This window comes from Elgaria multicarinata, chromosome 2, assembly GCF_023053635.1.
Source record: "Elgaria multicarinata webbii isolate HBS135686 ecotype San Diego chromosome 2, rElgMul1.1.pri, whole genome shotgun sequence".
Lineage (NCBI taxonomy): Eukaryota > Metazoa > Chordata > Lepidosauria > Squamata > Anguidae > Elgaria > Elgaria multicarinata.
This window is the reverse complement of record NC_086172.1, coordinates 21,792,114-21,929,925: the sequence shown is the minus strand read 5'-3', so window position 1 is coordinate 21,929,925 and position 137,812 is coordinate 21,792,114. Positions and strand designations below refer to the sequence as shown.

Here is a 137,812-nt window from a genome sequence, read left to right as displayed (position 1 = left end):
TTATATTGAAATTCACAAACATTGTTAGAATCGGGAAGGGTGTACAGAGTAACCAAAGTTATATTAAAATGGCCAATTTTGAAATAATAATGTGCAGGTCAACTTCAACCCTGTGATTCATTGGGAACATTGCAAGGAGGAAAAGGTACTTAAAGTTATACGGCAGTACAAATAATATAGGGTGACCATATGAAAAGGAGGACAGGGCTCCTATATCTTTAACAGTTGCATAGGGAAGGGAATTTCAGCAGGTGTCATTTGTATATATGGGGAACCTGGTGAAATTCCCTCTTCATCACCACAGTTAAAGCTGCAGGAGCTATACTAGAGTGACCAGATTTAAAAGAGGGCAGGGCACCAGCAGCTTTAACTGTTGTGATGAAGAGGAAATTTCACCAGGTTCTCCATATATACAAATGACACCTGCTGAAATTCCCTTTTCAATACAACTGTTAAAGATACAGGAGCCCTGCCCTCCTTTTCATATAGTCACCCTAAATAATATGAACAATGGAAATGTGAATACAGTCTGACATAAAATCATCATCATAAAGTGACTGAGGGGGGAGAGAGAGAATTCACAACTTCCAGCACTGTTTGTGCAATGTTGCAATGCATACACTGATGATCACTTATTGAACTTGTGAGATCAAGACTTAAGTTACTTATTCACCCAGGATGACCTGAAATGTCCCTCGCCCTGCAGCAGTGAAAGTTGGCATGGTCAACACAGTGATGGCAGACAAAAGGGAGAGATTAATGGTGCTGGCACGCTGGGTAGAATCATCCACCTTCTGTGCTGGCACTGAAAAACCTATGCCAGCTGCCCAAAAGTGCTTAGGCCTCTTAAGTCCGGAGCTTTAGTGAGACTCGTGAGATATGTTGTCTTAGCTACCATAGATTCTTTGGTGTGTGTGAGTAGCAAGTGAGTTCTGCAAAGCCCTGGTCCTCTCCTAAAATAGGCCACGCGTGTGGCAAGTGACCACAGTTCCAGATTTTAAAGACTAGGCATATCTTTGGTCTTTTTAAACATCACAACCACTATTTTAACTTATTATAAAATCCTGTGCATCCTACTTTCTGGCCCTAAAAACTCTGGTCAAAGTGGCTCACCACAAAAGTTATTTAAAGAGGAGCCCCTTGACATATTTTAGAACATCGTTGCAGGGTAAGAACTTCCAACTAATTTGGAGGCTTGGAGCCAGCACCGGGGACTCCGGCTCCATTGCTGCCACTCTCTGAATACCAATGAGAATTTGCCAATTCCTGCTGAGGTTGGTATTTTTCTGGGAAGTGGCCATAGTAATTCAATCCCCCAAAACTTTTTTAAAAAATCTGATTGGGGACAGTTTAGAGCCCGTCATTGTGGAAATTAAACTTGCTATGATTTCATCCCCTTACCCTGTATTATTTTTTTGCACTGGCCAACACTTGAATTTTATCTGTCTCTTTTTTAAAGTTGTTACTAATATTCATGAACTTTTAAAAAACAAGCGTCAAGCCAAGTAACCTCTAGCCCACAAAAAAAGTATGTCACAGTAAATTTGTTTAGTCTTTCAGGTGTCACAGGTCTTTTAAAATACAAAACCAAGGTAGCCACACTGATCCATGAGAACAACCATCCATGAGCAATAAATTTATTATGGCCACTCTCATTCTGTCTTTAGAATGTTCTATTTACCTTTTCTAGCAGGGTTTTACTATATTAAACACACTACCACACAATCTAGCCCAGCTTACAAATCTTATCTTTTGAGAGTTCAGATCTACATGCAAGGATGGAAGGTCCAAGAAGTTTCCCTGGGAAAGATGAAGGTAAACTCAATTCATGGTGGACTTTCTGCAAAGAATTATAGTCCAGATCAAATTTTGAAAATACTTTCTTTTCTTGGTTGGGCATTCACCCAAGACAGAAATGCAACCATGGGCATATTAGTATGTGTATACGATTAGCTACTTGCCAGGGCTCTCATGCACCCAGTTGATAAGCATTCATTAAGCAGTAAACAGGTAAACCTTAGTCTTATTTGGGCTTGTCTGACTCCTTATCAGAGCTCCATATCTGGGCTTATCTGACCCTTTACCAAAGCTCTCCATAAACATTTAATAGACACAAATAAGTTACTTCAATAGAATTGTTTTTGCTTACTGTATTGATCAACTGTCTACAAGCTTATGGAGATTCCTGAGAACGGGTTGGATACATTCAGATAAGGTTGGTGCTAGAAAGAACTTCTACCACAATGGCTTTTTGTACATGTGTAGTTCGTGTCTTGCACCTTTTTTGTTGGCATCACCCTAGCACCTCAGCTAAACTACCCATTTTGTTCTGGAAAATGTTAACAGGAACTGGAGGCTTTTGAAGGCTGCCAAGTCACCACCACCAGCCAAACTATCCACAAGGGTGTCTTTCAGTTGGCCAGTCCACAGCCTTGGTGGGAAACGTGTTCCAATCCTGCTGTGTCCACACCCTGACAGAGATCAACAAATTAGGCACCACCCTTGTGGGACCCCATTTCTCTGGCATACCTGTATCTCTCAGGGGCGTGGCTTTTGTAATGCATCAGCTAGTTTTAATTCAGTCAGATAGCCAGGAACCTCCTTAAAGTTCCTTTTAATACTCATGGTCTGGCTATTGGTTTTGCCCCATCCTGCATCCACTCTAAGGCATTGCCCCTTTGTTTGAACACTGTAACTGTCCTTGAGTTTGGGCACCCAGTGGCATTTGATCGTGGGGCTCACATGGACAGGCACTCTGTCTTACCAAGTATCACCTGGGGTTTAGCTGGCTCTTTCCTTGTGATCTTTCCTAGCACTTTTCACCTCCTATTCTGGGGCCTAGCTCAGATAGATCCATTGCCTTGTATATCCAGAAAGGTCTTTAACCCCAATGAACTTCTTCTGTTGAGGCTTTACAGCTCAGCTTCCATTTGTGGCACTATAATACAAGTAGAAAACTTACCCCTGTGGGGAGCCATGTTTTGCAGGAATCTGAGTTACTTCTTATGAGCTGATGACTCTAAGCCCAGTGGTGTTTCGTTTGGTTGACATGCTAGGAGCCTAGGGTGTTGTGTTGAGGGTCTTCAGGGCCTTAGGTCAAGAACAGTCACATATCTGCACTCTTAGCTAGTTTCCTTCCCTTGCTTCCTCCCCACCCCCCTTGTTTCTCTCTCTGTTCGTTATTTTCCTTGGAGTAGACATGTTCCAAGGAGGGAACTCATTTTAAGGCACTCCATAGCAAATGGTTTGGCTCCGGGTTCCCTAACAATTACTTAACCAGCTGTTTGGTTTCCCCATCATCACCTGTGGTGGCTTTTGCCCACTTGGGAATACAATCCACTGTGTGCAGGGTGGTTTTTGAGACTGAGGTGGCTCCCCACTCTGAATTCATGACCAAAGGCCTGTAGCCCATAGGGCAGCCTGTATGCCCTCAGTGAGTTTCCAAGTATTTGTGACCATCTGAGCACTGGGGTCCTTTAGGTTTCCTTTACTCTGAAACGAGGTAAACATGCCTTCTTTGACTTTCTTTCTCTTTCTCCTGACGTTCCTCTGGATCTCATGTGGTCCATCCTGTGCTATTGCAGTTCAAAGCTCCCTGCCATGGCTAGTCTCCCAAGCCTTCACTGTCCATTTCCCTAGCACTCTCACCGCTGCTTATTTGGCCAACTCTTAATTCTACACCTTGGTTAATGATCTCTGCTATTGCTATTAGAAATAGTGTGTTTCAGTCTATGTTCTAGGGGGCTGAATGAGCAATCTTCTCTTAAATACTTGCAGTAAAATTCTTGATCATTTTGCCCATTTGTTGACATACTGTGCTTGGTCTGCTGTCTGTGTGCCCCACCTTTGTAAAAAGATCCCTATAATTCTGCGTCTGTTAGATAACACATGCACACATGTGAGTTTGTGCATGGGTGATCAAGAACTTGCATTTACAGTGGTGCATTTACAGTTACCTGTTTACATCCTAATGCACGTTATTCACTGGGACTTTCCTGGATGTATTGTCATTTGCTCCCTATTTATTTGGCAAATTGCCAATAGTCTCTCCCACGCTGCACTTTATATCATTTATATACACTTAATACACACTTTTATATCCTTTAAATACACTTAATATACACATTTATATCCTTTATATACATCTATAATTCTTTATATACACTTGGACTTCAGCCATACTGAGTAACACAGGCCAAAAATTGGTACTTCTTGTAGACAATATACACAATATTTATTACATTTATATCCCACCCTTTTTCCTCCAAGGAACCCAAGGTTCCTCCTCTTTTTCATTTTATCCTCACAACAACCTTGTGAGGTAGGCTGGGCTGAGAGTCTGTGGCTGGCCCAAAGTCACCCAGTGAGCTTCCATGGACGAGTGGGTGCTAGATCTCAGATCTCCCAACTCTCAGACTGACACTCTAGCCACTACACAACACTGGCTCTCAATATTTAACATTGTACAAGCCAGAGACACCCCCTTAGGCTACAGGTGGTCCTAGCCTGACCTTAGATACCAACAAACTATTTGTTTATTGATGCTATAGGCAAAGGCCTTACTGAAAGGTTCTTGGACTATTAATTCATTCCATTTTTATAGCACCCAATATTCAAAGCTCTCTGAGCACTTTACAAAGATTAAAATCCTAAAATTACAATATGACAGAATATAAAACATTTTGGATGTGGACATGGCAGAATTAGGAGCGTGGCTCAATCAAATATAAGGTCAGTGCAGTTCATCATAGAATAGCAGAGTTGGAAGGGGCCTACAAGGCCATTGAGTCCAACCCCCTGCTCAATGCAGGAATCCACCCTAAAGCATACCTGACAGATGGTTGTCCAGCTGCCTCTTGAAGGCCTCTAGTGTGGGAGAGCCCACAACCTCCCTAGGTAATTGATTCCATTGTCGTACTGCTCTAACAGTCAGGAAGTTTTTCCTGATGTCCAGCCGGAATCTGGCTTCCTGTAACTTGAGCCCGTTATTCCATGTCCTGCACTCTGGGAGGATCTAGAAGAGATCCTGGCCCTCCTCTCTGTGACAACCTTTTAAGTATTTGAAGAGTGCTATCATGTCTCCCCTCAATCTTCTCTTCTCCAGGCTAAAGATGCCAAGTTGTTTCAGTCTCTCTTCATAGGGCTTTGTTTCTAGACCCCTGATCATCCTGGTTGCCCTCCTCTGAACATGCTCCAGCTTGTCTGCGTCCTTCTTGAATTGTGGAGCCCAGAACTGGACGCAATCATGCAGAGACACAGTGGGCAACTTCGTCTGTGGGTGAATACTTTGAGCTCATAGGAATCTTTAACTATTTAGGGTTCAATCCTATGAATGTTTAGACAGAAAAATGTCCTACAACCCACCCACCCCAACATTCCCTGGCCAGTTGGCTGGGAAATGCTGAGAATTGTAGAGATTTTTTCTGCCCAATGTGCATAGGATTCTGCCCTTAATGTATTTAATTCTCGTGGCACACTAGCAGTTCTCTCATAGCGCACTAGTCCACCTAAGTATTCAGGTTGGGAATTAGTGCATTAATGTAAGAAAGATATATGTATCAAGCCCGGACAGACACTGCATACTGCGTGGTTTATTTATTAACTCTGATTTGCAGGTTGCCCTTGGGGTGAATAGTGGTATTTCCTTATCTTAATCCTCACAATCCTCACAATGGCTGTCACTTCTACTGCCATTTTACAGGTGGATAACTGAGGCTGACTTGCTCAAGGCCACCCATCGTGTGGCATGGCTGAGCTAGGGTCCCAGCCCGGGTCTCGTGGGACCAAGTGGAGTTCCTTCGCTCAGACCGGCACACTTTGCAACGTGCCTTCACAAAGGAGGTTTAGAGCTGTCCTTTTCTTTTCCCAGTCTGTAAAAATGCCCCTAAAACAATTCCACGGCACAACACACCCCGATGCAAAAGCACCATTACAAAGATGGAGTTGCTTGGTGCATTCTGTAGGAAACTGTGTTACTCTAAAAGAAGACGACAACGAAAAAATGCCAGTCCTAATTCGCCTCCAGTGTGTAAACAGCTTGAGAAAGGCTTAATGCTACATCAATCTGCTTTTTATAAACATGCTGTCTATTATGCTCAGAGGCTGGCTTAAAGCAGCCTGAATGGGAGAGAAGGAACACATCAAGCTAGTGAAGTGGAAAGGTTAAGGTACTGTATAACCTATTAACCTTTCAACATGTGCCTTTGTCCTTCCTAGTCTGTTCTAAGAATGTTAACTCTTTCCCCATTTCCCCCCTCGTAGTCACTTGCCGTAGACATAAATGATTCATTTTTTCGCTTGCTTGCACATACGTGGCCTTTCCGATCCAGTTTTCAGCAGGAAAGAGAGTTTGCTTATTGATTGATTGAACATTCATAAGCATGTTTCTGTTTAATAGCTCACACGATGCCTATTATTTATTTATTTATTTATTTATTTAGCACCATCAGTGTACATGGTGCTGTACAGAGTAAAACAATAAAATAGCAAAACCCTGCCGCATAGGCTTACATTCTAATAAAATCATAATAAAACAATAAGAAGGGGAAGAGAATGCACCAAACAGGCACAGGGTAGAGTAAAACAAACAGTGTAAAAGTCAGAACAAAATCAAGTTTTAAAAGCTTTAGGAAAAAGAAAAGTTTTTAGCTGAGCTTTAAAAGCTGCAATTGAACTTGTAGTTCTCAAATGTTCTGGAAGAGCGTTCCAGGCGTAAGGAGCAGCAGAAGAAAATGGACGAAGCCGAGCAAGGGAAGTAGAGACCCTTGGGCAGGTGAGAAACGTGGGCCTAAAGCTCAAACTGCGTAACATTTAATTTCACTTCCGTTATCCTCACAAAACCCTGGTAAGGCAGGTTATATCATTACTTCTTCTTTTTCCTGGCTGATCTGTTCCTTGAACAGCTTGCATGATGAAAAGTTGGCATGTTCTGCTTTCTCCAGCATAGACATGAATTTGTGAGGAAGACCCCACCTATTGAATTTCTATCACATCCCCATTAAAGGCACATGAGCCCGGCCAGAACAATAACATTGCAATAATTCCCATTTAACAGATGAAACAAAGCAGAAGAGTCCATGGCTGCAGTGACAGCAAACTCTTGGTATCCAATGACCAAGTCCAAGATTGCATTGAGTTGAGAGCATAAGAAGAGCCAGTGTGGTGCAGTGGCTAAAGTGTTGGACTAGGAGTCGGGAGATCCGGGTTCTAGTCCCCACTCAGCCACGGAAGCTCTCTGGGTGACTTTGGGCCAGTCACAGACTCGCAGCCAAACCCACCTCACAGGGTTGTTGTTGTGAGGATAAAATGGAGAGGAGGAGGATTATGTACGCCACCTTGGGGTCCTTGGAGGAAAAAAGGCCGGATATAAATGCAATAATAAATAAATAAAAATAAGAGGACTGTATTGAGTTGAGAGCATAAGAAGAAGAGCCTGGCTAGATCTGTCCAGAAGGCCATCCAAGCCAACACAGTAGTCTGCCAGATGCTTCCAGAAATGTTTTCTCCTGGGTTTTTTTTGTGTGTGTGTGCTTCTGTTCCTCCTTCTGAAAGAGCCTCGTGTGGCGCAGAGTGGTAAGCGGCAGTTACTGCAGCCGAAACTCTCCCCACGGCCTGAGTTTGATCCCAGCGGAAGCTGGTTCTCACGCAGCTGGCTCAGGTCGACTCAGACTTCCATCCTTCCGAGGTCGGTAAAATGAGTACCCAGCTAGCTGGGGGAAAGGCAACGGCGACTGGGGAAGGCAATGGCAAACCACCCTGCTACAAAGTCTGCCAAGAAAACGTCAGCGAAAGCAGGCGCCCCTCTAGGAGTCAGCAATGACTCAAGTGCTTGCATGAGAGGTTCCTTTCCTTTCCTTTCCTTTCTCCTTCTGACTCTGCTACTCCACTTCAGTAGTTTATAGTGTGGACATAAGTTTTTCTCATTTATAGCTGTACTGCACAGCCTGTGGGTTGAAGGCAGCCCCCAAAGCCCTGCAATGCGACCACCCCAAGACCCCCAGCAACAGGGCCGGTGCCAGACTATTTTGCGCCCTAGGCAGGTAAGCTGCTTTCACCTACCCACCCCCACCCCAGCATACCTGGGCACGGGGCTCCATCTCGCCCGCCCAGCTGAAGCGAAGCCAGGATGCTGGGGTGCGGGTGGGGGGCAGCTTCGGAACAGCGCACTTGGCCGGAAGCTGCTCTGGGAGAGCGACTTCTGGGTGCACCGTTCCGAAGCCACCCGCCTGCCCCAGAGTCCTGGCTTTGCTTCGGCTGGGCGCCCACCCAGCCGAAGCGAAGCCAGGATGCTGGAGTGGGTGGGTGGGTGTGGCTTCGCTTCGGCTGGGTGGGCGCCCAGCCGAAGCGAAGCCAGGACTCTGGGGTGGGTGGGCGGCTTCGGAATGGCACATCTGGAAGCCACCCTCTTAGAGCCGCTGTGGGAGAGCGGCTTCCGGGTGCAGCATTCGGGGTGTCCCTTACCTTGGTGCCCTAGGCGGCCGTCTGAGTGACCTCTATGGTAGTACCGGCCCTGCCCAGCAACCGCCACTCCTGCCACTGCAAAAAAAATCCCCACCACAATTGGAGGTGGGGTTGCTGGGGCCTAGGAGAGGAGAAAGTTTCTCCCAATTCCCCATCACCAGCCTCCGAGGCTGCTATTTTTCCATCACTACTAGCAGCGGAAAAACAGCAGACTTCTTGAAAATTGGATTCTCTATTTCTCAGCAGGCTGGGAGCGGAGGTTTAAACCACCCCAACCTCTGAGTGCACTGAGACGTATGTGTATGTGCAGGGGTGGGGGGAGTGTGTGTTATGTGAATGGGAAGTGTGTGTGTGTATGTGTAGCAGTGTAACATGTGTGTTTGGGAGATACTGTCTCTGTTTGTGTATATGAGGGGGACTATGTGTGCGTTTCACACTGTTTGCCCTTGGGGGCAAAAAGGTTGTGTAGCGCGGCTTTCAGAGCTGTTTGGGAGAGAAATTCTGCAGGTGGTTGAGGTAAAATGTGTGAAGCCATTTACAATAAAAATGCCAAATAAACACCCAGTAGGACCGTAACACCTATCCTTTGCATGGCAAAATGTAGTGTATACATGTGAGCGTGTATGTATTTGCAGGTGGCTGGTCAAATGAAGAAGATTATGAGATAGGTTCAGTGCAAACTGCGCAAAAGAAAAAGAATGAGGAGGGTTGAGGGAGACAGGGCATTTCTCACTGTACGACATTTCTGGCAAGAGATGGGTATGAATGGCAACCCCGGACTCCGCTAGGTAGCAAGCTCAACCTCCTTCTGCTCTTGATGTTTTATCTGTTCAACATGCTTTTAAACATGAGGTCCTTCTGTGAGGGAAAGTGTAGCAAAACGTTTCCCCCAATGTTGCTGCTGCGTTTTCTTACCATAATTAAGCTCAGGCTCAGCTGTTTTGGGATGAAAATCTCAAATCCCATTGCCCTTGGAAAATGAAAATACCATGACATAAAATAGATGCAAAATATATTTCAATTTCCTCATCCAGTTTAAAACTGAATCTTTTGCAATCAAATTATTTCAGAGAAAGCTCTGGATAGAGAGTAGGCTGAGGGCGAAATAAGGGTGAAGTCCACAGTGGTTACTGTATACCTTACAACTGTTGTCTCTGCAGAAGTTTAGTCCAAAGTTCAGGTCGATGCCTCATATTCGCCTACTGTGACCAATTCCGTATATGGCAGGGGAGGGAGGGAACCACGCCACATACAGCAGCCTTCAACGGTGTCCCTTGGATTTCAGAAAATGAAGCCACAGTTCGAGGGAGGGGGGGAGGAAAGGAAGTGTGTGCTATGACTTATTTCTTTGCTCCCGCCATAATTAATCTTTTATATACACGCATACCCTGAGGTGAGGACACACAGCCATTGCTGGCTATGGCTTAAATGAGGACAGGCCTTATCAGAGTTGACACCCACCACCTGTTTACTAAGGCTTGGCTGCTTTGGCACAAGTCATGTAACTAATATTTGAGAAGAATTAAAAGCATTCTTCTGTCGACCAAGTTCTTCATGATGTGGAGCTTAATACTCTGTCGCTGCCAGGCAATGGCACGTAAGTGGGAGGTGTGAGCTGGAAGTAGGGTGGTACCCAAATGGCCTCTCAAAATTCTCCATCCCGTTTGTGGGCAGAGAAACTGAAAGGATAATTTCATCAAATTTCTCCAAGGGAAGGAGAAATTCTGCCAACAGTTTCTCAGACATGAGGCTCACCATAAGCAGTGGTTGTAGCACAGCTTCTTTCATTTTACCCCCTCAGAGTTTTGGTTTTTGTGCTGCCTCTGCAAGTGGCAACAGCAGCAATTGTGTTGGCAGCCTGGTCCCCGTTTTGAACCCTCCACATACCTAGCACCATTTTGAGGCAGTGTGGGACAGAGGAGGCAGCCACCATCCCAAAATAATAATAATGGAGAATATTTGGAGAAAAGTTTGCAAAGCGGCCTTCTTTTTCTAGAAAGCTTAGAAAAAAACACACAACTCAACAAATTTTCTCAGAAAAATGTCTCTAATGCAAATGGGGGTTATAGGCCAGCAACATCTGGAGGGCCAGAAGTTGCTCAGCCCTGTGCTTGGAGGTGAGGATACACGGCTGTATTTTGTTGCAGGTCCCACTTTTATTTATTTATTTATTACATTTCTATACCTCCCAATAGCCGAAGCTCTCTGGGCGGTTCACAAAAATTAAAGCCATAATAAAACAACCAACGGTTTAAAAACACAAATACAAAATAAGTATAAAAAGCACAACCAGGATAAAACCACGCAGCAAAAATTGATATAAGATTAAAATACAGAGTTAGAACCGTAAAATTTAAATTTAAGTTAAAATTAAGTGTTAAAATACTGAGAGAATAAAAAGGTTTTCAGCTGGCGACGAAAGGAGTATAGTGTAGGCACCAGGCGGACCACTCTGGGGAGCTCGTTACATAGCCGGGGTGCCACAGCGGAGAAGGCCCTAGTAGCCACCTGCTTCACTTCCTTTGGCAGGGGCTCACAGAGAAGGGCCCCTGTAGATGATCTTAAGGTCTTGGCAGGTACATATGGGAGGAGGCATTCCTTCAAGTAACCTGGCCCCAAACCATTTAGGGCTTTGAATGACAATACCAGCACTTTGAATCGGGCCCGGACTTTGCACATATTAGTCCCAAGCTGAGGGGAGGATCCACATTAAATTACTGGCATGGACACTTACAGAGTACATAGGAAGTATTTCTGTGCCCTTGCAAGAAATTGGGTGAACATCTGTATTGTCATCGGCTTCTTGTCAGTGATGCCAACTTATTAGCATAGATTCTCATGTTTTCTTTCAGTGGCAAAAAAGGAGATGTAGTCTGGTGGTAGAATGCATACTCAGCAATTTAAGCCCCCGGGATCATTCTTTGGAATCTCTAAATTAAAAATGCTCCAGTAATTTCCCTCTTCCTGAGCTCTTGGAGAGAGCTGCTATAGACAGAGCAGGCACTACTGCACTTCCAGCACAAACCTATGCATATTCACTCAGAAGGAAGGTCCAACTGTGTCTAATGGGACTTATTCCCAGGTAAGTATGCATAAGATTGTAGCCATAGATGGCTTTAATATTCTGACTCATCCCGAGCTATTAAGCTGAAAATGTTTTTTCCTAATCAGCATGTGGAATGTTACCTCCCCTTCCCATTCTCCTTTGTATACTTCTTATTAGATTGTAATTTTGAGGGTCAAATTAGTTTTAACGTTTTTGTTGTGCGTAATATAACAATAGGCATAGTATAAATCAGTAGCCTTCAACGTTTTCAGACCTGGGACCTATTTTTAGCCCAAATACACATTCATTTTTGACCATGTATATAATGGTGGTAGTGCTGCTGGTGCAACCCACCTCACCTCATGACCCAAGGTTAGCTCACCAGTTGGTTATAGAGAATATATATATATAATAGGTGGCAGTGGTGGCGATGATGATGATTTTTTAGCAGCTGGAAATGGATATATCATTCTGTAGGTGTTGGACTCTTATTGAAAATGTGTTTCTGTGCAGATGATGATGATGATGATGATGATGATATCCCACCTTTTTCCCAGTACTGGGACTCAAGGCGGTTTACAAAATTAAAACATGTACAATTAAAACATATAAATATAAATTTACAAAAGTTAAAATAGAATTTAACCTACTTTAAAATTAAAAACATGTTAAAAAATTAAAAAACAGTAACAGATCAAAAAGGGGAAGGGAATCCAATACATTAACACAGGTCCAGAGTAGCTTGAAAAGCCTGCTGAAACAAAAAAAGTTTTTGCCTGCCTCCAAAAGTGTAGCACAGAGGGAGGGAGCCTAGTCTCCCTGGGAGGGGAGTTCCAGAGCCTTGGAACAGCCATTTTTAGATGTTGCAGTATATCTTCAGCACCTAAGAGGAGTGCTCTTGGCCAGGGCTCCAGCCAACCTGGAAAAGGACCCTTGTGGTTGCCCCTCAGGACTCACAAAGGAGATGGTTCAGGATTGGGAAAGGAAAAAGGACCCTTCCCCCCATCCTCTTGAAACCTTCCCTTGCTGTGTAATGTAGCACTAATGGGCTCACTTTGGGGGCTTGCTGCCAGCCATGAACATATGCACTTTATCGCTATATATTGGGGCAGGGGAAGGTTTCTGGTAAGTGAGAAAGACAAAAGAGTGTCTTGCTTTTCCTCCTCCCTGAAATGTCCCAATGCAATGCAGGGAAGGAAGTTTTTGGAACGAGCAGTACTTCCAAAAGAAAAGAAAAAGATGAACATTGTTTGAATTGTCAGAGCAGCCTCTATGGTAGCAGCTCAAACAACTACCCATGTAATTGCTAGTACTCATGCTAGTAATCTTCCTTAGTTCTTTATTGACTTTTTTGCTGATTAATTGTAAGCTGCTCCGGGAGCCTTTTTAAAAATTATTTTTTGGCTGAGGAGCAGGATAAAATACTTCAATTAAATATAATACATAATTTGTCCTAAACACCTTCCTTAACCCACTACCACCAAGGATGTGTACAAGGATTTTTCTGTTGATGGGATTCTCTAAAAGCCTGAGTGACTTAGATATCTCACCTCTATGAAGGTCTCACTCATTATTCTTATCGGTTCTTAACTATAGTAAGGAAGCTTTTACAGACATTTGCTAATCCACATCTCTCAAGCAGCAATGTTATATCTGATCTCATCTGAACTGGTAAGATATTATTAGTTGCTCAGTAAGGATACTAAGAGGTTAGTTTAATGGTAAGCTGATGTTAACTTTATCAGATCAAGTTCCGTTGATGAATTAAACAAACTTTCGGATAATACTGGACCTTTAATTAGGCAGACTAGAATGCAGTGTTTCTATCAATAAAGAGAGCAAAGTCACATTTGAAATACAAGATTTCATTTCTGATTACTTGAGATTCTGAGTCAACTATGCAGATGGACAAGATTGCACAGAATGGTAAACCAACATTCTGGTAAACAAGCATGCAGCCTGTTCGCTTGTGATGGCTCTAGCACAAGCAGCTAAACAAATCAGAAATGGTTTGCTTAGTGTGCTGTCTGAACCTGGGAGCCTGGTTTGTTGCTCCCAGAAAGCAAGGATTCATAAACCAAGAACAAACTTTGGTTTATAATCCTGTTCTATAAAGGAAGCAACAAGCCAGGATCCCAGGTTCTGCAGTTAACCAGGATTCAACAGATCTCAACCCTCACTGTTCTATCTATACTGAGCCATGTTTATGGTTCCAGAGGAAGAGCCTCCTATGGTTTCCACACCCATTTGGTTGCCAAATGTAGCCATCCTTTGGATGACACTACTTATTTTACTTTAGTGAAAATCTGGTTTACATAGTCATTTCCCTTTTGTGAATTGTGGAGGAAACAGGGAATCTGAGAAACAACCATGGAACTTATTAAAAGAGAATTATGGGGGAAAGGTTGGGTTTAGGTTATGGTATAGGCCAGCCTTTCCCAACCTGGTGCCCTCAGATGTTTTGGACTTTAACTCCTATCAGCCCCAGCCAGTGTGGACATGCTGGTTGGGAATCATAGGAGTTGTAGTCCAGCACTTCTGGAGGGCACTGGGTTGGGGAAGGTTGTTGTAACATTTTCATCAAAATTATTCATCAGTTTTGTTTTCAGTTTTTGGATTATTTGTTATAAACTTTTGGACTGTCAAATTTATCTTATTTTAAAATGTCAGGTGCGTCTGTGTGTGTCTGTGTTCACGTGCATGTATATGTTTGGTTAAGCATAGTTTCTCTAAAAGGGTAAAGTGAAGTCTCATTTGAGAAGTTGCAATGACAAATGATTCTGGGTCAAGAAAAGTCACCCAGTCTTTGTTGTGTAAATACCTATCTATTACAGACTATGAATCTATGAATTATACAAGCACATGTAGAGTAACTTTCTCCCTTCCCCCCACATTTATTTAACAGAATCTAAATGGGTCCTTCAAATCAATTAGGGCCCATTGTGTTAGAAGTTGTTATGTATAGATCATTTTTTAATGGAACATGCATTATTTACTTAAAATGAGCTGATATTCAAGAGGTTCTCTGTTAGTACAGCGTGACTGTTTAAATACACTGGGCTATGGCTGTCCAGTGTAGAGATGTCGTTTTGTCTTGATTCTTCTATAGATAGTTGCTAAAGATGCTTCCTTAATAAGCGCTGGTGGGTAGTGCATGGTTGTATAAATGAGCATTGATGGATTTTAATGGCTGGTGCCTACTAAGTGCTGCTGGAAACACTTGTCTTGCTTGTGTGGGAGCTAGAGAGAAACACTTTGGCAGTTGGAAGGTGGCCAACACATGGGAAAGAAGTCTTGAGTTTTTGCAGCTGGTTGGCTGCATGCTGTTTGCTTTGGGGGGAACTGATGTGGCCCTAAAGACTTGGGTTTGTCTGCTTCCATCTGCTCAACTTACATAATCTTTAAAAAAAACACCCACCAATATTACAAAAGCACCTCTAAGACTCCAGTACTTTTTCATCACAAGGAAAGCCTTTAAAGCCTTACACGACTTGGGACCACAATACCTGATGGAACGCCTCTCCCGACATGAACCTACCCGCTCACTGCGCTCAACATCTAAGGTCCTCCTCCGAGTGCCTACTCCGAGGGAAGCTCGGATGATGGCAACCAGGGAGAGGGCCTTCTCAGTGGTGGCCCCCCAATTTTGGAATGATCTCCCCGATGAGGCTCGCCTGGTGCCAACATTGTTATCTTTTCGGCGCTGGGTCAAGACCTTTCTCTTCTCCCAGGTATTTAACAGCATTTAACAACATATGCTGTATGTGTGTTTTTAATGGCCCCCAGAACTGTTGTTGTTTAAATGGATACTATTGTTTTATACTGTTGTTTTTATATTTTTGATGGTTTAAAATTTTGTATACTTTTTAATGTTTACTGTTTTTAACTTTTGTAAACCGCCCAGAGAGCTTTGGCTATGGGGCAGTATATAAATTAAATAAATAAATAAATAAATAAACCTGACCCTTCACAAAGCTGCTCTGGAACTACTCAGCGAAGTGTAGAGTGTGATACCTTTTAATTTCTGAAAAGCACAATGAAATACATAATTTAGGGGCCCTTTTGGGTTGTCCAGTACTATTCTGTATGTTTTCATTCAATGGCAAGAATTATTATATGATATAATAACAGCCTTCCCCAACCTGATGCCCTCCAGATGTGTTGGCCCACAACTACTATCATCCCCAGTGACCATGTATAAGTTGTATAAATATACATTCCACTGCCCTCACACATTTACTTTTGACAAGGCAGATGAATGGGATTAATTAATCAAATCTCTATGTCCTAAAGTTTTACCCGTCTCTCCATAGTGCCTGATCTTCAAAAGAGTCATGCTTGTATTTTCGGCCCAGTTGTATCTTGTCATACCCATCTGGAACGGTGGAAAAGCGTGTCAGAGGTCCAAGGACGCCCTTCATTTCCAAGATCCCCAAATCAGTCTAAATTTATAACCAGCCCTCCTGAAGGACAAAGAGTAGCGCTGCAGTTGATGCCAAGGTATTAGCAGAGTGAAAAATGTTATTCCTTTATCTCTTAATCATACCTGATAGGAAAGATTTCTCCCACCCCCATCCTGCATTTTTTAAAGCCCCAAACCATCAAGGTCTTCTTTTAAAAATGCAGCCAAAGTTAAGCACTGATGAGTTTCCATTGATGGGAGATTGCTGAGTATGTGCTGGTTGACTTTCCTACTGAAATCAATGGCATCGAAAAGACTGTTTAGGTTTGTCCAGATTGCGCAGTATATATTAATAAAAGTAGCCTTGCCAGAAAGAAAGAAAGAAAGAAAGAAAGAAAGAAAGAAAGAAAGAAAGAAAGAAAGAAAGAAAGAAAGAAAAGGGTTTACACTCTTGCAGCAAAACGGAGAAAGAGGGCTTCCTCTGTTGTGGCACCCCGACTGTTGAATGCCCTCCCCTTGGAGGCCCGACTGGCGCCAACGCTGATTTTATTCCGGCGCCAAGTGAAAACATGGCTTTTTAACAAGGCCTTTAATGGTTAAATTCACTAAGATGGCACATTGTTTTTACTGTTTTGTTTTACCGCTTTTAAATTATATATTGTTTTAACTTGGTTCCTGGTTTAATTTGTTTTTAGCTGTGTATATTTACTGTTTTATACTGTATGCTTTTATCTCTACGCCGCCCTGAGATCTTAATGATCTAGGGCAGGAGACAAATGTTTTAAATAAAAAAATAAATTTTCTTTTAAAGATTCCAAAACAAGGAAAACGTCGACTTCCAAAAACTGGACCTGCATGTTTTCCAATCTGGCTGGAAACTCCACTGGCGTAATTGGCCACAAGCTTTAGGGGAGAATAAAATCCAATTTACCTGTCAAAAAAGGAGGACTGAATAGGTCGTTGCAAAATGGGGTGGGGAATGGAGTGCGGCTGCCTCCCAGCCCGTTTTATTTCTTTTCACTCTCCCCACCCCCACCCCACCCCGCTTTTCTAGCAAACCAGAAAGGGGAGGAAAAGTTGGAACAATCTACTAAGGGGGCACAATGTTCTTTGCACAGTTAGCCCACTAATTACTATTAAGCTCTAGTTCCCTTTTGTGCTCCAATGGGGAGTCTTCAATGAGGAGCTGCCTCTTGGGTCTTTCATGAGGTTGGCCTAACCCTTGAATAGCAGACTTCTCCCCCGCTTCTTTTCCCATATTAGTTGTTCTACCTCCCCCCCTCCTTTCCTCCCCCCCCCCCTGGTTTTCTTCAGATGCTTCCCCACCACCCGCCTCACTTTTTTCTTTACTTTTCTGGTAGCATTTTTTTTGTCCATGTTGTGCAAGGCCCTAAATGAATCTTGACTGCCCCCACGGCCGACTGGAGAAGCACAAAAGCTGCCCATTCCCCCAGCTATGGCTCCATTGTGCACCCTAACAATGCACTAATTGGCGGTGACAATTGTGCTGTTGGGGAGGAAAGGGGGGGGGGGGAGTTGGTTCTTTTCTAATCAGCAAGCCCACCAAATAAAAAAAAAAGAGAGAGAGAGAGCAAGGTTTGGGTTGGAGGGAGAGCAAAAGAGGAGGCGCTTTGCAAGCCCTGAAGTCATCTTGCTTAAGTCAGGCAGCTTCATGAAAATTAATAACAATAAAATCAATTTAATGGGAGGGTAACCTAAAGGGAGAATAGCCACCTAACTGCTCTCTCAGGATCTCGGCAGATGAAGATGCATGTGAAGAGTGAGCTGCTTAAATGCACATGGGAAAAGGATGCACACAAAAATGCGGAGTAATAGCTGCTGGAGCACCCCGTTGCTTTGGAAATCTTGAATGCAGCAGCTGCGGAAGTTCTCTGCTTTCTACACAGGAACATTTCTCTGTTGCTAGACTAAGGAGATGTAGAACTTGAGAAACAAGCTTGTATGTGCAGGTGTAAATGGTAAAGTCCTTTGGCTGCTTCTCACATGGACCTTTGACAATGCTGTATATGTTGGCCTGTTGCAAGAACATTTGGGATTGCACACTAGAATCATAGAATAGTAGAGTTGGAAGGGGCCTATAAGGCCATCGAATCCAACCCCCTGCTCAATGCAGGAATCCACCCTAAAGCATCCCTGACGCATGGTTGTCCAGCTGCTTCTTTTAGTGTGGGAGAGCCCACAACCTCTCTAGGTAACTGGTTCCATTGTGGTACTGCTCTGTCACTACAAGGAAGCAATTCCCATCAATTCCCCCCACCCCCAGGATTCCTATGCTAGCTCATCTATGTGCAGCAGACAGCCACAACCAGTCCCAACTCTAAGTTTGCAAACAGGGTGCAAATCCAGGCTATCTTAAGCACTTTTAGTCCCATCAGATACGAGAATGATTTAAGCATGCACTTCATTCAGCCATTTAAATCAATGGGATATAAATGTGCTTAACTTTTCCTGAATCATACCCAAACATTTGACCATTGCTTAGTTTCATTTTTGCAGGTACACGTACAACAATTTCATGGGTATCCAATTTAAAAAGTAATGTGTGAAATGTGTGAAGAAGTAATGAATTTGCTCTTGACAGGAGTGTTGATGTTTGCATTGCATTGCTTCTTTCTTGCCCTTTCCCACCCACTATGAAGTCCAGGGCAGCCTTTACAAGGTCATTTTCCTCTAAAGACTTATGGTGCCTTTGTAATAGTTTGTAAGTTAATTTATAACCCTACAGGTTGGAGAGCCATTACAGAAGTGTGATGCGCGCAGCACATGCAGGCAGCTCGATTTCTCAAGCAGCATCCTGTTGCCCCCCCACCCCTAGCTGTCAGTGCAGCAAAAATTAAAATCTAAAAACATGTTCTCCAAAACTATTTTCAGGTGGCATAGCTTCCAGGTACATACCTTTAAATTGGCTTGGAACAAAGGATTCCTTCTGGACACTAATCACCTATTGACCAGAATGAGCAACCCCATTGGATTGCAGATTCCACCATGCTCAAAATTGACGGAAGCTGTTCGACTTTGCACAAAAACACAAAACAACCCACCCACCCCCAAATGCATTAGTTAAAACATTTGTTCCTTGGGAAAGTATGAAGGCCTGTGCCCCGAGGAAAGGCAGAAAGCCCTGGAAGCTCAGGACATTGGCTCCTGAAAGGGCCTGCCATCTGCCTGAGAAAACTATATTCGAGGGGATTGGTAACACTTGTTTGCATGTTTCAGATTTAAAAATGGAAAACTGCTTTGGGTGCTGTGGCAGAAAAGTGTAATAGAGATGTATTAAATTTAAAAAAGAAAATACCATGGTGCATGAACATAAATGTCATCACAAAAGCTTCTTACACCTCTCTCAGGGCCCCTGAACTGAAAGGTTCTGGTTAAGCGTTCTGATATGTTGAGGCTTGCACCTCAAAGCAGCAGTCTGGACTGGTCTTACCACAAAGAGCAGTTTATCTAGGAGGCAGATTCTGGGGGGATGCCGTTTTTCTGCCTCTATCTCTTCTTGATGTCATTTTCATTTTTTAAAAATGTTATTTTGAGTTTTTGCCTCAGGCAAAGCATGAAAATGCCTACATCTAATATAGGCATACAATCCACAGCAAATCTTAATCCAGTATCTTCTGTGCCTCCTTACTAGAAGCTCACCCAGTTGCTTCAGTAGTCTTAGGGTGCTTCCAGATGAGGCTTTTATTGTGCAATTATCACATTCACAGAATTTTACAGAGGTTCTACACAACCCCTTCCGGGGTTTCTCACTGCTTCTTCTGTCTTTTCTCTTACTGCAGAAAATCTGTTAAGGGGAAAAAGATGGAATTTGGAAGCGCTAGGAACCTTCCAACAAGTACCTATAGTTAGAAAGAACAAAGTTATTCTTTACATAAACCCAACTTGTTTATTCTCAAATTTATAATAATCAGGTAAGTTTCTGAAGGCTATCATTATGGCCCTGCCTGCACTGTTGTCCTAATCTAATGGCATCTCTGCACTGAAAATGAAGCAGTTTTACACCACTTAACTCACTGTCATATATCTTCTCCTTCTGTCTGATCCAGACCAGCTGATATGGCACAGACCTGCCTGAATATAAATGTTATTTGCTTGCTGGCAGAAGGACAACTGAGGGGGCCAACCAGTGGAGGTTGTGGGCTCTGATGTCAGTGAGGCGGTAATTCTGCTCCGGGTTTTAGTCAGAACCAGTCAAAACTTGCACCTTGGGTAGCTCCTTTAGAGTTCTAACTGGAACCTGGAGCGGATTCACCACCCCACTGACACTGAAGCCACCAATGTCCACTGGGGCCAACCTTGCCTCCCTCGGCAGGGAGTTCCTGAGCCTGAGAGGGCCTTCTCAGTGGCTGCTCCCAGGCTCTAGCACTCCCAGCAGGCAAATACATTTTTATTCAGGCAGGTCTGTGCCAAATAATGTGGTCTGTTCCTGAAGATTGGTTGGTGTTCATTGCTTGTATTGTAGTGTTTTAAATACATGTTTATGCTAAGTTTTATTTAAGATTTTGTTGGTCTGAACTTTATTGTTACTTGTTTATTTATTTATTAAATTTATATACCGCCCCATAGCCGAAGCCCTCTCAGCGGTTTACAAAAGTTAAAAACAGTGAACATTAAAAAGTATGCAAAATTTAAAATCATCAAAAATATAAAAACAACAGTATAAAACAGTATCCATTTTAAACAACAACAGTTCTGGGGTCCATTAAAAAAAAACTTCGTATATGTTGTTAAATGCTGTTAAATGCCTGGGAGAAGAGAAAGGTCTTGACCTGGCACCGAAAAGATAACAATGTTGGCGCCAGGCGAGCCTCATCGGGGAGATCATTCCATAATTGGGGGGGGGGCACCACTGAAAAGGCCCTCTCCCTTGTTGCCATCCTCCGAGCTTCCCTCGGAGTAGGCACTCGGAGGAGGACCTTAGATGTTGAGCGCAGTGTACGGGTAGGTTCATGTCGGGAGAGGCGTTCCATCAGGTATTGTGGGAGCACCATTTTTTGTTTTGGTGGAAATCTGGAACAGAAATTAAATAACCTACCTCATAGGATTGTTGTGAAGGTAAAATGGAGAGGATGAAACAAATAAAATCCAAAGCATTCTAGTGAGATGCTAAGAATTCTCTGTTTTCTTCTTACCCTCCCTTCAACCCTCCCCCAGGAATCCCAAGGAATAACTGCTGAAATAGTGTAAGTCTGCAGTGTAAATATGTCCTTATGTTTAACATAGCCTGGGCTTGTTTGTACAAACTAATCCACTAATTATGGCAAAAGATGGTGCAGAGATGGCCACCTTCTGTGGATTGGATCCAGACCAAGTTAATTGCATTTAGGTCCCATTCAAATTAGTGGGAACTCAGTTGCATTTAGGTCCCATTCAAATCAGTGGCAACTCAGTCACGGCTAACTTTTCACACTGATTTCAATGGGACTTAGGAGGTGTTTGATTAGATATCTTCTCATTTTCCAACCACTATGAAATTCCAAGGTATTGAATCAAACTATGTGGCCAGTTAGTGGGCAGATTCTGTTTTGTAACTGCTGATAACTTTTCCACAATTGCACAACATCCAGAGTTGCCAGAAACCCCAGCTGAATGGCTTCTTGCATGGGTTTAATTGCAGTTGGAACCCTGGTGCAGAGTAGTAACTGCTTGCCTTAAAAAAACAATGTTTTTAAGAGGTAAAATAATGCAGTTTAAGTGCACCCTCTTTTTTTCTAAAGCCAAGATGTAGTCAGTTGTGTATGTGACAGTTTCACTCAAACTGGTGTGCTCCAGCCGTTTTGGACTACAACTCCCAGGATTCCTGACCATTAGTCATGCTGGTTAGGGATGATGAGAGCTAAAGTCCAAAACCATCTGTAAGGCACCACATTGGAGTAGGGTGATGTAGGGTATTGGTCTGAACCTCAAGTTCAACACCTTCATTGGCATGAAGATCTATAGATGATCTTCAGGAAGTCAGTGTGACTCACAGCACAATCTTGTGCATGTTTACCAAGAAGTAAATCCCACTGTTCTCAGTGTAGGTTACTCCCAGGTAAGCATACATAGGATTTCAGCCTCTTTCTAACTGATATAACACGAAGCCACGAGGATAAAGGAAGGATATATCGTGACCTTTACTTTCTTACAGATAAGATGGTAAAGAGATCCAAATAGATCAAGCATTATCATGATCAAGCAAGCCCTTACCCTTCCTCACGTTTCTTGTAGTTTTCTAAATTGCCACCCATTTGTGGTTTTATTTGTCTTAAGATAAGTTATCAAACTATGCAATAATCAACTTTTTTTTTACCCAGAGTGCTCTGAGTCACTTCCTTGCTAACATATGTGTGTAAATATTGTGTACCATGTACTTTGATACTTTGCAACACTTTGCACTTCCTCAAATGCCTTTTTTTGTGGAGTTCGAAACATGGGGGAAACACGCATTTTGATCTCCATGGCAAGGAAAAGCAGCTTCAGAAAACAACTGGAAATATAAAAACGGTGGGCAGGAAAAGTCTTTAAGTACCCCCTTTCTACTTTCCCTATCCCAAGTGCCATATTTGATGTGGTTTTCCTGTTGTGAAAAGGCTGTTGAGGTAATTTTATTCATTTATACTTCTTATATTTTTATACTTTTTATGTCAACCCAGTGTGCGGCCACAGTAAGAAGGCAAACTCCACGTTAGGCATTATAAGAAAAGGGATTGAGAATAAAACTGCCAGTATCATGCTGCCTTTATACAAATCTATGGTGCGACCACACTATGGTGCAGTTTTGGTCACCACACCTAAAAAGGGATATTATAGACCTGGAAAAAGTGCAGAAAAGGGCAACTAAAACAATGAAGGGGCTGGAGCATCTCCCCTGTGAGGGAAGGTTACAACAACTGGGATTGTTTAGCTTGGAAAAAAGGAGGTTCAGGGGAGACATGATAGAGGTATACAAAATTATGCATGGTTTGGAAAATGTGGATAGGGAGACATTTTTCTCCCTCTCTCAAAATTCTGGAACCCAGGGTCATCCCATGAAACTGATTGGTGGGAGATCCAGGACAAATAAAAGAACTTCACACAGAGCATAGAACTCATTACCACAAGATGTAGTGATGGGCCCCCAATTTGGATGACTTTTAAAAGGGGGTTGGATAAATTCCAGAATGCAAAGGCTATCAATGGCTACTAGCCCTGATGGTTGTGTGCTATCTCCAGTATTCGAGGCAGTGAGCCTGTGTGCACCAGTTGCTGGGGAACATGGGCGGGAGGGTGCTGTTGCACCATGTCCTGCTTTGTTGGCCCCTGGCTGACGGCCACATTATTTAATATGTTTTTTAAGTTGTACAAGATGCACCAAGATCCAAATAAAAGAGGAAAAGCACATTTACAGGCTGGTCTATATGCAAGATTAGGACAGCTGAGTTGCCTCAGCCCAAATCTTTGGCAAAATTATCTATACATGCTGACCAGATATTCAGAAATGAAGATTGAAAGTCTTCAGTAAAAGGTACGCTCAAACACCAAAAATGCAGTCTGATATTCTGTCCATAGTTATATCAAGGATGCATCTTTCCAATAATTGTTGATATAAAATATTTTAGCCATGAAGAGGGCCTGAAGGAGCCACCGTTGGGGTTAATACTCCATGTAGCTGCTTAGTTTGGCCCTGAGCTTCAGTGTTCTTGCATGAAACACATTTTTTAGCAACATGCTTCATGCAAACTTTAGTCTCCATGCAAACGTGATTACATTCTATTAATCAAAATCTACTGGGGATTTCTTTTTACATCACAATTTTGGATGCAAACTACTCATGCAAGTAGCACATACATGCACACGCCTTGCATCAAGAAGGCATGCTGCTTTGCTCCCCAAATGGACCATGAATTTCAAGACTCTGCAATTCATAGTAGTGTCCTAGAGCCATCTGCAGGTGTTACTCAATGTAATTGGTTTTCAACTGTAGACACACCAGGAAGTGACTTTTGAAAAGCATGTGGTTCCAGCAGAAGATAATACACTGGGCATTTAAAAAAAAATCATCTGACGGTTTCTATAATAAATTTATTAGTTTTTAGTTTCTATAATAAATTTATTCGTTTTTAAGGTAACACAAGGGGTTGTTCAGATGATCAGTGGGGAAACAATGCAATGACGATTATTTCCCCTGTGCCTGGCAGTCGCGCAACAGGGATTACCCTAATTACTGCCCCACAGGCTGCCATGCTATCCGAAACTGGTGCACAATGCAGGCATAGTGCATTTTCACCTACCCTTTCAGCCCTACTAGATTGTAGGGTGGGTGAAAAATGCACTGCACCTATGCTCCACTGCATTTTCCCCCCCATTGATGGTCTGAACCTGGATACTGGTTTTTGTTGTTGTTGTTGTTTGCTGCAGCAAACTAAAACTGCTACCCCTATGGATTTTTTTAAAAATGAGGCTACCTGAAACCAGACATTCTGTAGAATGCACGTGTTATTAGAACCCCCGATAAGAACACAGAATTGTTTTGCTGGACTCATTGAGGGGCCGTCAATCTTGTTCTCACAGTAACCTCACTAACAGTAACCTCACAAGCAGGGCGTGAAGGCAACTGCTTTACTCTATTGTCTATTCACAGTCTTGAGGAACCAGAGGCAATGACGGGGTTTGCAATGATCATGAAGGGAAAATAAACCACTTTTCCTCTCTGCACATGAGCTGCCTAATTACCTTTGCCAGGCACAGGGTGTCGTGATGTGTGAACCTGGCAAGTGTGACTGGCTGGGATGGTATACAAACCACCCTTCATCCCTCCGTGATCATATGATCACGCCCAATGTGTCTCTGAGCACAAGTGTTTAGCTCTCACAGCTCCTTGTCACTGATAGCCCAATCTTCCATAAATCCATCTTAAGACTTTTAAAAAGCCTTCTGAGGCTCTTGCTGCATTTTGTGGAAGTATAATGAATTCCACAAGTTAATTTACACGTTGTATGGAGTTCTGATTGGCAATCAATTAGGCATATTTTTTGCTCCAAACGGCAGTCTGGATAGAAAGTATCTAAGTACGTAACAACACATGGTTATCAAACATAGATCCTTGCATTCCAGTCAAAAATTAACAAACACACAACAAACAAGGAGTTTTATGTGGGCAAGGGGTTAGAGGCTGAGAGAAGCGGGTGAGTTTGTAGCTTTTTGACAGAGGCTGTTTGGTGGTTGTGTTGGGAGCTGTTTAGGTTCTGTTTGTTTCTTGGTGGTTTCGGCTTCTTGTTCCTTGCTGTTGCCTTGTGTTCCAGCACATTCTTTTGGTGGGCGGGGCTTCTGCTGCCTGAGGCGACTCACGGATCAGCAGCCAAATAGCTCTAGAAGTATCCTGCCAGTCCCAGGAACCTTGCAATAATAGCAGGGGAGTTTGCGGAGAAGTCTAGGAGACAGGGCAGGCTTGTGACCCTGTTCAGAAGACACCTTAAACCATGGCTTTAAACTCCGTGGTTAAGTCAGAAAGCCGGGCTGCATTCAGAAGACACCTTAAACCACAGCTTTAACCATGGTGAATAAAGCAAAAAGCCTTATTCACCGTGGTTAAAGCTGTGGTTTAATTTGTCTTCTGAATGGGCCCAATGCAGTGTTAGGGTAATAAAAGGTTAAGTAGACAGATGACTTTAGCAACAGGGCAAGGAGACTTGGATAGGCAACCCTTCCAAGGGTAAATAGTTAAGCTTTCAAGGGCTGTAGGAACTCTCCTATGAGGGAAAGTTGCAATGCTTGGGGTTCTTTTCAGCTTAGCAGAAAGGTGAGTAAGAGGGGTAGGATACAGGTATAGAAAAGTATGCATGGTGTGAAGAAATAATACCAGCAACCAATGTCACCTGATGAAGCTAAAAGGTAGGAGAATTAGGACAGATAAAAGGAAGTGCTACTTCAAACAGCAATGGATGGCTTTAAAAGAAGATTAGACAAATTCAGGGAGGATAAGGCCATCGAGGGCCACTAATCGTGATGGCTGTACATTACCTCCATCAACAGAGGCAGTGTGTCAATACAAGTTGCTATATAAGCAGGAGGGTGCTGCTATCTCCCTCACGCCCTGCTTGTGAGCTCGCCATAGGTATCTGGTTGACCACTGTGAGAACAGAAATGCTGGTCTAGGTAGGCCTTTGGTCCAATTCAATGTGGCTCTTCTTACGTTTCCTTCTATTGAGGCTCTTTTCCTGCAAGTCTGGTATGAAGACAGATAATGGTGGATTTAATTTATTTCCATATTCTTCTTATGGAAAAAATAATCAAGGTATCTTAAATTATAGTACAATTGTAGTACTATTTGTACTACAGCATAAAGTAAAACAGTCAACACCTAGTTTTTTAAATGACAGGAAATCTTGAAATACCTGCTAGAAGCACTAACATTAAAAAGCTTTGGGTGCTTTCTAAAAAATGCAAAGTCTGACTTTGGCATGCCTCTTTGCAGAGGCAGTTCTGTCAGACTGGGTTCCTGAGCATAAAGGCTCTGCCCTTACAGATATTAAATAATGGAATGGCAAGGTTTGGAGGAAGGCCTCCTCAGAAGATTTTATAAGGGTGGACGGTTTAGGCCTGTTAGACTTTCAAAGGTGCCCAGAAACAAAAAGAAACAGTACAGTTCTTTGGGAGAAGACTGATATTTTCTTGATGGTACCATTTTTTTTGTCACCATTATATGGAAAATTGTTTGCCCGGTTTTTATCTTATTTTGGACCGTTACACTGATTGCACATTCAACTCTGTTCTGCAATGGGCTGTGTTCTTCCAGTTTGGTGGTCACATTCTTCTTTGCCACAGAGATTCTATCTTAATTTTGCCAATTGGATCGTTGTCAGGTAATCCACAGATGAAATAATTTTTATGAGTGTTTTAGCAGTCCACCTTGTAACCACCAGGTGCATCAGTTAAAACATCGTTACGAATGGTAAAGATCCTGAATTATAGTTTCATGCAACTGCTTCACTCACATAGTTTGAATTCAGAGAATCAAGAACCTGTAGTTTCATCAAGAGCCATACAAAATCTTCACTTGTAGCCTTTTCCAATCTGGTGCCTTCCAGATGTGTTGGACTACAGCTCCCATACTGGTTCCACTCTTAAAGGCAGCCTGGAAATAATTTTAGATATATAGACCGGGTTCACATTATCACCATGGCTTATTTAAGCCATGATGACCCTTGGCCTCCATCTGCAATATTTTTTAAAAAACAGCTTTTCATCACAGAAGCCAGGGTCTGTTTTAGGGTTATGCTAGTGTTCTTTAATCGTCACATAACCCACAGTCCCTAGGTTCGGATGACACAGTAAACCAGGACTGCGGCTTGAGTATCTAAAATGGGCACCTGCCTGTGCCACAACCCACTGTGGCTGAAACCATGGTGGGCTGTTTTATTGTACGAACCAGTGCATAGAGTTGTAGTCCAACACATCTGGGGGGTACCAGGTTAGGGAAGAATTGGGTTAGATGACGACGATGACATTATCCAGTTGCAAAACTGCAAGAGCTCACATCTGTGGAACCACGGCTATGTGGGAAGAGGTGCATAGTTTTTCTACCAAGGCAATATCAGGCAGTTGGCAAATCCTTTAAGCCTTTGAAAAACCTCAGCTGCTGCAAACAATGGATTCATTTAATGCCAATTGTAATGGGATTTTTATTAAGAACCAGAACAAAACCAGGACTTCCTTTCACAGTAGAGTCAATCAACACTCATCAGGTGGTAGGAATTTTAGACTGTACCAAGTACCAACTAGGACTGCGTATAAACAAACTGCATAAATAAGTATTTCAGTGCCCCCCTCCCCCTGCCATTAAACCAGGCTCTTCCTGATATGCCCCAAGCTGAAATTTGTCACTCAGAAGGCTGTAAAGCCCACCTCTTCCTCAATTTAAAGATCAGCTATAGATGTTTGAAAAAAGACTACTAATGCTGTTGCTACTACTAATTTATTATTATTAATCATTAATAATAATTAAACCCTTATAAAGCACCTAAAATTAAAGATAAAAAGGTCTCTGCCTGGAGGGTCACAAGATAATAGACGTGATACAAAAGGATGGGGTGGGAAGAGGAAGCAGGTATTGGAGCAGCGGTGCTGTCACTGGGCAGTGGCTGAAGTCAAGATGGCCTCCTCCTCACTATGATGTTCTTCTATGGGTTCCTCTAGGTCCCCTGACTGGTGGCAAAGGTCAGAATATGCCACCCTTCAGCTCCACAGTCTCAGGGCAACTGGTAGTTGTAGCGAAGTTTTCTTGCTAGTGGGGATGGGGTGAGGAGCAAGCTCCCTTCAGCTGCTCCTTCTGCAGCATGGGTCCAATCTTTTCCCTATCATAATCAGATGAATTTCCAAATTATCAACTTAAAATGAATCCAGCAGTTGAACACAACTAGTTGAATTGACAGAGGAACAGAAGCAGCCCAAGCTCTTTTGAAACCTGAGGTAAAGTTTAATTTGCACCCCACCCTCTATGATGGGAAAGGTAACAACAGAAAAGAAATAATGGAGAATTTGCTGCTTCTATATAGTGCCATTTAATTAAACCGGAAGGGTGACCTTGGGCCAGTCACTAACTCTTAGCCTCACTGACTTACAGGGTTGTAGTGACAAAGTTATTGGGAGGTAGAGAAACCATGTATGCCATTCCAAGTACGACCTTAGCTAGACCTACCTTTTAATCCAGGATGGAGGAGGGAAGATCTCGCATTGTGTTTAATGCGAGATCCCTCCTTCATTTACATATGAGGCGTGACAACCTCAGGAGGAGAGGTGTCGCACCCACCATTTTGTTGGTTTGTTTTTAAAGCAGCAGGAGCGCAGGAGTGCTCAAGCGCCGACAGGTAAGTGTTTTTTAAAATTAAATTAATTTCCCCTCTCCCCCACCCTACCCCTAATGGGCGCAGCTCCCGGCTCTGCACGAGGAATCACGCAGAGCCGAGTCAACCCACGGCAATGGGCCACACGTTCCACGGTCTCACCCGAGTGGAGGGCTCTATCCCAGGGCAAGGGAGGGATGATCCCTCCCTGATCCCGGGATCCCCTGTGCATCATGTGGATGCACAAGGACGATCCCGGGGTTCGCCCCGGGATAAAGCCCCATCTAGCTAAGGCCTAAGACTAAATCTGGATCCAACCCATTGTCTCTCGGGGGGGGGGGGCGGGAAACAGAGAGAGCTTCCACTGGCAGACTAAATCACATTAAGGACAGGTTGACAGAAGGCTTGAATCAACTAACTGAACCATGATCCAGGCAAAACTTTCCCACAGAAGTCAATAGGACTTCAGTGGGAAAGTTTAGCACATGCTTACATCTTTCCCATTAAAATCAATTGGACTTCAACCTTCTTGACTTTGGATCATGCCCCCTGTTTATACAGCAATCCTACATATTATAGTGTTTCAATAAAGAGTATTCTGCAGATGACAAGCTTATATTCTACTTTTATTAAGAGTAGCCTTTTATACAGTAGGGTCTAGCGGCCCTGAGCTGTGTGTCCTGGCAGCTATCTTATACCCATTTACCTAGCGGTAAGTCACATTGAACTCAATGGGACTGTTTGCACCTAACAGCAGCAAAGTTTGTGTTAATTAACTCAGGATTTGCCATGGTCCATGCTGGGCACATTCCGCAGCCATTTTGAATATTCAAGTCTCCGATCAGGCCTGAACCCAGACACTGGCCCCGTTCAGACAACACGCTAAACCATGCTGCTTAACCATGTTGTCTGAACGGGCCACTATAGGTTAACCTTGGGTTAAGCAGCTAAATGTAGTTAATTAATCCATGCTTTGCTGCTATAACGAGACAACTGGCTCCATGTGACTTCTGTCTGAGAAACATGTACAGGATTGCACTGTAAGAGAACCATACCCAGATACATCATCAATACAATCTAACATGAGTAGAACTAATAATTCAGCATGTATTATTAATATTGATAAGAAATGAAGCACATTGATTTGATAGCAAATAATTTAACAAACAATTTAAAACAATACATATACTAATAAATTAAACATATTGCAGTTTTTCAAATACACTCATGACAGATTTAAGCAAACAAAAACAAACTCTCTCTCCAAATAAAGTAATGGACAGATTAAGCTTAGCAATCAGAAAATATCGCCTGAATATTTCCTGCAACGAATTTGGGGAATAAAAAGTCTAAATTTTCCAGATTCGTAGATAAACTTGCTGAATGTTCATAGGCATGGGTTGGACTTACTCAAAGCAAAGGAAAACACACACTTAAACTCGTTAAGGTGAGAAAATCCCACTAGTGCAGCTCAGTTCATTGTAATGAACAGTTCTAATTGATGCCTGGATCATTAAAATATCGAAAAGGTAAATTTCAATGTGGTTCCTTTTTGTACCAACCTTTGCAGCTGGATTGTTTAACAGTGCATAATCCTTCAGAACAGATTTCAGAGTGGCTTATTTCTCTAGTAACAAATACAATCACTTTTATGGACTAACTAGTGAATTCTTCCTAACATGTCTGAGGAAATGAGGACATATGATTTTAAAGGGCCTATGAAATGCTGGACTGAGTTAACTGGGATACATGCATTTCATTTGTTGATCTTCTGATTTTATTGACTATTCAGTTCATGGGAGCAAGACCCAATGGCCTTTACTGCAGCTCCTCACAGGTGCCACTGAATTCCTCCCCCCTCCCCTTTGCTGATTTCTCTGCTGCCTGTCTTCTCCACTGACTCCCATAGAGATCCTCACACAGGCTGTTGTCTCCTCACGGTAGGTATCTGAATCAAGATTCCTGGGATGTGTGTGTACCTGAATGTGTGTATGTGCGCGCATGCATGTCTGTTTGGCCCCTGAGACAACATCACATGAAATCCTAAGGACTGAAAAGGCTGTCCACTTCTGATTTAGTTAATTAGTGGGTGCTTGTTCACCTGATTATTTGCACAGGATCAGGTAACAAATTTAACTGGAGAATTCACAATACTCATCAAGATCAAGGGTTTAAAGGAAGTCCATCATCCAATATAATCTGTAACTGCAAGACCTCTACAACAAAAGCAGCTTTATTAATCGAAGACACAGAAGAAACTTTCTGTGTGGGATGGTCATACAGAACATTTGGATTTCCAAAAATAACTAATGATATACTTTACACAGAATAAAAACAACTTTGCATTCAGTTCCACAGGCAATTTCCTCTACTTGTGAACAGCCACAGGCCTTCCTTGGTCATACATGTGCCTACAATTGTATGGAAAAACGTTAGTGCCAAGGGAAGGTTACAACAATTGGGATTGTTTAGTCTGGAAAAAAAGGAGGCGAAGGGGAGACATAATAGAGGTGTACAAAATTATGCTTGGTGTGGAGAATATGGATAGGGAGACATTTTTCTCCCTCTCTCAAAATACTAGAACCCGAGGTCATCCCATGAAGCTGACTGGTGGGAGTTTCAGGACAAATAAAAGGAAGGACTTCTTCACACAGCGCATAAATTAAGGAACTCACTATCATAAGACGTAGTGATGACCACCAATTTGGATGGCTTTAAAAGGGGGTTGGATAAATTCCTGGAGAAGGATATCAATGGCTACTAGCCCTGATGGTTGTGTGCTGTCTCCAGTATCAGAGGCAATAAGCCTGTGTACACCAGTTGCTGGGGAACATGGGTGGGAGGGTGCTGTTGCACCATGTCCTGCTTTGTTGTTCCCTGGCTGACAGCTGGCTGGCCACTGTGTGAACAGAGTGCTGGAGTAGTTGGACCCTTGGTCTGATCCAGCATCAGGGCATTTCTTATGTTCTTATGAACCAGATAATACACTACAAATTCTGGGGCAAGTTCTCCCGCAGTTGTGGACATAGCACTGATGTGTTTCTGTGTATAGGCCTAGTTTTCTCATGCGGACCAGGAAATATATGTACATACGTGTGTGTGTGTGTGTGTGTGTGTGTGTGTGTATGAGGAGAACTTGCACTGGCTTATTTGCAGGGGAAAGAATTACATTAGTGAAAAGAATGCTGATTAGCACCAACATATTAGCAAAAACTGGATAGACACAAAGCCTTCATCAGGGGCCAAATAGCAACTAGCAGAAGAGGAGAAGAGAGGTGTGTTTTTAAGAAAAATAATGTTGTTTACCCCTTCCTTAACTAATGAGTTGGATCCAGAATTTGCTGTTCATGAATGGAAGGGTTCTTTCCATTCACGGAAGGCTTTTGATCCAGCAGAGGTACTTGATTCCAATCAATTTTTTGAAAAAAAAGAAAAAGCATTTAAAGATGCAGTTAATAACCATGATAATTACAACTTCTGCTAGCAGGAACATCCCCTGAGTGGAGGGGATCAAGGGATACTTCCACAAGTGGGGATACTTCCACAAGTGGGGGGGGGGAGGCAGCTTTTGTTGATTCCTCCATCCCTGTGCAGCCCCTGTTCCCTTCCAAAACTCCCGTGGTTCAGGACTTCTGGAAGAATGCAGGAGCAGGTGCAGGAGCCTGCAGAGCTTATTCAGAAGTATGTGCCAAGGAATTAAAGTCCACTGATGACATGGGCATACGATTACACCCCAAAATTCTAAATGAAGGGATGCCCAGTGACACCCTTATTCTGAGTTTTAGGTTAACAAACTCTTATACATAATAGTTTCTAAATAGGGAATCAACTTAACGTCTAATAGAGTGTGCACAGAAAAGCACTTGGGCGTTGCAGAGGTGCAATCCAAAATATACTGAGTAGAGCCAAAGTACTTGACTTTTTGCCTTTGCTAAAACAGAAGAGATTAAGGCTTCTAATTATTATGCAAATAAAGAAATAATAACCACACCAATTAAGTGAGGTAAAAGGAATAAGAAAGGAAAGTTTTTAACAGGAAACCAGAGCTGTTGGTAATTGACACTCAAAATTCCTCAGTCAGCATCTACAAATCAATTGTAAACTATAAGGGATTCTCTCAAAATGACTGATAATTTTGTTTCCCACAGGACAAAACAAACAAAAACTTGGTTTTATCCTTCCCTTTTAAACAAGGTTCCTGCTTTAAAACACACACACACACACACACACACACACACACACACACACACACACACACACACACCATCCAAAATAATTCAGAAGCTAGCCCAACTTTGAACTTTGTATTGCTGCCACCAATGTTTGTGCCAGATAGGATATGGCATCATATCCTGGAGAAATCAGCACTCAAAAAGTAGAAAGCCACTGAGAGAACCCTGGGTGTCAAACAACACTGTCAAAACATACACATAAGGAAGTCCTTATTTCTCATACCTGATGACAGTCCTGTTTTCCCCCCACCCTCCTTTTTTTAATTCACAGAAGTGAAACATGTTAAATCCAAGGAGCTCCCAGCAAGAGAACTATTTGAATTAAAACACAAACTGATCCATAGGCAACACTAGAAGTCCGGATTGGCTTTGAAACTTCCTTTCAAACAGTTGACAACAATTATATAAACCTGCTACTTCAATCTCCTGACAAGGTTATTGTTATACCCTTATACTGGAGGGAAAAACTGCATACATTGTCCTCACATAATATTAGGATAGAGGTAAACTGAGACAGTAAGAATTGGGCTATATCCAAGTCTAATTTCAGTCCAGTTCATTTCAATGGGTCTGCTCTAAATAGGACCAACATTAGATTAACATTGATTAAACAAGATAACTTTTCCAAACAGAAAAAAGATCTCATACACTCCCGCTACTAGCAATTATGTAGTTCTCCAAAAAGATATACCTATATCCTTATTTATTTTGTTTACCATTTTTCTTCACTGCCAACTTTCCTATTTGGAGAATAGTTATTTTACAACCAATCTTATGAGCCACTGTGCCAATGCAGCCATGCAAAGGATAGGGCAGTAGGATCCTACCAAAGATACAAGTGAACAGCACTTCTACAGTACTATAAATTAATGGGACCAGCCCTGTGTGTGCACACACATGAACACACACACACCATTTGGTGATCCCAGCACCTGTTGGGAGTGGTCAGAAAACTGGGATTACCAAAGACCCTCCAGAGGAGCTCTGAATTCCTAATTCTGGAATGGTGGTGGTGATGTATACCAGTGAGACACAAAAAAAGAGGTTCAAGTAGTTTCCCATTAAAGCAGTGTAGAGCTGAATAGTTCTTCCCCATCTGCTAGGCGTAAAATACCACTTTAGCTTCAGCGGGGCAGAAGCCGCTGCTTGTCATAGGCCTGGTTTGCACGTAATGCTAAGCCATGTTTATTTAACCCATGCTTTGTTGCCCTTTGTTGTCTGTCAGACAATCATACAAACCATGGTTTGTTTTCTCAATCGCTGGGTTGTTTCTTTCCCTTCACCTGCTCCCTCTCTGTATCCCAGTGTGGTGTAGTAATGGCATATAGAGCAGCTCATTATTTTAACTGCTTTTGCCTTCTGTCTCTGTAACCTGGCAAAACAACACATGAACAGCCCATGGTTCTGGGTTTACGCATAAGTACTCATGGTTTAAACAACTCAAAAGTTCACAAGCTAACAACAAACCATGGATTCTCTTTCTGTGCTTCATGGGTAACAAACTATGGTTTGTTAGTGCAGCTGGGGTTGCACTTCGTGAAAATTCAGAAGTCAACAACCCATATCATGGGTTAACATTGTGTGCCAAGATCTAATTTAACCTTTTTCAATTTAGTGCCCTGCAGATGTGTTCGACTACAGCTCCCATAATCTCACAGCTGGTTAACTGATGTTGACATTTTTAAATGAAAAGACAAAGCACAACACCAAATATGAATAATAAAATAATAGATAAGTTTAAAATACCGAAACTGCTGCCTGACATGTGATGTATGTTGTCTGTGCAGTTTATAGGATTGACATTTGCCTCAGAATTACCTACTTAATTGTGAGGTGGCCTCTAATTGGCTCAAAGCGCACCATTTTGACATGTGATGGGCAGATTTTTTAGATATGTGAAGGTACTTTTAAAAAAAAGGTGTTTCCTTAACACATTGATCAAGACCTTCCCTGAATTAGATAACCATTATTAGCGCACATTTTTAATCAGATAATAATTTGGCATAGCTCTTTTCTCCTTTAGTTGTGAAAGTCAGTAGAGGCTTAACTGCATAAACTCAGTAGGATGTGGTGTTCTCTTTTCCTCATCTAGAGATTCAGAAACTGTCTAAGGCAGCCTTTCTCAACCTGGGGCGCTCCAGATGTGTTGGACTACAACTCCCAGAATGCCCCAGCCAGCTCTGGCTGGGGCATTCTGGGAGATGCAGTCCAACACATCTGGAGCACCCCAGGTTGAGAAAGGCTGGTCTAAGGCTTTGGAAACAAGTTGCTATTGAATCAAGAGAAAGTTCTTGCTATTGGAGGGAGAAAGGGTTTTTTGCCAGCAATGTGGGAATTTCAAAATAGCAAGTTTGTGTTGAGTCTTTTTAAAGTAAGTCCTCACTCCATGAAATGTTCTATTTTACCATTGCAATGCATGTGATGGTGGCTGCTGCTGATCTATTCCTAGTTTCAAAGGATAAGAGATATGTCATGTTATATTGTGCTGCAAATACAAGTGAAAATTAAAATTTTGCTCTCTGTCTTGTGGACAGAAAACATCCAACATAAATTCCCATCGAAGACAGACTAATATCTAACAAAGTCACAGGTGTAATTACAGTGTAACAGATCAATATATGACACATCACTTGTGAAATGCTTGCTTGTTTTGGTTTGGGTAGCCTTTGCAAGGAGGGTTTATGCACCAGAGCAAAATGTAATCAGAGGAAAAGCAATATTATAAAGGCATCATGTTCTTGAGTTATCATAAGCTGAGATTTACAGCCGCTGCATTGTTAAACTGGCATCAACTAGCATGTTTCAATACACAAGTTAACTTCAGAGCTGTTATGTCACAGCGAGACATTAATATGGATTTTGTCATTTACTTATACAACTAGTCTCTATTTCCTTCTCCCATGAAGGGTGTAACAACAGTCTATAGTGGGTTGGACTTGGTCAAATTTCAAGTAGACCCACGGAACTTAAGTTGGTCATGGCTAAGTTAATTCCCATTGATTTCAGTGAATTTAGTCTAAAAATGACTAAGTCTGGATCCAACCCATTGTTTTCAGGTCTCTCTCTCTATGGCCCAGTTCACACATAATGAGAAGCCACCTTGGGTGAATTTCCCTGCAGGGCTTCTCACTGCAGTGGCAGGGGCACACTTTAGCTTCTTGTTATGTGCAAACCAGACAACGGCGGGCTGTTGGGGTGATTGACAAGCCACCCGGAACCCATGGGCAGTCTTAGGGTTGTGAGTGGCTTGTCAACCATCCCAACAACCCACCCTTGCCAGGCTTGCATGGAGGAAGAAGCCATGGCGCTCCCCCACCGCATGCCCTGAATATTCAAAATGGTGGCTCCTGTTGTGACAAGAAGCACCATGGGGAAATTTACCCACAGTGGCTTCTCGTTAAGCGCAAACCAGGTCTCTCTCTTCCCCACCCCAATATTAGCATAAGTTTTATTAGCTTCTGAAGTTAGATATTTCAAATAGGGGGGAATTTGGAAGAGACTATGGCTTAGTGGGATAGCACATGCTTTGCATGCAGAAGGTTCCAGATTCAATCCCCAGCATCTCCAGGTAGGGCTGGACAAGCTCTGGCCTGAAACTCTGGAGAGCCGCCTCCAGTCATTGTCAACAATATTGGGCTAGATGGACCTATGGGCTTACTCAGTATAAGGCAACTTCCTATGTTCCTCACCTATCACACACCTACATCTGAATATATTTGCAAAGGTCCTAAATAAATGAGTAAAACGTACAATGGATATCCTTACAGACCTGTGAATTCAGATATGACTCTATAGTTCATGTTTCACAGATTAGAAATGCCTACACGTGCACAGATGCAGACACAGGGGTGACTTACAGAAATGTAATGTGAGCAGCAGTTCTTGGATGCTGTTCTTTTCTTTAAAGCTTTAGCTACAGGAATACTGTATGTCAGTACATATTATTTATTTATTTATTTATTACATTTCTATACCGCCCAATAGCCGGAGCTCTATGTTTCATATATTCCTATCACTTGTGTTTGTTACGTACCAGCCTTCCCACATTTCTGTTTATACAATTCCAGTTTAAGTTCAGTGCTTTTAATCTATCTTGATATTTAAAAGGCACATTAGGATTTAATTTAGTCCGGATCCTTCATTTTAAATAATTGTTTTGTCTTAAAAAGAATTACAAGATGTTGGTGTCACATTAGGGTTTAATTTAGTCTGGATCCTTCATTTTAAATAATTGTTTTGTCTTAAAAAGAATTATAAGATGTTGGTGTCAGACTAACATGCATAAAGGGAAGGACACCAACAAAGCAATCTGTTTGGTTAACAGATAGGTATACATGCAGGTATGTGTTATTTTTACACCACTATATACCGGCTTCCTACAAATGTGTATATTGGTATCAATATATATGCATTTGGGGAACAACAGAAAGCATGTTGATACTAAATGCACTGTATCAGCCTTCTCCAACCTCGTGCCCTCCAGTTGTTTTGAACTTCAACCTCCATCAGCCCCAGCCAGCATGGCCAATTGTCAGAAATTCTGGGAGTTGTAGTCCAAAACAGCTAGAGGGCACCAGGTTGGGAGAAGCTGCATTGGATAATAAAGGATTTCAGAGACTGTGGCTGCATTTGGATGTAATGCTGAACTATGGTTTATTGTTATAGGAACAAGCCCAGGGCTGGCTTGCTTCTCATGCCCCTCTCTTATTGCAATTAAAAGTTTTTGCTTTCCTTTTCAATTAATTACAATTTAAGGTTATGTCCAAACTCTTAAACTGTGGTTAATTTTAATTACAGTTTATTGAAACAATCCAGTTTCAAAAACCAATCTAAACACTAATCTCAGTTTGTCTGGGTTCACAAAACACTGAATTGCAGTTAGCCAATTCAGTTGGAGGAGGAGGGGAGATATGTGAGCCCAAGGCAAATCTAGGCTCATTTCCATAATGACAAGCTGTAGTTTATCATTACATCTGGTTAAATTTTTGGGGGGTAAAAAACAGCTCAAGAAATTCCACAAGGAACATTTATAGCTCCCAGTAAGTTAAATGTGCTAATTTTTGTGGTTAGACAGTGGCTTTGATCCAGCTATTCCTTAAAAGCATGGGACCTCGGCTGTCTTCTGTGACTTCCCTGTTTCAATGGAGACACCCAATATAGGATAGGAATTCTTCATTGCTCTGATGGCAAAAGCATGCATGAGAAATCCACATGTGAATCTGAGTGCTTTGAATCAGGACAATAAATAGAGCTAACTTCTTTTAATGCATCATTATGTATCAGATACATAGAACAGGATTCACTGGCCCTAATCCAGAGACAGAAGAATAGATGGACGAGGTGCTATGTGTGATTAGTTGCACATGGGTAAAAGCCATGCACAGCGGGCTCAGAGGTTAAGCAAGCACATTCCCATCCATATTATAAGGCATTTGGGAAAGTCCACCTCCATCCATAGTCTGCAGTGCCACTGGGGAGCACATTGTCAGGTGAGCATCAGCATCTAATCTGCAGTCACCATGTATTGAGTGCTGAGCATGTGCTTCATAATCCAGAAGTCCCAGTTTATGGTTACAAGTATTCAGGACGTGGCTCTCCCTTGTTGCACTGTAGCTTTTCTTCCCCAAAACTGCTCAGCCTGCTATTCTGAATCTTTGTATATGTACGTATCATGTAGAAGCCAAACCACAGAGAGCCGGGTGACAAGACTCCAACCCTATGAAATCTTCAGTGGGATGTAGTTCTCCACTAGTAAGAGCAAAGCAATGTATATTATTTCGCATTAAACTGCATCTATTTGGGCATTTTAGCAGGCTACATGTGAGAAAATAACAGGAATTTGGAATGTTGTGGAGGTGTAAAGCTGTGAATATTCTAAATGAGAGTTCCTTCTCCAGTAGTCAGGAATAGAAATGCAAGACTGAAACAGCACGTAGCACTTTGCTTACATAAAGTGCAAGGGTTGCTATACATTTATATAGTCATCTGGATACAGATCTATAGCTGAGTTGAATTTTTGGCAGTAGGGGAGGAAAGTGTTCTTAAATGCTGTTCACTAAAACATCTTTCTAAGCTGGGAAAAGCCCCACAAATTCCAATCCATAGGCACCTCGACTGTGAGATTCAAATAGCAGTGCCATCCTTGCTATTTCTGCCAAAAAAAGAAAATCACTTAAAAGCTGAATAACTACACATGTTTCTGACAACAGATGCAAAGAAAATAGAAATATTTCAAGTAAACTACATTTGGCTTGAGACCAGCTGGTCCACTCAGACTTCATGACTACAATTTTGCCTTCGATCTTCTTGAACAGCCCCAGTTATTCAATAACTGACAGGTGAACATCAGCCAATCTTTTTGCAGTAAAGGATTCTGCCTGGCAGCGCAATGTTGCCTTGCTCGCATTCATTTCACGGTGAGAACGGGATCTCTTCAGGTTTCCAGCTTTTTCCTGCGAGTCATGTGTTTTGATAGGACAGTTCAAACATGTTGCAGGCCTCTTCCAGGCTCTCGTCCATGTTGAGTCTTCTCCAGAAAGACTTCTGCTTCATCTGAAGCTCCCTCCGCACGCACCTGGGGCAGGGCACAGCCTTCACCTTGCATTCCGAGTGGAAGACGGCACCACAGCTCTCACATCTGTGAGCACAAAATCAGATAAGAATAAAGCTTTTTAACTTAAATTCACCCCCAAACTCAGAGCACCCCTGTATGCTAACTTGTTCCTGACCCCTGAAAGTCAGCCATGTAGAGGAACTTGTATGCAGAAGATGTATGGACACTGTGGAGTCCCTATGGCGCGCGCGCGCGCGAGAGAGAGAGAGAGAGAGAGAGAGAGAGAGAGAGAGAGAAAATGGTCTGTATAAAATGCTGGAGGTTTGACAGGGCACTTAGGCTGCAATCCTGCATGAAGTCACTGAAGTCAATGGGATTTAAGCAATCTAATTGTATACAGAATTGCAGTGTTTAGCATTTGCTCTATCTTGAAATCTCTTGTAATTTTTACAAGCTTAACTTAAGCACGTTATCCATTCTTTACTGGGTTGGGACAGAGGCAGGCAACGCTCATGAGAGCCTAGATGACAGCCAAAGAAAACAGTTGTGACTTCAAAATTTTAAATCATCCACATCTGACACTAATGCTGACTTTATCAAGCTAATTCCCCTTTCGTTAGTGATTTACAATTCTTCGAGAATTGCTGGGGACTAATGATTGATGAGAGTGTCATTTTGCGTTCATTCATTGCCTCTCCCTTTCCCTCTTTTGATCAGTCTTCTCAGTCAACTGGAGAATGTAAAAGCTTATCAGGAATTTCTGTTGAAATGGGACGCCTGCAGGATTATGGAAGAGTGAAGCGCACCTGCCATTGCTACCCAGATGCATTAAATGGAAAAAGAAGATTAATGATTTTAAAATTAAGAGCAAATACATCATTCAAACAATTTGCAAAGCAGCAAGGAAAAAAACAACACTCTGTATCATCAATAATCACCTAATTCATTGATAAAAGGAGAAGAGGGAAGGGATGATAGTAACCAATGCTCCTGGGAAGAACAGGTATGAACTGGCTTCACTTAAAAATCCCTTGTTCAGGCTCCCAAAACATTCCAGAAATCAGCTTCTTCCATTGCAGTTATCACACACTTCAGGTCCAATTATTGTTTTCTCACTTACAAATTAAGTCCGAAAATTAAACAAAGCAACTTATATTATAAACGAAGTTAGGCATTCTAGAAAAGTAGATATATTAGCATATAGCAGCCCTATCCTATGAATGTTTACTCAGAAATAACTGATTAAGTTTATTGGGACTTATTCCAAATATGCATTAGTGGCACATTGCAAACTGATTCATTGCAGAGTGACCTTGCTCAGGGAATGTCATATTCTCCAACTGGGAGAATATGCAATAAAAAGGCAAATATAAGCAAGTATAAAGTGAAGCTTCTTGTGACAAAAAAAATCCCAATTTCTCATCTATGTTGATGGGGTCTGTGCTGGAAGTGACTGATCAGGAAAGGGATCTTGGTGCTGTGGTGAACAGCTGGATGAAATAGTCAACCCAATTTGTGCTGCTGTGAAAAAGCCAACTCCATGTTGTGGATGATCAGAAAAAAAACTGAAAATAGAACTACCAATGGCATAATACCTTTATACAGATTTATGTTGCAACCGTATTTGGAATAATGTGTACAGTTTAATCTATAGCTGTAAAACAAAAATTGTCAAGGGCTGGAACAAATCTCCTACAAGGAAACATTACAATGTTTGGGGCTCTTTAGCTTAGAAAAAAAATTAAGGGGGGGGGGAACACAACAGATGTGTATAAAATTATACATGGTGTGGAGAAAATGCATAGAGTCACTCAATGAAGCTGGATTGTGGGAGATAAAAGGAAATACTTTTCCATATAGTGCACAGATAAACTATAGAATTCACAAGATGTACTGATAGCCACCAGCAAGGATGGCTTTAAAGGAAAATAAAGGCAAATTCATGGAGGATAAGGCTATTGATCAAGAAGATCAAACCAGTCCATACTCCAGGAAATAAAGCCAGACTGCTCACTTGAGGGAATGATATTAAAGGCAAAACTGAAGGACTTTGGCCACATAATGAGAAGACAGGACACCCTGGAGAAGAGGCTGATGCTAGGGAAAGTGGAAGGCAAAAGGAAGAGGGGTCGACCAAGGGCAAGATGGATGGATGATATTCTGGAGGTGACAGACTCGACCTTGGGGGAGCTAGGGGTGGCGACGGCCGACAGAAAGCTCTGGCATGGGCTGGTCCATGAAGTCACGAAGAGTCGGAAGCGACTGAACGAATAAACAACAAACAAGGCTATTGATGTACACTAGCTATAGTGACTGGTGTACATCAATAGCCTTATCCTCCATGGAACAGGGGCACCACAACTCTGCATACCAGTTGCTGGGGAACACAAGTGGGAGGGGCTTGCTATTGCCCTCATGTCCTGCTTGTGGGCTTCCCATTGGCAACTGATTGACCAATGTAGGAACAGAATGCTGGACTAGATAGGTGTTTGGTCTGATCTTGCAGAGTTCTGCTTAAGTTCTTAATGTCTAATTTTCAGACTCCCCATTCCTGGCAATAGAAGTAGCAACTATAAGTGGGGAGAAGAATATGACACGTAAGCAGCTTGTTAACTTTGTGTTGCAGAATTTACTATAGCACAATGGCAATCAAGGAGAGGAGCTTGAACTTGAGATGAATGTAAAGCTGTAGAGTGTTCTGGCTGCAGCCTGCTTTATCACAGAACTTCCACAGGGAACCAGAAAGCTGTGCGTTCTTCCTGTGGCTGCAGGGCCACTCAGAATTTCAACCCAAGAATCAAATTCCACTTCTTGTCTGCCCAGCCTATCTTGCCAAGACCACACCTTGAAGCTGCGTTGGCCACGTCTCTAACGTCCGAGGACAAAGAGCAGCACCTGTGATAAGAAAGAGGGTGTTCTTCATCGTGGTCTCTGTGCATCACACACATGAGCTCTGCGCCTGCGCGAAGCCCTACTTCGGGAATTTTCCATAGCTAAGAGCCTTTTGGCGGGAACCCTCCCCCTCTGCACTGTGTATGTCTAGGAGGGTTCCCGCCCAAATCCCCCAGTTCTTCGACCGCCATTGCAACTGCCTCATCAGGAAAGTCTCTCTAAAGAAAACACGTAGCTAGAGGTATTTTTTCAAATCTTTTCCAATACTTTTCATCAAATGGCAAACCTGGATCTTCCTCCATCGGTCAGAGAACATTCAACAAGGGCTGTAGCCACTTCCTGTGCTTTCCATCATGGCATCTCTATCCCAGAGATTTGCAGAGCAGGGACATGGGCAAGACCTATGACATTTGTCCGTCACTACAGACTAGACATCCGGTCCAGAGCTGACTCCTCCTTAGGTAGAGCCGTGCTCTCGTCTGTCTTCAAATGAGGACACCAACGCTGCTCCGGTAAGTAAGCTTGCTAATCGCCCATATGTGTGATGCGCAGAGACCACGATGAAGAAGAACAGGTTGCTTACCTGTAACTGCGGTTCTTTGAGTGGTCATCTGTGCAGTCACACAACCCACCCACCTTTCCCCACTTGGTGTCCATACATATGGTATGTATACATTTATATGATTTTATATATCCCTCAACTAAGGCCGCAATGGGTCTCAGGAGAACTGGGGGATTTGGGCGGGAGCCCTCCTAGACATGCACAGAGCGGAGGAGAAGGGTTCCCACCAAAAGGCTCTTAGCATGGAAAATTCCTGAAGCAGGGCTTCGCGCAGGCACAGAACACATGTGTGTGACTGCACAGATGACCACTCAAAGAACCAGTTACAGGTAAGCAACCTGTTCTTCCTGGGACTCATCTGTTACGATACTCATATCCTAAACAAGCTCATTATTAAAAAGCCTTTATCCTCCTCAGATCCTTTTGAGCACAAATACAGTGGCATTATGGAGAAAATGTTTTGCTTTGAAGACTTTAAAACAAGCAGCTGCAGACTCGTTCATGTACTCAAGTTTTGCCTGTGACCGCCCCACAGGCAGTTTTGGGCTTCTCATGGTCACAGCTGCTGTAGAGGTGCAACTGTGAGGAGTATTGCTCAGCTGACTCAGATGATGCATAAAGAATCTTTGAATCTCTAAGTGAAGGTCTTCACATTTTCAATGAATCAGGAGATGGGAGGGCTTTCTCCAGGAAGGTGCTGGCAATTGAGAAGGAAAGCACCAATTTCTCCTTACCACTCCATCCCAAAGATAACCAGCTTCCCACCCCCAGATTCCTAACTGGAAGCCACAAGAGAATCTGAATCACAGATGATTATGCTTTCATGCATGCCCTGCAACACTAGACATTAAAACCCTTTCTAGAAATATTACAGAGAAGCCGAGCCATTACAGCTGTATGTATACACGTAGTGTGTATCTTATATTTTTTGTTGACGTCACTGTAGCGCTTTGGACAAGAGCAGCATGAGGCCTGAAGACTGCCAGGAATCAGAGTCCTGGATGGCAGTGGGGAGAACCCAAATGACCTGTGTGTGTCCTCTACTGATTAGATTTTTAAATGATGCTCACATGGGAACTGCAAATACCTTCTTAACTACCAAATCACCACCCCAGCCAGCCACCATGAGGGTATCTTTAAATTGTCCAATCTAGAGCTTTGTAGGTACCATGATCCAATACTGCCGTGTTCTCACTCCAAAAGAGGACACTGTTTTGGAGCGTACTACCCTAATTTAGCCCATTTTGTTGACACAGAGGTGCGTGTCCCACCTCTGCAAAAGATCCCTATTGTTCCAGGTCTGTCAGACACTCACAGGCACATGCAAATTAGCACAAGTGTGACCTTAGCTCAGTGTGATAGAGCACCTGCTTTGAATGCAGAAGGTCCCAAGTTTGATCCCCAGCTTCTCCAGGTAGGGAAGGTAAGGAACCCTGCCTGAAACCCTCGAGAGCTGCTGCCAGTCAGTGTCGACAATACTGGGCTTGATGGACCAATAGTCTGACTCAGTATAAGGCAGATGTTCCTAACAGTATATTCAAGACAATTCATTAATATGGTAGTCAGTGGGCTGCATGAGCGTGTTATTTCATTTTCTATATGGTCTTGTGCCATGAAAAGAGTTTTTGAAGTACGAACCCTGAAAGATGCATTTCCCTATGACCCATTGCTTGCAACACCTTGCAGGGGTTAATTCTTATGTGAAGAGTTTGCGTGTGCACAGAAATACAAATTCACACAGGGACTAAAATGCCATGACAGCGATGCAAGGGGACCCACCATACTGAGTGGCGGCTTCAGGTACGAGGGTCCATGTGTCAGCGATAGCTACAGACCAGCAACCCAATTGGTAAATCACATCAGGCCCCCCCAAAGTCAGGAGAGAGCAAGCTGGAGGCCAGAAGCAAGTGGCAGCAATGTCTACAACAGGTAACGGTGAAGTTCCCAAAGTGGCAGCTTGTAGGTAGGTGGGTAAACAGTATAGCCAAGGCAGGGAAATAGTCATTGTCCAACAGTAGAAGCTACTGTGAAGGAAGGTGAAGAGTGGGAGCTCAGTCTGGCAGGGAACATTCTCCTTGAGAGTCAAATTGCTCTGTCTCAAGAGCAGGCCTTGGTGCTGAGGCTTTATATGGCCAAGTGGGTGGGTGGGTGTGCTGGCTTCCTGCGTCATCTGGCTAGGTGCTGATGGGCCTTCTACTCTATTCGGGTGGCACTTCTGAGTAACATTTAAGCTTGGAAGTCCTTCAGCAGATGAGTGCCCTTGTTGGTGCAGGAGGGAAGGCATTGGCGCCTGGTTTGCAGCAGTTCAAGACACACACACCTATGCCTTGTCACGTCCCAGTTGTTAATAGAAGAAACCAGATCACCAAGAACCCACAACCAAATGTTTCCCAAAATGTACAGGGATGACTAAACATTTATCTACATCTGCATTGCCAAGGAAAGACTGCCTGTAAAAAGTCTTTGCCCATAAAAACTGAAGTAGATGTCAGTGGCAGGGCTCAGCCCTGAAAGCTGTGCAAAACTGCAATGTAATACCTTTATTTGAAGGAACGCCTCCTCCCATATGTACCTGCCTGGACCTTAAGATCATCCACAGGGGCCCTTCTCTGTGAGCCCCTGCCAAAGGAAGTGAGGCATGTGGCTACTAGGAGGAGGGCCTTCTCCGCTGTGGCACCCCGGCTGTGGAATGAGCTCCCCAGAGAGGTCCGCCTGGCGCCTACACTGTACTCCTTTCGTCGCCAGCTGAAGGCCTTTTTATTCTCTCAGTATTTTAACACTTAATTTTAACTTAAATTTAAATTTTACGGTTCTAACTCTGTATTTTAATCTTATATCAATTTTGCTGCGGGTTTTATCCTTGTTGGTGCTTTTTATACTGTATTTTGTATTTGTGTTTTTAACCTGTTGGTTGTTTTACTATGGTTTTAATTTTTGTGAACTGCCCAGAGAGCTTCGGCTATTGGGCGGTATAAAAATGTAATAAATAAAATAAAATAATAAATAAATAAACATGTGCAGAGTGCTGTTCTCTCACACCACCTGGCACCCTACCTCTGGATTTGGGGTAGGGAAGTGTTAGGCTTTATTAAGAAAGAGAACAGTATTTGCAGCAGGCTTGCATATGTCTCTGTTCGGTTGACCTAATAAAGGCGTTGACCTAATATAGATTATAAAAATCACCCTACTTCAACTTGTATTTTACTATTCCTTCTATTTTTATCCTTCTATTTTCATACCAAACTACCAAAAGGCCTAACACCCAGGAAATTCAAAGGAAGGGAATACTTCAACTAAAAAAATACAAAACCAAACCAAAGAATTTGTGAGCATTCTACAACAGCGTTAAGACAGCAAACTCAGGGGTTGTGTATTGTTGGACAGGATGTAAGGAGCCTGCCAGGCACAGCCCACAAAGCCCTGCTAATTAAGTGAAATGATTGTGTTTGTTTTGGAACCATTTGGCCAACAAAGGAATGTGTCACGCTGATTAGTAAGAAAAGGGTATGTAATATATGTGTATTCAAAGCCAGATGAGTGCATTATCCAGGTATTTGCTCTGTTTGCTCAAGGACTGACAAAAAAATGAATGCTGAGCAAACAGGCCAGTGCAAATGGAAACTCCAGCTCTTATAGGAGGGCTGTCCTCCTGCTCTGAGATTTATCTGTCTCAGAAAGAGACAAGCCTTGAGAAATTGCATCTGGAAATGGATCCATAGAAAAGCCACTTTTCCAAAAGCGATGGTCCTTGTTGACAACGGTTAGTCGGATTCTATGATACCAGGGTGGTAAAACTCCAGCACAGACACTCTGGTATGCCTTACCAAGCCCACCTCACTGCTTGGTCTCCTCCTCTTAACAGCAACCCCCTGCCCCCAACAACAGCTCTTACATAGCAAGTAGAAAGTTCAAGGCACTGGCACAAGTAAGATATACAAACCAAGGCACTCACAGGTGCACAACTAGCTACACTTGCTGAACATCTCTTCTACGCAACTATTAAAGGAGCAGGAGCCCTTTCCTCTTTTCCATCTGGCCACCTAAGGCATAAACACACTTTAATTTCTAAATTCCATAGATGAGACACACCTTTATTAGGACTGACCAAACTGTCACAAAACTTTCAAGTTCTTCAGAACTCCTCACCAGGCTAAGTGGTGCAAAAACGCCTGCTTGATTCAAGAATACCGTGAACGGAAGGGGACATGTTTGCAAAGCACAAACAACTTTTTATCAGCACTTTATTGCTGAGTTGTTATTTTTATTATACCCTTTTTTTAATGGAGGCTAAAGACCAATTAAGAGCCCAGCTTTGCACTCATTTAAACACAGGCGGAACCTCATTCCTTTAAGTTTAGTGTAACTAAATATAGGCTTGTGCATGAACGGAAACAAGCTAATAGGGCACCAGTGAGTTCATCCCAAGGCAAATGAGTTAATATTTATTCTCATCTTGATTCAGGGGGCATTTCTTAAAAATCAACTTTGTAATGGACTCAAAGCATCCACAAAACTGTAAATGTGGAGAGAGATAGAAGTGAAACATGCTTAAAGTTTCAAATTTAACAAGCCTATCATCCGCCCTACACAGGAAAAGCTAAAAATATTAATGAGAACTGCTTAGCTTTAATAAAGTCTAGTTTCTCCCACAAGGAACTTGTTTGGTTGAAGGAATTCACCTTTTCGGTCCCTTTGGGGAACCAAAACCAATGCAAAAATTCAGTTTGTTAATCTTTAAACTGCTACAGTTTTTGCTACACAGCTCCACCTCTGGACTTTAACACCAATGCTCGTGTTTGCATCAAGCTGTGTTAGTGTGTTGTAGATGCAAAAGTAGTAAATGTTCTAGTGAGGCAGATTAACAAACAGGCCTTTTGCCTTGGTGATGGTTCCTCAAAGGGATATAGCCCCTTTCAAGCAAAACAAAACAAAATACCTGGAAACAAAACCATTATAAGTTTTTCTATAGTAGGGTGCATATGCACACCTGATTCATGCCAGGAAATTCCCCCTGCCCCACAAATGTAATGGAAAACAGGCTTATATTCTACTCCAGTATGACACGTACAAATCTCCCATGAACAAGGCTACTATGACCTGTCTGGGCATTAAAAGACAAGTCAGTGCTAGTAGTTTACACACACTGATGCCTTAAACACACACAATTTCAACATCATAAGTAATGATATTTATGAGCTATTGCTCCATTGGGTACAGCAATATTAAACGTTATTTTTTAAAGATGTAGTTGTATCAAAATTAGTAAGCACTGCTTGCATTGCTATAGTATAAAGATATATGTCACTGCTCTCTGGCCCTGCAAATTCCAAAATAAGTTATTATGCTCAAATATCAACTGATCTGAGAAGTACCACAAATTCCCTGAAAATGTTTAAGGTTTCAGAAGGCTCTGGGGTTTTTAGCTTGGGGATTTCAATCCACAGTAAACACCCAGAGTAACGAATCCTCACCCGCCTTTTCTTTAGCCTGCTTCTTTGCCCTGGTACTTACGTTTTTCCATTCACAACTTCCCTTTGTAGAAGTTGCTGCTTTACAATGTTCTCTGTGCTTCCTTATGTAATATTTACATAGTTGTGCTGCACACCTCATTTAATCTACGTTCAGAGCTTTAGCTTCACATTAAAACAAAACAAAAAACTGGAACCAATCCAGGAAAAGGCCGGGCGAATAACTGCTCTAAAAGGTCTGTCAGTCAGAAATCTCAAGGAAAGTTGGCCTTGGCTACACTGGCATAGAAATTCTCTTCCAACTGTGTAGAAAAACAACTCTCAACGTAGTACACTCATAAAATAATCCTGGCCATCTTGCTGGCTGCCAGTAAAACGCCATGCATGTACAAAACGGGATTATTTCACGCTTGAGGATTCACTGCCGGGCAATCCACTGAAAATTATTGTGTCTCAGGGGATATGGACATTTAATGTGTGGTGAGTTGTGTTTTTTTTTAAATGGCTCATTCACACATGCAAGTAACATGCTTGTGTGAATCAGCCCTTACAATGTGGCTTTGTCAGCTCCTTCACTTCCCTCATATAATGCCCTGAGCTCAGTGTGCTGGGAGAGAAAGGACTCCCTTGCTAACTAGCAGTTGCCAATGGACTACTACTTATGTGTTGGCGAACCAGAAAGGCAAGTGTCAACTGCTGCTCTCCTCTGTCTCACAGTCAGACTGTATGCCTACCATTATGTATGGGGGCCCAAGAAGGGAAGAGACAGTCTGGATACTAACCCCCCAAAGCTAAATGTGCAGACTTTAGGCCTGTCACATGTACGGACTCAACCATGCCATATGTATCAACTCAGCCATGAGTAGATCTACAAAGGGGTTCCCTATGCCCAGCGGACTTGCATTTGTGGTGCAGGGGAGGTAGAAGACATAATACATTACTTGTTACATTGCTCCTTGTATTAGGGATCGCTTTCTGGGAGATCTACCAATAGCAAGAGCGGGTTGGCCCTCCACTGATATTATCTGTGATCTGTTAGCAGATTATAGTAAAGTGAATACAATCAAGGTTGCAATGTTTGTTGCAGCAGCTCAAAAAAAACCGGCCAAAATTTTCTAAAGGAACCTGGCGTAGACAGCAGAGGGGACCACCTGCTATAATCGTCTGTTATTATTGTTACTAGGGGCTATATTAAATCTTAGCCTCTTCTCCCAGTCTGGTGCTTTTATATGACCTTTCGTTCCCTGACATCTTATTTTATTGTTGTGATTGTAACGGCCTTTGTGCCACAGACAAATAAAATGTATTCGTTAAAGCCCTACCATTTGTATAGGGGGCCGAGAGGGAGAGAGAGAGAGACTAGAGACCAACCTTTCGAAAGCTAAGTGGCGTTGTAAGTGTGGGGCCAAGGTTGCAGTGGGCCTCCAAAAAATCAGACTTATATGTACAGTCCACAACGCCAGAAAATATTTATCCTAAGCCATTTTAACGGTAAGAATTTGGAAGGATCTCTAGAGTTCCCAAGGCCTCTTTGTGTGTTACATACACAGGATTCGTCCTAGGATAAATAGTGCCCTGGGCAAGGAGTGTCTTTGGTGCCCTCCCTCTGCCCATGGTGAGTTTTGTAGGGCTACCCAGAAGATTTATGGAGCCTGGAGCAGGTGTGATCTCCATCAAACACTACATCGCTCAAAACCTGGCTCTCTCAGTCACGGTGCAACAGTTGGCACAAGCCAAAGTTTGAAAAGCTACATTCTGAGCAGTGGCACTGTGCTTTGCAACACAGCAGAATTATCACAGGTTTTACACAAGATATTTTTGGTTTGTAACAGTACCCATCTTTTGGCAGGCCTTGTTTATTTTAGAATATCCATTATTTTCATCTTTAAAAACAATAAGGAAAAGTTATAAATAAAAATGGTATCCAGCTGACCTCTTACAGCTTACGGCTTAATTTTATTATTATTTATATAGTGCTTATAGGGTTAACAATATTTGAAGTGCAAAGCGCTCAGTAATGTTGCCTCAAAGTAAAACTGTGTTCCCCTGATTTTTACCTAGCACAAATGTTAGCAAAGCGTAAATTGAAACAAACAAACAAACTTTAAAGCCAATTGAAAGAGTATCATTTTTGTAGTTAGCAGCTGTAGAACCTTTGGGGGGAAATGGTTACAAACACTTGCTTTTTGGCATCCTAGGTCACTGCAGCCAGTACGTTCAAAAAACACAGTCACTGAGCTCAGCTTAGCGCCCCTCTCAGATCAGCCACCAGCTCACCCACCCCTAACGCACCCCTTTACATACACCATTGTGTTTGACCTGACTACATGTATCTAGTCCTCAGCATTTACACATGGTTGGGAGCCTTAATTGACTGCAATCCCTTGTGGGCACATGTGGTAGATATAAGCATGATGGTTGTAGACACACCTCACTCACAATGTGGAAAGGGGGCCTCTAAGATAGGGCTGCACACAGCAACTTTCACATGGCATATGCGTACATATCCTCCTACACGTGCATAATTTGCAGAAATGCACCCAAAATTAGCACTAGAAGTAGTGACTCTTTACCTACTGGCAGACCATTTCCACAGAAGGACTCACAGGTGGATACCTAGCAAAATATCTGGCTGAATCATGACAACCGTTCCCTGGGCAGATAAAACGAGGCCTTAGTCAAGAAATGGGTTTTTAGGGATTCACAGCGAAACTCGACATGTTGTTAAATACATTTTTGCAGGTATTTACTTTAAAATCCAAATAGCAGTCACAGCATGTGGTGTGTGTGATCATTATCGGGGGGGGGGGGGAAGGGGGGAGTTTCACCGTTTCCTCCACTACTGCAGTCCAGATGAAGTTGGCTCAGTTGAATTTACTGTGTGCATTGCAAGGAAATCCCCCACTGGTGCAAGGTTCAATGTTTTAATCTTTGTAAACTGCCCAGAGAGCTTCAGCTATGGGGTGGTATATAAATGTAAATCATCATCATCATCATCAAATACCACATCTGGTTTGCCCTTCAAAAGAGGGCTGTCTGTAGAGAAGAGGGAAACCGAGGTGGTCTCCATGTAATTATAACGGTAAGACATGCAAACAAGCACATGAATCACAGTTCTTCACCTGCTTGTAGAACTGTCCTCAAAGGGGTACAGGATCTCGCCATTATTGCAGATCTCACAAACGAATCCCTTTTGACTACACAGGCTGCAGCTGTAGACATGGGAGGTGGCAAATTTTATAACTTTCCCAAGAAAAGGGGCCAGTTTCCCTTCAATAACCTGCAAGACAACAAAGACAAAATCATGAAGAATCCTCAACAAAAATGATAGTATATTCGGGTATTTCATTAACGAACTGAAACAAGTATGCAGAGTTGATTAAAGTAACTCATGCAAATCTGAAACAGTGTTGAGATGCATGGGGGAGGGTGAATTCAGATTTAAAAATGCTATGCTAGACCGCAGTCCTAAGCATGTTTAGACAGGAAAAAGTCCTACCACTCCAAGGATTCCCTAGCCAGCATATAGGACATTTTCCTTGTATAAGCATGCATAGGATCACACCCTTAATCAGATACTCTGGCAATGAGATAACAGAACATAAATCTTACACCTGTTCGAATATAAGTGGAATTAAATACCTGAGACATTATAAAGCTACCTTAGTTTATCCTTTTACTTCACATGTGTAGTCAACTAGCTCAATTCTCCCCCCCAATATTTAGCTTTTCACACATTTGAGGATATTCTTCCCTTAGGAATGACTGCAATATCTTGAATTAAAGAGGTTGATTTTATTACATGGATAGAAGTTACATTTATTCAGTTCCACAACTGAATGGAAAAGAAACAAAAATATTGAAGAAAATGACAGTGGACACAGCTGACTCTCACTAGTGAAGCAATGGGATAAGTTATCATCAAACCCAAATCAATACTCTTCTTCTGTTGCACAATGGATTACGCTACTTGTTCCAGGGACTACAAAGAATTTTGCAGGCGTAATGGTTTTGAACCGCCCAGAGAGCTTCGGCTATTGCGCAGTATAGAAATGAAACAAATGAATAAATAAAACAGAAAAACATATAGAACCATTTTAGGATTCATTAAGACACACATTGTCAAAGTATATGAAACATCAAGGGAGGTTGGTTAAAGACCGGAAAAACTTGTCCTCTTAGCTGGATAAATGTGCACATTATTCAACACAAGATGGAAGATGTTTCAATTGATCTAATGTTTTCTCGAGTTTGGTCAGTTAAGCTCTAGCTGGACAGCATTCAAAGTTGAACTATTAGATCGCCAGCTCAGATGAACAGTTTTAATTTTATCATAAAAATGTAGACATCATCTGCTCACCAAACTTTACTCAGAATACCTGACTAATCTCAAGCAGAACTATACTATGAGATAAGATACACATTTTTTCATTCAATAATTTCAGGGACATGCAATGGCCCCAATACACGGAAAGCCACATTTTAATGTTTGCTTTAAAATGTCAGATTTCCATCTCTACCCTCAAATATTCAGCACTAGCATTATTTTTGTTTTAAGCCCTATGCTACCATACCCAATATTTTGAGTGCCCAGTAACCAATGCGATAACAGTAAACCTCAAAGCAAAACCTGGAAACGCAAATGCCATTAGAATGTTTACCTCAATTATACTAAATGTATTTCTGCAGGCTACGGCCTAAACTACTGCACAGATGTGAAATGGAAAAAGTGTCGGCAGGAAAGGAAGTTCATGGGAATCGCTTGGGTGGCTGCCACGGAATGGAAATGCTGAAAAAAATGTTCATTCTTGTAAGAACATCTGTGGCAGCAGGAAGCAGAAATGTTATTGCTAGCTGTGCAGATTGGACGTCTGTTTGTGTTGTGGGGAAAAGTGATGCTCTTACTGTGTCCTGCTATAGGAAGAGTCCCTTACACTGGACCTTAAACAATTCATAAAGGTCACTATGCAAAGGTGTGGTTCAAGGCCAGAACTTTGCTACCATTATAATAGACTGTACTAGTAAGGCCTGTGAGCAGTTTTTTTTTTAAAAAAAAATTCTCTTCCTTAATTAATTTTGGCACTGAGGACCAAAAGTCTAAACTGTTAAGGGGAAATGATGTTCAACAAAAAATGAGCAAGCAAGAAACAACAGCTATGTTAGTGCTGGGCCATAGGCTTGTGGATTAATGTAAACAAAGAAATCAAGGCCCAAGCCAAGGAAACCAAAGCGACACACCACGAACAGTCATGTCCAGCACATGTTCACATTCAAGCTTACTGTACAGCCAATAGGCTGCAATCATCATCATCATTATCAGATTTGCATAAACAGGCACTATTTGCGCACTTTAGTAAGAATGCAGCATGGAAGGGTTTGCACAGTCTGGATTCCTTTGGAAAGGAAGATTGGATAGGGTGACCGTATGAAAAGGAGGACAGGGCTCCTGTATCTTTAACAGTTGTAGAGAAAAGGGATTTTCAGCAGGTGTCATTTGTATGCATACAGCATCTGGTGAAATTCCCTCTTCATCACAACAGTTAAAGCTTGCATCTGGTCAAGAAGGCCAGACTCCTGCAGCTTTATCTGCTATGATGAAGAGAAAATTTCACCAGGTGCTACATGCATTCAAATGACACTTGCTGAAATTCCCTTTTCTACACAGCTTTAAAGACACAGGACCCCTGTCCTCCTTTTTCATATGGTCACCCTAAGATTGGCAGCAGGAGGAAAGATAAGTGGCAGCAGAGGGTGCGTGGGTAGGTAGCAGTGGGGGAGGGACTGGTTGCCAAGCAGTTTAGGAACATTCTGACAAATGGACAGAAGAGATTTTTTAGTACTTGTATGTTTGTAGCCAATTGCCTCTAGCCAGGGGCTGCTTCCTCCTGGGACCGAAAGATAAATGCAGCAGGTGCCTCTTGGCCGTGCAAGCAAGTGTGTGGGTACAGGGCCGCTCACTGCGTCACCACTTACAGTGCTGCAGATGTGAACAGAAAAAAAACCTGGAATGTGCTGGGAAAGATTCAAAATAGTCGAGCTGATGGGATTTGATAGCTCTAAACACACTGGGCTAGTGGGCACAACTGCTAGTGCAATGGGAAAGTAGTGATTGCTAGCACAACCCGAGGAACTACTGAAAATGATCTCTTATGGAATAACACAAATCAATGGAACTCCCTTCCGCCACCTAGACTGACTTGCCCCACTCTGAGTGCAGTAGGGTTACAGTTGGACTAGCAAGCTCTGCTTTCCTGTTGTGCAAGCGGTCGTTCCCCTCTAGCACAGTGGGAGTACTGGATAGTCCCCCATGTGTTTAATGGGTGACGTTTAAAATTCAGTCAGAGAATGTGGAAATATTTTGACGGCAATTTTTTGAGCCTGGAAGATGGATGACGTGTTCTACTCGGATTAGTGAAGACGACTAGCAAGTGAGAACACGTCTAGCAACTCCTGTGTTTCTGGGTGTGTGTTTTTAAAACAACAACAACAAACCTGTTTATGATCAAAGTGGCACATCAGTAACTTTTACCTATGTGTGTTTCTGAAATAGCAAAGGCGAACTGTATTACTGAATAGAAATGTTTTACACAGAAAAGAGGAACGGAAATATATAAAACAAATACATTAAAATACTTCTACATTATTAAAGCTTTAAGTTGGTAACTGTAAGCTGCAGTCCTAAGCACACTTACTAGGGAGCATGCCCCATTGAGTTCGATGGGACTTACTTCTGATAAAGCATGCTTAGGGTTGAATTGTCAAACAGTTTTAATTTTACGGATATGTAATCATCTGCAAAACAGTATTTAATGTATGTTTTACATGGTAAAACATTTTAATAAGGCGTTGTGACTTTTATTAAATCTGTTTTGCACAATTCCATACCTTAGCGCTCAAGCATAATCTGTGATTTTTCTTGCCTACTAGTTACCATAATGTACTGCAACTAGCAAGGCAGTAATCTTAACTCCCGTAGGGCAGGAGTACTATTTACTGCTCAGAAACACCCCTAGAAATGCTGTTTTCAAATATAGTGCCCTGGAAAAAATCAGAACAAATGGCCACTTTAGAAAAGGCCTTACAGAAGTCTCACTGAAAGCTATACTATGCAAAGAACATTATCTCTGAATTCTCCCAATGTATTAGGCATACACCTAATTAAATCAGATTACAACTACAGAGCTAAATAAATACATAGTGAGAACTTCAGGGGGAAAGCAGTGACACAGCAAGGAAAGATTGTGCCTATATTTTCTGAATATGACTATAACCATGTGCGGTGTTCTTCTTGCACAAGTTCCGCTGAAGTCAGACGCATAACTGTAGACAGAAATGTATCTTAAATTAGCTTACTGACCCATCGGGTTTCTTCATCATAATCAACCACAGCAATATGTTTAAAATATGTTAAATGCTACAATCATTATTTTAATAATCACATGGCCAATCAAAATTGTAAAGCTGCCACAGGCAGAGAAATGTTGCCATGTTGTGACAACACCACATGGGCACCACATATTGCATGACAGTCACTCTGAAGCACACAAATCAACCCAATTGCAAGGAAAGTCTCCACACCAGCACCAGCAGCCACCAGGGGAGTGTGCAGCTCTGAAAAGTCATGCTCTCTGTAGACGGAAGGAGACAATCGCGCTATACCATCAAGCAACTGATGTGGCAATCAGTTTTCAAATCTTAGGCCTCTGCCTAAAGTCACCACCACACAGAAGCACTTCCAGTGAACCCTACATGGATTCCATCATGTCTGACTTGGCCTTTGTTTGACAACTCTTCTCTGAGGGAGGGCAATGTGAAGGTAAGAGGTAAGTAAATAGCTCAAAGCTACTCAGTAATTCCATGACATTGTTTTAACCCAGTTACCCTGCCCAGGGAACTGTTTCAGCTACCAACAGTTTCTCTCTCTCTCTCTCTCTCTCTCTCTCTCACACACACACACACACACACACACACACACACACACACACACACACACACAGAGACAGACAGACAGACAGACAGACAGACCCGATTTAAAAATACAGAAGCTTTAAAAATCCGTCAGAAAGGTAACCAATCCAAGGCCTGCCACCCAAAGATAAATAGGCAGACAAAATAAATAGAATACAATATCCTTAATAGACAGAATACCAAGTTTCACAAAACTTTGGTTTTTAGATTGACACTGATTGGCTAGCTCATAGATATACTTGTCTTTACAAATGATTTCCCTCCAAGGCAGCTAACCTTGAGGTAGGTATTTCCCAGAAAAGGCAAATGTAGTTTAACAGACAGGGGTTAAGTCTGCATTTACCCTCCTTAATTTTAATGAGGCTGCACTGTATTGCGTGTGATTGCAGGCTAGGGTTAATAATTGAAGCCGAAGAGGTGACAAAGCCTACATACCAAGGTGCTATTGCCAGCGGGAAGACAGTGCAAGTCTACAAATATCTTGTGACCCCACCCTTGTAAATCATTATCATCCTATTGACGATAAGGTTCTTTATAAGTCAACACAGAGGCTGTAATTTCAACCGTCCATTCACGATCTGAATTATTTCCGTGAAGATAACATTTATTAAGAAACAGGCCCCTTCAAAAGTACTGGTTCCCTTGTTGACTCCTTTTTACATCATGGGAGTGTCGGATTTGGAAACAGGCCCGGCAATAGCTGTATGCAGGTGTTTGCATGCACATGCGAGGGCCATAACAGTGTAGGGAGAGGTGTGCACGTTAGCCCCACCCCCACGTCCTCAGGCATGCAGATTCCTCCAAAGACCTTTGCACATTTGATAAGGTAGGGTCCCTGAACACGGGGAGGTTTGTAAGTGAATTCAGTCAAACCCTCTTACAAACCCTCTTCACACCTTAGTGCTAAACATGCAACGCTCAGCTGGGTACCTGGAGTGGGGTTTCCATGTGTGCCTCCTCCCCGCTTTTAACCCAGTGAGGGAGGAAGCAGCAGCCAGGCACCTCTCCACTGTGCCTGGGTCCAGCTCCAGCTGAGAGCCCCCTCCCTCCTGCTACCAACTGTCTCTGGAGAGGCCACCAGTGAGGGAGGAAGCAGCAGCCAGGCACCTCTCCACCGTGCCTGGGTCCAGCTCCAGCTGAGAGCCCCCTCCCTCCTGCTGCCAACTGTAACTGCAGAACTTTGCAACTAAGATTGTAGTGCCTGAATTTGCTTTCCTTTTCCCCCTCCTCCTCCTCCTCCCTCCCAATCCCCTTTCCTTTTGTGTCATGTCTTTTAGATTGTAAGCCTGTGAGCAGGGACTGTCAAGAAATACTTTTGTAAGCCGCTGTGAGAGCCTTTTTTGGCTGAATGGCGGCATAAAAATCCATAAATAAATAAATAAATAAATAAACCCTTGCGTGAACAGGCTGAACAGCTGTACGGGGCTACTATTTACTGCGTAACTGATTAGAGTTAGACCTGAGGTCTAGTCCTGCCAGTGGGTGCTAAGCAACCCCCTCAGCCATAGCGCTGACATTTTGCTAGGCCAGGAGAAGCGGCAGTATGGATTGTGGTAGCCTACCAGACATCCCGCCACTTTCCCAAGACTGGAGCTGGGGTCAGTGGCCATACAAGACAGAACAGTGTGATGTATGTAGAGCTTAGCAAAGGAAGAAATGGAAGCGTTGGGGCAGTGGGTGGGACTTCACGAGGAGAAGGGGCCCACACAGGACTTTCCTTGATCTACTGGCAACCTTGAGAGTAAAAACAGTAAGATACAAAGATTGCCCATCTGTCTTACAGCACTGTGGTTTGGATATGAGAAGCCGAGCCTGAAAATGCATTGTGCTAGTACACGGCCTTCTTGTTGGACTTGGAGCAAGTCAGATTGCACCCTCATCTACCTCGCAGAAGAACAGTTACAACGATGAAATGAATTAAGGAACGTATGGCGCCTAACTGCATGGCACTGCTATATGCTAAACCAACCTCAGCAGTTTGAAATGTTATGCGAACTGTCAGGCTGCTCACAACTGTGCATCAGGTCCGAGATACCAGAACAAAGATTGGTTGCTTGCAATATTTAGCTAATGGTCTTATTAATTTCATTTCTGTATCGCCCAAATTGCCAAAACGCTCTGGCTGGTTCACAAAAAAAAGTCTTAACTCCAATTGATTTAAAAGGATTGAAATTAACCTGCTTATATATTGTTGGGGTGTGTATCCTGTAGCAGCAGTGTTGTCTGCCTATCTGGCTGGAAGGATCCACTCCCATCCTGTCTGCCTCCACCCTCTTAGCCCATGCCTCAGACATAGAGCGGATTCCGCACCCAGGTCCTTCTCCTCCTGCTCTGTCTCACCTCTGCTCTGCTGCCTGATGGAAGAGAGAAAGGCTGTTCCTTCCTAAGCAGTTCCCTTCTCTTAAAGATGGTATAGGAAGGCAGATGCTAGAGAGGCTTCCCACGGGTCACAATACACATGGAGCAGGCAAAGCAGGGGTGCTGAACTTCAGGCCTGTGGGCCAAATCTGGCACTCCAGAAGACCACGCCCCCTTCCCCTGGCCTGACTCCCTTTCCCTCCATGACCAATCCTCATTCTAAAAGATTCAAATCCCCAATCTCCTAAAGGGGGATGAGAACTTCAAGCTAAAATATGCTGCTCTTCGTGGTACCTGGGCCCATGCCTTCGGCCCCAATCATTTTGCCTTTGGCCCCAACCACCTGCTGGAAAGCAGGTCCAGGGAGCTTCCTTGAAACCGAACTCGGCCCTCAAGCTGAAAGAGGTTCAACACCCTTGCTGTACAGAATGAAACTGCATCCCGATCGCCCTGCCAATGGAGCTCCAGCAGCCTCCTGCCCGCCCCCCCGGCCCTCAACCCATGGAGCCACCAGCCAGCCAGCTGTCTTTGGGGCTCCTTGGCACTTCAACCATATATCTTAGCCAGGCAACCCATCCAGTCTCCCAGCTGTTGGCAAGGGGTGTGCCGTCAGGGCCAAACAGCAAAAGGAGGGCAGTCTTTGCCTTTTAAGGGGCGTCTTAAGGGTAAAGCAACAGCTTCTTAGGATCAGAAAAAAGGAACTTCAGTCAGCAACCGGATGATCAAACCCCGTTTCTTGCAGTGGTGTGGAATTTTCCAGTGATGCTATGTAATTGAAGTGAATAGTGAACTTCATTCACCTCTGAACATGCTGTTGCTTGTACACCCCGATATCTGAAGGTGCAGCAAAAGCAAGATAAGAGCCCTTCATTCAGTTTCAGCTCTGGACAGCTTAAATATAAGCCGACAATAACATAAGCAAAATGGGGGCTAAAGTACATTAGCACTTTCTTACTTCAATGGTCTTGTTTGCATGTAATACTAAACCATGGTTTAACATCACCAGGATGAGCTGCAGTGAGAGTGGGGCTTGTACGCTGCCTCTGACAGAAGCTTTGCTTCCATCTTAGATTAACCACAACTTGTCCCAGTTCAGATGTCACAACAAGCTAATCTTAACTACCATTTTCAGAAGCAACCCACGTTCAAACTATGGGTTGTGAAGTTGGTTTGTTTTAACAAACCATAGTTGAGATTAATCTTATTTTTGGGTTTGGGCATAATGCTAAACTGCGGGTAATCCAGAATGGAAGTGAAAGCTTCTGATTGCCTCCTCATGGCTGCGCCAGAGAAGGCAAGGAGAGGGGATTACTGGATCCATTTCAGTCGGGTTTCAGGCCTGGCTTTGGCACGGAAACAGCCTTGGTCGCCCTGTATGATGACCTATGTCGGGAGAAAGACAGGAGAGGGAGTGTGACTCTGTTGATTCTCCTTGATCTCTCAGCGGCTTTCGATACCATCGACCATGGTATCCTTCTGGAACGACTGGCTGAGTTAGGAGTGGAAGGTACTGCATTGCCGTGGTTCCGCTCCTACTTGGCAGGTCAGCTTCAGAAGGTGGTGCTCAGGGGACATTGCTTGGCCCCATGGATTCTCCAGTATGGGGTTCCATAGGGGTCGGTCTTGTCCCCCATGCTGTTTAACATTTACATGAAACCACTGGGTACGGCCATCCAGAGTTTTGGAGTGCGTTGTCATCAGTACACTGATGACACACAGCTCTATTTCTCCTTTTCATCTTCAGCAGGTGAGGCTGTGGATGTGCTGAACCAGTGCCTGGCTACGACAATGGACTGGATGAGGGCTAATAAATTGAAACTCAGTCCAGACAAGACTGAGATGCTGTTAGTGAGTGGTTCTTCTAACTGGGTAGAGGGTGTTCAACCTGTTCTGGATGGGGTTGCACTATCTGAAGGAGGAGGTTCGTAGCTTTGGAGTTCTCCTAGAACCATCTCTGTCACTTGAGGCTCAGATGGCCTTGGTGGCACGGAGTGCCTTCTACCAACTTTGGTTGGTGGCCCAGCTACGCCCTTAACTGGACAGGGATAACCTGGCTTCAGTTGTCTATGCTCTGGTAACCTCCAAGTTAGATTACTGCAATGCGCTCTCGTGGGGCTGCCTTTGAAGATGGTTCAGAAGCTGCAGCTTGTGCAAAATGCAGTGTCCAGATTAATAACAGGAACCAGAAAGTTTGAACATATAAGAACGACTCTGGCTCACTTGGCATTGGCTGCCTGTATGTTTCTGAGCCCGATTCAAGGTACTGGTTTTAACCTATAAGGCCTTACATGGCTTGGGACCACAATACCTGATGGAACACCTCTCCCAACATAAACCTACTGGTACACTACACTCAACATCTAAGGTCCTCCTCTGGGTGCCTACTCCGAGAAAAGCTCGGGGGATAGCAACAAGGGAGGGGGCCTTTTCAGTGGTGGCCCCCCAATTATGGAAGAATCTCCCCAACGAAGCTCATCTGGCTCCAACATTGTTATCTTTTCAGCACCAGATCAATACTTTTCTCTTTTCCCAGGCATTTAACAGCATATGTTGAGTTTTCACTGATCCAGAATAGTTGTTTTAAATGGATATTATCTAATCAGTTTTTATGCCTTTTAGGGTTTTAAATTTTGTATATTCGTTTTAATGTTCAGTGTTTTAATCTTTGTAAAACGCCCAGAGAGCTTTGGCTATGGGGCGGTATTTAAATGTAAATAATAATAATAATAATAATAATAATAATAATAATAAATAATGTGGCTTGTTCTCATAATGATAATGCAGCCAATATATATTGCTCTTCAACCACAACTTAGTTTGACAATAAGTTTTAGACAACTTATGAAATTTTTAAAAAGATAAATTAAAAGCAGATTTATTAAACACAGGTCTTTGTATTCGCTTGTAGTATCCTGTAAAGATTCATTTGTTTTTTGTTCTGTACCTCGCCCTCAGGAATCTCTTCTAAGCACTTCATATTATGTTATGTCCTTCTGTCAAATCAGATGTATCTTCCTCTAGAAAACAGGCTAACACAGGAACCAAAGTAGTCTAGGTATGAAACTCAACTCCCTAAACTTTTTGGAATTTGACAAGAGATAGTGCAAAAGCCAGCTCCTCCTTTGTAACTTGAAAGGATATATTGTCTGTGGTAAGGTTGGGGGCAGGGGGTGAAGGGAGGGAAGAGTCCCAAGGAGCATGTCCCAGTATCCACGGAAATTTCAGGTGCACCTGAAGGTCAAATTAAAACAAATGAGGGAGCCTCCCCCCTTTAACCCTAAGTTCAGTATGAAGAATGAGGGTTGAAACAGTGGATGCTCACAATGCCACAATAAACTCCGCAATGCAATGGCTGTGCCAAATCCTCTGCCTTCACATTCACCATTTCATAGCCTGTGGCTCCCTTTCTTCTTTCCCTCAAGATTTCTAGGCTCACGCTGGCAGCCTGATGTGTAAGTTCTGTCATCCTCTGGTGTACTGCCAAACCTGTTACAAGGCTGAATTATAGATGCTTCTCAAAGCTTTTAAAAAAAACACAAGGAAAAAGGTGAAAAGCTGCATTAGTCAAACAAGTTTTGAAAGTGGCAAAATCCTGCAAGGCGGAGAAAGGAGGGCAACTTCCTTAGCTTAGAATCATAGAATAGCAGAGTTGGAAGGGGCCTACAAGGCCATCGAGTCCAACCCCCTGCTCAATGCAGGAATCCACCCTAAAGCATCCCTGACAGATGGTTGTCCAGCTGCCTCTTGAAGGACTCTAGTGTGGGAGAGCCCACAACCTCTCTAGGTAACTGGTTCCATTGTCCTACTGCTCTAACAGTCAGGAGGTTTTTCCTGATGTCCAGCCGGAATCTGGCTTCCTTTAACTTGAGCCCGTTATTCCGTGTCCTGCACTCTGGGAGGATCGAGAAGAGATCCTGGCCCTCCTCTGTGTGACAACCTTTTAAGTATTTGAAGAGTGCTATCATGTCTCCCCTCAATCTTCTCTTCTCCAGGCTAAACATGCCCAGTTCTTTCAGTTAAAAGTAAGGTGGGTGTACCAGAGCTGTGCACAGATTTTGTAGTTTGACCATTGTGTTATAGTTTGGATCTGCACTGCAGTTTTATTATATTTTAGTATGGTTCCTTTAAGTTGTATTTATTGTTGTGATTTTAATTTTGATATAAGCCATGTTGAGAACTTGCATACTGCAATGTTGTTGTTTTTAACAAAATAAAGAAATCCCAGAGTAGCAATGCCCCTTCCATAGGCAGAAACCACCTGGATATTTTAGCAGTTGTGCTTGCTAGCTCAGGTTTCTTGGTTTTGTTAGTTTTAAAAGAAGGAAGTTGGAAAATGAATATTAAAAACAGAAAATTATCTATTTATTTATTTAAAACATTTACATCCCGCCCTATATCATTAAGATAAAAGCATACAGTATAAAACAATAAATATGCGCAGTTAAAAACAAATTAACCATGAACCAAGTTAAAACAATATCTAATTTAAAAGCAGTAAAAGCAGTTAAAACAATGTGCCATCTTAGTGGATTTAACCATCAAAGGCTTTGTTAAAAAGCCATGTTTTTACTTGGTGTCGAAATAAAATCAGTGTTGGCGCCAGTCGGGCCTCCAAGGGGAGGGCATTCCACAGTCTGGGTGCTACAACAGAGAAAGCCCTCTCCTTTGACCCATCATAGCATATATGTTGCATTAGTGGGATGCGGAGAACGGCTCCTCCAACAGATCTAAGGTCTCGGGCAGGCATATATAAGGAGAGGCGCTCTCTCAAGTATCGAGGTCCCAAGCCGTTTAGAGCTTTAAATGTCATTACCAACACCTTGAATTCTGACCAGAAGCGTATAGGCAGCCAGTGTAGTTCCTTTAAGACCGGTGTTATGTGATCTTTGTAAGATGTACCCGCCAGCAGTCTAGCTGCTGCATTTTGCACTAGCTGCAACTTCCGCATTGTCTTCAAGGGCAGCCCCACGTAAAGTGCATTGCAGTAGTCTAATCGGGAAGTTCTCTGGATGGCCTAAATTTGCAGGATAAAAAAAAGGAGAAGCATTGGGTCTGCACAGTAGGGTCTCACTGGAGCTCTGTTTAATCTACACTCTGATGCAGCTGTACAGAGTCTCAATTCAGGAGCCTTTCACATCAGCGTCCTTCGTGGCTGCTGCAGCTTCCTGAAACAACGGCTAGTTTGAAAAGTATGAACAAACCACAATAGTGACCTGTAATACCAGAGAGTTTAACAGGGCAATCCTAGACATGTCTACCTAAAAGTTACTTCCCACTGAGTTCAATGGGGCATACTCCCAAGTATGTGGGGACAAGATTGCAGCCTAAGGCTCATTGGGCTGGTATGGCGATTCCCACACTATGGGAATACACACAAGTGTGAGATGGCCCCATGCATATTTGACCACTTTTGACGTCACTAATTATATACACCAGGTGCCCATTTTATAGCTGGATGGGCTTGTGTGGACTTTGCTTAAAACTTGAACTCACATCCTTCAGCGATGCAGTCAAGGAATCTAAATTTGGGAAGCCACATATTGCAATTTATTATACCTGCATAAACAGTCACTTGCTAGGTCACGTGTGATGAGAAAGCATCTCCAAAGAAGATTAAACATGAAAGTGAAATAATTTACAAAAGGTTCAATTTACAATGGGCTTTTATTTGTCCCTATCCAGTAATTCCTAGAATAATTTAATTTGCTAAAAATGCTATACAAGCTCATAGTTGCAATCCTCAGAAGTAAATTCCAATAAGTTCAATGAGACTTACTCTGAGGTAGGTGTGTATACGATCGTAGCCTCAGGATGCAACCCTCTGCATATTTAGACAGAAAAAGGTCCTACAAAAGTCCAGGTCCGGGCCTGATTCAAAGTGCTGGTATTGACATTTAAAGCCCTAAACGGTTTGGGGCCAGGTTATTTGAAGAAACGCCTCCTCCCATATGTACCTGCCTGGACATTAAGATCATCCACAGGGGCCCTTCTCCGTGAGCCCCTGCCAAAGGAAGTGAGGCAGGTGGCTACTAGGAGGAGGGCTTTCTCTGCTGTGGCACCCCAGTTGTGGAATGAGCTCCCCAGAGAGGTCCACCTGGCGCCTACACTGTGCTCTTTTCATCACCAGCTGAAGGCCTTTTTATTCTCTCAGTATTTTAACACTTAATTTTAACTTAAATTTAAATTTTACTGTTCTAACTCTGTATTGTAATCTTATATCAATTTTGCTGCATGGTTTTATCCTGGTTGTGCTTTTTATACTGTATTTTGTATTTGTGCTTTTAACCTGTTGGTTGTTTTATTATGGTTTTAATTTTTGTGAACCGCCCAGAGAGCTTTGGCTATTGGGCAGTATAAAAATGTAATAAATAAAATGAATAAAAATAAATAAACTCTCAGCATGGCTGGCTGGGACATACTGGAAGTTGTAGGGCTTTTTTCTGTCTAAATCTGTACAGGATTGCAGCCTCAGAGTACTTATTTCCTACATAATATAGGAAGGAGTTCTTCTCTGAAAGGTGGCCTAACAGTATTTTTTTTTAAAGGAAATAAATAATGGTTACAATTTCACAGGAGACTGGAACAGCCCAAAGGAATAAAAAGCACACCGAAATTTTGGATTTTCAAGAGGCTTGTTTCTTGGCTTACCTCACCCAGGGGCTTATTCTATTATTATTATTATTATTATTATTATTATTATTATTATTATTATTATTATTATTACTATTACACTATCAATGTACATGGTGCTGTACATAGCAAAAGAATAAAACTGCAACACCCTGCCACATAGGCTTACATACTAATAAAATCATAATAAAACAATGAGGTTCGATTATGCACCAAATAGGCTCAGAGGACAATCAAACTAACAGTGTAAAAGTAAGAACAGAGGCAAGTTCTAAAAGCTGTAGAAAAAAGAAAAGTTTTCAATTGAGCTTTAAAAACAATACTTGGGAAAGAGATCCTCCATTATTGTAACCATACCATACCATACATCTTTATTGCGATCCATAGATCCATGAAAAAACAAGAATCAAACATGAAACATCAGACAGTTAGAGCTATTGTCAACTTTCGACTAATACACAGAGAGCTGTAATCCTGGCCGACCATTATTATAACTTTGTTTTAATGCTTGTTAAATCTGAATGCTGCTACTTCGACATCTTCATATGTGAACAAGTAAGGGAGTAATAAGGGAAAAGGAGCACTCTATGCATTAGCAACCTGGTGGGATTGTATAACTGGGCCAGCTGTAACCTCAGCTGCACTCATTAGGCAGGACGCTGCGAGAACTTGTTTTATTTCATTTTTATTACGATTAAAGTGTCTTTCTGCGACTGGCGAGAGGGGAGGGAAGGAAACTCCAGTTGTTCCTTTGGATAAAGCTCAGACCTGCAGAGCCCCTCCCCTTTACACCCACAGAGCTTCCTAAATCATGAGAGGAATAAACGGTATTAGTCATAATTGGACAGCTTTACCAAAATTAAGTTCCTCTTGCTTCACACCTTCTCTTTTGTACTATACTATTCTCTTCATGGAGCACAGGAGCATTAAAGGCTATTATGTAGTGGATTGATCTTGGACTGTCCTATAATTACACTGCAAGAACTTAGCACCTAGAGCAAAACACCTGTTCATTCAGCAGCTTTTAAATTCACCTTGCATATCACCTTCACACAATTGCACTAACACAAGGAAAAGTTGGTGTCCTGGGCATTAAAACAGAAAAAATGGTGTGACATATAACCAACTATATAAGGCTTATTCAAACTCACGTTCAAACCTACCGAAAGTAGTACCTACAATCTTACCATTCAGTGCTGGTTTATTATTTATCAGTGATGCAATCCTGTACACGTCTACTTGGAAGTGTTCCACTGAGTTCAGTGGGGCTTAATCCCAGGTATGTGGGTATAGGATTGCAGACTAAACCTATAAACCATAGCAGGAGCCAGATATATGGGGTAGTATCCAACGGTGTCATTCTGCAAGTTCAAATACAGCTAGCCGAACTCTGCTGAATCTTTCTGTTGCACAAGTGGTTGCATGTTATACTTGACCAAGCAGTTGTGCAAGCATAATGCCCAACTGGTTGTGGAAGTGTAATATGCAACCGCTAGCCCAAATTTATCTTTAGTTGGATTCTCCTGTTGTGCACAGTTCAGAACCTAGGTTCTGCTAAGGCAACGCCATTCGTGCTGGCGGAATGACACCGTTGGATAATGCCCCCATGGTCTTCAAAGCTCTTTATTCCTGAAAATAAACAGTACAGAAATTGGTTGATAGCATAGCAGGCTGCGCTTTACCCTTAAGTACAGAAATCATTTTAACATTAACGATAGCGTAAGGCTGAAACTCACCAACTAACGGAGAACATATTAACAGTAGCTAAATTACTGGTAGCCTCCAAATGGATGGCAGTAAGCACTTCTGAACAATGAGGTACATGAGGTACATAAGCTGTAATTTGTTAAGATGAAAAGCTGTTTAATAACATGTTGTATCTTTTTACAATTCTGTACTTGATAGACTATGGACCATTGAGCATATCCTTCTGTCCTGTAGCTTTTATAATCAGGCCCGTCATCTTATGATCACCCCATTGTTGAGGAAACTGTCCAGAAGTTCAGACAAACTTCTTATCTTCCAACTTTCTGTTGGAAGATAAGTCCTAAAAAGTAACTTCGGCTGTTGCTAAATTTCTTACAGTGGCGGCCAGGATTAGAGCTCTCTGTGTATTAGACGAAAGTTGACAATAGCTCTGACTGTCTGATGTTTCATGTTTGATTCTTGTTTTTTCATGGATCGATGGATCACAATAAAGATGTATGGTATGTTTATGGACCATTAGCTTATATGTGTGTGTAAACCCTGACCATATAATGGATATATATGATTATTTAAAAATTAATAAAATACTTTAGTAATCCATTGATCTGTAGAACCAAGATCACGTAGAAGGAGGCGTGTAGATATATCCAAAGATTATACCTAAAGCAGATTGTTATAGTACAGTAAGAATCAACATAACATAAATACTTGATTATTATTATTATTATTATTTAAAAAAAGAAAATTCAAAAGATAATTCAGAGTGCTTCAGCTATGGGGCAGTATATAAATGATGATGATGATGATGATGATAATAATAATAATAATAATAATGTATTCATGCAAGAGTTATAATAGAAAATTACACTAAAAACGAGGGTCCCAAATTAGTAAGTCAGTCATGTTTATGTCCAACTGAAACTGATGGGACAAGTTAGCGACTACGTCATGTTCCATTATTATTATTATTTTAATATGAATTAGAAATGAATAATGTTCATGACTGATGTCAAAAACGTCGGGATGCCTGCATGATACTGACTGGGATCGGATGACACAATAGTCAGTGGTTGTTAAAACAGTCCACAGTAGACTAATGTGTCATCTGTTGGGGAAAAACCACGCCACGGTTGGTTATTTCCCTAAATAACCAACACAAATTGTCAACGGTGTGCAGAGTTGATTATCTACACAACTGTTGGTGCTTGTGTTGTGTGGCAGGCTCCATTGATTATTTCCCACGCCTACAGAGTCTCAAGGCAAGAGCGGCAGAAACCCCAGTGGAGCTCTACAGGCATGGGAAATCATCACATCCTGGGAAGCACTTGAGGAGCCACCAATTGTGCCATCCCTGGGTAGGGTGCCGCGATCGACAGCTCCCCACGTGCTTCCTGGGAGGGGGACATGCCGTCCCTGGGTGGGGCGCTGCCAACCGCAGTGCCCCACTTGTGCCCAGGGATGTGCACGTCCCTTGCCCCCGCTACGGAGGGTAAGTGCTGGCGACTGAGAGCAGCAGGAGCTGCTACCTTCCCCCAGCACCAGCACTTTGCGGCAAACGGAGGGTGGGGCGCAAGAGGAGTGAGTGCATCCTCCTGCATCCCACCCTTCTTTCGCACTTTGTTGCTATGCTGAGGGGCGGGGACACTGTCAGGGGAGACAGGGGAGACATCTCCCTTTGCCCTCGGCATAGGAACAAATGGGGAAGAACCCTGGGCTACCCTTTTGGAAATGGGGTCAGGGGGATCCCCATATCCAAATAGTTAGGGAGACGCAACAAATGCCAGAGGAGCTGGCGGGGCCATAGCAACAAGGAGCAGGGCATAGCTGACTCCGCCCCATTCCTTGTTGCTATAGCCGCCTCACTCCTTGTTGCTATGGCACTGCCAACAAGAGGTGACGGCTTGTTGCTACGGCGTCTTTCGGCACGGCCTTCATCATAGCAAGAGTGAGGCATGTTGCGTCTCTCCCCCACTCTCCACCCTCTCCACGGAATGGCGGCGTGGGTTCCGGATTTCCATATCGGAATACCCCGTCAGCTGCATCCCGATATGGAAATTGGGAAGCAGCGTCACTATTCCGGGGCAGGGGGCAGAGAGGTATAGCCAACCTTGAGTTTATTTCCTACGCCATGGAGGACTATAAGCGTGTCGCCCCAGCACAACATGCTAATAGTCAGCCATGGACTATTCACACAAGGTTGACTATTGTGTTGTCTGAACCTGCCCACTGGGACTGCAATTCTGAGGGCGAAAACTGGCTGCAAACATAGAAGCTGGCAGCAACCATGGAATCCTAAAGGAACTTAAGTTTCTATTTATCTTGGCTTGTGTGGAAGCCAAGATGCACGACTGTCCACATACTAACCATCTAGGGCAGCCCACAAGCCAGACAAGGTCCATGGGAGACCCCATCTGGCCCAGCAGCTTCATCCCCTGGTCAAACCCCCTCCACCACGGAGGAAAGCACTCGTCTCCACTCAGCTGCTTCTACCTTTGGACTGCCTAACACTGGAATACAGCCCCCTAGGCACTCCTCCAATAAGGAATTTGGCCTTGAAAAGGTTTGTCACCCCTGACAGTATAGTAGAATTCCACACTTCCTGAATAAGGGCCTGGTTGGGAAAATCTGGTTTTGTTTTTTCAACCCTACAACCCTTCTTTTCTAATATCTCCTCATTTTGACAGAAAATACACAATCCCGTTTCAAGCTTAAGAAGGAATGAAACAAGATTGAGGGTGGGTTGAGTGGAAGACTCTCTAGGCTGATAATAAGAATCCAGCGAGATTAAAAGCAAAATCCAATTTAACCTCACCCCAGAAGCAGCGAAAGTAATTGAATTACATGATGAAAGGTTTGGGGTGCAGGCAGAGAGGGAGGGAAATAATGTAAATGTGTATCAACACAACGCAATCTGTCAAAGGAGCAGCTAAATAAATGAATGTAACCCACACCCCCTTTGCACCCCTCTGCCCCAACCCCAGACAATTTAAGAAGCTTCTGATTGCTTCTTAATATTAATATTTGGAACAAAGCAGCTCACAAGACATTGGCATCTGGGAGACAGATATTCCCAACTTAAGCCGCTTGCTGTTCTTATTATTTACAGGCGGGCTGGGCAAAACATAGACTGGGATCTACTTCTAGATCTCTGGGTGATTTGTAATACACCGGGAAGGGTTTCTGACTCCCAACTGCTTTACAATAGCAACATGAAAATGGACCCCCCAAATTAGGCTGGAGATGAAGAAAGCATGGAGTAACCATGACCAGGAGGGGACTTTTCTGTAAAAGAGCCGTGAGCTTAGTTTGATTATGGTACTGAAAACTTAATTCTTCAGCGGAGAATGTGCTCAGGGGCAACCTGTTCTTTAAATCTAAGTGTATGTCTTTATTGCATCTGGCTCTGGTTGGGGTGCTAGTAAAATATAAAGTAGATCCAACAACTGTGACATTTGCCCAACTCTGATTTAAAGATCAAAGCACTGCCATGTACATAGAGCATCACAGCCTTCTACTCTCTGGCCTTACCTTTAATGTTGAGTTCATTCCTATCTCATAAATTGCTGGTTCTGCAGAAAAAACAGGGGTGTAGTGATGCCCCTGTTTACCTGCAGAATGGGGCTCTCAAGTGGTGCTGGGAACCCAATTCCACTGGGAAACAAAGTTTCCCACTTGCCCCGTTTCCCGGCAGAATTGCTGGAATTTTGGCAGCAGCCATTTCCACTGCTGGCAGATGAGGAGTGTGGTCCCCACAGAGTTCAGGACGTGGGGAAAATGTAGCCCCTCAAGCCTTGGGCATTACCCACCTCGTCCTTACAGGGTGCTTCATACATCAGAACCCATGCAGAGAGATCAGCCCAAGCCACTTCCACAATATAGACACTGCAACATTTTATAAGCGCTTTTATATCACGCCACTTGAGCAATCCAAGAATTTGCACTCCTGATTCCAGAAACCTTTGCAACAGCCATATCATATAGGCCAATATGATGGCAAAGTGATGAGAAAATGGTTGCCCTGCCTGAGGCACTTTATGGAATTCAGAGAGGAGCTTTGAACTGGGCTCTTCCTGGTTCACAGCTCACCCTCTTATATCAGCCTTCATTTATAAGACTCTTATCTTTCCACATTTTCTTCCAATTTTCAAAAATCTACAGGGGAAGCAAGATGGGGCACTTCCTTCATGTTATGGACAGAATGGACAGACAAACATTAGCAAAAAAAGTCTGACTAGTTTCAGACCTTATGTTTGGCATTCACCGCAAACAAAGCAAATTCTGAATGTCTTTGTAGTGTCTTAAATGGACAAATAAGGACATATATTAGAAGTGGTTACATAATCCCATATAATATAGTAAATCCTCAACAGACACGGCCTATTGTTCCTCACTGCTTTTCTTCAGCACCATCTAATGGTGTGTGGGGTTAAGTTGTATAAAGACTTCAAATAATCAAGTCAACAACCTGTAGCTACAAGACATAGACCTTCTCCACCTCCCAAATTATTTGTGCAGACACCTGTGTCAATGGTAACAAATCATTACAAGGAATGGTTATAAAAAAGCAAGCTATTACTAAGATTATTTGAAGAAGTCTTGAAATGCTTTCTTTTTTGGCCTGAGAAAGCTCACTGAGATATAACTTGAGAAAATCTGAGCTGAAGTTATACACACACACACACACACACACACACACAGAGAGAGAGAGAGAGAGAGAGAGAGAGAGAGAGAGAGAGAGAGAGAGAGAGAGAGAGAGAGAATGAATATGGGCAAACAGAAGTCACTTACCTGTTGGAGGTCTGCCAGTGAATACAGGTGGATCTGCTGAAAAAGATACTCCCTGGGGAAAATTCTTGAAAAAAGAAAAGAAAAAGAAGTAGTAGTAAGTATTCACATAGTATTCAAAGTAACAACATATTCTTTGGAAACTTCCTTTAAGATAACAAAACATCCTGCATCACCTTAAAGATTAACACATTTTACTATAGCATAAACTTTCATGGACTAGAGTGCATGGAGTGTGATCACAGTCATCTGTGTGTGTGTGTGTGTGTGTGTGTGTATGTGTAAACACACAGGTATAAAACAATTGGCCTTTCTGTCTCTACAAATAATAATAATAATAATCTACACAAATCTGTCAGCAGAAATGGAAAAATCCAGAAACCAGTAGGCGAGTATTCTAACCGATCAGGATACTCTGTTACTGATATTAAGGTGGACATATTGAACAAGGAACTTCAAAGGGAAACTCCATTGTGAAACTGCTGAATGGGAACTTAGCAAAAAGTTCAATTCTATTCAGCTGGATCTGAATAGAGACAACAGTTTCCTGTCCCTCTACAGGTGTTAATTTATTCAGGCATGCTAAAACGATTGTGCTGGCACCAGTTACTATTGCTGTGAAGCGCATTTTGCATAAATTTAAGCAGTAATTGAGTGTCTCCAACAGTACTTTTTGCATGCCATTCTCACACACAACTCCCGCCTTTACATTCCCTCCCCTTTAAACCCATGTATATAGATCTAACGAAAGAGGATCACACTCCATGTATCTGATGAAATGGACTCTAGTCCACAAAAGCTTATGCCATAATAACATTTGCTGATCTTTACAAATTTTTGCTGTTGTTTTTGCTGCACCAGGCTAACACAGTTACCACTGTAGGAAATCCTGTAAGATAGTGAAAAACATTAAATTCTTAATTCTTCATTGAAAAACAAAGCTTCCATCTCTGCCCCCAATTTTAAAACATTATTTTGGATAATGATAAAGTAAGCCTTTATAGCATTATGGGCTGCTATTTCCTTCTCCCATAGGAAGAATTAATACAGCAAATCTTTTGAAGTTGCGACTGTAGCTTTTCATCCATTTTCACTACGGCAGGATCTACACTACTGCTTTAAAACAGTTTATAATAGAATCATATAATAGTAGAGTTGGAAGGGGCCTATAAGGCCATCAAGTCCAACCCCCTGCTCAATGCAGGAATCCACCCTAAAGCATTCCTGACAGATGGTTGCCCAGCTGCCTCTTGAATGCCTCTAGTGTGGGAGAGCCCATCACCTCCCTAGGTAACTGGTTCCATTGTCGTACTGCTCTAACAGTCAGGAAGTTTTTCCTGATGTCCAGACGGAATCTGGCTTCCTGTATCTTGAGCCCATTATTCCATGTCCTTCACTCTGGGATGATCGAGAAGAGATCCTGGCCCTCCTCTGTGTGACAACCTTTTAAGTATTTGAAGAGTGCTCTCATGTCTCCCCTCAATCTTCTCTTCTCCAGGCTAAACAGGCCCAGTTCTTTCAGTCTCTCTTCATAGGGCTTTGTTTCCAGAGACCTGATCATCCTGGTTGCCCTCCTCTGAACACGCTCCAGTTTGTCTGCGTCCTTCTTGAATTGTGGAGCCCAGAACTGGACGCAATACTCTAGATGAGGCCTAACCAGGGCCGAATAGTAGTGACAACTCTTGGGGCCCAGGACACACTCTATCTACAGTTTTCAAAAATGTTTTCAAAGTGTCATATCCTGCTTGGTGTAGATCTGGCCCATATCTACCTTAACAGTAACTTCAGCATTAACTATCTGCAGTGTCAATCAGTTCCATTGTGTTTTAAACTACTCCTGCTCTGCTTATCTCTTCAATGTGCACTTATCACTGGTATAGCTCTCTGACCCATTATGGGACTGTGGTGGAGCTTCTTGGAAATTCACACTGCAATAATACTAAGCCACAGTGGCTTATGAACAACCCCCACATGTGCCGGTGGATTTATCTAATTACACAAAGATAAAACTGGGTGTGGTTTGTTACTATATGAGAACCCAGTGGAGATGGGTGGCTGCAGTGGTTAATAAACTTCAGACAAACCCTCATTCTTTTGTACGGTGGTTTGTCAACTACCCCAGCCAACTATCCTTGCTGGATTTTCACATCATGATAAGCTGCCCACCATAGATTGTATTTTAAAAATGGCAGCCGACCTGCAACAACAGCCGACATGTGGGGAAAGTAACCCACGGTGTCCTGTTGTTATGTGTGAGCTGCCCCAATGACATGGTTTGCATCATTGCAGAGTGTTACCCTTGCCGGCATGACTTCTTGTGTTTTGCAAACCCAGCGAGGGAGACTTGTTGGAGTGGATAACAAACCACAAGTGATCATTACCAGTTTCATAAGATACAAGAAGCTGCACCTGCGAGGCGATTATGTTAATCTCACCGGCATGCACAGGATGGTTAACAAGCCACAGTAACTTGTAAACCATCCTGTGACCATGGGAACCAGCCATTATCTCAGTTAATTCTCACAACACACACCTGTAAGATGGAAAGCATAAGCACTACATTACCGATGGAGTTAGATTACAGCTATGAAATAGAAAGTCTGTTTTGTCACCCAATAAATTCGTGGTGGAGTTGAAATTTGAGTCAGCAACTCTTAACATGTTTGCAAACACTATTATACTAATGATGGATGAATCAATCTATTTCTGGTCTGTGTCACGTCTGTAGGTGTTAACTTAGAAGTCCATTCCATTCCTTCATTAATTGATTTCTTTAAAAATGGATTACAAATGAGAGCATATGCTTTTAAATACATTTTCTCTCAAAATATACATGCTTAAGTGTATTTGAACATGTACTGTTAAAAGGGAGAGGAAGAACACCTCCAGAAAACTAAATGCAATTTTGGAAACTAGAATAAGATCCCGAGGGTGGGGGGGCACTTACTAATGTAAGTGAGTTAAGAAGTAGAATGTATAGCTAAGAAATAAGAGGAATGTTATGTTATGTATGTATATGATTTATTATGTGTTTTTAAATAAATAAATAATAATAATAATAATAATTTTTTTTAAAAAATAAGTGTATTTGATGTGTTCTTTGAGCTAGGAATTGCATTGGAACATTCACAAAGTGCAGAACCAGTAGATAACTTACGACATATGAAGACAAAATCCACAACAGCAGGGAGGGAGGGAGGGGGCAGACGGCTCTAATGAAACGTGGCTAGAGAGAGGATCCTCCTCATTAGTGGATATACAGTGCAATCCTTCACATGCACTTCACATGCACTTACGCCCAGGTAAGTGTGCAAAGGATTGCTAATGTAATCCACACATTCATCTGGGAGGTGCAAATGAGGTCAGTTCCTATTGCAATGCGCAAATCCTGAATACCTCAAGCTACACTTTACTCACTGGTTTTCAGCGGAATGTAGTTATTCTGAACCACAGAACCGCACTCACTTCCCCTAAGATGTGAGCTCTCTTCTTTGGATACTGAGGAATACTGCTGGATCTTCTTTAAAACTGATTAATATACAGAACCATCACCGTTCAAATATGAAGACTACAAAAAACATGGTGCCCTAGATTCCAGCAGTAAATAAATAAACCACATCTTCCAAAGTGCTGAGAAATATTAATACAAAATTTGAAACTTCCCAGATATAATATTTATATACCCATTCACAAAATTCTACAGCTTTAATATAAAATCTAGATTTTCTCAATTCTAAATTTGGGTGTAATTGTGGCATTTCAATGGAACTTTAGGTTCGTATTCACCAACACCTGCCATTTTTGCCTCATCTTTCTTTATTTAGTTTCTAGATAAACCAACTATGGGTTGGATACAGAGTTTGCTCCACCAAAAGAGAAAGGCAGAGTAGGTTATTGTTGTTGTTTTAAAAAATCATCATGTTTGTTAAATACTGCAAAAAAAAAAAAAATGAAGTATGTTATTTAAAGAATATGCTCCAAACATAAGTTTGGGAAATCACAGTGGTGGCTAAACTTACCAATTATATTTGCATATGGAGAGGCAGACAACAAAAAGATAGATTTATCACCTGTATTTAACTAGCTTCTGTATTTTTAAAAGAATATTAACATTATATCAATAATTTTGAACCATGTGTCCTATTTTCATCAATGTAATGTACATTTGCAAATACATTTAAGTAAATAAACACACACCTAAATGTAGACACACTCACAGATTTGCCTCTCAAATGACACATGTGCCAAGATATCCCAACATTTCCTTCCCAACATTTCCTGCAAATTAGTTCTTGAAAGAAAGCCCTCTTTCTCCTATGAAATGCAACAAATACATGCAGGCTACAATTAAGCACATGATCAGCAAGAGAATAACAGTGAGAAAAGCACACCTATTCCTATTGCCATGGAAACTAGGACAGGGATAAAGCCTTAAAAACTAAGGCCTGTCCAATTTTGTTGGTTTTTATTTCTTTTTTATTTCTATGGAACCCCTATTTACTGTGGAAACCTGCCTTCCATTTGCGATGGAAGCAGAATACCTCAGCCTACGATGACGATAGTACTCCAAGTTTATGAAACTCCCTTCATAAAATCAAAGAAAGCAGGGGCCACTCAATGCCATGAAGATCATGCACCTAATGGGTAGAACCAGTTGCATCCAAGGGATGAGTGCTTGAAGGGTAACATTATGTGCATGTCCAAGGTCAGATGGAGGCCAATTGAGACATGACATTTTAGTTCAATGCCATACTTTTCATGAAGGAACACTGGCAACTACTAACATTTATTCACATTACGAAATCAGTTTAGATCTTGAAGGACGACATTGCAAAATGGTTGTGTATAGAAGAAAACCTGGCACACAAAGATAGTGCTGGTTTGCTACCATACTGGCACAGATTTTGAAATTCTTCGAAAAAATACAGGTCTTGCTATTTACTGTGTAATCTGTACAGCACCATGTACATTGATGGTGCTTTATAAATAAATAAATAAATAAATAAATATAATAATAATAATAATAATAATAATAATAATAATAATAATAATAGCAGAGAGGGCCAGGCTGCTCTAATGAAGCGGGGGTGCAGAGAGAGCAATCTTCATTAGTGGGTGTGCAATGCAATCCTACATCTGTCTACACAGAAGTAAGCTCACCGAGTTCAGTAGGCCTTTCCCAAAGATAAACGTGTATACGATTGTAGCCAATGGAGTAAAATTTCAGTGGGTTGGAAGACTATGGGAAGGAATATTTCCTGAAATAATGTTGGACTGTAACACCAATAGATCAAACACAACAATAGAAAGAAACCCCTCAATATGGTACAAGCTAATGTTTATTAAAGGATCATGGTGTTTTCAGCTGTCAAGATTAAGATCACAGATTGTTAATTCAGTTTTACGTATTTTACCGTTTACTGTTGTTTCCCGCTTCAATCAAAATGAAGAGGCGGGTAAGAAATAAATTTATTATTATTTATTTATTTATTTAGGCAATGTATAGCTTGACTTTCAAACTGTCAGATTCCCAAAGCAGTGTACAAATAAAAATTAATAATACAAATAAAATCATAACAAAACAGACACAATAAACTAAGAGTCAGCATTAAAACAGTACAAGCAAAAGAGAATTAATCATAAACACGACAACAAATGTTGTGGTACCTTAAAGACCAACAAATAATTTTTGCATAAGCTTTTGAGGACACCCTTCACTTAATCAGACACATAAAGTGTTAACCTCAAATTGGTGGATTTATATACACATGCCCTGAGAGCAGAAGGGGGGAGATATAAACTGTGATGTCAGAGGGAATTGAAATGCAAAAAATGCATACAGTGATTATTACCTTAATGATTGCTATTCACAAAAGCTTGTTGGGTGATAATACAGACATCATTGCAATGGTGAGTCAATTAACATATGCAGTGTAATTTGAAGGGGGGGACATGTCCTTATTCAAATCACAAGAAATAGAAGTGCAAATCCTATGCATTTTAGACAGAAAAGAGGCCTACAACTCCCAGAATTCCCCAGTCAGCATGGTTGATTGCTGAAGTACATTTCATCAGGCATGCAATTTCAAATCATCTGAAATTCCTTTGATAAAGAATGGCCACCTTAAGGTCACTGGGAGAGAGTCCTCGGAGTTTGAAATGTTCCCCATTGTTTTCTGAACACTGCCATTTCTGATATCAGATTTATGCCCATTTATTGTTTCCATAAAGACATTGCTTGCAAATGATGGCATATATCACATTGGAAGATAAGCAAGAATATGAACCCCTGAAGTTGTGGATGGTATTATTAGGTCCTGCAATAGAGTTGCTAGACAAAATTTAGGGACAGAATTGACATCTTGTATCTGCAACAGCGTGTGGTTCCTGAGTTTTGTGCCATCAAATGCAGAAGTTAACACAGACAAAAAAACCACATTCTCATATCACCTCCAAACACGTCACAATGTTGTGCTGTTTCGTACTGCTACTATTTACTTAAGTCTTGCTGAGTTCAATAGAGATTTTTCATGAATAAGGGGAGAGTTTCACTTCTTAAAATAACAGTTTTAGTTGTTCAGGTATTTTAATAAATCTTCATGAGCTTCTTGGGTTACAATTCACTTTATCAGATGCTATAAGTGAAACTGGAGGCTTTGATTCTGAAAGATAGAGAATGGAATGCTTGCTGCAGATCTATCTATTTAACTCAGGATTTGAGGCACAAAACAGCACAATACCAGCATAGGTTCAGAGATGATATGAAAACCTGAGTTATTTAACCTTTTCTAGACCCCACCGAAGGGTACGTCATTTTCACACTTTTGGTGGCGGCGGCACAAAACTCAGGATTTGTGGCACAAAAGAGCAAATACTAACACAAAACTTTTGCATAGTTTGGTTGTGATATGAAAATGTGGACTTTTTAGCATTCAGCAGGCCCCAACCAAGGGTATGTAATTTTCAAACTTTTGGTGGTGGCATAAAACTCGGGATTTGTGGCATAAGAGTATAAAACTTGCGCAGAACTTTGGCACAGGTTTGTAAGAGATACTAATTTGGGGAGTTTGAAGTTAACAGAGCTGGCGACTAGTGGTGTTCTGTAGTTTTCTATTATGGGTCTATTCTATCGTAGATGATTTGTGTGTACCAGCCTGGCCATGTTGATCTGGTGTTTTTTCACTTGAGTACTGTATTCTCAGTAATGCCTGATTTAAATCTGTGAGTATCAAGTCTTGGCAGTGCTTTGCAGCAGACAATGAATTTTGTGTTGTGTTCTGGGTGGAAGCTGGAAACATGTCAGTATCCATAGTGGTCTGTCGATTGCTGATATAATGTGGAAATAGAATTAAAACTATTCATGAAATGTACTAGCCATTTTTTGGTTATCTGTCTTTGAAATTCCTTTATTGAAAAAAAATCATCACCTTAAGGTCATTGACAGAGTGTCCTGGGCCTTAATGTGGAATTTCCTCTGGTTTGAATAAGGACAAAGGAGTTTTTCTAAAAACAACAACAAAACTCCATATGTTAATTGGCTCACCATTGCAATGAGGTCTGTGTTATCACCCAACAACATTTTATGAATGGCAACCATTAAGGTAATTATCACTGTCTGTACTTTCTGTATTTCAATTCCCTCTGACAGCACAGTTTATATCCCACCTCCACCTTTCCAGCATGTATAAATCTGCCACTTTGAGGTTAACACTTCATGCATCAGATGAAGTGGACAGTGTCCATGAAAGCTTATGCCATACTAAATGTTTTAGCTTTAAAGGCGAGATCCTATGCATGTTTAAACAGGAAAAAAATCTCACAACAACAAACATACTGGCTAGGGCATACTGGAAGTTGTAGCACTTTGTCTAAATATGCATAAGATTGTGCCTCAGGGTGCCACATAACCCTTTGTTGTTTTTGCTGCAAAAGACTATCACAGCTACCCTTCTGGTAATTATTAAAAAGCCTGTCTGAAAAGGAAAGGTGTGAGCAGTTGCTTAAAATAGGCAAACTCCCAGATCTGCAGTTCATAAAAATTCCTATGGTGATCTGGAGATCTCAAAAACTTGCACATTTTGGGTGATCTTTCAGTTGTCTTAATAAAGATATTACACTAATAAGGGTTTGGGGATTTTTCTTACAGTCAACATGGTTGTCTTAGGGTTGTTGTTTTTCCTCTCTTCTAAAATGTTCAATCAATCAATCCAGAGTGAACTTTTATCTACTGGATCAGGGAGGGTTTGGAAACATTACATCTAACCAGAGTAAAGAACTTGATCCAATAGGGAGCTTGCCATGTGTTTCTATATTTTTCCCCACTGCCAATTAGTTTGAAGCATAACAGTATTATGAAAGATAGAACCAGACATTTCATCCATCCTCACTTCTCAGCCTTATTAGGTAGGTATCTGCAGAAACAAGAGGTTATCACTTACGTTTCTCCTGCAAACAGAACTATAGATAAGGCTTTGTTTTCTGCATTTGAGGCAAAGTTGCAGGGTTTGTAGCTATGTTCCTTTGTTAGCAATAAATACTCTCTGAAGGCATTTAAGACATGGTTTGTCATTGGCTAGGAGTAATTTTTCTCCACTGAATTAAACACCGTGACAGCTAGACTAAAACGACCGCAAATAGACCTGCCGAAGTCCTGTGCTAAAAGCCAAAGTACAAATGTGATAAGCACAGAGTAAATTCTACAGTTCACATTGCAGTTCAAAGAATCAAGGCAGGTGGGCATAAATCAATCAAGTGTTCTTATGCCAAAGAAGGCTATTTTAAAAAAAAGAAAAAAAGAAACAGCTTTAAGTAAGCATAAATATAGTTTGACCAAGCACCATTCTTTTTAAAATGACAAACAGCAATACTCTCTCCTCTAACCACTTTTAGAACTCTATGCACATAGTAAATTTAAGCCTAGATGTTTTCAAAAATAAAAAATTCTGATGGGCCATCCAATCCTGTAGAATGGGTTGCCTTGCAGTAAATGAAGATGTCTCCACAAGGGAACACAACCAAATAAGCCATGGTGGCTTACTGAAATTGCAGCACATGTTCTCCATAATCACTGCCCGTGTATGGCATGTTGTGGTGTCTGAACCTGAGTGGCATGGCTTGTTGGAGGGAGAAACAACCAATAACCCTACAATAGCCCATGGATTATTGCAGAGTTGTTTCGCCCTCTAACAAGCCATGCCATCTGGGTTGAGATGACATGATAAACTGTGCCTCAGCAGTGAAATCACACCCAGCACGCGCCACAATTTAAATAAGCAATATTGGCTTATTTTGATTGTGCAAACAATTATCAACAAAATTAACCCCCAAAACAAACTACCTACACAGAAATGCCTATAATTTAACCCTAGGTAAAGAAGAGTCTTATATAGATTTGACTAATAAAAGTGCTGAAAACTTACCTATACATTCCCAATTTTTTTAAATCTATGCCATTCCAATAATTATAATGTCTATCCTTCACCAGAAATCAAAGGATGCTTTTCTCATAATTTATTCAATTTTGTTTTTATTCATTTTAATGTTCTAGTTGTCTCAGACAAGATGGAGTAGAACTTTCCTGTCCTTAAGTAACAAGTGTGAAGACTCTGGTCTTGTTCAACTACAGATAAGGTCAGCCTTCCCCAACCTGGTACCTTTCAGATGTGGTGGACTTCAACTCCCACCATCCACAGCCAGCATGACCATTAGCCATGCTGGCTGGTCATGATAAGTGTTGTAGTCCAATCCATCTGTAGGGCACCAAATTGGGAAAGGATGGATAAAGTAGCTATGACAATACAAGAATGAAGAATGATATTGAGCTGGTCTGTTTTTGTAGAGCAACTGTTTCTACACATTTGTGTTTTAATATTGTAGTAACCTTAATATTCTACATTCTGTAATATTCAGAACATAATTGTTTAGAAACATTTATTAGCAACCTTGTTTATTCATTCCTGAAATGAAGCATGGGGCAGGAAGCATTTTAATGTCTAACTAACTTTTCATTTACTGTGGCACAGAAGTGATTACTGTTTTTGCAGGTGCACTTTTAAAGATTGCTGCAAGCATTTCCTAAAGTGATAAATGTATGTTGGATGTGGTTAAAGCCAATTTTTCAAGCAATGCTTTTTGAAATTGAAAACAATTTTGAATCTCAGTGGGATTTTTAAAAAAAGGTAATATCTCACAATAGAGAAAATGGACACCTGTCAAATTTATATTGTCCAGTATTTTCCAATCTCCCATCCAAAGAGTGACCGATTGCATTATCGCCCTTTGCAGCTACTGAAATGCAACAAATTGAGCAGGTTCCTTAGAAACAAATGCAAATATTTTGAAAACTATCTGTGATTTTTAGTAATACTTCAAACTCGCCTGTTGGAAAACATTTCTAAAGTCTTGTGATATTCAATATAGTTTATTCTTTCAAAATTCTTGTTTTGGAAACCTGGAATGACACATCTGCTCTGTGAGATGTATGAACTTGAAAATGCTTTATGCAAGTTAGTAACATGGGCAGCAATTTGTTCTCTGCCAGAGCTGTGAGCTGCAGAACACCAGATTCCAAGTTGGCAGTTCATGGGTTTGTAAGAAAGCCAGCCAGCTTGCTCATGCAAAATACATTACTAGGATAAATTCACCTCTGATGCATTACTCATTCACATAACATTCTTGCGCATGTGTGCAGACCCATGAAAGACTTGAGTGGTCCAAAAACAAAAGGGGATGTTGTGGAACCTTACAGACAAACACATTTATTTTAGCATAACAAAACTGCTTGTCTTTTAGGTGCCACAATACATTTTGTTGACTAACAAGGATTTCCCCTCTGGAAATTGTGTGATATAATTACCCCATGTCTGGGAGAAGGGGGTGAGGGGATGAAAAGCAGTCCTCATTTTTTCAGTGAACCTGTAGTCTCTGGGCTAGCAGAGTTTTGATGAAAGAGCAATGGGGCTTTTAATATGCACAGCCTCCAGCAGGGACAACCTTTTTCTTACTCTCTCCGTCTTGCTAATATACATAAGGTAGATTAAGCAGTGCTGACAGTTCCTCAGTATGTGCAATACTGTTTGGTGTGGAAATTTGCCTGCTTGCAAAGAGTATAATTGGATGCAAAACTTTGCTCTACTTTCCATTTCTTTTTGGAGGGCAGGGCCTGTTTACAGAAGAAAGCTGGCAAACTGAAGTGCTGAGAACACAAGAGTCCTAACCAAGTCTCTGTTAAAATGGCAATAAATTCATTCGGAATGTAAAGAGAGAGAGGACACTGTCTCTACTGTCTGTGACTCAGGAAGAGAGAATACTACAAAAAGAGACATTGGCTCAGTTCAAACAACACGTTTCTCAACAGTGGTTTTAGAATTCCACAGTGGAGTTTTTATATCACCGTTGAGAAATGTGTTGTCTGGCGGGAAAACACCACGCAACGGTGGAGTTTTTTTGGAAAACACTCCACGCAGGATTGTCCATGCTGTGCAGAGGAGAGTTCTTGCACAACTGTTGTGTTGCATGTTGTGTGGCAGGCTCTGTGTTTTCCGTTGCATTGAGTTGACTTTTCCCACTGGTTACAGAGTTCCCTGGCAAGAGCGGCGAAAGGAGGGAGTGCCACTCTAGGAGAGCCACCAGGATTGTTTTTTTGCAGCAATGGGTGATGGGATACCATCAAGAGGACTGGGGGAGGAGAAACTGTCAATCAAAAGTCACAATGGATTTTACACAACTCCACGGTAGCCCACAGTCACACAATGGTGGAATTAGAACATGTTATATGAGGAGTACCCCTAAAAACTCAACCGTTGAGTGGAGTTTTCACACTGCGTTGACTAACATGTTGTCTGAACTGAGCCATACATTCCCCAGTAGTTACCACTATAGAATTTGCAGTTCCCTCCCTGAAATGTCTTGCCTGATGAATGTGAATGTTTGAATATTTCTTAATAGGGCCTTCCTCCTTTCCTTGCCTGCAATGATAACAAAGAGGGACCACATACTCCATTATATCCCATCCTGAGGGTGCAATTCTTTCTCTTTAGCTTCTTGGGCTAGACTTTACAAAGAAGGTGCCTACTCTGGCTGTTCTTCACACCTTCTCTTTACAGTCCCACTTGTACAAGAGACACTAGACAGGAGGGACTGTGACCAAGAGTGGCAGCCTCAATCCTGTCACACCTAAATCTTGTTAGAAGAGCGCTCCTTTTCTCACTTGGGTCCTTCCAGCTCACGTATTTCTTCCAGAATCCATGACTGGTAATGAAATTGCAATTATTTAAGGGCAAAAGGTTTTAGGTTCTTATTAAAATGACAAAGTTGAGGTTGTCAGTTTTGTAAAGAAAAGCTACCATCTCTACTTGGTGACTTTTTAAAGAAGTTTAACATTTTTCAAGGTTTCCTTGTTCACTATCATGAGAGCTTTGAAAAATATTCATTAAAAAAAATCATTTCATTCTTATATCTTTTATTTAATAAATGAACAGTTGAAAGGCAGATCTATAATTTGGGTGGACTTTATGAAGCCACTAAAACTTCTATTCCCCAAAAACAGACAGAAGGAAACTAGTTTTGTTCTAGGTTGAAAATGTTTATCATCTGATATTCAAAAATTATCTCTGAGTTATGTTTGATATAATGAAAGCAGATGAAAGCCACAGATGATATGCGATTTATCTCCAGCAGCTATCAAGACAGTATAACAGATTTACTTGCAGTGCCATAGTTAAAATGGCACCCTATTTCTTGTATGTGCAGCGTAATCCTACAGCTTGGATCTGGATTATAGTTGCAACTGTGTTGTAAGTTTTGAAAAGTGCCCTAGAAAAATAAATAAATGAATAAATAAATAAAATACAATTATGGCAGTCAACGTCCAAACACACAAATACTTTGCTTCTATTGAGACCACTGCAACATTGTGCCACTTTTCATGGAGGAACTTTTGAGATAATAGGCCCACTGCATATCAAATAACGTTGTCATTGGTCATACTCCTAGAAGCAAAACGCTTCTAGGCAGCCCTTATATGCTGGGTCAGGCAAAGACACCAATCTATCAGGGTTGACAAATGTTTGGCCTCTCAAGGACCAGATGTGGCTACAAGCAAAGCATTACTGATTGTGATGGTGCATCAGGACTCATTTGCTGATCATAAGGGCTCCAGTCACAGAATACTGATTGCTTTAGACTTTGTACTCTGGATCAACCTCCAGCTATCCACACTTTTGCAAAGCACCTCTGCTCCTCAGAAATGGCCAGTATGCTGTAATTATCTAAGTTCTCGTTTAAATAGCCAATACAACAAGCATCTGGGAATCTTCAGGAAAACTGAATTGTCAAGAGCTTGTAAACATTTTTTTGTTGTTGTTCAAAGAGAATACATACTAAGAACTCTAAGACCGATCTCCATTACCTGATATGCTGAAGGGAGACAGCAATTTCAACCCACAGCATGGGCACCCATTTTGCCATATTTTCAGAAAAGCCTTGTACATTTTAAAACGCAAGTATGGATGGTAACAAAAACTAGAAGAAAAAACACAGCACACTCTCTTTTTTCCTCATAAGAAAGGCTATCCATGCTGTAAAAGCAACAGGGTGCCATCATGATTAATCAGTCTGCTCTTAGTTCTCTCTAGACGACACTATTAACAGTTTGTTTCAGCTTGTTTATATAATTCTGACAAGACTTTAAGATGGTGTTCTCAGAAACGCTGGCTATTCACATAACTGAGATGAAGAAGCAGCAGAAAAAAGGAATTTCATCAAGAAAAAGTGAACCCTTAAGTTACCTCACATTCTTTTGAAACAGGAATTGCATTGCAGTTTAAGGAATACCAAATGATAAATAATATGGTAAATAATGGTTATGTTCTTGTTTGCAAAATATAAAATAGCGAAGCGTGATAAAACCTTGCACGTAGGCCATGAAGTAAAAAAGAAACACAGTAAAGGCCCATATGTCTGGGAAACACATCACGAAGAAAAGAGATAGGGGAAATAGGGTGACCATATGAAAAGGAGGACAGGGCCTCCTGTATCTTTAACAGTTGTATTGAAAAGGAAATTTCAGCAGGTGTCATTTGTATATATGGAGAACCTGGTGAAATTCCCTCTTCATCACAACAAGTTAAAGCTGCAGGTGCCCTGCCCTCTTTTAAATCCGGTCACTCTAGTATAGCTCCTGCAGCTTTAACTGTTGTAATGAAGAGGGAATTTCACCAGATTCTCTATATATACAAATGGCACCTGCTGAAATTCCCTTTTCTATGCTACTGTTAGAGATACAGGAGCCCTGTTCTCCTTTTCATATGGTTGCCCTAGGGGAAAGCAATTCTGAAAAACAGTAGTCCTATTCAGACATTTGGAAATACTAAGCCTGGAGGGGAGACAGCTCTGTTCCCTCCACCTGCAACCTCCCCTTGTTGACAGGGAAGGTCTGAAGAGAGACTGACACTGTGTTTGGCTGAAGTGCCTCTGACATTTTGCTCTGCATCAAGGGGAAGCCGGGTGTGGAGCCAGAGTGTCTCCCCTCACAATGTCATGGTGACAGTTTTGGCTTTGAAAGTACAGATCACATCCAAACCAGGCACAGCAACTGAGGTGGTTTTTATAAGTCCAAGGTTAAGAGCTTATCTGACCATGAAAGATAAAAATTAAATTACGTATTGTTACCCAACATATACCTTCTAGAGCTATTTTTATTTAATGCACAAAAAGTCTCACTTTAAATCCTTTGTCTCATTTCTCGCCACCATGTGCCTCCCAAGTCTTTCCCCAAGACTGTGGTGGAACATAATTTGATATTAACTTTGATTACAATTTGATATTTTTAACTCTCCGTATCCCCAAAAATCTACATTCTAACTTTGCACTTTCTGCCTTCTATACCATGTCCACTCGACTGCTTCTTCAGTTTCTAAATCCTCTTTTGTTTCAGTCCTTTGTAGCTTCCAATGGTTCTTATTTTCTCAGGTTTGCCTTTGTTCCTGTGCTCCCCTGAATGCCTCTTCACAGCTTCCTCTGGACCCTTTTCTATCACCTTTTTCCATCAGCTCTGGCTCTTCATGCCTCAGCTAGTATCCTCACTTTCCCCCCTTTGCCCCATGTCTTCCAGCCCTGTTGCTTTTTCTCTCTTTGCTTCCTTTGATCTCTTTTCTTCTACTCTCTTCATTGACTTGGTTTGGCCCTCCCTGGCTCTTTATTTTAATCAGAACATTCTTTTTTCTTTGGTGTTAATCAAAAGCGGTAATTCCTTTCTCTGATGCCTTTTCTGAACTTTACCCTCCATAAATCATACTGCCTTCAGTTTTATACTAATTGAAGAAGACACTATTACACGTATTACAAATGAAGAACATCCCAAAAATGATAATGTTGTCTATGGATTTATGTGCAAGAGCAAGGCAATTATTAATAAAATATTACATGTGCTCTCCTTACAAAGTTACAGATTTTTTTGAATTACAACTTCAAACACACACACACACACACACACACATTCTCTCTCTTTCTCTTACACACACACACAGGTACATTTAAAGCAAGAATGTGGTTACTAACATCTAGCACCTTCCTGACATAAATATCTTTCTTTAGTTGTTCTTGACATTATTAATCAAGGCAATGACATAGGTTATCTCCTGAATAGCAAAGCTCACCTCCCTCTAGTTACTGGGATAAAGATGCCAAGGCAAAAACATCTGGGTATCTATTTTTACACAACTGTTTCTTCCTTCCCCCACTCACACACAGTTTAGCAATGACCGGGGTGGTGGTGGTGGAGGGTGGACATCATCTTTCTCTTATAAAAGTTAATTCCCAGTATTTTGGCCCACTCACCCAACAGAACTCTGGTAGAACTGTGCAGATAAGGGACTGGCTTGGTCATCAATTATTTCCACTGAATCCTATGGGACAAACCCCAGACATTTTCCTTCTCTCCTTCTCAGGGCCTGAAAGCCATGTTCAATTCTGAAAGAACACAGGACACCCTTTTGAAAGCGGCCCTGGCCCTGAACCTTGCTTTGCCTGAGGCAATGACCTCAGTGATGGATGGGAGGTTAGGGGAGGAAAAGAAGGGGAGTTGGTGACTCCAAGCCCCAGAGAGCTAAATGCATTTTTCCTGAGACGGGTCTTCTAGTGGTAATTAAATTAGATTTAACACTGAAACTTCTCTGCAGATGCACAAACCCCATTAAGTGTGGGAGCTCTTCCATCAGTAGTTCTAGTCAGAAGAGCATTCGTGTAAATGGGCTCGAAGGGTAGCACTTTGCCATATATCAGTGCATATGTTTTGCATGTTGATGGCCTCATGTTCAATCTCCTGCAACTCCAGTCAAAAAAGATCTTAGGTTGTAGGATGGGGAAAGTTGGTGATCTTAGAGAGTGACTGCAAGACAAAGTAAACACTGCTACACTAAATGGACTATTACTCTGCTACAGAGTATGGCAGCTTGACAGGGCCGGGCAAAGCTGGTAGTAGGCCCAGGCCAGATAGGAAACGTAGGCCCCATTTCAAACTGCTCATTAAGTATTTTTAATCAGTTCTAAATACATATGAACTAGAATAATTTGTCAGGGCTGGAAAATTTACCTACAGAGGGTTAAGCCCTGGAAGAAGAAGAAAAAATGGACATTTGCACAATCTCTGGACACTCGATTCTCAACAGGTGTTAGACATTATTACTGGATACCTCAGTAAAACTCTACTGACGAAAGTTATACATGTTGTGAGTATTATTTCTTCTCTGAGGGACAATAGCTCAATATCCATACAGAGGAATCAATGGCTGAAGCTGCTGTGTTACTGCTTAAATCTCTGCTAAAGTCAATTCCTGACACGATTTATAAAAAACGGTCATGGCAAGCATTTTTAGTCAAGTTGCATATAAGATATCACTTCTTCACATTCAGGAATGCTTTACGTGCTTTTCTTTGGGCAAATTCATCATCAACAATAGAAAAATCAAGCAACTTTGCCCAGGGGGACTTGGAATAGGCCCCCTCAAAATTGTAGGCCCATGCCAACTGGCCCCACTTCTGCCCAGCCCTGCAGCTTAATAGGTCTTATATAGCATGTTCTATTGCTCCACAGTTGGCATGTGATGACTGAATACATTTATATCTTGCTGCGTTCACTTTAGAATCACTCCTCCTGTAGAGAGTTGCTAGTTTGTTTAGCCATTCTCTTCCTAATATCCCTCAGTGATGCACTGATGAATCAAAGATCTCTGAAGGCAGCGCACCATCCAATTACACTGAAAGTGTCCAGTTACAAGAACTACCAGGCAGACACAATGGGCAGCACTTTAATTGCTGGGTCATGGGAACCAAGAAAAGGAAGTGAGAGACGGACAAGCAGAGGAAGAGAGCCCCAAGGAAGCTTGCTCTTGCCTGCTACCCCTTTCTTCCTACCTCCTTCGCAGGTCTTCGGCCACTGCTGCTCTGCAGCTGAATAAATAGGCTCGGAGGGATTTCAGCTGCTGTCTCAGACGGACCACAGTTCCCAGTGGCTCAACGTGTCTGTACAACATAGGATTTTCCTGCTGGATGTCAATCAGGGGCTCTTCATAAACATATTCCAGGAACTCTTTGGCTTGCTTTGATACCTAAAAAAAAAAAGGGGGGGGGAGAAATCCATTAAGCTTAGCTCAGCTTCTAATAAAACCTTTAAATGCTCACAGGCAATCAATACTCTCTTCTTAGTGGTGTTACCCAAGTTCCACTTTCATGTTCTGAAGTTGTAACAATCCAATTTATTCAAATGGCTTAAGAGAGGTCTTTATGTATCTGTATTATGGGATGCTTGGACAACACTTGGAATGTTATTTGAATGCTTGAAGTGTTATTTAAGCTAGTGTTATGAAGACACAGAAGCTACAAGCAATGATACAAAATGAATTCAGATAACTAGGATATTCAAAAAGTCAAGATTTAATTACTGGTTGGTCCTATAGGTCATGCTAAACATACACACACTGCCTGTGTTATTAGTATTTGATTACTACTTATAAATGCTTCTATGTGAATGAACGCAAAATAAGGGAGTCATTTGAAGCATTCCAGTCTCAATACTAACCAAACAAGCAAGTAAACTCCAATTCGGGCTCAAGTATTGGAAGGGCATTTATGGTATTAATACATTCAAATGCTCCATACAGAGCACCCCTTTGGACACAGCAGCTTGGAAGAAGTAATATCTGACCCAGTGCAACCATGCCAAAAGGCCATGGTACCCACTTGGATGAATGTGGAAGGAAAAGAAAAAGAAAAGAAAAGAGGCACTCTGCTTATGTGAATTATCAAGGAACAGCACGTCTCTGCATATCCAGACCAAGGTTCAAACGTCAGGGACTTGCTGGGGTCTCATGTGCTCCCTATTCCTGGTTCACAATAACCATACAAGCCTATGAAGCGTCTTATGCTGAGTCAACTTATTGGCCCATCTAACTCATCCCTATCTACTCTGGCTACTGACTTGCTTGCAAAACCTAGATATATTGCAGACTGTACCTACTCTTGTAGTAAAGCTATTGTGCTACAGAGCAATTTGCCACCAAATTCAGCAGCAAACTGGTGATTTGGGGGGTTGGTTTTGACACTCTGCAGCACTGCATGAGCTACAGTCTGGGGGTCGGAAATGGCCCTCGGCGTTTCAGAAGACACCCACCTCAGCTCTACATAAAACCCTCCAAGTCCAGATGATGGTGTGACAGAAGTAGAGAACAAAAGGGAATTTACCTGTGCAGTTCAAACAACAGCTCAGTAAAAAGAAAGCCATATTTGTAGAGAGAGTTCTGATCTTTTAGATCAATGCTACCAGTTTTCGGCCTCTGATCCTGTGCAGAGTTACTAAACTTAGTTATATATCAAACTTAATAAGCAATAAGACTTTGAAATTATATGCAAGCAATTGCATGCAGGAAAATTGCTGTAGATTTGTTTTTATATGATGTTATAAACACTGACGAATTAAGCATTAGAGCAGCTGGAGCACTTTTTTGCAGTTTACTTTAATTGTAGCAGCTGACATGAATGAGATATTTCAATGCAGTCTGTGGCCCTTGGACATCTGGAAAGTCATGATCTTTTCATTCATTTTGCAGCCCCATCTGCATTTTAAAATGCAAAGCTGTGTAATTGCAGGCATGCAGCAACTGTGTGGTGGGATTTGTGAGTTTTGAGAACTTTGGGGGCCTCCCCTCACTCTTTTCCCACTCTTTCTTTTTGGATGCATATGTTAACATGGAAGACTGCCAAGACTTACGTTACCTAAGCACTTAAGCATCTCTGGTATCCTTAAAAACTTTTCTGTTCACCCGGATTTATTTCTCTTATATCTTCCTTTTTTATTTATTATTATTTATTTATTACATTTATATCCCGCCTTTTTTCCTCCAAGGAACCCAAGGCGGCATACATAATCCTCCTCGTTCTCTCAATTTTATCCTCACAACAACAACCATGTGAGGTAGGTTGGGATGAAAGTCTGTGACTGGCTCAAAGTCACCCAGTGGGTTTCCATGGCCGAGTGGGGACTAGAACCTGGATCTCCTGACTTCGAGTCCAACACCTTAGCCGCTACACCACAATGGCTCTTTTGAACTACTAGAGACCCTTAAGTACCCAATGGGACTCAAAATGAAGTTGTGTGATAGATCTAAATAACGAACTATAATCTATAATATAGAATGTATATTACAGGTCAGAAAAGATTCCAAAAAGTAGGAGGTCAACACTATGGTTCACAACAGCGTCATGGAAGCTATTCGAGAAAAGAAGATTCCCTTTGTGCTCCACATGCTCCACATAGAGTAGTTCCTTCTCCACATTAAAGAACAAATCTAAAAAAAAAGGCGAAACATGTTGCTTACAGGTGCCATGAGGAAATTACTTTGGGCAGATCAGGAAAGAAATTCTTGATTAACAATGAGAACTGATCTCAAGTGTAAACACATTGAATAATAATTTTAACATAAAATACCAGCAAATGCTCACAAAAGGCATACAGATGCACATTTTGAAATACAGGTGAGGCTATAAAATGAATAGAAGGCTAGCTTTCTCCAGGTGGCCGTGATCCCTAAGTTGCAATAAATACTCCATCTATGTTTCAGCTGTTATTATTAGTTGTTTTATTTTAAGTAAACAAGTGTCAAGCACATAATAAATGTACAAAGCCAAAAATATCACAAGAGTACAAAATCCATCTAAAAAGAGAATGGGAGAGGGAAGCATATTAAGACTTTTCTACAATGTTGATTTGTATGCACCTAACAAGTTTGAACAAGTTTTTCAGGAAAGTGGGAAACAGCTATTTGAAGAGTAATAATTATGCGAAGACAAAACAGTTATTGTAGAAATAAAGTATTACTTGTAGAGGGGAAAAGGTATGTGTATACACACCATTATTAATAAAGGCAGTCACATAAGAAGCCAATTACGATCAGGAACCTTTCAATACATGTTTGTATACCTACGTGGACCCGGTTTGCATGTCACAGTCAATTCCTTGGTTGTTTAACCCAGAATTGACAGGGGCACATGGGATTAAGAGAGTCTGCTGCTTCCTGAAAAACTTCTCTTTTCAATTAACAAGCCAGTTCTTGGGTCGTTTTGTGATGTTCGAACCTGGAAACTCTGGCCTGTTTATGGGTTAATCACCCCAGAGTTAAACAACAACAAACCATGGGGAATTGCTGGGTTAACTCCTAAACAACCCAGACTTCCGGGTTTGGATGTCACAAAACATTAACTGAAAATGGAAACTGTGAATGGCATGCAAGCATTGCTCTTGTGTGCTCCAACCAATTCCCGAGTTAAACAACCTAGGAACTGGCCATGACATGCCAACTGGGTCTAATGGTTTGAGCTTTGATCAAAGAACCAGAGAGTCCTAGGTTCCAATCTCCACTTGGCCAAAAAGATCAGTAATAACTTGGGTCCATTATTTTCTCTGAGCCTTCCCTACCACAAGGTCTTGTTGTTGGGATAAAATGGGAAGGGGTGGAGAACTATGCACTTGGAGAAAGAGTGGGAAAGAAATGAACTCTTCAGATTCAACCATATGTATCCTCACAACTTTCTTGCCAGGTAAATAATAATTTCATATGGGGAATAGAGCCCTAAGTTCTACTAAGAGCTCAATGGAGCATTGCTAGTCTAAAACCCCTCAGCAATCAAGTTGTTGCTGGTTCAGCTAGAGAAAAACAGCTGTACAGGCAGGTGCACAGTATCTATTGAAGTGGACAAAGTAACAGGGGCAAATGAATTTCAATCATAATCCATCAAGTCAAATGTAGCCTTCCAGGCTAATATTCTGGCCTGCTAGGTGCTCAATAAACCACCTCCTGTTTCTTTGCAGTCCCAGGAACAGAGAGCAAAAGCAGGAGTTTTATCAAATCCCTGGTAGGATTTGATAAAACTGTATATGGCTGGTAGATTGAGTAAGGCATTGGTTGATCATAAGGTGTACAGATCTGGACAATGGTTTCATGGTCCCAATACACTTAATCTTATCAGATTAACTCAAGCCAGGACTTTGATGACTTTTCCCAGGGGAAAAGATGGGAAGGATGCTGTATTATTTATCTTCTCTATGCGATTTCCCATGATATCCAGGTTAGACAATAAAACAGTGGGAAAGTTCACTCTCCACCTGTGCTATAGAAACTCAGCCAGAAACCTCAGGCCTGCTAAGTCCAAACCCATCCACACTCTTAAGTCCTATAGTAGGACTTGCAGACTACATTGAATCCCTAACACAGCCTGTAGTGCTTTGTTAGATTTAGCCCTCTGAATGTGAAGCAGACATGCAGCCAATGAATGGGATGACACATAAAACACAGTTGATATTACACATGCACAGTGAATTCCGAGAGAACAAATGAAAACACATGCCTAGTTGAATCAACATTACCAAATAAGGTTCATGCTATAGTGCATACACTGATTCTCATACAACTCGGAACTGCTGGAGAGAGAAATAACAAGTTTAAATTTCTATCTGCCTGCAGCAATAAGAATGGGAGGAGAGTGCTCTCACCTGCTTTATTCAATTCATTCTGTGTTCAAGTGATTGCCAATGTTTCCAAGATAATTTCTAGAGCCACTGGAATTTGAAATTGAGAAGCATGTAGAAAGGGTTGGAATCCTAGGTCTAGGCCTCTATCAGGCTTAATTGGGAATGTGTTGTACCCTTTATATTTTGGTGTTAAAACTGGAAAAGCCACAATTAGCAAACAGGATTCTGGCTATAAAAGTTGGTCAGTGCTGCCTATTTGGGAGCAAGTTGACATCAAATCTGAGTTTGAAAGAACTACTTGATGGATTTCAGCTCAAAGATATTTCAGAATTCTGTCTAGCATTTAAACAATATTAATTGTTAATCTGAATTCAATCGGATTAATTGGAATTCAAGGTGTTGGGACCTCGATGCTTGAGAGAGCGCCTCTCCTTATATATGCCTGCCCGAGACCTTAGATCTGACCTTAGATCTGTTGGAGGAGCCCTTCTCCGCATCCCACCAATGCAACATATACGTTATGATGGGACAAGGGAGAGGGCTTTCTCTGTGGTGGCACCCCGGCTGTGGAATGCCCTCTCCCTGGAGGCCCGATTGGCGCCAACATTGATTGCATTTCGACACCAAGTAAAAACATGGCTTTTTAACAAAGCCTTTGATGGTTAAACTGGCCTATTGTTTTAACCGTTTTAACTGTATCTAATGCTTTTAAATTATATATTGTTTTAACTTGGATTATGGTTTAATTTGTTTTTAACTGTGTATATTTATTGTTTTATACTGTATGTTTTTATCTGTACGCCGCCCTGAGATCTTAGTGATATAAGGCAGGATATAAATATTTTAAATAAATAAATAAATAAACAATATTTTATTAACCTGCCCAGTGAGAGCAGGAGATGAAGAAGTAAGTCAAATGGCTATCATCCCTTCTCTACCTGATGCAGCTCCTCAACTTGGGACCCAGTCCCTCCTCCCTACTATACAGAGGCTTCTAACAAACTAACTGCCCTAGGAGAAGAAGCAGCAAACTGCCATTATCACAATTTGTTTAAATAGTTTACAGCTTTAGTGACATATTATTGTTTTTATTGACCTTGTGAAAGCCACTCTTGGAGGCTTGTTGGCTGAAGAGTGGACTAAAAATACTATAAATGAATAAAGCAAGCAATCTTGCACTAAGGATGAATCTAAGTGACAGCCAAACCATTAACACTGAAAGAACAGGGGAGTATATTCACCCTACTATTGCTGAGCCAAAGTATTCAGGCCAGACTTTTTTCAGCATGGTGTAGGAGGGATATCCCCTCTAAGGCTGAATTAACCTGGGGGCGGGGACATCTTAAAATTTTCAAGGGGGGGGGTTATGAGCTTACCTTTAAAGACTAGGCAGCCAATTCCCACCACCACCACCACCACCGTTTCCCCCCCTTTTTTTGGCAGAAAAACAGCCTCACTGTCATTTCAAGCAGCAGCTATGTTGCCTTTATCAGCCTGGCAGTCTGTCCCTTCTGATCTGTTACAGAACGTCCCATGGGAACAACATTATATCATGACGTAGTGTTGTTCCTAGAGGCAATTTTGTGGGGTGGGGAAATAGCTGCCCCCTTTTTTATATATATATATATATATCGAGCACCTCTTTATATCCATCACTAAGAACAGGGAAAAAGGACTACTGATACTATTATCAGTAATTTACTAGCCCTGATGGTTGTGTGCTACCTCCAGTATCTGAGGCAGTAAGCCTGTGAGCACCCAGTTGCTGGGAAGGGAGGGTGCTGTTGCACCATGTCCTGCTTTGTTGTTCCCTGGCTGACGGTTGGTTGGCCACTGTGTGAACAGAGTGCTGGACTAGATGGACCCTTGATCCGATCCAGCAGGGCTCTTCTTATGTTCTTATGTACCTTGTATTTTGAAGTGTCCCAGTTATGAACGAGCCGTGCAGGAATTAGAAAGTTGTCATCCACATGACAGATGTTGCAATAGTACCATCCACTGTAGCTGCACACCTTTGCTTTGCCATTAGATAGGCCTATGGAGCACTGACAACCTGCCAATAGAGAAAAAGAAAAGACTGCTTTAAAAAGCGGAATTCTTAACTGCGTTCAAAGCAAAGCTCTGAAACAACATTTAGCTCTGCTTTAATAGCAAGAGGGCTTACCGAAGCATTCTCCAATTTACTGACTTCCAAATGTGTTAGACTATAATTCCCCAAATCACCAGCCAGTATTGACGGGAGTTGTAATCCAACATATCTGGAGGGCAGCAAGTTGGGGAAGGCTAGTTTACAGATTATTTATTTAGCTTCCAAAACAGAACAATTATAGTTCAAAGTACATAGCGTTGGAATAAGTGAGAGATTTTTTATTATTGCTTGTATGATACCCCATGTTACCTATTACAAACTACAGACTCTCTATCATATTTTTTAGCAGGGTAGTCAAGCTAGTGCTTGTGAGATGTTTTGGGCCGTAACTCTCATAACCCCTGACCACTGGCCATGCACTGCCTAGGGCTAATGGCAGTTGTAGTACAGAACGACATCTAGCTGCCTACCACTGTGCATGGTTGAATAGGCTGAAGATTCTCTGTACCACTTTCATAATACGCAAAATTATTTATTAGGAACTGGGGGCCCGGGCCAAAGTCTGTGCTCTTAAGAAACATCAGCTATTGTCTTGGTTGCTGTCCCAGGAAATCAGAGGTATGTATAGGAAGTGTGAGACAATATCACTTGTCTGCCAGCTTGCTTTGTAGAATAGATTGGGCGTGGGTGGGAAAGAGGCCTAGCCCACCATTTTCCATCTCCTCCAAGTGGCCCGACATGTGAAACTAGTTTACTCCTGCATCCTCCTCCTCGACTGTGGAACACGCCCAACATGCATCACGGCAAATCATAAGTTAATTAATGAACTCACATTTTGCCACTGATGTATGAACACGTGGTTTGTTCAATCGTCTGCCAGACAAATCCCAGGTAGGGCAACAAACGCTGGGTTAAATAAACCATGGCTTAGCATTATGTGTGAACTGGGCCTACGTCAAATCTAAATGTTTTATTCCAAACCCAATTCCTCCTCTTTCCTCTATGACCTCTCCCAAGGAAGCAATTTCTGCTAAACCTGTTCTCGTGCAGTACAGCCATTCGCGTCCCACTTGATTTGTACTTGCCCTCTATTTCCTTGACAACACATTTTTGACCTGGGTCACACAGCATAATGCGCACAACAGTCTGCGTAGTTGAGAGAATTACAAATGACAAACCTAAGACGAGAGACATGCAAAAACAGCGCAACGTCATCTCCCATTAGACACGGCCATCACTGTTGTGTTCTCCTCTTACCCGACGGGTTAAACTGTACAACAACATCCACCTTCTTCCTGTTGCATGCTTTATTTTACAAGGCCTATTATTTCTACAACCCCTTCACATCACGTTATGAAAGCAGTCAATTCCTTTGATGTTATGAGGTTCAAAGTGATGGATGGTGATAAATGTATCTCAGTGGCAGACACCAATTAAGCTATTTGTACAAAATAAAAAAGGGAAAGTAAGAGAAGAAAGCAGTGATGTACAGCACAAGGTTAAGAATTTTTGTAGCATAGAGAGCCTAGATTCTAAGGGTTATAACACAATTCTATTCCTAAAGGTTTTTTGTATTCCATCATATTTAATGGAATGGGGTGTCTTTTCCTCATTACAGTTTTTTTGGGGGGTGAGCGGCATATTTGAATATGCAGAAGTATGAAGCAGCACGCACCACTTCATTAAATCAATTCAGACTTGATTTTTACTATTATTAAACTTCCATTTTGATAACAACATCTGAATCAAATCCGGGAAAATGGTGGCACATAGCTGTTGTCATTTTATTAAGAGTTCCATCCCATGGCCATATTTCCTGATATTGCTTATGCCATATTGTTTCCAACACACCATCAGCAAACAGGGAGGTAGGAAGATAGGTAAGAAGAAAATTAGAGAGATAGGTGGCATATGCAAAATTGTGGTTTTTAAGTGGAAAATGTAAATAAATACCTAATGAAAAATAACCACAATGTTTTTAAAGGATACTATACACAGGGAGGCAATTTCAGACTCCAGTAGTACGTACAAATTGGTTTCCAGTGGTGGGGGGGAAAAGAAGATTTATTCTAGTTTGAATGTTCTGCCCTTGGATAAATCCATATTTATTTATTTGTTTATTTATTGCATTTATATACTGCCCCATAGCCGAAGCTCTCTGGGCGGTTTACAAAAGTTAAAAACAGTGAACATTAAAAACAAATATACAAAAATTTAAAAGCATAAAAATAGCAATATCATTTAAATTGCAAAATGTGCGTGCGCGCACACACACACGTGTGCATTTTTTGAGCCTTCACTGTGGCTACTTTTTAATATCTCAAAAGGAACCAGAGACAGGTGCTTTGAGGGATAAGTAACATTTAGTCTGACACATGGGCTCTGCCATCCTTAAATAACACCCCTGACTACAGAAGCAAAAAAGCAAACAGGTTTGAACTAAATCCAATCAATAGAGAAATCTTAGAAGAACACAGTGACTGCAACCCCAGAAAAGTATTTGGGGTAATAAAATTCCAGCTAAGAAGTGCCCCTCCCCCAAAAGTATCAACAATAAAAAAGAATTTCATTTATTGATTTTCTGGTTGATTAAAAGGTGTCCCTAATTAGGCAGCAGATTTTTAATTTTTTTTTAATATTTAATGTATTTAAGGAACAATGCTATGCATGTTTAGACAGAAAAAATGCCCTACAATTCCCAGTATTCCCCAGCCAGCAGGCTAGGAAATGCTGGGAGTTGTTTTTCTGTCTAAACATGCATAATATTATGCTCTTAGTCAATTTCGATGTCACCATTCCATATAAGCATTCTCAGAACCGCTCACAATAGTAAAAAAGACAATACAAACAAAAACACTAGAATAAAACAATTACGATTAAAAAGTTGAAACGGTGGGTGAAACTGGTAGCAATAAGATCATCAGTTTTAAGGAGGAGGAGGAATTCCTCTCGCAAAATACCACATGAATATGTTACAGCAGGCACTATCTTAAAAACAGGTTTTTTTTCCAGAATTCTTCATCCGCATTTCAGAATCCTTCATCCGTATGCAAAGTTATACAGATTTAATAATGCTACAATTAGGGGATTAACAGTTCATGCCATACGTGTCTACTCAGAAGTATGTTCCACTGCGTTCAATGAGGATTACTCCTAGGTAAGTGGACATAGGATTGCAAACCCAAACCTTTAGAATTTATCAACTCAGACTTCTTTAATCAGGGGGTCTCTGTTCTGACAAGGATGAAAATGAAAACAAGGTGAGTACAATGTGCTTTTCTGATAAGACCATGTGGCAATGCACGTACACAAGCAGTCCTTTCCATGTCCAACCGTGCCTGTCCATGACCTATGTGCCATTTTGCTAGGTCATCTACTCGGCGTACTTCACAACGTGAATTATTGGCAGCCTGAAAACTTTTGTGCGAGACTCTGAAGATCAGTTTCTACCTTTAAGACAAAAATTTGGGAGTGTGTGCGCACGGAAACTGGGAAGGATGTCAGAGAAAGCACAAGACGGATCCCCAACACCCACTGCGTAGTCACTGTTCACTTCATGGTATGTAAAATTTTGGACTTGGTGCAGCAGGTGAGGGAGACGCGACGCCCTGCAGGCTATTGCTACCGCATGGCGAACAAGGAGGGCTTGGCTTAGGCTCTCTGCATGCTCATTTTGCACATTCACAATGTTTTTCTACCTTAGCAACTGGGTAGAAAGAAAGCTTTTACAGACATAAAAAAAAAAAAATCCAACAGGACTCCACTCCTGCAGGTCTCATTCATACCATGAATTGGAGTTGCAGCCTATGCAGGCAACGCACAGAATGGATCACACCAGGGAGCATCTCTAATTAATAGTTTGTACACTAGTCTGGGCAAGGGCATAGCTGGGTGTTTTACATAGAAGGTTCCAGTCCTTTCCCCTTACTCTTACTCTTACCCAGGCTCTGTCCTATCAAGATGAAGTGGAGTGTTCCTTGTGGTTTCCTCTTCTCATGGCACAAGGACTGGAATGCAGATGGCTCAGAGCTACCTGCATTTCCCCTCTCCTTTGGGAGTTTGGGATTGAAGTGTCCTAGCTACTGGGTAGGAAGCCTGGCTTTGGAGAAGGCCAGAAAGTACAAAAAGAGAGCACAAGAGAAGGACGGTCATATAGCTCTGCTTTCTGGCTCTGAAGAACCTGGATCCTGGATCCTGGAACCTGGATCCATCATACCTGGATCGCTCCACTCACTGATCTCTAAATTCAAGATAAGGGAACGCCATAAGAATGTTTTATAACTGGATATGAAAATAGGCAAGCTGTTCAACTTCCCTCTGCGGGAAGAAATAATGCAGATCTGTTGTTGCACTTACACCCTTGCTCTGCAACAATTTTGCTGGCAAGGCTCCGCGTGGCTGCACCAAGCAGGTGAGGTGGTCTCTGGCCATCTGTCTTATTGCTGGCCAAATTGCACTTGCGTTTAACAAGGCAAACAAATCAAAAACCTGACTCCTGGCATGTTTGTTAACCTCAAAATCTGAGCCAATAAAACCCCAGGCGAAATACTACACCTGGTTATCTCGCAAAGGTGAATACACTGCAGGAGAAACCTTCACCTTTGAAACGGGCTGACTTTTTTATTGCTTGGATTTCACAGCATCGATATTGCAAAACCATGAAGCACAAGAACGAACACACACACACATGCACACACATCTGCAAATATGGCTTATCCTGAAAGCTAGTAGTACTAAAGGTAACGCAAGGTGAGGAAGGACACCTTTCCAAGCTGGCTGGGCTAGGTAGGGAAGAATAAGGAAGAGAATGGAAACTACAGCTTCACCAGCCAACACATCAGCTTAGGGTGCAGGAGGCATGAGGCCTTGCTAGACGGAGGTTTAGCCCGATGCTCGCCCCGGGTTCGCCCCTGTGCGTCCAGATGACGCAAAGGGGATCCCGGGGTCAGGCAGCGGTGAAACCTCCCTGGGCCGGGGTAAATGAAACCCCTTTTAGCCCGGTTTTTCCCACAGTCCTGGCCTCAGGTCAGGCTGAGGCCATGACCGCGGGCGTGTGGACCGTTCCACCGCTTTTCCAAGCTACCGCATTTACATGCGAGTAGTCAGGAAAAGCGGCGGACGGGTCACAGTGCTCCCGCTGCCGCCGAGTCCCCTGGCCTGTGTTGGCCTCCACCACCGCGTCCCCTGGCCTCTGTTTCCTGCCCCCCCCCATGTCCCGTGACCTGCGATCCTGCCGCGGCGGTGGCCCTGGCCTGTGATGCTCGGCGCTGCCATGTCCCCTGGCCGGGCATCACAGGCTAGCGACGCAGCAGCGCTGGGCATCACAGGCCGGGGACGCAGCGGCAGAGGCCAACACAGGCCGGGGACTCAGCGGCGGCAGGAGCGCAGGCCAGGGGACATGGGTGGTGGCAGGAAACGGAGGCTGGGGACATGGGGGGGGCGGGAAACGGAGGCCAGGGGACATGGGGGGGCAAGAAACGGAGGCCAGGGGACATGGGGGGTGGGAAACGGAGGCCAGGGGACATGGGGTGGGTGGGAAACGGAGGCCAGGGGACATGGGGTGGGTGGGAAACGGAGGCCAGGGGACATGGGGTTGGCGGGAAACGGAGGCCAGGGGACATGGGGGTTGGCGGGAAACAGAGGCCGGGGACATGGGGGTTGGCGGGAAACGGAGGCTGGGGACATGGGGGGCGGGAAATGGAGGACATCGGGAGAACGGGGGGGATTGGAGGCCAGGGGAGATCATGGGGAGGGGAAATCGGGGGAAGGGGGGAGCAGGGGACCCAATTTTTTTTAAAAAAAACACCTACCTTTTCCGGTGGTGTGCTCCTGCGCACGCAGCCCCTTTAAACTAAAAAAAAAAAGGTGGACGCAACGGGTCCTTCTAGCAGCCTGTCGCGTCTTACGTGTAGATAGGGGCGATGGCCCGCGCTACTTTTAGCGTGGGCTGGCCCCTCCTCCCACACGGATTCCCCAGTAGGTCTAGCAAGGCCCATGATGCTAGGGTAGCAAACTTGGGAGCAGGCAATTCTCAGGTCAGATGTCAGAACTGTAATGAAAGGATCATTTCTAACAGAGAGAGGAATTTTTCTCCCTCTCCCCTAACGTGAGAACGTAAGCATCATCTAATGAAATTGATAGGGAGTAGATTCAGGACAGCCACAACAGTTCTTCTTCCCACAGTGGTTTGAATGTCACGATAAGCAAGGGTTCTGGGAAATCCTGGCTTCTCAGGATTGAGCAATGCCCATCTTGGCTTCTCCTGCCAACAGGAGCTGCTAATGAGCAATGGACTCTCCATCCATGGATTGTTTATTGTGACATCTGAACCAGGGATTCTGGCTTGCCTCTCCCCAAAATCAGTGTTTGTTGTTGGCTTATGACTCTGGCTTGTTTCAGGATAGTTCCAAGTTCGGACATCATGATATGCAAATCACAGGCGGCGGGTCTTGGGATTCGTTTTAACTATTCTCACAAGCAGGAGGAGCAATCGGGCAGCACGCACCAGCACACAGCTCAGTCCTAATAAGCCAGGGTTCTGCACCATGCATTTTTATTAGTGGAATTTTAGGATGTTTTTAGGATGTTTTAGTAATGTATACTATGTTTTTAATTCAGTTTTAAGTATTTTATACTTATTGTTGGTCCCCACCTCGATCCAAACGGAGAGGCGGGTAAGAAATAATTTATTATTATTATTATTATTATTATTATTATTATTATTATTATTATTATTAACTTTATGGCCTGCAGACCAAATTCAGTCCTCCAAGGTTCCCCAGGGCCCCCACGCCCCTTTCCCCTGGCTCCTCCCCCTTCCCAATTACTAAACAATTGTCAGTCCCCCAGCTTCTGTACTTCCCCCCCTCCCCTATTCTAAACACTGAAATTCAGCCTCTCCTAAGGCTTAATTATCGGCAGTAAGAGCTTTAAGCTAAGCGATGCCGGCATTTCTTGTATTTCGGCCCCACCCTCTTTGACTTTTGCACCAGCTCCTTTTGTCTCCAGCTCCTCCCACGGCTGGATTGGGCCTCTGAGAGTTGCATTTGGCCCTCAGGTTGAAAGAAGTTCCAACACCCCTGGGCTTATGAACTCTGCTGACCCAAAACGTGGTGATGAGCAGCAACTTAGATGACTTTGAAAAGGGATTGGCCAATGTCATGGAGAATAGGTCTATTAATGGCTCTTAGCCATTCTAGCAAAGTTTCTAGCTACTGAATAAAGTTTCTAGCTACTGAATAATACCAGTCGTGGGGAGGTTGGCAAAGAGGGCAGAGTTATTGTGTTCATGCTGTGCTCGCGGGCTTCTTAGAAGCTTTTGGCCAGCCACTGTTAGAAGCCAGATGGTAGGCTATTCATTTTTTATTATTGACATTTATATACCACCTCACCTGCTAAAAGCCATCAAGGCAGTGTGCAACAATTTAAAACAATAAAACAATAAAAAACAGAACATTAAAACAGTAAAAACATTAAAACTGCATGTTTTGAAAGACCAAATTGAAAAGATGCGTCTTTACACCCTTTCTGAAGGCCAAGATAGTGGGGGCCAACCACAGATCTTGAGGGAGTGCACTGCATATTTGGGGGGGGGGGACACACACACAGGAGAAAGCCCTTGCATGCGTGCCTGAGAAATTGGCTTCTGTGGATCGTGGTGCCCCCTAAAGGGCCTCTCCTGTAGACCTTAGTACTCCGACAGATTAATAGCGAGATGGGTTGTCCCTTAGATAGCCAGGTCCTAAACTGTTTAAGGCTTTAAAGCTTAAAAACAACAACACCTTGAATTGCATTTGGAAAGCAATTGGCAGCCAGTGCAGGTCTTTCAGGACAAGTGTAATCTAGTCCTGATACTGGATGGACCACAGGCTTGATCCAGCAGGGCTTTTATGTTTCAGGACCAGGAACGTATTTTCAGGAACCACATTTCGTCTAGCACATCATACAGACAGGAGTTCTCCTTGACTGGGGCTAAGAACAACCTCTGTGTGCTGAGCGACTACTCCCATCATTCGCATGTTTGCGCATTACAGAAATTATACGGCGACCACAACAAGATTCTGGGTTACTAATTCATGTGTTTTACACAATTCCAGCCACATGACACCAGATCAGGGATAAGCAAGCTTTGGGGCCCGTGGGCACAATTGGCACTTTCAGAAACTGTCCTGGGTAGCACCACAAAATGGCTGCCCTGGCAGGCATGTCTTACCAGACAAAAGTAACAGGTGTCATCCTTTCACCTGTCCTCTCCACCTGCTTATTCTTGGTGGTTGGACCCGCTGCAGAGGAAAGCATCAGTCTGCAGGCAGCCATCTTCATTTTGTAAGAATATTTCTGAGCCCCATGTGTGTCCCAGAGGCATTCATGGGAAATGAAGACAGCAGCAGCTGGAGGTGCTCATTTTACTTTGGAGCAATCCCAGCTTCTGGTAACAAACATTGTTAATTTTAAAAAAAACATGGAAGGGGTTGGCCACTTTGGAAGGTGTCAAGAAAGGTGTCCAAGGGTGCATTCGTGCCCATGGGCACCATGTTATCTACCCCTGCGCTAAAGCCCAAAGATGAGCATGAATTCTCCATCAAAGTTTTCTGAATGAGGTGAAAACTCAAATAGTTCCAATTGAAAGGAAATATATGTAAGAAATTAGCACATGCAAATTCGCTAGCTTTATCCTGAGATTGGTGCTAGGACTGTGAACTGTGAAGTCCCTGGTTCAAATCTCAGCTTAGCCTTGAACTCACTAAATGGTCTTATGTAAGGCTCTCCCTCCCTCTCATATATACAAAGACCTGCAATACAGAAATATTAATATTGGCCAATGGCTACTGAAATAATGAATATGAAGCAGTTTGAACTCTCTAAAGCATTATATTAAATGATTATTATGGTTCTTGAGTCTACAATCTCTCTTCCTTTGTAACAGAAGTTCAACACTGCGTTCCTCCTATCCAGGATTCTTTTCCCTTCACTTTTCTCTTATTGCCACTTTCTTCCCTATTGCAACGCCTGCGTGGGAATAGGAAGTTTACAGGATGCTGAATGAGGCATTTCGCATCCGAACACTTAAACATTAAGAAAGACCATATAAAAATAGTATATGAACCGCATAACAATTGGGTCCATAAGATGAAGTTGTGATAAACAAAACCATAGGACAGGGTGGAAACTGGGTTTCCTTTATATGTTTATTCAAGCACAAAGTATAATGGGACTTTAGCAGGGCTAAGCATATACTCATTTCCCACTGTAATACTTAGGCTGCAATCCGATACACATGCATCTGAGAGTAAGTCCTATTGACGTCAATAGGTTTTCTTTTGAGTAGACATGGATAGGATCTTATGCTGATTTTCTATATACTTCATATACTATTTTTAAATCTCATTTAAGACAGTGGACTGGCTTCTGAGAAAAGTTTTTAGGACCATGCTACACATTCTAATAGCGAAATTCCAATTATCACCAGCATTATTTTACTTTGTCAGCAGACCTCCAAATGGCTCTCTCCAAAACAATTTCACTACACCACCTGAACAGATAGCATATTTAAAAGATGCAAAATGGGGGGGAAAACATCTTAGTGACAGGATCCCCAAGAAAGCCATGGCCATCAGCAATGTTACTGGAATCATAAAGAGGGGTTAAACTTACATAAACTCATGGAAGTCAGGATTGCAATCAGTTAATCAGGAAAAAAATGCTCCCATAATCTAGTGATAACTATATGGGAAGGTGATAACTATATGGGAACGTATGTTAAAAGCTTCCAAACCTTTTGATTCTGGCCTCTGATGCAAAGCAGATACTGGGCATCTAGAACCACCACAGCAACAGAATCAGATGCAATTATTCTAGGAAATAGAAACTAAATGCACAGTTACAAGATGGGGGATACTTGGCTCAGCAATACTACAAATGAGAAGGAGCGTGGAATTGTTGCAGATCGCAAGCTGAATAGGAGCCAACAGTGCGATATGGCTGCAAGAAAGGCAAATGCTATTTTGGGCTGCATTAATAGAAGTATAGCTTCCAAATCACGTGAGGTACTGGTTCCTCTCTATTCAGCCCTGGTTAGGCCTCATCTAGAGTACTGCGTCCAGTTCTGGGCTCCACAATTCAAGAAGGACACAGACAAGCTGGAGCGTGTTCAGAGGAGGGCAGCCAGGATGATCAGGGGTCTGGAAACAAAGCCCTATGAAGAGAGACTGAAAGAACTGGGCATCTTTAGCCTGGAGAAGAGAAGATTGAGGGGAGACATGATAGCACTCTTCAAATACTTAAAAGGTTGTTACACGGAGGAGGGCCAGGATCTCTTCTCGATCCTCCCAGAGTGCAGGACACGGAATAACGGGCTCAAGTTAAAGGAAGCCAGATTCCGGCTGGACATCAGGAAAAACTTCCTGACTGTTAGAGCAGTACAACAATAGAATCAGTTACCTAGGGAGGTTGTGGGCTCTCCCACACTAGAGGCCTTCAAGAGGCAGCTGGACAGCCATCTGTCAGGGATGCTTTAGGGTGGATTCCTGCATTGAGCAGGGGGTTGGACTCGATGGCCTTGTAGGCCCCTTCCAACTCTGCTATTCTATGATTCTGTGATTCTATTCTAGTTTCGGGGTGGGGGGAGGTAAATGCAAACAGCTGGACTCTTATGCATGTCTACTCAGAAGCAAATCCTGTTGATTTATCCTCAGATAAATGTCTACAGAACTGCACCCTGAGTAAAGTGTCTTCTATTTCCAAGCCTAGGAAAATCATCACCAGTTCCTGAAGGAAAGACTTTTGGTGTGGGGTGGGGGTGGGGGGTTGGTGGGTTTTTTTTCATTTTTTTTTTAACTGCCCTTCTGACCTCTATACACTAACAATCTGTTTTCCCCGTCCTCTTTTTCCTCCGCCACATCCCCGGGCCTGACATGGCTTCTAATGGTGGTTGGAAAATGCTAGCCGGCGCCCAAGATAAACTTGTCTAAAGATACATTCTTCTTTGCCCACTTCTGATTGTCAGCTGTTTGTCTGGAAGCTTTTTTTCTGCAAGAGCTTTTAAAAAGGAGGATAGGAAGGGGGGGGAAAGTAGAGTACAGACCCACCCCACCCCCAAATCCTGACACAAGGAAAAACAAAGAAAAAAATGGGGAAAGGGTGGGAGGAAAAAACCTTGTCCCCATCAAATCTTTCCAACAAATGCCTTTATCAGAGGTTCATTGTCAATCAATTAGCCAAGGCAGTGGGCATCTGCAGGGGGGTAGTTGGAGAGACAATGGGTCACTCTGTCGTATTACTATTTAATCACTTTTACTAAATAAATAAAGCAGCCCCAAGGTGCTGTCATGTCAAGGGAATTTACAACAAAACAAAACCAAAGAAAGGGGGGGGGAATACCCTCATTTTTCCATTCGCCATTACTCTTTTCCTCCCCTGAAGAACAAGAGAGGGTTATTACTGTAGCCTTAAGTCTCATCTTTGTGCAGCGTCTCTTTGATTCCCTGCCACTTTCTGGCACTAATTTGTCAGGCTGAACAAAGAAGGGATTTGTACCTCCTGTAAGGTCTCAATTAGGAAAGGCTTCTGCTGTATTATGTGCCATTCAGACGGGACACAATGATGGTAATTACAGGAATTTGCACTAAATGGCTGAAGAATTCGCAGCAAAACTTTTTTTCCCTACCTCCACAAAGCTTACCCCTCTTTTGCAGCTGTGGGGTGGGGGAGTGGGGTGGGGTGGGTAGAATGGGAGGGTGCCCCTAATGTCTACAAGATGCAATTACTAGCAATAGTCCTGCTAGGTTAAACAGCCGCCCCCAGGAAGTTAAGACAGCAGACATCTTTCAAAGTGCGGAAAGACAAACGAAGACTTGAGCAACTATTTCTGACACACAACCCCAGTCCTGCCCAGTTTCCACAGCATGGTCTTTCGGCTCTTTAGCTTTAAAACCTTTATGATGTAAATAATAATTTATTTTTGTATTACATTCTTTTCTTCAGAAACCTCAGAGCTGTTTACATGGGGCTACAAGACAGACTCCCACAGAATCACTTGACCAAGATTATGTAGGAAGTTCCCTGTGAGAACCTTAACCAATTCTCATGAGGAGAAATGTGAATTTAAAACCAGGAAATTCACAGGTTCATGTACTTTAATGCACCCACAGAACCATTCTCCAGCCCTTAATGGTAATACTTTGAGGTACCAACAGCTCAGTATTAACATACAAAGATGCATTAACATGACCACCTTTCGGATAATTTACCCTTGGGAACTGTTAGCACATAATGCCTGTGTGGTGGTGTGAATAGAAAACTGATTTGTAAGCAGTCCAGATTCAAATCTCTGCTCAGCCAGAAAGCTTATTGGGCTGCTCACTAGATTTCAGGCCTCATATACACTGGCTGTCTATTTGCTACCGGGCCAAGTTTAAGGTTCTTGTACTTGTGTACAAAGCCCTAAACAACTTGGGACCAGGATACCTGAGAGAGCGCCTTCTCCCCTACCAACCTGCCTGGTCACTGAGGTCATCCGAGGGCCTGCTCCTGGTGGTTCCACGTAGACCCATCCTCCTATTGGAGTCCACCAGGGGAAGAGCCTTCAGCGTGGTGGCCCCCCTCCTATGGAACTCCCTGCCTCTGGAGGTCAGGCAGGCGCAAACTTTGTATTCCTTTCCACGACTCCTGAAAACGTCGTTATTCCAGGAAGCCTTTCCTTAATGACCAGCCACGGTTCACCGTACATTTTGCTTCTTTTAAAATCTATTTTAATGTGTTTTTATTTTATTTTATCTTGTACACCGCTCTGAAATTTTCAACAGGGAGCGGTATATCAATATTGTAAATAAATACATAAATAAATAAATAAAATAAAGCAGGACTCCATAGCTGGCATTAGAGAACTCGTGTTTGGAATGTGCCCACATCACAGATGAGGAAAAGGCTACGGAACAAAGCAGGCCTTTCTTCTGACTTGGGAGGACAAATGCCACCACCCAACACACACATCTCACTTCCAAAGTCTTTCCATACTGGGATGTTTTTTAAAAAAAAAAGTTGCTGGAGAGAGAAAAGGCGAAAAGAGTTCTACCGCAACAAAAACAAGTTAATTGGGCTGCACACACAGATGCAGCCAGCAGTGGCCTGCGCCAGTCTCCGTTCTCGCAACAACGTTTAGTCCGGCCATTGCTGGCTGTATCCATGCTCTCCTGCGTTCACGGTGACACTTCTCCGCGTGAGGGTGCATTTGGGGACAGCTCAAGCTGCTCACGTAGAGCAGAAAAACCTCCAGTATGAAGCAGCCTCAACTCCCGCTGCTCTCCCGGACAGAAACAATTGGCTCACATACCTTCATCAAAGGCAGCCTCTTCCGCCCACTTTCCCCGTACGAGTGGGGAGAAATTGTATCGAACGTAGTAACTGTGGCACGAGGACGAAGGGGTGAGGTTATCAACGGCACAGAACTGGTCAGAAAGGTAATGACATTAAGGGCCCTGGAGTAAAGACAAGGTGGTGGTGCGCTCATAATGAGCGGACAGAGAACGCACTTGAGTGAAAAACAAGCTTAATATCAAAGCTTAATATTAATGAACTGAAAGACGGCAACAAAAAGGAAATAAATAATTGGTTCATTTCGAGGGGGGAGCTGTTAAAGTTAAAAAAAAGGGGGGGCTGGTTGCCCTTAAAAATGTGAGACAATTTACTGACACTGCCCCCTGCTGGAATTACTAATTGCTGCATCCCTGGGCATCAGCAACCAAATGACGCATTACCACTGCTAAGTCCCCATTCATGAATCTCAGGTTGATGCCTGCACCCTTTCATGGTCTGTTTATGACGCCACTCTCATTTGCTCCAGTTCTTATTACTCTGGAAAACTCTCTTTATACCATAGCAATAGAATGAAAATGTCAGTTTGTGAACAGTATGCAATGTCATATAAGTGGACTACCCCTCTCTCTCTCTCTCTCTCTATCACACACACACACACCAATCTTCTCTGAAGGATCCTTCAAATTTCCAAAGGATCCTCCAATCTTCCAGAGCAGGTTTGGGGATGGCAGAGGGGGAATCTGTTCTGACAACAGTGTCCATTCTGCTGTCAGACTGCTGAATTTATTTATTCATTTATTTATTACATTTTTTATACCTCCCAATAGCCGAAGCTCTCTGGGCAGTTCACAAAAATTAAAACCATAATAAAACAACCAACAGGTTAAAAGCACAAATACAAAATACAGTATTTGTACTTGCAGAAGTCTGACCACCTGGTGTGCTGGATCATCTGCTATTAAAGTAGCTTTTGAACTGGAGCTCAGTGTAAGATCTGTGAGCTCAAGGCCATGAGAAAATACCTGGGAGTCCAACTTCAAAAGGTTTATTTATTTATTTCATTTCTATATCGCCTAGTAGCCAACATTCCCTGGTGGTTTTCAAAAATTAAAACTATAAGGTATAGCCTAAAATATGGAAGCTTAAAAACCACAATTATTATATTATTATTATTATTATTATTATTATTATTATTAAGAATATTTATATACCGCTCCCCATTGAAAAAATTCAGAACGGTGTATAAGATAAAATGAAAATAAGAACAGAATAAAACAGTTAAAACAAAATTTAAAAGACGCAAAAACAGATTCAAAGCTGCATATTAAGGAGAGATTTAAAATACAGATTTAAGACAGCAGAGCTAAAAGACTAGGATGGTAAGGTGCTTCACCTGGTGCCGGAGGCAGTACAATGCATGTGCCAGGCGAATGTTGCTTTAACTGCAAGTCATGCAATTAAAGCATCACATGAAAAGGCCTACCAATTCAGTTCTTCAGCATCACCTACTGGCTGCCAGAAACATCACTGGCAATGCTGAGGGCCTACCTGAACAGGGTTGGGAACAGGTATGCCTTGCACACGAGTCCAATTTTGGGAAAGATCAACAGAAAGAGGAGCAGATCTTCCTCTTCCTCACCTGACTCTGATGGGGACTTCATGCAGCCTTTTGTCCCCATTCCGAAAAAAACTTTCTGCAGTCACCTATTATCTCATTTTTCTCTTGGTAGATTCATAACGGGCTACATGGTCAAATAAGAAGTTCAGTAAGTTCGATGGTAATAACTCGATCTACTGAATGCTGGATGATATATTGTTGCTTGCCAGAAATCAGAACACACTGAACAATTCATAAGACCAGAGTGCACATATATATCCTAGCCATAAGGTGGCCAGAAAGGTAACACTGGTGGCATAAGCCCATCTTCCACTTCCAGCTTTGAAAAGATCCTTGGCATATTTATTTATTTATTTATTTATTTATTTATTTATTTAGAATATTTATATACCGCTCCCCATTGAAAAATTTAGGAGCAGTGTACAAGATAAAATGAAAATAAAAACAGAATAAAACAGTTTAAAACAAAATTTAAAAGAAGCAAAAACAGATCCAAGGCTGCATATTAAGGAAAGGCTTCTTGGAATAAAGATGTTTTCAGGAGGCGCCGAAAGGACCTCCAGAGGCAGGGAATTCCACAGGAGGGGCGCCACCATGCTGAAGGCTCTTCCCCTGGTGGATTCAAATCGGAGGATGGATCTATGTGGAACCACCAGGAGCAGGCCCTCCGATGACTTCAGTGACCGGGCAGGTTGGTAAGGGAGAAGGCGCTCTCTCAGGTATCCTGGTCCCAAGTTGTTTAGGGCTTTGTACACAAGTACAAGAACCTTAAACCTGGCATATGCATCCGTAAACCAGTTTAGCACAGCGCAGAACACGCAGAGAAGTACAGCCGCATCTTAGAAATTGCAACAGGCAGTGATGCAAAACTCAGCAGAGAGCCCTTATATGCTGAAAAGACACATAAGTAGTAAAGCAAGTCAGAACAAGTACAAAACGTCTTCCATTTGTTTGCTTACCTGCGCACTTGAAACTCTGGGCAGTCAGCCCTCTTTCCAAAGACAAGGTGGTTAAGATGCTCAAAAAGCTGGTGGTTACAGACTGCCGCTTGACCTTCTTCTGCTCTTTTCCGCAAGCTAGGCCTTGGACTTTGTTTCTCAGCGTTACTTGCAGGTTTTGACCCAAGCTTGCAGCATTAGAGGCAGCCTTCAAGGCCTCCATCCATTCCTGAGCTCTCTGACGGGTCTCTGCCCGCAGGCGAAGCACATCTTGAGGAAAGATCACCTGAAAGCAAGAGTCACAATCATCCAGAATATCAGTCTGGACAGAGAGACACATGTCAATATTGTGGCTCCACAGAGGGTCTTCGTCAACCCCGCCAGTCTGAAAAGCCATGAGGAGAGACTGGCTGAGTACAAAATGGAATGCTTTCCAGTTATTTTGGAGGGTCAGTCTGTAAAGAGTCCCTGATTTAAGAACGTTTTGGTAGTCCTTGATGCTTGGGGTCAAAGAAGTTGATTGGAAAAAGTCCGTCGGCTCCTTTTGTAAACCATGGTTTTGGGCAATGACACCCTCATCATTGTCGAACTTCTGTGAGCTCTCCAAGTCTCCCTGCGGCCTCAGGAAAGATGGCACGGACGAATGCATGGCTCCCCGAAGCTTCTGCCCCCAGTCCAAGGCCTCCCACGGGGATTCCGCTTTGAGCTGTAGACGCGAGTTATTGAACAGAACTGCATCAACCACACTGGCTTCCACATTGATGCTTTGGAAATGCAAAAGCAGATAGACCGTAGGGAGGTTCTGGTTGCCACTGTGGTCAAGCCAATACAGGTACAGTTCATATGGAGAGAGTTCTGCATAACAAGCCTGCCAGTAGCTGTCTTGGCTGTTCTGAATTTCTAAGAACCCTTTCTTCAGGATATTTGAGAATGTTGGCTTGTGTTCTAAAAGAGAGTTTAAATCAAACGTAAGTATACATCCTTTAAACTTCTCCCTCTATACTGTCAGGCAAAGGGCGGGTGGCTGATACCAAGTTCACAATATTGCAGAGCAATGTGCACTGAGGAAGGGCATAAATAGGGGACAGCACTCAAACTCACAAAGAAATAAAAAGCATGGAGGGGAAAATGTTTAAACCAGAAGTAAAAGACTTGCTCAGCAACAAGTGCCGTACTGGAAACATGCCATGAAGCTGTCTGCTTTACAATATGTCTACTTCAATCCCTTAATTCATAGAATCATACCATTTCTGAAAACATGAAAAGCATCAAAGTCTAGTTGGCAAATGTGCTCTACTTATTCTTAACTTGTTGCCCTCAACTATGGAGACAATCCAGCCAGCCCTTGAATAACTAGATGAATATTTAGATATGCATTCTTCGAAATAATAATTGACAACATGATTTGGTGTGCCATTTGCCTGTTTGTTTCTAACCTTTCAACCTTTCCCATTATATTCCAGTAACACTGATCCAGATAACACAGAGGTAGTGTTAGCAAGTGGGTTGTCTGCCCAACTGGCTGGTATTTAACCTGTTTTGGAGTGGGGTTGCACTCCCCAAAAAGTCTGGGGAATGTGTGGCCTGCAACTGCCATCAGCCCTAGACAGCATAGCCAGTGGTGAGGAATACTGGAAGTTGCAGTTCAACAGCATCTGGAGGGTCACTTATTCCCCATCCCTGCCCTAAATGGTCAGGTGCCTTGTTTGGGAGATGCTTGGATCCAGCACTGTTGCTGCAGGCACAGGTGGCTTCAGAGGTCCAGAGTGCCTCTAGCATAGGCTGATATCCTAGCTAATCCCCCATCTGGACAGAGATTGCCTAGCTACAGATCCACATATTGATAACCTTTCAATTAGATTACTGGAATATGTTACATGTGGGGCTGCCTTTGAAAATAGTCTGTAAACTTCAGCTGGTCCAAAATAGGGCAGCAAAATTTGTTGACAGGGACGGGCCAATGCAATAATATAATGCCAGTGATTTGCCATCTGCCCTAACCTCCAGGCTCAGTTCAAAATTCTGGAGGGCCACGTTACCTGAAGGCTCACCTCCTCCCATGTATACCTTAGGAAAGTCTTTGGGGGCCCTTCTCTGCATACTGCTGCCAAATGAAGCATGGTGGGTAGCTTTTGGGTACTTGTGCCACCGCTGAACAGTACACACATTATGTAGGGTGACCATATGAAAAGGAGGACAGGGCTCCTGTATCTTTAACAGTTGTATTGAAAAGGGAATTTCAGCAGGTGTCATTTGTATATATGGAGAACCTGGTGAAATTCCCTCTTCATCACAACAGTTAAAGCTGCAGGTGCCCTGCCCTCTTTTAAATCTGGTCACAGTATAGCTGCAGTATAGCTCCTGCAGCTTTAACTGTTGTGATGAAGAGGAAATTTCACCAGGTGCAACATGCATACAAATGACACCTGCTGAAATTCCCTTTTCTATGCAACTGTTAAAGATACAGGAGCCCTGTCCTCCTTTTCATATGGTCACCCTACATTATGCCACCAATGAACAGTAGAAGCATTTTATTATACCACTATTTTCATATTAAACAACATGGTCTTTACACAATGATGGGTATATATACCCCCTTAGCAAACTCTCAGATGTTGAAAAACCATCAACTCAATAGGAGTGGTAACAACTTGATGGAAAGAATATTGGCTATGTATTTTATATATATATATATATATATATATATATATATATATATATATATAGGATAGAAAAATTAATACTTTCCAGAAGAAAATGGTAAAACTAATACTGTCCAGAAGAAATGGTAAAGAACCACAGATGTATAGCGCAGAGTTTAAAATACCTCTTGGGAAGCTAAAGGGAAACTTTCTAAAATCTCAGGCACCTTACAACAACCTTCCCCAACCAGTTATTCTTCAGATGTTGTGGACCATTGGCCATAGTGGCTGAAACTGTCAGGACTTGAAATCGAAAACATCTAGAGGGCACCAGGCTGGGAAAGGCTGCCTGCCTTACACCACAAAAAATAAAGTTATTTACAATTTACTGGCTACTGGAAAAGGTCCCTGAGGTTAATGAACTTACTAAGGAGTGAGCCTCCTTAAGCACAGTGGGATTTACTTCTGAGTAAACATGCACAGAATTGTACTAACACGAATTCTTTTGGAACTGTGCCATGATCAGACCAATGTGGAAGTTAGTTGTGGAATATATCAACCAAACAATGGGGTAGAAGATTCCATCTAATCCAATAAATCAGAATCTCAATCCAGCTTGACTGGGGGCTCAATCCAGTCCTTTGGGGTTCTCCAGATGCCCCCTATCCCACCCCAACCACCAATCATCTGGTATTTTTCCTATTTTTATGCAGTTCTCCCCCATTCTAAGAGGTTGAAATGCCTCTGACAGCTTTGTGCAGAAAAGGGCAACTGAAATGATCAAGGGGCTGGAGCATCTCCCCTATGAGGGAATGTTACAACAGCTGAATTGTTCAGCTTGGAAAAAAGGAGACTAAGGGGAGACAGGATAGAGGTGTATGAAATTATGCATGCCGTGGAGGATGTAGCTAGGGAGAGATTTTTCTCCCTCTCCCATAATACCAGAACCCAGGGTCATCTCATGAAGCTTACTGGTGGGAGATTGAGGACAGAAGCACTTCTTCACACATCGCTATGGAATTCACTACCACAAGATGTGGTGAGGGCCACCAATTTTAAAAGGGGGTTGGATAAATTCCTGGAGGAGAAGGCTATCAATGGCTACTAGTCCTTATGGCTATGTGCTACCTCCAGTATCACAGTCAGTAAGCCTGTATACACTAGTTGTTGGGGAACATTGGTGGGAGGGTGCAGTTGTGCCCTTTCCTGCGTATGGGTCCCTGGTCGACAGCTGGCTGGCTACTGCGTGAACAGAGTGATGGAGTAGTTGGACGCTTGGTCTGATCCAGCATAGCTCTTCTTATATTCTCTTGCAAAATATTGTAGAAAATTTAGATTTAGAACGGTTCTGAGTCTTCTGATGGCAGCAAAAAAATCGAATGTGTTCTCCCCCCCCCCCCCAATAAAAAAGACACACAAATGGGTGAAATGGTTCCATAGAATTTAGGACATACAGTAGCTATAATGATTAAGACTGACTTATTACGAATATATTCATGGGCATAACATGATTGAAAACTGCTTTATAGAAAGATACTTCAAACATTTCGGAGAAATACATTTCCGGTCATCAGTCTATATCCTTTGTTTACTATGATTTAAAACTACAGTGCACTTATGTGTATATTCTATTTGTTTGTAGCTCCTGGCTTGCTAGATAATAATAATAATAATAATAATAATAATAATAATAATAATAATATCAAAACTTGCTTCTTTTGAAAGGAAAAGAAAATTAATATTCTAATTAGAGCCTACAGGTTACACAAATGTGCTTCAGATGTGACACATGAATTGCTTGCTCTGAATTGAATTAGCTGCAGAAGGTTTAGGTTTATTTATATATTCTGTACAGCACCAAGTACATTGTTGGTGCTATATAAATAAATACATAATAGGTCTTTGCCACACTAATGCCAATTGCTTAACTCACTAACCTCAGAGTGGATTGCTCTAAAACCTCCCTGAGAGTAAGCCCCATTGAACAAAGAGTAAGCATGCACAGGACTGCACTAACACCCATTCTTTTGGAAGCGTGCCATGATCAGTGTATAAATCAGCTCTGTGCACGCCACACCTCTGGCAAAGTTCCCTTCGTTCCCACAACCACCTTGACGTGTACACATGGTACCAGACCCTGGGACTGCGGAGTGGGTGTGGGTGCGTTTTGGCATTGTCTTACATGCCGCGTATGGTGATATAGAGGTGTGTGCTTGGGGAGTGTCCCTGTTGTTTTTAGTTCACTGGCTCCCTCCATGTGTGGGAAGAGCATGTGGGTGGCATGGCATTGGCTGACACAGTCCCTGGATGGTGGCTACTGGGGAAGCTTCCATGGGCCCTGAAGGAAGGTCTGTCATTTTTTAAATGCTGTTTTTGTATTTCTGGTTGTCTGTTTTTCCCCTCCCCAGCTGAAAACACTGGATATTTTGATTGTTCCCATATCCTCAACTCCCACCCCGGCATAATGAGAATATAAGATTGCTCTATCCAAAGTGGAGCTCACAAAAAATGAGGTTTAATTCAAATAAATTGCGGGGGGGGGGGCGGAGAATAATTAAATTCAATCCAAAATTGGAGAAAGAAAGAAGAGGTGTTGATGAGACAAAAAGAGTATAAGAAGAAGAAACCAATTTTATTTGCCTTCCATCTTTGGCCCTGACATTCATTAGGATTTCTGCGCTAACTCAAAAGCCATTAATTTCTTTGAAAACCACACTAATCCCTTTGTAGTGCAGATAATGGGCACACATTCTACAGTCATCTTCCCTTTCTGCTAATCCAATAAGGGAAACAGCATGGCTACTGCAGACCCAACTGCAACTTCACTCTGTTGTCCTTATTTCCATCAAGCACAGATGACACTTCAAGCTTCTCCCACATTTTATGCCACATCCATCAGTTCCTCCCCCACCCACCCCGCTTCCCTTGAGCTTCTACGGAGGGCTGCTTGTCTTTTGTTGAATGAGAGCAAAGCGCTCTCCCCTCCCCATCTTTCACAGCCAGCCCTTCTCTCTGCCAGCCCTTCTCTCAAGCTCTGGGGAACTGGCTTCATCCGCTCCCACTTACAACAGGGACAAAGACAGTGGCCGGCTTGATTAGAATTCAGCTAAGGCTGGCCTGTGCTTTGGGTCTGTGCAGCGGCTGCTGGCACAGAGAGGCTGAGTCACAGCTGCACCGACACCCCGCCTTTGGCCAGCCAGCTCCCTACTTTGGTCCCCTCCTGTCACCCCACCTGCCTGATGCATCAAAACTACATAATACCTTTCCTCTGAGTGCTTTCCGCCTGTCCTCCTCAATGGAAACAACATTTCTTTTTTACTTTCCCCAAACAAGGAAATTAAATCGAGCCAGAGAAAAATCAGAGCCCATCACAGTAAATAGGAGATAATCACACTAAATAGCCCACATCTGGGGTGACCTTCCCCCCTTTTTTTTCTTCTCGAACTGCAATTTCTTGAGAAATAAGGACCAAAAGAAGAAAACAGCGGAGAAAACACCAGCTGGGAGCAGTGGAAGATTTCTCATCTGCAGATTATATTCCTTTTCTTGTTGTATTATGTCTCATTACAGGCCTTTTCGGCGCACGCTGTATTTCAAAAACAGTTACTAAGAGAGGCTAACGTATATCTCTCTTTGTGTCCATGCAACCTCCCCAGGTACTGGAAGAGGAGAAATTAGTGGTCTAAGCAAAGCCTGGGCCCCATTTATTATTGCCAACTACCTTGCTGTATTTGTGTTCTTGCCTGCAAATAATGGAAGAATTGCCTCGCTGAGTTGGACCAAAGGCCCATCTAGTGTAGCATTCCATTTCCAACTACGGCCAGCTGGATGCCTCAAAGAAATGTACAAGTTGTGAGCTTCTCCATTCTTTTCACACACACACACACACCAGCATTGGCTATTCAAAGGTAGACTGCTATTGAATATGGAAACTTCATTTAACTATTCTGCGTAACAGTCATGGACAGTCCTACCCTCCATGAATTTCTCCAGCCCGCTGAGGTACTTGCCCCTCTAAAATCTTTGAACATTTACTTCCTTCCAGACCCATAAGTAGCCAAAGTCGATAGCCAACATAATGCTAGCTAAAGAAGCAGTTGGATGTTTTACAAACTGAAGACAGCATTGCAGTTTTAATTGCTCCTTTGCACTGTGTAGGCTGACCCTATGAAAAGGAGGGCAGGGCTCCGCTCCTGTATCTTTAACAGCTGCATAGAAAAGGGAATTTCAGCAGGTGTCATTTGTATATATGGAGAACCTGGTGAAATTCCCTCTTCACCACCACAGTTAAAGCTGCAGGAGCTATACTAGAGTGACCAGATTTAAAAGAGGGCAGGGCACCTGCAGCTTTAACTGTGGTGATGAAGAGGAAATTTCACCAGGTTCCCCATTTATACAAATGACACCTGTTGAAATTCCCTTTTCTATGCAACTGTTAAAGATACAGGAGCCCTGTCCTCCTTTTCATATGGTCACCCTAGCACTGTGCATTTTGGATAGAGCTTGCTGCTGAACACAGGCATCCTTGGAACATCTGACTGCCATTGTAGGAATGAAGGCTCCTTGCAGGGGAGGCGCCATAGCTCAGTGAAAGAACACATTGCATCGCATTCAGGGGGTTCGATCCCTGGCGTCTCCTGCCAAAACCCTGGAGAGCCATTGCCAGTCGAATGTCAACAATAGTTGTCTAGATGGATCAAGGGTCTGACTCGGTATAAGGCAGCTTCCTATGTTCCTAGGGCCACCGCCCTGCCTGGCCACCTTATTTAGGGACAAACACCCCCTTGTCCTCCTACTCTTTCCAGAGAACCCATTCTTATTTCTATTTCCCAAATTAATGGCCTAGCTTTTACTACTGGTAATTCATTGTTAATTGCAGGGATTTCTACAAACAGGAACACAACAGAATGTTCAGGAGAAAGCATAAAATAAACACATACACACACACACACACACACACACACAAGCAGGCATCTCATGGCTTTTGTATTGCTACCTACAAGCTAGCCAGAATTTTACTCACTTGGCCACTTCCCAGAATTGCAGAGCGAAAAGACAATCAATCAATAATCCAGCTGTGCTGTTTTTGCTATTAATGCACATGCATGTGTGTTGTTATAATGCATGTACACGCACTAAGTGTCATACAGGAGTGGTGGATGCATTTGTGAAAGACCGTATTCTCCTTTATGAGCCTGCTTGTGCTTTAAGATATTCTGGAGAAGCCTTTCTTTCAGTCCCACCATCTTCACAGGCGCGCTTGGTGGGAACATGGGAGAGGGCCTTCTCAGTGGCTGCTCCAGTGCTCTGGAACTCTCTTCCCGGGGAAGCTAGACTGGCTCCCTCCTTGATGGGCTTCCGGAAGCAAGCTAAAACTTTTTTGTTCCAGCAGGCCTTTGGAGAATAATCTGGCCCTCCATCTATGTTAAGGACTTGTAATTATGTTGTGTATTTTAAACATTTATGGTTTTGTTTCCCCCCCCACCCCAATGTATGTTTTAAACTTTGTAAGGCTGTCTTGAGGCCCAGCATTGGGCAAAAGGAGGGATACTAATAATAATAATAATAATAATAATAATAATAATAATAATAATAATAATATAGGGTGACCCTATGAAAAGGAGGACAGGGCTCCTGTATCTTCAACAGTTGCATAGAAAAGGGAATTTCAGCAGGTGTCATTTGTATGCATGTCGCACCTGGTGAAATTTCTTCTTCATCACAACAGTTAAAGCTGCAGGAGCTATACTGCAGCTATACTGTGACCAGATTTAAAAGAGGGCAGGGCACCTGCAGCTTTCACTGTTGTGATAAAGAGGGAATTTTCCCAGGTTCTCCATATAAACAAATGACACCAGCTGAAATGACCTTTTCAATACAACTGTTAAAGACACAGGAGCCCTGTCCTCCTTTTCATAGGGTCACCCCAAATAATAATAATAATAATAATAATAATAATAAATAATGTGCTATGAAAGCTTTGTGTTGCAATTGCAAATGCATGTAGGGGAACCTATGGTTCTCCAGTTGTTGCTCAACTACAGCTCCCATCATCCCTGATAGTGGCCATCCTGCCTGGGGCTGACGGGAGATGGAGTCAAGCAACATCTGGAGGGCCACAAGTTCCCCACCCTGCCATACAGCATTTCCGAGGATCCATTGGTGAAACCAAGATTGGGAGATGGGGAACTTGCCTAAGAGAACTTTCTGATATCTAGGGTACAGCTGGGAACTGAAGCCTGAGCCCAGAGCTCCAAGCCCATCCTGGACTATGCTGCCTTGCTGAACCTGTCCTTTTCTCTTTCAAAAAGAGATGGGGCCCCGACCACCCCTCAAAAAGGGAAAAAAACTCCAACTGCAACAAAATCATAGAATAGCAGAGTTGGAAGGGGCCGACAAATATCAGCACTTACCAGTGTTCCCTTGGATGTCTTCTCCCTTTTTGAATCCAGCTGGCATGAATGAAAGCTTAGGGCCCTGGTTACCCTGATTAGACAGCTGCTGGGAAGGGGCACCGCTTAAGATGACCCCCCAGTCGATGCGGCTGATATCTGAGCGTGACCGGTTATGGCCAGGCTTGAAAGTGCCAACTTCCTCACTTTGCACTATAATATCATTCACGGAGCGGGGCCGATTCCTCCTCCTTTGGCAAATGTTGAAGATGTTGAAAGTTGAGGCCTCCCTCTGTTCCACCCAGGAGAGGTTGTCTGGAACTGTCCCTCTCTGCACTCCGAATGGTTCTTTGGCAGGAAATGCAGTCTGCGCTTTGGTTTCCGAGAGTCCATTTTTGCAGGGTTCCCAAGCAAGGTTGTTCTGCCCCAAAGAAGTCAGGTTCCTCAAGTCTCCACAGGCAGTGATCTTATTAAAAACTTCACGGCCAACCAGTTCGGGAACTTCCTGAATCCCATATACCTCTGGCGGTGACACGTTCTCTAGCTTGGCATCAAAGGTACTGAAGAAGTCTTCAGTCACCTCCAAGGCTGGGCTGATGTCATCAACTTCTAAGGCCTCCATTTTATCTTCAGTCAAGAGCTGAAACTTTGGGGGTATTCTGCCAAGACACAACATAAATTCCCAACCACGGAAGAAGCTGCTGCCTCCGAAAAGGTTCTGGCGATGCTTGAACCTGGAAGTGGCAGGATCGATGTGGTTAGCATCGCCCCTGGTATTTGACCTCAGGAGTTGGGGTTGACTTCCATTTGTAAAAGTGCCAGTGAAGAGCAAATTGTCTTCGTGCTTCCATTTCTAAATGCTAAGCCCGGATCGGAAGATGTTGGCTGTTCAGCAGAATCTGTCCACAGAATCTGGATTTTCCTATAAAACATGATACAACACGATTTGAGTGAGGTTGTTCTCCTGGGGTAGGTAGAACAACAGCAGAGCAACACAAACAGATTTACATATCTTACTGCTAAAAGGCCTATAGACAGTCAAAGGTTAAAGTATGAGTCATATCTTCGCTAGGATTATTGAAGCGGAAAAGTCAGGTTGTAAGGCCCAGTGACTTCAGGCTGCACCGAACAGCCTGGGACGAAGGTATCTGAAGGACCGTGAAAGCTGTGATAGCAATATATAATGGATACATTTCTTTCATGCGCTCATTGTTAATTTATTTTTTATTTATTTAAAGCATTTTTATAGCGCCACCTCACCACCTCTAGTATCGTGGTGCATTACAATCACATATAAAACAATTCCATTAAAAACCCTCAACCCACATTAAGACAATTCCATTAAAAACCCTCATCCTCAATCCATTAAAAGCCCTCAACCCAGTTTAAACCACCCCCTCCCCAAACTCTTGTGAAAAGGCGTTTGAAAGAATTGAGAGTGGGAGCCTGTCTAATCTCCAGTGGCACATTGTTCACCTATATTTTACACACACCTATATTTTACACGCACATACACACATTCACACAGCAAGGATTTCTTTTGTCCAGTGTACCTTGCTTATCAGGCATGTTTTCTTCCCCATTCACTCTTTAAATTGTAAGCTTGAAACAGAATTCCTCTGCAATTTTCACTTTTTTCTCTCTACAACCACGGGGACTAGTAAAACAATGTTCTTTCTTTTTTAATTTAATATCCAACACCTTATTGAACCATTGCAAGCTTAAATACACCTTGTCCCCCATCAAGGTCCTCATAATCTCGGTCAAAGTCTGCCTGTCCACATTCCAGCAAAAGTGAGTGGAGTTATAGATGGGATGCTTACCTTTGTTGAATGCACAACAACAAAAAATACGATTGCATTCAGGCAGTCCTTCTCCAACTTGTGCAAGGTTCCCTCCATCCGTGTTGGAGGTTGGGGGCTAGACCAGGACAGAGCATATACCGTATTTCTTCGATTGTAAGACACCATCGATTTTATTTATTACATTTTTATACCGCCCAATAGCTGAAGCTCTCTGTAAGACGCACACTAATTTCAGTACCACCAACAGGAAAAAAAACCCTAAGGCACACCCACAATTCTAAGACGCACCCCATTTTTAGAGATGTTTATATGGGGGGGGAAGTGTGTCTTAGAATCGAAGACATAGGGTAGTATCAATACTCCAAAGCAGGACCAGTTGGGGGCATGACCTGAGGAGAGTCCAGAGAACTAGATGGAGGGCCAAAAGGTCTACATCTGGCTCACAGGCCAGAGCTTCCTCATCCCTGGTTTACACTGTCAGGCTTATATGCCCATTTATGAGGGAGTGTATGGACTTTGCAGCAGAAGAGCATCCATGTTCTCCAGAAATCCTCTTTCAACCCAGTTTTGCATTAGGGACATACATGATTTTTGTGTGGGCGATGTGAGGGCAGGACATCACCGGAGCCAAAGGTGGATTCCTCTTTCATCATAAGAAATATATTTGCATGCTCTGGGCTTCAAAAACTCTGGAGAAAGCAGGAAAATCAATGGGGCAACACCCTTGCTTCCCATTAGGCTTTTTGGTCAGAAGGACACACACTTCAGAGATCTTAAGGGATACCTAAGCCTTAATAGCCTTCTACTCTATTTTTCTTTTAGAATTGATTGCACTTCTTTTATCTTAGTCACACTTGTTTCTGATGCTGTTCTCTTGACCTCTCCATAGCCCTGCTCAATACACACGTATTTATCACTCAGCACTGCTAGCAACTGCACACTGAAGAGCATTGTCTATATACCCACTGCGTCATGCTTTGTCATGCTTTAAAATTTAAGCCGTTGCCTCTGAAAGGGTTTTTAGTGCCAATCGGACAAACAACCTGTTTCCATTTCTTGATTCGGCTAAGTGTCTTGACCCGATTTCCCAGTCAATAAATAACTTGCGTTCTTCAATCAAAGAAAGAACTAAAACAATAGTAACTTAAATAGCCAAACGGTTTATCCACCTGAATAGAGAAACCATGGTTTGTTTGTTTTATAGTTTAGGCAATTAAAAAAGATGGGATAACTGAGGAGACGCTTGGTTGGCAGAGAGCAATCCCGTAGCCCCTGCGTCTGGGGCACAGCAAGATGCTGCACCCGTGAAGAGAGGGGCTGCAATATCCCATGGGCACTCTCTCCACCCACTGAAAGGTAAGATAGCTAGACAGATTAAGAGGCCTGTCTAACCACTCTTTGCTTTTTAAAATGGAAGAATGGAGGTGAAATCGTATCTATCTTCCTCTTGGCCTGCTTGGCTTTTGCCAGCAGGGCAGGGGGTAGGCAGAGGGATCCGAACTCGGAGCTCTCTATCTGGGGCGCAATCCTATGCATGTTTAGACAAAAATAAACCCTACAAGCCCCAGCATCTCCGAGGTGGCTTGTTGGCTGGGGGGGGACGGGGACGCTGGGAGCTGTATGACTTAGGCCGTAGCTCAGTGGTTCTCAACCTTTTTTGCTCTATTCCCCCCTTTCACCATTGTTCAGAATATAATTCCCCCCTTCCCAAGATAGTCTAACTCATGTGGTCATGTCGTCTGCAAAAGCCAGGCCTTTGCTCTCTTTTGCCTCCCTCCTTCGCAATCCTAGAAGTGTCAAGCTTCCCATTTAAAGGGGCAACGCTAAGTATGGCCCCTTTTACATTCTCAGCTCCCACGCTTTGCGTTGCCCCTTTAAATGTGAAGCTTGAAACTTCTAGGATTGCAAGGGAGGGAGGGAAAAGAGAGCAAAGGCCTGGCTTTTGCAGACGACATGACATTTTTCTGGGATGTTTTTAATAATCTACAGGACATCATACTTTGCTGAATAGTGGTCCCAATTCCGCCCCCTGGAACCCTAAAATTCCCCCCTTGTTGAGAATCCATGCTTAGCTAGACCTAAGGTTTATCCCGGGATCATCCCGGGGTCGTCCCTGCCTAGTCTTGGGATATCCTGTGTGTCATTTACATGAACAGGGATGACCCCGGGACGATCCCGGGATAAACCTTAGGTCTAGCTAAGGCCTTAGTTTGGACTAAACATGCATAGGATTGTGCTCTAAAGAGCTTTAATGGGCTGGTACCTTTGCAGCGCAATCCTATACATGTCTACCAGAGTTCAACAGGACTAACTCCTAGATGAGTGTGTGTGTATAGGATTGCAGCTTTGTGCTCTTTTTTGGTTGGCTTGACAGTGCCTTGTTACAGAACTCTGCCATTTTTTTTTTTTTTTTGCTGAATTATTACTATGCATCCAAAACTAGTTTATAGCCAAACAAACCTATTTCAGTTATAAATCGCAAGGCTATGATGGGAAGACATGACTCAGCATCATTGCATAACAGCAGAGTGATTTCCACTAGCCGATTATAATAAAAAGCGATTCCCAGAACTGTGGGTCATGTTATTTTTTCTAGGGAAGGATAAGGCTGACATGTCCTCATCGTTTTCATTACCACGACTAACAAAACATCTGTCATTGCGAGGGGTGGAGTGAGAGAGCCTATATATGGCAAGGACTCCCTGGGGAATGCATCTGTGTGTTCTCAACACAGAAACACATTGCATCCTCTTACGGCAGGAGTGAGGGAAATCTCTTCCAGCCAGAGGGCCAAATTCAGCTTCGGAGAAGTTCTCAGGAGCCACATTCTAGGTGTGGGCAGGGCCAAACTACAAAAAACAAAACGAAACACCCCACCAGCCTATTGAAGCTGAAAGCTTTTCCTGCCAGTAACTAAGTCTTAGGAGAGGCATTTCAGTATCGGAGTGTGGGGAAAACTACACAAAAGCCAGTAGGCCACCAAGTGATCAGTTGTTGGCTGAAAGAGGGTTGGGGGGAAAGAGATGTTGCCATTTGGTTAACCCTGGAGGGCTGAATTAGGTTCCCCACCCCTGTCTTATAGGGTCTCTGTAAATGGAAGGCTATTCGTTGTCAGTGCTGGACACTGGACAGCTTTGCCCTCACCCCAACAGTGTTCCCAACTGCACCACCACATTCTCTTTCCCATAGGAGATGATGGCAACTGTTCACTTATGAGTGTCAAAACGAAGGAGAGCACTTGGGGTGGGGGCACTGGGGTGGGGTGGGGGTAAGCATACACCCCTCCCACAGTGTTCCACGTCTCATGGCCAGGTTAGTTTTACCCTTCTCTGAACAGAGAAGCAGATTGTAACCCGAGTACACTTTGTCCCACAGAAGTTAATGGGAGCCACCAAGAACCAAGCCTGCTCCCCACCTGTGTAACCCTATCTTGGATCCTACTCTTGGTCATTAAGCAGAGTGCACTGTCAACAACATGGCAGAAGCTTGGGAACTGGCATGGATAGATGAGGAAAATGATCGTGGAAGTTCCCAAATTCTTGTTGTCAGTGTGCATTTCAGAGGTTCAGCATGAGAGCTGCCTGAAGCTTTAAAAGCTCTAGGGCAGAAAGACAGTGTGGAGCAATGGTACCTCACACCGCACTGTTCATTTGTCCATCTTATGGGGCTCAACTATGGGAAAGAAATACTACTTTTTCAAAAGCATGTTCCTAGCCCTCATTGCTGAAACACTGAAAGGGGCCTTCAATGGATAAGGGGGATGCCACTTTAATCAACCCAGCAATTTCCCCTCATCATAGATTCCAGTTTATGCTCCCTGAATTAAGAAACCTATTTGCCCTCTCCTCCAGTTTCTCATCTTCCCCAGTCCCTGTTAGCTCACAGATGAAGCTGGTAGGAAACACAGGAACATCTGATCCGGAACTCCAGCAACTGAAGCTAGAACTCAGCTGGGTTTCATCTAAAGTAGCTCCAACGCGTATAAGTGGTAAGCCAGATATTCAGTTTAGCTCCATGGTGACAGCAAATCTGCTCTTAATTAAACCAATGAGGAAAGTTCCAAGCAAAGAGGATCCTAAGGAAATCTATCAGGGTGATATGCTAGTTATCTAAAGACCATGTCATCCATCATTCTCCACAGTGATTTGTATCTGTTAATGATCATTCAGAGAACAGCAGCGTTTTAAACCACCCTGTATCCCCTCACAAGCACGACTGAAAATGCAGAAATGGAAAAAGGAAGTACCGTTAGCCACACTTATTAATATCACCCAAAGCTCTGGTTCTATTGGTAAACAGTGCTCTGTATCAAGGTATCCCCTACTCCTGACTACTAAACTGTTGTACCTACGGCCTTATGAAGATCCTGCCACGGTCTTTAGCCAGCTTTATGGCCATTTGACAAAGGAATGCGTCCCCCCTCCCTCCCGGGTGGAAACTGTCCTACAATGTGATTAGCAGGATTCATTTTCCTGCTTGTTTCAGAATGACTTCCAGTTTGAAACCTCACCAGCTGGCCTGGAATTGCGGAAATAAGAAGTGGCTCAGTGCAAAGGTAGAATAAAGGCCAAACACTGACTCATTCCAAGGAAATCATGTGGCGCAGTGACCTTTCCAAAGCGTTCTGTGCGTCATCACCCAGACTGAGCATGTATGCAAACGGCTGAAAAAGGTATCAAATTTTTCTACAAACATGGCAGTGCTCAGAGGCATTCAGGTGAATTCCTGGAAACACCTATCCTCCTTGATTTTAGTATTTACCAGAACTCATGTTGGCTTTTAAGCAACCTTCTCCTTTCACCTAAATGTTCCCATTCTAACTATCACCCGGCCCAAAAGGCTGTTGCAAGAACTGCAGACACATTGCTGCCACAATCATCATCAACACCAGGCATTCAGAAATAGTTTATCACCTTGCTGAATCAAGCCCTAAATTAATCTTAAGAGGTTGTCCACACTGGCAGTTTATTGTGCTGCTTGCTCAGGACAAGCTCCCCAGGAGTGGGAAACAATCATAGAGGCCAATAAAAAATATTGTGATACTGCAAGTTAGGTGATGTGCTTGTGCGTGTGGCTCAACTGCTCCTACCTGACTTTTCCTGCCATTAGGCAGGGATGCTCCGTCTCTGTCTTGGTTAGCGTGACATTTGAACGGGGACCTCTGGCTTGTCTCTCCCTCCCATCAAGCCAGAATCATAGGCCAGGGTATGTTCTTGAAAATTAAAAAAAACCAAGCCATTTGGAACGACAAAGAATATATAAAACAGGTAATGCACAAAGACTCATATCATAACAACAAGGTAGCAGAGAGAAATGAAATGAAATGGGTCCAGAGTGCTTGTCTGGACACAGTCCTAGTCTGCCATTGGCTTATACTAGACTTTCTCAAGCTACTAATGTTAGCATAGGTGCCTCCATTTTCTAAAGGAAGCTGTGAAGTAGCCATTATACAGCAGGCGAAATGTCACGTACGCGAGGGTGTGTCCTTGGATGTCTACTTGTATCTGTCTTATCTAACGAAAACAATGGCCTCAGCTCCAGGCAAAAGTTAGCTTACTGTAACCCACTGTAAGGCAAAGGGATTGTTGAACAGAGATTAGCTATGCTCCAGTGTTACGTTCTGATTGGCTCATGCTGCTACTGGGCCCTGCCCTTTGCAGGCTTCAAATGCTGTGCTGAATTCCCAATTTCTCTGTCTGACTGCTCGCCTTTGAAGAGACTCAGATCTTGACTATAATCAATAAAAGCGCTTTTGAACCCTCTGTCGCTGAAGTGTGGAGTTGTGCTTAGGAGCTGATTGGATCTCGTCCCTAAGGGCAAAGAACTTGTGCAACACTAGGAGGAGGGCTTTCTCCGCTGTGGCACCCTGGCTGTGGAACGAGCTCCCCAGAGAGGTCCGCCTGGCGCCTACACTGTATTCTTTTCGTCGCCAGCTGAAGACTTTTTTATTTTCTCAGTATTTTAACATCTACATTTAAACTTTGCTGTTTTAATTCTGTATTTTAATCCTACCCTATTTCTTCAATTCTAAGACGCACTTTTCCCCCCATATAAACATCTCTAAAAATGGGGTGCATCTTAGAATCGCGGGTGTCTTAGGGTTTTTTTTTTCTGTTGGTGGTACTGAAATTAGTGTGCGTCTTACAATCGAAGAAATACGGTATATCAATTTCTGCTGTGTGGTTTTATGCTGGTTGTGTTTTTTATATTGTATTTTGTATTTGGCTTTTTAGCTTGATGGATGTTTTATTATGTTCCTAATGGTTTTAATTTCTGTGAACCGCCCAGAGAGCTTCGCCTATTGGGCGGTATAAAAATGTAATAAATAAATAAACAAACATGGTGCCCGCCAGATGTTTTGGACTACAAGCCCCATCAGCCCCAGTCAGCATGACCAATGGTCAGGGATAATGGGGTTTGTTAGTTGAAACATCTGGATGACTCCAGGTTGAGGAAGGCTCATCACATAGGCTAAAACAGATATTATTAAACTTTGACGTGATGGGCCTTTGTGAGTTAAGAAACAAGCAGGTCAAGCTTCATGGAGCCAGGAATCATATTTTCAAACATTCTTATAGAAGCTGTGTCAAAACTCCAGCCGAGCAGAGCCACACTGCTGCCCAACAATGAACATTGTATGGAGATGTTTCCATGGCTTTCTCCAAGAAAGTGACGCAACACGCACCTCTGCTGGCATGGGCGGAATCACTCAGGGCAGCATGAACCTGATAAAAAGCACAGCGAGTGCTGATTCTAGTCAGGTGGGTGAAAAGCCCCTAAAACAAATGAAAGACAAAGAAACGACTTGGCTGGGAGGGCCCAGCCTTCTTCCAGACCCAGTTGCAGATAACTCAGAAGAAAGAGAAATAAAGGCAGCCACAATGTCCCTTTGGAAAAAAGCAAAGTCCTTTGGGAAAACTGCTTAACTGCCTGCAACTGATAATCAGCACATGGGAGGAGGGCGGGAAGAAACTCTAGCAGGGAGAAAGCATTTGTCCCAGGGTAATATTTGAATTGAACTGATTAGTACTTGTTTCTTGGCAAGCAAAGCACAGTTTACCGGCCATGTATGGAAGCTGACCAGGGGATCAATATATCTACTGCTACTCTCCCCTGCCTAGAATTGCAAGAATAGGGAGGTTGTCAAGCACAGGGCAGACAGTTTGGCTAGGTGGGGCCCAAGTTTTGCAGGCCTGGACTAGTAGAAGGCAGGGAGCCCACACAATACCCCACTCCCAACTTAAGCAAAAGGAAACATCCAGGACCTGAGTTGGAGTGAAAAGATACTCATCTACTCCACCAAACAAGTGCTGCCGCTGCCCCCTGAATGCTCAGGGCTTATAGTTATTCTTGAATGAAGAGATAACAACCTTGGTTCCCCCCCCCCCCCCACCAGCGAGGCTCTATGTTTCAGTCCGGGAAAATCTGTCCCCGTTTCACTCTCAACCAGATTGTGCACTTGATTAACGCAGAAATACATTGACCTTGGAATGAAATAGCCACCCCGCCACACCAAACGAAAACCTTGCAGGTATGAGCATTTTCCTCCTGCCATGGAGGCAACTCTGAAGCATCACCTCAGCTCAGCACAAACAAAAGCAAGTCATGCAATAAAGGCAACAGACCTCGCTAGAGATGAGATCATTAAGCCGGAGGGAGGATGATCAGAAAGAAGGCTGTGAGCAACCATACTGACATTTTTAACCATTTCAGTTGGGTGGTTCCTGCAGTGTAACTGAACCAGGAAGGAAGGGCGGTCGTGGGGTGAAAGACTTGTGTTATATTTTATGGGCTCATGTGACAGAATCGGAGGCAGGAGAAACTAATAAACCAGGTAATTTCAAAAGATGCTGCAGCACTGCCTTTTAGCTGCTACAGGCATGCCTGCCTATGCGTCGTCAGGCAGAAGTATGCCTCGGCCTCACTGCCTTCAGGGGGGACTTTAGTCCCCACCTACCAGTAATTCATAGTAATATTGTAGCCCAAATATTGCAACTGTTTATTTTATTTAACAGCACATTTGATTTTTTTTTTTTATTTAAGATCAAGTTGTAATACCAAAATCATGGCTGGTCATTCAGGAAAAGCTTGTTTAAATAACAATGTCTTTAGGAGATGCTGAAAACGGAACAACATTGGCACCTGCCTGACATCAACTAGCAGGGAATTCCACAGAGAGAGCGCCTGTACACTGGAAGCTCGACTCAGAATGGACTCTTAATGGGCCAAATGCACAGAATGGGCTCTTAATGAAACCAAATGCCCAGTTACAAGATGGGGGATACTTGGCTCAGCAAGACTACAAACGAGAAGGAGCTTGGAATTGTTGTAGATCACAAGCTAATATGAACCAACAGTGCGATATGGCTGCAAGGAAGGCAAATGCTATCTTGGGCTGCATTAATAGAAGTATAGCTTCCAAATCACGTGAGGTACTGGTTCCTCTCTATTCTGCCCTGGTTAGGCCTCATCTAGAGTATTGCGTCCAGTTCTGGGCTCCACAATTCAAGAAGGATGCAGACAAGCTGCAGCGTGTTCAGAGGAGGGCAACCAGGATGATCAGGGGTCTGGAAACAAAGCCCTATGAAGAGAGACTGAAAGAATTGGGCATGTTTAGCCTGGAGAAGAGAAGATTGAGGGGAGACATGATAGCACTCTTCAAATACTTAAAAGGTTGTCACACAGAGGAGGGCCAGGATCTCTTCTCGATCCTCCCAGAGTGCAGGACACGGAATAATGGGCTCAAGATACAGGAAGCCAGATTCCAGCTGGACATCAGGAAAAACTTCCTGACTGTTAGAGCAGTACGACAATGGAACCAGTTACCTAGGGAGGTTGTGGGCTCTCCCACACTAGAGGCCTTCAAGAGGCAGCTGGACAACCATCTGTCAGGGATGCTTTAGGGTGGATTCCTGCACTGAGCAGGGGGTTGGACTCGATGGCCTTGTAGGACCCTTCCAACTCTGCTATTCTATGATTCTATGACCTCAGCTCCATGTGGAACCACCAGGCGCACCTCATCTGATGACCTCAGTGACTGGGCAGGCTAATAAGACAAAAAGGGCTATGTCAAATATCCTGGTCCCAATAGGCAGCCAGTGTAGTAGTTCCCTCAGCAAAGGTGTTACATGGGGAAGCCCGTAACAAAAGCCAAGCACTAGCTGCAGCTTCCAGGGCAAACTTAAAGGCAGCCCCACATGGAATGTACTGCAGTAATCCAGCCTTGAGCCTACTAACACCTGCACCACTGCCTGTCCATAATGTGGACAGGCCACATTATGCCTGTCCATGAGAGGTTGTAGCTGGTGTATTAGCTGAAGCTAGTAGAAGGCTCTCTGAGCCGTTTTGGCCACCTGGGCTTCCAGTGACAGAGATGGACCCAGGAGTACCCACAGACTATAGACCTGTTCTTTCAGAGGGAGTACAACCCTATCTTAGAACAGGCAATAATCCTACCTCCCAGACTTGGAAACCACTCAACCACAGGGCCGCCATCTTGCAAGAAGTAAATGTCACTTTATTGCCCTCATCCAAATCATCACTTACTCCACTGTTAGTTACTGATATAGGACTTGCATAGACAGATGTCACAGGGAGACAGAGAGTACTTTGTTCCAAATCCCTAATGACAGCTTCCAGAGACTTCCTATAGAGGTTAAACAACCTTGGGGACAAGATGGTACCCTGCGGAACCCCACAGCTCAATTGCCAGGGAGCCGAGAGATAGCAACTCAATGATATCAATCCTGCAACTAGTCCCAGAACCACTGTAACACAGTATCTCCAATGCCCAACCCACAAAGCCAGTCCAGCATGGTACCATTGCTGATGGTATCAAAATCCAATGAAAGAATTAAACGGTCGCGTTCCCCCTGTCCCTCCATCAGGACAATCAGGCTCGATTCAGTCCCATAACCAGGCTGAAAGCAAAAGCAGGGAGAGAAAAGCATCCAATGAAGCAAAAAGAAGGGAGAAACGAATTCTCAGGATGCTGAACCTTTTATTGTAGATTACAATCTACAGTAAAAAGTTCAGCATCCTGAGAATTCGTTTCTCCCTTCTTTTCACCCATAACCAGGCTGGAATCCAGATTGAAATGGGTCCAGACAACCAATATCCTCCAGGAGTGCCTGCAGTTGTCCTATCTCAACCCTCTCAAATAGAAGTGGTAGTTGTCACATATCATTGGGTCCAGAATGGATTTCTTCAGGAGTGGCCACACTACTGCCTCCCTAGGGGCAGCAGGCACCACCCCTTCATATAAAGACGCATGTACCACACTCTGGACCCACACAGTCTTTCCCATCCCCACCCCCCACCAGCTAGCTCTGATTAGTCAAGTAGGGCAAGGATCTAGAAGGCACATGGCCAGCTGCACTGCTCCTAACACTTTGTCCATGTCACGAGGCCACAACAACGGAAACTGATCCCACAAAACAGGGATGATACTAGCATCAAATTTTTAGCTGACCAAGTACCCACAAGGATTATTCCAGCCCCAATTTCCAGACCAGCTTTAAAGTTTGATATGCCACTTTTAAATTGGATTTTTATTTTTATTTATTTAAAGTTAGAGTGGCCATGAGCAGCAGAGGAGAGGGGGAAACTTTAATTGAATCAAATTCAGGAAATTTGAATCTTTCACTATGATTGACCTGGATTATATCTTTGCCTGTATTCTAGAGTGGAATGGACAACTCTGCACCAAATGTTTAATCCTATGTGTGTTTAGATATATAAAAAAGCCCTACAACTCTTACCATGACCCCAGCCAGGCACGCTGGGAGTTGTAGGACTTTTTCTGTCTAAAGGTGTATAGGATTGAGCCCTAACTCACCAACATTTTTACAAGCCTGTCTGCCAACTCAGACCCAGCCGAATCTTTGAAGGTGTTCTACCTCTAGCTACCTTAAACAGCACTAACAAATAACTGGCAGATAGAGAGTAGATAAAGTCAGCTCACTTCCTATCTAGGCAATATTATCTACAATTATGACATTTTACTACTGTTTATTTATATACTTTATATTTATTTATTATTGCATTTATTTCCCTCCAAGGAAATTTATTTCCCTCCAAGGAAATTTATTTCCCTCCTTTTTCCCCCTCCAGGGAACCCAAAGCAGCATACATAATCCTCCTCTCCATTTTATCCTAACAACAACACTGTGAGGTAGGCTGGGCTGAGTGTCTGTGACTGGCCCAAAGTCACCCAGAGGCTGAGTGGGGACTAGAACTCGGAACTCCCAACTCTTAGTCCAACACTCTAACCACTACACCACACTGGTAGCATTATGTCAATGAGTTTTATATGTTATTGGTTATTGTGAAATAATTTGTGTTTTTGAAAATTTATAGGAACTATCAGCAGAAACCTATGCATGTCTATTCAGAAGTCAGTCCCACCAGGTTCAATGGTATATGGGTATAGGATTGCATCTTAAATCAGATTAAATCAATGGTATATGGGTATAGGATTGCATCTTAAATCAGATTAAAAATAGGATGGATGCCAATCCTGAAGACATTTCCTCATGAATAAGTCTTTATCATTAGATTGACTCACAACTAATTATATTTAAAATTACAGTCCTAAACATTTGTTTTCCTAAAGCCAAATATAATTGCCCAGTTCTAAATAGCTACATATTAAAATATGGTTATATATATACTGTCATCAGTAGGGCTGGTTGCAATAAATGGAATTGTTCTTAACACTTTGCGTTGTGCAGTTAAAATATGCGTGTTCTGGAAGAAATCTGTAGTTCAGGGAGATCTGAATTCAAATCATCCCACTCTGCCACTAAAGTAATTGGGTGATCTAGGGCCACTCACTATCTTTCACCCTAACATACTTCCCAGGGCTGTTGTGAATATAAAAGCAGAAGGGGTAAGGATAGGAGAGGCCTGTACACCACCCTGAGGTACTTAGAAGAAGGGTGGGATAAAAAAAATTAAAGAGAAAAAAGAATATACACCACAAAGTCAGCTATTATAGTAAAGATAAAATATCGTTTATATACAGACGTTATTTTATCCTTTTCTACGAAAAGGCTGCTCACACAGCTTTGCGTTTCTTCTACTATTGTCATGGTTATTTTGTCAAAGAGGCAAAGGTAGAGCCACACCCATAACAAGATGACCTAATCTTGCATAATTTAGGTTAGACACACACAGTGATTTAGGCAGAAGAATAAATAGCTTGATTTTATAAGAGTGTATATTATATCAGAGAGACGGGACGTGTGTGTGCCGTGGTGTGTCTCAACGAAACTATTTAAAACATAGGGCAAAGAGGATAACTGAGTACAGGTGTAGGCACAATATACAAATACAGATGTTTACCATTTTCATAACTGGAGACACCTCAGGAACTTCGAAGGTGGTTTTGTGTGTGCATTTGAATAGAGCATCCTTGGATATGCCTATTGTTAAAGTGATCAAAAGAACCCCACCAAAAGACCCCTTTTCTAGGGGAAAAAGTGTACACCAAGCTCTCAAGGCTCTGCCACCAGACCTTTTCCTCTGTTCATTAATAAAGAGTCATCAGAATGCGGTTGGCCGGTTACTCAAGGTTGCCCTGCACTCACCCCCCCCCCCCCCCAGAGCAGGGTTTAGTCTGCTCAGCGAATGTAGCAGTTTCCAAAAACACAGCTTCTAAGGCTTGGATCCCGGATCTGAGTTGTCATGATCCCAGACACTTCGGCGCACTGCTCCTTGTTATCACCCAAACCACCCCCACCCCCTCCCCAGTGGTCAGCAAAGCCAGCTCCGCCCACCCTTGCATGGGGGGCTCATATGGTGCAGTAAGTTACATAAACAGGGCATAGTTGTCCCAATATTATGTATTGTTAGCTGTTAGACATAGTTGCATTTATGGAAAATGTACAACTCTGCAATCAATAAGGGATGGGAGGAGCCATGAGCTCATCAGGAGGGGCTGGGGATGTTAGAAAAGATGTTGGTTGTGGATGATGGGTAGGGAAGCTCGTCTTCGATCCGTGGAGGGTGAGTTTCCTCCTACACGTGTAGTTCAATAAAAGAAATGGTCACTGAATCTGGACTTGTCTGGTTTTCCTATTCCCTCCCCTCTTGTTGGTTTTTTTTTTTACCCTAACACTATATATTCAGAACACATACATTCAACCGCAAATGAAGAAGTTTAAAATAGAGGGACCGTTTACCTGGCTCACGGGAGCTCCACACAGGCAAAATGTTTCGTGTTTATCCTCCCACGGGGTGTCTTTCTTTTGGTCTCTCCGCAATGACCGGCAACACACACCGGCAGCATTATTCAGCCGTCTCCGGGGCTGCTCTGTTTACAATCTTCTCTCAGTTCTCTTCTCAAATTCCTCCCTTCCTCAGCCGGGAAACAGAAACCGGCAAGAAGGTTCCGGTCCGCAGCATTGCCCTCCCCACCCTACAGACCATGCTGCAGGGTGTGACGGCTGGGGAACAGGGGGCCTCAAGTCACCAAAACTATATTTCATCATCCTTGAGTTTTAAAGAGAATAACATATAGATTCCCACAGCAGGCTGGTCTTTTTTCTTTCTTTTTTTTAGGACGTTCAGATCTGTTGCGATGCATTCATGTATTTCTAATACCCTGCCAAAACAACAACACACCAACGTAATTTAGAAAATAAAACCTCATAACTTCAGGGCAAGCTATAGTAAGGGTTAGACTTAAAGCTGCAACACTTACCTGGGAGTTTTATTTATTTATTGCATTTCTATACCGCCCAATAGCCGGAGCTCTCTGGGCGGTTCACAAAAATTAAAACCAAAGTATAAAACAACAGTATTATAAAACCGTAATATAAAATAAAATATAAAAGCTCAACCGGATAAAAACAGCAGCAATGCAAAATTACAAATTTAAAACAAGTTAAAATATTATTTATTGCATTTCTAAGTTCCATTGGAAGTAACAGCTGAGTACACGTATATAGGATTGCACTGCAAGAGAACTATGCTTAGGGTGCAATTCTATGCATATTTAGGCGGTGGGTGGGGTATAGGACTCTTCTGTCTAAACAAGCCTAGGACTGCACATTTAGCCCTTAATACCTGCGAATATTACAGAATGTATGGTTGTTTTTTCTGTTTACAAGATACTTTGGTTATCATCTGCCTAGTTTTATATCAGCCTAAACATATACAAAGGTACAGTGGCTGAGTAAAGGGCTGGCAATTTAATACGTTGGACAAAGGGCAGTCATTCTCCAGGTTTAAAACAAGTATAACGGAATCCTCGAAAGAACAATAGAAATTTTGATTTTTGAACTATAAAACCTCAAAGAACTACAGTTCCCAAAACAATTGTAGCAGGGGTAGCCATGACAATGGAACCAAACTTAAGTTGCATTTGTCAAAGTACAGGCCTCACTCTAAGCCTTGTAGTCTAAGACCTGGATTCTAGTGTAAGACCTATTCCTATGTATGCCAAGATATGGGTGCTGGTTCTTCTCTTTCTTTATTTCCTGATGATGCTCCTGTGCCATTGGAAATTCAGATCAGGCACAGGCATGACTTCAACAGGTAAAGCTTTCTCTTATCATTTTCTTTCACGTGATAGGCTTCACATGTTGATTTTGTGCCTGTCATGCAGGTGATACAGCCACTGTGATCCCTTCATTGGTAACCTTGAGACTAGACTACTGTAATGCACTCTATGGCTGAGTTCCGACGACACGCTAATCAACTGGGGTGCGTGTGTGTACAATAGGAACAGAATGGGAAACTACAGTTGATTAGTGTGTCATCTGAACTCAGCCTATGTGGGGCTGCCCTTGAAGCTGTAGAATGCTACAGCAAGGCTGTTGAGTGGAATGAATTCCTTGCCACACACATATAACGCCAGTACTGAAAGAGCGGCACCGCCTGCCGGTTTACGACATTCAAGGTATTATTATTGACATATAAATCCTGAAACGACTTAGGACCAGGTTAACTGAAAGATCACCTTCTCTATAGACCCATTCAATCACTACAATCTTTAGGGGAGAATTTGTTGTCTGTGGCATGCCCTGTACAGCTCCACCAGTTGGCAACATGGCAATGGTCTTTGTGGTGGTGCTCACGCTTTGGAATGACCTATGCGATA

At 42.6% G+C, this 137,812-nt stretch overlaps 1 protein-coding gene across 1 annotated transcript; it reads right to left on the bottom strand.

Moving 5' to 3' along the window:
* Positions 1-38,913: 38,913 nt before the first annotated feature.
* Positions 38,914-135,996, bottom strand: PLEKHM3 (pleckstrin homology domain containing M3). Its single transcript, XM_063116113.1, has 8 exons — positions 135,891-135,996; positions 120,923-121,823; positions 111,889-112,812; positions 95,816-95,961; positions 89,300-89,493; positions 71,891-71,954; positions 51,562-51,719; positions 38,914-39,601 (listed from the first exon to the last, which is right to left on the bottom strand). Exons 2-8 carry the CDS (start codon positions 121,575-121,577, stop codon positions 39,424-39,426), a joined length of 2,319 nt encoding a protein of 772 aa, XP_062972183.1. The 5' UTR covers positions 121,578-121,823; positions 135,891-135,996; the 3' UTR covers positions 38,914-39,423.
* Between the last annotated feature and the right edge of the window lie 1,816 nt (positions 135,997-137,812).

Bases quoted from the DNA above. Each gene is read 5' to 3' on its own strand.
- PLEKHM3 (XM_063116113.1), bottom strand. From the start codon at position 121,577: ATGTTGTGTCTTGGCAGAATACCCCCAAAGTTTCAGCTCTTGACTGAA. The intron at 71,955-89,299 runs GTAGGAAGAAAG...TCTTTTTTCAAG, and splicing joins GCCGAAGACCTGCGAAGGAG to AATTTTCCCCAGGGAGTATC. The intron at 51,720-71,890 runs GTAAGTGACTTC...GTTGTCTTGCAG, and splicing joins CACTGGCAGACCTCCAACAG to GTTATTGAAGGGAAACTGGC.